The sequence below is a fragment of the Lynx rufus genome, unplaced genomic scaffold (genome assembly GCF_022079265.1).
Source record: "Lynx rufus isolate CCGP_SWC_20201006 ecotype Redwood Valley unplaced genomic scaffold, mLynRuf1.p SCAF_19, whole genome shotgun sequence".
NCBI classification, from domain to species: domain Eukaryota; kingdom Metazoa; phylum Chordata; class Mammalia; order Carnivora; family Felidae; genus Lynx; species Lynx rufus.
The window spans coordinates 13975228-14117387 of record NW_025814833.1 but is presented as its reverse complement, the minus strand read 5'-3'; the positions used below and the strand labels follow the sequence as shown (position 1 = coordinate 14117387).

At 49.6% G+C, this 142160-nt stretch overlaps 2 protein-coding genes across 2 annotated transcripts; one reads left to right on the top strand and one right to left on the bottom strand.

The window, feature by feature from the left end:
* Nucleotides 1–79967: 79967 nt before the first annotated feature.
* KIAA1210 (KIAA1210 ortholog) lies at nucleotides 79968–117385 on the top strand. The gene is made up of 12 exons (XM_047081799.1): nucleotides 79968–79996; nucleotides 83675–83745; nucleotides 89500–89665; nucleotides 91825–91942; nucleotides 92260–92394; nucleotides 97346–97498; nucleotides 107177–107285; nucleotides 108962–112696; nucleotides 113706–113764; nucleotides 113813–113857; nucleotides 116169–116274; nucleotides 117327–117385. Exons 1-12 carry the CDS (start codon nucleotides 79968–79970, stop codon nucleotides 117383–117385), a joined length of 4785 nt encoding a protein of 1594 aa, XP_046937755.1.
* Nucleotides 117386–123038: 5653 nt separating this feature from the next.
* CT47C1 (cancer/testis antigen family 47 member C1) lies at nucleotides 123039–127143 on the bottom strand. Its single transcript, XM_047081766.1, has 3 exons — nucleotides 125408–127143; nucleotides 124390–124532; nucleotides 123039–123329 (listed from the first exon to the last, which is right to left on the bottom strand). The coding sequence occupies exons 1-2, from the start codon at nucleotides 127107–127109 to the stop codon at nucleotides 124432–124434; spliced, it is 1803 nt and encodes a 600-aa protein (XP_046937722.1). The 5' UTR covers nucleotides 127110–127143; the 3' UTR covers nucleotides 123039–123329; nucleotides 124390–124431.
* Between the last annotated feature and the right edge of the window lie 15017 nt (nucleotides 127144–142160).

Sequence of the window (142160 nt, the reverse complement as noted above, 5' to 3'; positions counted from 1 at the left end):
TCTCTGGGTTCTCGGGCCTTCGGGCTCAGCCTGGAGTTACACTTGTGGCTGTCCTGGGTTTCCAGTTTGCAGACGGCAGACTGTGGGACTTCAGCCTCCACAATTGTGTGAGCCGACTCCTATAATGAATCGCCTTTTTTTTTTTTTTTCAACGTTTATTTATTTGTGGGACAGAGAGAGACAGAGCATGAACGGGGGAGGGGCAGAGAGAGAGGGAGACACAGAATCCGAAACAGGCTCCAGGCTCCGAGCCATCAGCCCAGAGCCTGACGCGGGGCTCGAACTCACGGACCGCGAGATCGTGACCTGAGCCGAAGTCGGACGCTTAACCGACTGCGCCACCCAGGCGCCCCATGAATCGCCTTTTATGTATTTCTCCTACTGGTTCTGTGTCCCCGGACACTCCTGACTAATACATTTATACTAATAAACCCAGCAATGTATGAGACTACTCGTCTCCCTGTGCCCTCCTCACCTAGACTAGGTATGATTGTCCAAGTTTTTGCGTTAAGTATGTTCCATGCAATATTTGCATACTTGTAGCAAAAAACCATCCAGGGGCTCCTGGCTGGCTCAGTCGGTAGAGCGTGCGACTCTTGATCTCGGGGTTGTGAGTTTGAGCCCCACGTTGGGTGTAGAGATTACTTAAAAATAAAATATTCAAAAATAAAAGCATTCATTTTTTTCCCCCTGAAATTCACACTCAGCTGGGCGTCCTGTATCTTCTATGGTAACTCTTCCTGCAGTGGGTATCCAAATCCTTTTTTTTTTTTTTTTCAAGATTTCAAAAAAAATTTTTAAGTAATCTCTGCACCCGACATGGGGCTCAAACTTACAACCCTGAGCTCTACCAACTGAGCCAGCCGGGTGCCCCTAAACCTTCTTTCGTGAGGCAATCCTTCGCTGTGAATCTGGAAGGCTAGGTCTCACCTCCCGCCATGAAACCCAAGGGAAGTTCATTGCCTCTTCTCACGCCCCAGGCAGTTAGGGCACCACTAGGGGACCCAGGGTCTCACCAAAGACTTTAAATCTTGAGAGATTCATGCAGAAAGTGGCGGTTTTTGGATTCATTCGTGGCACCTGCACCTAGCCGAGGCCCCAGCAGCCGATATCAGATCAGTGGGGTCCAGAGGCTGGAGTGATTTGTGATGGCAGAAGCAGAAGAAATCCAGAAGCAGTAGAAATCGCCTTTGCCAGTAGTGACACACCAACCAAGCCAGTCCTATGGCACAACCTTAACTCGGGCCTCCTTTTCTTCCTACCCATTTTCCCAGGCCGGCTTCTCTGCCTCCCTGTTGATTCTGCGAAATTCTCAATAATCTGCCACGGTCAGTTTCTGTTGCTTGTAATCAAGAACATTGGCTGTTAGGAATACAAGACCAGGTACACGAGAGAAGAAGGTGAAATCGTCCTAAGGTAGTTCCAAAAAAAATTTTGTAGCCCTAAAAATGGTTCTTATTACTTTTGGCACGATATTCTCCCCGGGCGCCCGGCTGGTTCGGCCAGTAGAGCACGTGACTCTTGGTCTCCGGGGTCGTGAGTTTAAGCCCCACGGTGGCCACGGAGCTTAGCTAAAAAATAAAATAAAGTGTTGTCGCAAATAAAATGTATGGATATGAGGAAGCTAGTCTCCCAATCCAATGATGGTTGCGTGAAGGACAGATTTGGAATTTCCCAAAATAAGCCCTAGATGGTGCTATGAGGTAACATATTCTTGGTTGTGGCACGTGACCGACTAACTAGGTTTAAGACTATCAGTAATATCACCACCAAGGGCGCCACTAGGAATAGCTAGTGGTTTTTTAAGAAACGTGTTTTAAGTTTATTTATTTATTTTGAGAGAGAGAGAGAGAGAGAGAGAGAGAGAGGCAAGGAGGGGCAGAGAGAGAGGGAGAGAGAATCCCAGGCAGGCCCCACACCATCAGCACAGAGCCCGACGCGGGGCTCGAACTCCTGAACCCGTGAGGTCACGACCGGAGCCGAAATCAAGAGTCGGACGCTCAGCTAATGTTAATCGAGTGCCTAATATGTTCCAGAAACTCTTCTGGTTTGCAGCATGAACTCATTCCCGACAACCACTAAGGCAGGTACTTTCATTACCCAGATTTTGGAGAAGAGGAAACTAAAGCATGTTCAGGTTAGATTACTTGTCTACAGTCCGGAAATTAGCGATGAAAATCAGATTTGAACTCCGGAAGTCTGGCCCCAGAGCCTGTAGTCTTCTATGCTCCTCTACCTCTCATAATCATGCAATTTACCGATCGCCTGCTCCGAGTCAGATTCTGAGCCATTCTGCATCATGAGATTATTACCGCCACTTCACAGATGAGGGGACTGAGGCTCAGAGAGGCGAAGTAACTAGTTCATGTTCCACAGACAGAGGCAAATCCCAGAGCATTTGTGAATGCACTTCCCTCACGTTAACGATAGAAGTAAGTTAAACAGAAAGAATATTTGTCACCCGAGGGAGTCATTCCACTTTGGAGAGAGGGAAAAATAAGCTTTAAAAGGGGTCGGCATGGCAAACGATTCCTTTGCATTTCAGCTTTTAGACGAGTGTGGCCAAAATATTCTCCCTCTTTGGACCCCCTCCCTCTACGGGCTAAAGACAGCATGAAAGCTAATGGCTCAGTTGGAACCTGGTTCGTGTGGGCTCTCGCGTTGTTTATTCTAAGGATGGGGGGCTCGAACTCACAAACCGTGAGATCATGACCTGAGCGAAAGTCGGACGCTTAACCGACTGAGCCACCCAGGCGCCCTCCAAAACCACCGCGTTTAAAACAGTGTGATAGTTCCAGCAACAAGATAAAACCTAGAGAAATGGGCCCTTTGGCCTGAGATTCTCAGAAATACCCATGCTGCCTCTTGGTCCCTCCTGGCATCGGTAGGGTCAGTCCTACCCGGGGAGCTGGGCCCTGGGTGTTTGGGGACAACTTGCTCAGCCATAGGGCTCTTCCCCATGGGCTTGATTTTGCCCTGGGTAGTTGGGCAAAACTCCGTGCTGAGTTGTTTTCTTTTTGTGAATCGTTGCATCTTATTTAATACTGACTTTTTCTGTGACAGAGGATCAGAACAGCACAGAACCTACAATCGCTGAAGGATATCGAGAAACAGGAAAGCTAGAAAGTGGAGGGAAACTGGTCACCACCGAGGCACGGAGCTCTGTGCACGGAGCTGTCTGCATCCGCGCAGCTGGGCCTGGCCTGTACCCCTCGGGGCCTGAAGCTTTCCGGGGCTCCCAGGAGGCGGCGTGGGAGAAAGATGTCCTGAGTTTAAGCGGCCTGATACCCTTGTCACAGGGAAGCCCTGTGACCTGGAAGCCAAAGGGCCGGCGTGCCCTTGTTCACTGTGTAAGCAAGAGTAGAAGAACGTCTCGTGTATGGCAGAACCTTGTATAGGACAAATCCTGGTTTCGAGGAACAGAAGGGTAGTGGCTCAAGATGAGACAAGTCAGTGGGATGGAATAGACAGCCCAGAAAATAAACAAGATAAAAACATGTGTGGATGCACAGATGTATACACACACATACAGGAATTTACAAGGTAGAGGAAAGGTCACAAATCAATGGGAAAGGGAAGGATTATTGAATAAACGTGGTGGAACTATTGGCAATTTGGGAAAAATAACCCCATCATACACTGAGCTAAATTCTGCGTGTGTAAAAGATAAATGTTTAATTTTTTTCATGTTTTTATTTATTTTTGAGACAGACACAGAGCACGAGCAGGGGAGGGGCAGAGAGAGAGAGAGGGACACGCAGAATCCGAAGCAGACTCCAAGCTGTCAGTACGGAGCCTGATGTGGGGCTCGAACTCACGAACTGTGAGATCGTGACCTGAGCTGAAGTCGGTCGCTTAACCGACCGAGTCACCCAGGCGCCCCAGATAAATGTTTAATTTTTTTAATGGTTATTTATTTTTTGAGAGAAAGAGACACACACGGAGCACGAGCAGAGGAGGGGCAGAGAGAGGGAGAGAGAGAGAGAGAGAGAGAGACGGAGGGAGGAAGGGAGACACAGAATCGGAAGCAGGTTCCAGGCTCCGAGCCATCAGCACAGAGCCGCAAGCGGGGCTTGAACTCATGAACGGAGACATCGTGACCTGAGCCGAAGTGGAACGCTGAACCAACTGAGCCACCCAGGTGCCCCTAAAAGATACATTTTTAAAAGGAGAAAATGAGATTATCCATCTGATTCCTGGATGGGGAAGTGAGTTCTGGGCAGACGTGATAGAAGAGATCATAAAGGAAGAAAGTGTTGTGCTTACATAAAACAGAAGCCTTCTGGACATTAAGAAACAACATAAACAAAATTAAGGGCAAAAAACTCCCCCCTGAAAATTCTTACAATAAATATTGAAAACAATTGATAAAGAGATGATGTGCTTCAATAGGCAAGACACTGGGACCCCTGGCAGGCTCACTCGGAAAAGCGTGCGACTCTCGATCTTGGGGTCATGAGTTCGAGCCCCATGTTGGGTGTAGGGATTACTTAAATAAATAAACTTTACAAAAATTGAAAACATAGGAAAAGACACTAAAAGAGCAAAAGACAAATGGGCAAAGAACTGAACAGATGAATCGCATGCAAAGAAATATAAATGTGTCATGAAATATTAACAAACTTTGACATCGCTTGAAATTTCAAAATGACAGCACGTTTCACCTACCCAGTCAGCAAAGATGTTTTAAAAATCATAAACCCCAACATTATAAAGCACTCTTAGGTACTGATGAGCAAAACGAATTGGTCTGGCCTTGTGGGATATTAATTTGGCCCAGATGCTTCAAGAGCCGTCTTTTGTCCCGGAAATTCCATGTCTAGGAATTTATTTTAAGGAACGAGTAATACAGATAGGGATTTTTGTACAAACACATTCATTTCAGCCCTGTGATTAACCTGAGGAGAACCGTTAGGGGGATGGTTAAATAAACCATGGGACAGCCATACAATAGAATATTGTGTAGCTATCAAAAATAATGTTTATCAAGGACTTTTAATGATATAGGGAAATGTACAGTAATGAACCCGATAATCCAGATGAAATGGACAAATTCCCAGAAAGACACAAATTACCAAATTGACTCAAGAAGAAACCAGAAAAGTTGAGCAGGCCTATACTAAATAAAGAGATTTGTGTTTTAAATGTTTATTTATTTATTTTGAGAGAGAGAGAGAGAGAGAGCAGGGGAGGGGCAGAGAGAGAGGGGAGAGAGAATCCCAAGCAAGCCTGACGTGGGGCTTGCACTCACGAACCGTGAGATCATGACCTGAGCCGAAACCAAGAGTCCGACGCTTAACTGACTGAGCCACCCAGCTCCCCCCACCCCCCACCAAATAAAGAGATTCAATCAATAATCAAAACCCTCCCCTTGTCACCCAGGCCACTCCCACTCCCGGTCTGTATCTTTCATAAAGAAAAGTCAATTTTTTTTTTAATTTTTTTTTTAACGTTTATTTATTTTTGAGACAGAGAGAGACACAGCATGAACGGGGGAGGGTCAGAGAGAGAGGGAGACACAGAATCGGAAGCAGGCTCCAGGCTCTGAGCCATCAGCCCAGAGCCCGACTCGGGGCTCGACCTCGCAGACCGCGAGATCGTGACCTGAGCTGAAGTCGGACGCTCAACCGACTGAGCCACCCAGGCGCCCCAAGAAAAGTCAATTTTTGATGAAACAAAAACTATAAGTAGTTTGAGGTTCAGGTTCTGGACCAAGGCAACACTGGAGCTAAATAACATTTCTCTTTACCTCCTTCTTTATATGCTTTTGCACCATCACAAGGCCACTATTTTCTCTTTCCAGTGGCCCCCTGGTACCATCCCTTTCCCCTCGAACAAGATTTTCTCTAAGGCGAAGAGCAAGGAAATGAATTAATAGTCGTAGTTGGCTGATACTGTACTTTTCCTAGGAATATTTGCGCTTTGATAGAGGCCAAAGCCTTAGCCGACAGAATGAATCCTTGAGGGGCTTGAATTCAAGGCACCTTCTCACCTCCTCTGGCCAGCCTTCTCTCTGACTACCCCCCATGCAAACTGAGTCAGCCTTCTGACTACCCCCCATCTTCCAGCGCAAACGGATATACTGGCTGTATCCCCGGCCCCCGCTCCGAGAACCTTGTATATGCTCAGTTTTCTCAGGATTTCCATTTGGAATCCTTCTTGCCTACCTACCTAGCCAACTCTCACCACATCCTTTGGGACCCCCTAAATCCCACATCCCTACCCGAATTCTTCTTTCACGTGTTGAATAATTCAACAGTCATTTCTTGGGCACTTACTATCTTCCTGGCACCCTTTCAGCTACAGGAGATACGTCCAGGGTGACTAAATCACACACGGGCCTGGCCTCATGGAACCCAGTATACTGTTTGTACACTAAGCACAAGTAACAAGTAAACAAATACACGTCTGATTGCAAAGTGTGGTATACGCATTGAAGGAAAAGAACATAGTGAGAGAGAATAATGAAGTCAGAGGAAGCAGCTTCCTTGCACAGCCCAGCTGACCCTGACCTCTCCCGAACTCAAGCCTCTAAAGCTTTATTGTGTGAACCCCTTAGATGCTCACTCTCATATATATTTAGCCTCCTTTAAAAAAAAGATTTTGGGGGCGCCTGGGTGGCGCAGTCGGTTAAGCGTCCGACTTCAGCCAGGTCACGATCTCACGGTCCGTGAGTTCGAGCCCCGCGTCAGGCTCTGGGCTGATGGCTCGGAGCCTGGAGCCTGTTTCCGATTCTGTGTCTCCCTCTCTCTCTGCCCCTCCCCCGTTCATGCTCTGTCTCTCTCTGTCCCAAAAATAAATAAACGTTGAAAAAAAAAACAAAAAAACAAAATTTAAAAAAAAAAAAAAAAGTTTGGGGGGGGCGCCTGGGTGTCTTGGTCGGTTAAGCGTCCGACTTCGGCTCAGGTCATGATCTCACGGTCTGTGAGTTCGAGCCCCGCGTCGGGCTCTGTGCTGACAGCTCAGAGCCTGGAGCCTGTTTCGGATTCTGTGTCTCCCTCTCTCTGACCCTCCCCCGTTCATGCTCTGTCTCTCTCTGTCTCAAAAATAAATAAATGTTAAAAAAAATTTTAAAAAAGTTGTTTTTTTAAATTTATTTTAGAGAGGCAGAGGGAGAGAGAGAGAATCTCTCAGTGTGGAGCTTGATGTGGGGCTCAATCCCGTGACCCTGGGATCACGGCCTGAGCTGAAATTAAGAGTTGGATGCTCAACCGACTGAGCCACCCAGGCTCCCCTGTATTTGGCATCCTTTATACGCCAGGCCCTGTGCAATGATGATACTAAGTACCACTGAGTGAGCAATTATTATATGCCAAGCCCTGTGCCGTGCACTTTATATATATCCTCGCATTTAATCCCTAAAATGATTCTTAAAATGAGAGAAGTCTGAAGGTCAGTCATTCCGTTCGTGACAAAGCTGGGTCTCAACCTCAAGCTGTCTGGTTCCTGAGCTGAGTCACTTAACCACAACAGTCTACTGGGCTATGTAAGATGTGGTGTGTGTGTTGGGGGGGGGCTTGGTTGAAGAGATGGGCCTAGCTGGGCAGTCTGTCTGCGACACCCTAGTCCTCTCCTTGGTGCACGTGGGAAAGGGAAAGGAATCTAATCTGCTAGGAGTGGGGCAGCGGGGCGCGTGGGCAGTGGGGTTCACGAGATGCCGCGACAGTATTTGAGCTATATCTTGGCCGAATTTGGAATTTGCGTGTGGAGAAGGGGAAGAGAATGAGAAGCCTCGAGAACAGTCTGTCCAAAGGCATGGGGATGGAAAGAACATAATGTGTTTGAGGAATGAGCAATCTGCTCTTGACCCTGTTTGGGGCCAGGGCCAGGGCGGGAGACCGGGGAGGCCGGGTGGTGTGGACTTGTCCTCTTTCCTTCCATTTTTGGAAATACATGTTCTCTTTTCCCAGGGAAGGTGCCCGTTTCTTCACTTGGCAAGGCCGAGTTCATTTCACAATGCAAAGCCTGGCCTTGAGGAGGCATGGAGATAGGAGGTCACATGCCACCCCTCCGCTTTCCAGAAAGTGAACCATGGTAGTTGTAGAAAGTACGAGAAAGGCTGTTAAAAGCGCATTCGATCTCTTACAAAAACAGAGACAAGCTATGGTTCTCTTTGTTCCGGGGTAGTATGAAAATGGGAAATTTGTCCCCAAGCTAAAAGATGAAAAGACCACTGGCAAAACATCTCTGATCTTCTTCGGCTCTTGCAAATCCTTTTAGTGACTTTAGCCCAGACAATCGACGTAATTTTTGTCAACAGAACCACCGTAGATGCCAGGGCACGTGCATCGCCCACAGTTCCTGGAGGAGTGCTGGGCACAGACAAGGTGCCTCAGTTTCCCCGTATGTAAGACAGGCGTAGTGATAGCCCCTACCTGGTAGAATTGTCAGGAGGATAAAATAAGCTTTTGGGTGGAAATGAAGTTCTCAGCCGGATCCCCTCCCCGAAGCACTGTAAGCCCCTCCCCCATTTATGTTAATCTGATTGTTGAGGTCTGTTGATCGCAGGTGGACTTTTTGTTTTGTTTCGTTTTGTTTGTTTTGTTTTGTTTTGTTTTGTTTTTGTAATAGTAAGCCGGGAAAAGAGGTATTTGGTGGTGGCAAAGGAGTCTTTCTGTTTCCAAAATTCCTAAACAGAGACAACGTATAAGGTCCATCCTCCTGGGGTTATTTGAACCATTATGAATTTTTTTTTTCAACGTTTATTTATTTTTGGGACAGACAGAGACAGAGCATGAACGGGGGAGGGGCAGAGAGAGAGGGAGACACAGAATGGGAAACAGGCTCCAGGCTCCGAGCCATCAGCCCAGAGCCCGACGCGGGGCTCGAACTCCCGGACCGCGAGATCGTGACCTGGCTGAAGTCGGACGCTTAACCGACTGCGCCACCCAGGCGCCCCTGAACCATTATGAATTTTAAGAAAAGCTCCTAACCCGTCACCAAAATAACCCCCATTTCCCTTGGCTTGCTTCTTGACCCAGGGCAAACATAAATACCCTGCAAATCCCTGGCTTCTTTCTCCGTGGAAATCAGCCTACATAAACTTGAAACTGAACCAGCCACACCTTCTTGCTTCCTGCCCCCCTTTTTCTTGGCCGCTGGAAGCCTCCCCCGCTGATTCTCAATCCCAGGCTCAGCCTTAACCCCCTCCTGGCTGCTCTGAGTTGGCACGCCTCGTTAGCTCTGGTTCTGTAAACCATAAAATGGCCAGGCGGGAAAGACCCTTAGATAACAAGCCGTCATGCTCCTTTCCCTCATTTTACAAAGGAAATGTACCAGAAAGGGGGGAGGGGTGTGATTTTTGCCAAGGCCACACATCGAATTTGTGGCAGAGCATTGGTTCTTCCAGGTGCTTGGGGCAGACCCCAGTTTGCCCTGGGTATAAATTAAAATCAAGTCTTCAGCGTGGCCAGGCGTGACCAGGAACTATCCCAAGGAGGCGTTTCAGGGCTCTGGGGCTGACTCAGCAGCAGAGCTAGCCTGGGACAGGAGTGAAGGTGGATTTTGGCCGGTGTTCATCACACCTTTCCCTCCTCACGGGGCTATTTTGGCGCCCAGTAAGCACTGCTCTGGACAGCGATTATGCAGCCAGGGGTGGGGGGAGCTAGCCCGGTGAGCCAGCTTGTTCCTCTAGTGCCTCGTATGGCGGGCACTCAGCAGCCGTTTGTTGAACTGAATTTCTTACAGTTCTAAGAAATATTCAGTGCAGTGTAAATGAGGATGTGCGCCGGAGGGTGCATTGCAAACCGCCTCAAGCAGCACATTCAAAATGGGGAGGTGAATCAGACGCCAGCCGCGTGTGGAGGGAAGACACGTTCGTGCCTAGAATCCCAGGGAAAGGGATGTGCAGACTTCAGTCCTTTTATATTTATGTATTTTGAGACAGGGGTGGGGAGGGGCAGGGAGAGAGGGAGACAGAATCCCAAGCAGGGTCTGTGCTGTCAGCGCGCAGCCCGACTCGGGGCTTGATCTCACGAACTGTGAGATCATGACCTGGGCTGAAATCAAGGAGTCGGACGCTTAACCGACTGAGCCACCCAGGTGCCCCGAGCACGGTTCATTCTTATGTCGAGATTTCTCTGCGGTACTTCCGGGGCCGAGGGAAGCTTAGGTTACCTGAAACGTAAGCGCTGGTCATTTTCATGGGGTTTGTTGGGCTTTTGGTTTCGTTTTGGTGGGTTTTGCTTAGGCCTTTTTTTTCCTTTTGAAGCCAGTAGCCTCGTCATCAGAGAAAACGGCCCCCCAGCAAAGGACAATTTAGACCACGTAAACACAGTGGCTGAGTATTAATATAGTAATATCAACTCTTAGGAGCAATAGGTGAACGAGATTAAGAGGTACAGGCTTCCAGTTATAAAATAAGTAAGTCATGAATAGGGCGCCTGGATGGCTCGGTCGGTTAAGCGCCCGACTTCAGCTCCGGTCATGATCTCATGGTCCGTGAGTTCGAGCCCCGTGTCGGGCTCTGTGCTGACAGCTCAGAGCCTGGAGCCTGCTCCGGATTCTGGGTCTCCCTCTCTCTCTGCCCCTCCCCTGCTCGCGCTCTGTCTCTTTCTCTCAAACGTAAATAAACATTAAAAAATTTTTAAAAATATTGTGATAATGTGGTTTGGTGACAGATGGTGACCACACTTCCCGTGGTGAGCACCGAGTGATGTATAGAACTGTCGGATCACTGTGTTGCACACCTGAAACGAATATAACGTTGTATGTTCACTATACTTCAGTAAAGAATTTTTTAAAATTGCGACCTGTCGGTGAAAATGCAGCTACCTCTCAGTGTGTATACACATTTGTGGGTTTCCTATGAGACACGGAGGCAGAAACCTGCTCTACCGTTTTCTTAAATAACAGATATAATTTATTGAGATATAATTCACATATCATAAAGTTCATTCCTTTGAAGTGTGTAATTCAGTGGCTTTTAGTACATTCACAGTTATTCGACTATCGGCACTGTCGTGTTCTGGAACATTCCGTCACGCCCGAAGGAAACCCTGTACGCGATAGCAGCCACCCTCCATTTCCTCCTTCCCTGCCCCCCGAGCCCGCACTCCCGCTCCGGCGACTACTAATCTGATTCCCATCTCTATGGATTTGACTGTTTTGGACATTTCATACAAATGGAATCGGACAGTATGTGGCCTCTCTGATTTCCATCTCGTGTCCCAGTAACGAGCCCTTTGTATTAGCCTCTGAACACTTTTGTCTACATCGTTTTCTAGACAACAAGCACAAGTGACAGTGCCACTCGGGTCATCATGACAGGGGAGTTAGGGATGTACCCAGAGTAACGAAGACCTGGAAAGTTGTTATCATGGAAGGGCATCTCTCTTCCCACCACGGAGACCTGGGATGGTGGAATCCCAGGGCTGACCCCACAGCCCGCGCTTACCAGGCAGTGTGGTGCGGCTGAGACCTTCCAGAACTACCTCCACAGCCTCACAGGGTACGGCCCCTGGTCTGTGCCTCGCCCAGCTCACACTATCAGACAAACTGAACCGCTCAGAACCTCTGTTACCAGGCAGCACAAAGGAACACAACCCCAAGATAAGGTTGATGTCCAAAGCATCACGTTCATCCTCATTGCCGTGGCAATGCAGACAAGTTCCCTAATCGCAAGTTGAGCTCTAAAGCCACATTCTGCTTCTCCCTCTCTCCTTTTAGGCCGATTTTTAAAAGACTTTGTTTTTGAGAGACAGAGCAAGAGAGAGAGACAGCGTGTGTGAGCACGATCGGGGGAGGGTCGGAGAGAGAGAGAGAGAGAGAGAGAATCCCAAGCGGGTTCCGAACCGTCAGCACAGAACCCGAGGCGGGGCTCGATCCCACAAACTGTGCGATCGTGACCTGAGCCGAAATCAAGAGTTGGATGCTTCTCTCACTGGGCCACCCAGGCGCCCCAAGGCAGATTTTTTGTGGTCGCAAACATCGGAGGATCCGAAAACCAGGGACCTGGCCCAGTATCTTAGCATTCCCTAAGGATACGCAACCTTTCCAGTTGTGTTCCCTGCCTGTACGGCCCGCAGAATCAAGTGACCTACTTCAGTGGCATATTTTGCTTCACTTTGCTGTCCCCAGGACACAGCTGGTACGTACCCCTAGTTCCCCCTCCAAACGGAGCCCCGCTCCCTTGTTCTCTTAGAGGCGGCGCCATAGCCCCCTGGCGAGAAGCCCCATGGCCACCTGGGATTCATCCTTTATTTTCTGCACCCACCAAGGCACCAGGTCTCAGAACCTGTCACTTTGCCTCAGTCCTTACTGGACTCTCTGCCTCTAGTCCTGTCTCTTTCCACATCAGCCTCCACGCTGCTCCTGTATGAATCCTAGGAACCATGACTTTTAGCGTGTCATGGTCAAGCCCACAAACTCTCAAAGCCCCTCCCCCCCCCTTCCCGGCCACCATTTCCCACCCCAGCGGTCAACTGGGAAGCTCAACTCCATGGATTCAGTATCAGCTGCCACACGTAGGTAAGGCTCTCTGGTCTCTCTCCCTGCTTCCTCCCTGCTCCCACTTCTTCTTTTTTTTTTTTTAATTTTTTTTTTAACGTTTATTTATTTTTGAGACAGAGAGAGACAGAGCATGAACGGGGGAGGGGCAGAGAGAGGGAGACACAGAATCGGAAACAGGCTCCAGGCTCTGAGCAGTCAGCACAGAGCCCGACGCTGGACTTGAACTCACGGACCGTGAGATCGTGACCTGAGCCGAAGTCGGACGCCCAACCGACTGAGCCCCCCAGGCGCCCCCTTGCTCCCACTTCTTAGAGCCCATGAACCGGTCAGTACCTTCCACCATACAGACACCTACACACGCCCCACCCCCACCCCCATACACTCACCCCCCCCTCCTCACTTCCACTTCCACTCGCACACACACACACAACAAGCCCTTCACACACACCCCCACACACGCTCACCTCCCCCCCCACGGTGAGCCCAAGTTTTATGTAGTTTCTTTTTTTTAAGGTTTAAAAAAAATTTTTTTTTAAAGGTAACCTCTACCCCCAACATGGGACTCGAACTCACAACCCCGAGATTAAGAGTCGCACGCTCCACTGACTGAGCCAGCCAGGCGCCCCTGGAGCTTCTTTTACAAAAAAGTACAACCAACCCACTTTTGAGTACCCATTGTATGCGGGTGCCGTACCCCCATCATCTCATCTACTCCTTACAACGAACCTATGGTAGCAAAGACTTATCTTTATACTACAGGGGAAGAAACTGGGCCTCAGAGAGGTCAAGGAAATTGATCAAGCACCAGAGTTGGCATCAGAACCTCGATCTACTGACTCCAGTGACATTTAATCGCCAGGTTCCTAAAGACAGGCACTACTGAGGTCACACTTCTCCTGGCATTCAAGGCTTTCCCTAAACCCGTCCCATGAACCCCCAACGCACCCCCATCTGCTCTAGCCATTTATTTCGGGTGAGTAGTCTTGGGTCTCCAACTAACAAAGGAGTCCCCTAAGGGCAGTGACAAAAGCTTTACTCATCTTGGGGTGGCTCACAGGGCCTAGCGCAGGGTGCAAGGTATTAGTTCTTGTGGAATAGAATCGACTTGTTTAAAATGGAATCCAAGCACTAGCAAGTTGTGTAGACGGGTGCTTTGCAAAGACTCGTTCCGTGATCTCTGATTACAAGTGAGGAGCCAGCACCTCTGTGTTTGGGGCAACAAACTGGAAACATTGAAAAGAAAAACCAGTTAAAACTTGGAGAGGAGGTAATAAAGCATGAAACTAGGTGGCAGAGGAAGGGCAGAGAAGACACAGTGCTTGCCTCCGGTGAGAGAGCCTGAGGGGGGACAGACTGGGAAGGAGGCTTTTCCCTGAATGCCTTTTGGTACCTTTTGAGCTCTGCACCATGGAAATACCCTGACAATTTCAAAAGTAAATGAAAAAGAAAACTTTTTTTTTTTTTGAAAGAAAACACTGCAGAGGCGCCTGGGTGGCTCAGTCGGTTAAGCATCTGACTCTTGATTTCGGCTCAGGTCACGGTTTCACGCGGGTCGTGAGATCGAGCCCCGCGTCAGCCTCTGCCCTGACAACGCAGGGCCTGCTTGGGATTCTCTCTCTCCCCGCCTCTCTCTCTGTGCCTCTCCCCTGCTTGTGCTCTCTCTCTCTCTCTCAAGATAAATGAATAAACTTAAAAAAATAAAATAAAACACTGCACCGCTGAGTGACATACAGGACGGTCTGATTTTCAGCTCTTGTCCTGAGAGGTTTCATTTTTTTTTTTTTACTGTTTATTTGTGAGTGAGAGAGAGAGAGAGAGAGAGAGTGCGAGCAAGGGAGGAGCAGAAAGAGACAGAGACACAGAATCCGAAGCAGGCTCCAGGCTCCGAGCTGTCAGCACAGTGCCCGATGCAGGGATCGAACTCACGAATCGCGAGATCATGACCTGAGCCGAAGTCAGACGCTCAACCGACTGAGCCACCCAGGCGCCCCGTGAGAGGTTTCATTTTACTGGACTCTGCAAACCGGAGCTCACTGTGCCTCATCTGGCTCCAGGGTCTGAGGCCAGTACCCTAGGGTGCAATGTGTCCCCGGCATTGCTTAGCATCACACTATCCCACTGCTTCCCCTGATTTGAACACCGTCTCTGGTTATCCCTCCGAGCCACTGGAGCACGGAAGTCAGCACGTGGTAGAAATACACACACATGGGCAGGAATCTGATGCAACACTCAGTGAATCCACAGGTAACTTCCAGGCCCAGGAGCTAGAGCTACGTGGGTACAACTATTTATATTTGTGCCAGAGCAGAAACCTCGTGTTTGGGACGGCGGCTACTGAATGATCCGGGTACGTGGCAAAGGGGAGAGACCAAGGCAGGTGAGGCTCTCCATATCACTCAGCCACAGTCCTTGGAATGTTCCCGACAGAAGGCTCACTGGGCCGACGGAGGAGGTGGAGCGGGGGAGCCAAGTCAACCGTCGTGTTCCTCTTGCCTGATGCAACAATCCAAGGATGATCTTGGCGGAGAAAGCCTGACATAAATCAGCGACTATAGAGTGAGTGACATCATAAAACGAGGCAAGATGCCTTTTGATCTCATTTCACTTAGCATGATGCCCTCAAGGTTCATGCTACTATGTCCTAGCGTAGTGCAGGATTTCCTTCCTTTTGAAGTCCGAATAATATTCCATTGTACGTGCACACCTCGTTTTCCTTATCCATTGACCCATCGCCGGTCACGTGGGTTGCTTCCCCGTTTTAACTCTCGTGAATAATCCTGCCGTGAACACTGGTGTGCAAATAACTCTTCAAGACCCTGCTTTCGATTCTTTTGGGTATGTATACCAGAGGTGGAAATGCTGGATCCTATGGTAGTTCTTTTTTTTCTTTATATTTATCTTTGAAAGAGAGAGACAGACAGACAGAGTGCGAGAGGGGGAGGGGCAGAGAGAGAGAAGGAGACACAGAATCCGAAGCAGGCTCCAGGCTCCGAGCTGTCAGCACAGAGCCCGACGCGGGGCTCGAGCTCACAAACGGTGAGATCACGACCTCAGCCAAAATCGGACACCTAATGGACTGAGCCACCCAGGTGCCCCGCCCCTTGCCCCTTTCTCATTGGGTTTGTTGTTGTTGACTTTTAGGAGTTCTCTATATATTCTGGATAATAATCTTTTCAGATACATGATTTGCAAATATTTTCTCCCATTTTTGGGGTTTGCCGTTTTATTCTGCTGATCATGTCCTTTGATGCACGATATTCGAAAATTTTCATGAAACCCAATTTGTCTATTTTTTCTTGTTGTTCCTTGTGTCTTTGGTGTCGTATCCGAGAAGTCATTGCCAGATCCAACGTCATAAAGCTTTTGTCCTATGCTTTCTTCTAAGAATTTTATTTTAGATCCTTGATCTGTTTTGAATTCGTTTTTTTTTTTTAATTTTTTTTTCAACGTTTATTTATTTTTGGGACAGAGAGAGACAGAGCATGAACGGGGGAGGCACAGAGAGAGAGAGGGAGACACAGAATCGGAAGCAGGCTCCAGGCTCTGAGCCATCAGCCCAGAGCCCGATGCGGGGCTCGAACTCCCGGACCGCGAGATCGTGACCTGGCTGAAGTCGGACGCTTAACCGACTGCGCCACCCAGGCGCCCCTTGAATTCGTTTTTGTATATGCTGTTAGGTAAGGGTCCACCTTCGTTCTTTTGTGGGTGGATATCCAGTTTCCCAGCACCATTCGTTGAAAAGCCTGTTCTTTCCCCCATTGAATAGTTTTGGCACCCTTGCCAAAAATAATTTGCCCTTCTATGTAAGGGTTCATTTCTGCACTCTATTCTATTCCATTGGGCTCTATGTCCGTCTTAATGCCAGCACCACACTGTTTTAATTACTATAGCTCTGTAATAAGCTTTGAAATCAAAAAGTGTATCTTCCAGTTTTGTTTTTCTTTTCCAAGATTGTTTTGGCTATTTGGGGTCCCTTAAGATTCTGCTTACCGTCTTTTGCCACTGGATATAACAACAAGAAATCTTGGCCACTCAAGATGGAGGGGATGCTTTGGGGGGACAGAGACAAAGGAGGCTTTCTGCCATCTGAAGGGAAAGAAGGACGCAGAGATTGCGACTTTCTCTAATCCAGAAGTTCTTAGGATGGGGTACAAGGAATACTCCTCAGGGGGTTGCAAACACACCAAAACTGAGGGCATAACTGGAGGCCCATCCCAAGGGCATTTTCCCCCTGGGAATAAAGTCCACAACTATTTTATCAATTTCTCAAAAGACTGTGGGACCCATTGATGGTTAGGAACCACTGCCTTTGACTGCTTTCTCTTCTGGTGTCCCTCTCTTCTTCCTGTACCTGGCCCCCTTGGGAGACCAGATCTGACCTCCAGCCATACTTTGGGAGTATGGGAGTGGAGGGGTGGGGAAATCTGGTTAAAACTTGGGGTCCTCCATGTACCCCCTCAATTCCTTACACTTTTAGCCCCACCTCACTGGGAAAACTGCAGCAGGGGGTGTGAGGGTCAGGGCTTGTGGGGCTCAAGCTCAGACAGGAGGTGAGGGCAGCGAGGGCAGCGTGCTCCTTGAGGCTGCAGCAAAGAAACAGTAAATGCTAGGAGAAAATCGTGGCCCTTACTGGTGCTGCCCCAGGGAAGAAAGGAATGAAGGTGCTCTCTTTGGTCCTTTGGCTTTGACCTTCTGAGCTACCTGCACCCTGGAGAACTGTGCCCAGATGAGCATGGACATCTGGCTGGAAAGACCATCCCAGGGTGAAGGCCCAGGCCTGGCCAGTTGAGAAACGTCAAGAGTTCTTTCATTCCCATGTGCCTAATGGGAGCCGCCATCGTCCCGAGGGCCTTCACACCAGGCTCCCACAAGCCCACCGAGCCAGGAGGCGGGCCTTAGGCAAACAATAGAATAGGTAATAGAAACAATTTCAATGGAAACTCCAGTGTAATGCTTTCTCTTTCTCATGCCCCCTTCTCCCCATCAAAATCCTCTTGCAGACCAACCAATCTCAACATCCCTCTCTGTGGGTGGAAAAGACTTAGACACCTAAATGTATCTTCTCCCAGGTGCTTCGTCCCAGAGAACGTGGAGCTTTAGGTCAGCGAAAACCCTCACATTCTGCATGTGCATGGGAGAGACTTAGGGTCAGGGAGTCTTTTTTCCTGGTGCCCCTTAAATCAGGTTTTCATTTCCGTTTTAGTCCCCAGAGTGGTGGGTCTCACGTGAGGGCTGCACTTCATCTCCCCAAATCTGGTTAAACATATGGGTGCCTGAGACAAAATCAGCAAGGGTGAAGGAGAACTCAGTAACATCGCCGACCAACTAGATCTAACTGACATTTCTAGAACACTCCGCCCACTCCAACAAAATACACATCCCCCTCCTCCACCAAGTGTACAAAGAACATTCCAAAAGGGGCCATATCCTGGGCTACAAAACAAACCTCAGTACATTTAAAAGCATTCAGGGGCACCTGGGTGGCTCAGTCAGTTGAGCCTCGTGACTCTTGATTTTGGCTCAGGTCATGATCCCAGGGTCACGGGGTCAAGACCCGCATCGGGCTCTGCACTAAGCATGGAGCCTGCTTAAGATTCTTTCTCTATCCCTCTGCCCCTTCCCCCTGCTCATGCTCTCTTTCTTTCTTTCTGAAATAAAAATAAAATAAATAAAATTAAAAAGCGTTGAAATCATATGGCGTATGTTCTCTGCCTACAATGGAATCAAACTAGAAGTCAATAACAGAAAGTTAAGAGAAAGTATCTAAATAGTTGAAAACTCAACAACAGATTTGTAAGTAATCCATGGGTCAAAGAGGAAGATTCAAGGGAAACGAGAAAATACTTCGAACTGAATGAAAATGAAAGTACAACGTATCAAAATGCATGGGGTGCAGCTAAAGCAGTGCCGAGAGGGAAACTGATAGCACTAAAGTGCTTATATAAGAGAAGAAGAAAGATCTCAAATCAATCATCTAATTTTCCACCTCAAGAAATTGCAAAAAGAACAAAATAAACCTAAGGCAGACAGAAACAAGGAAATAATAAGAGCAGAAATCAATGCAATTGAAAACAGAATAAAAAAAGAAAAAGAAAAAGAAAAAAGCAATAAAATCAAAAGCAGTTTCTTTGAAAGGACGTCTAGCAAGATTGACAAAGAAAGAGAAAGACACAAATTACTAATATCAAGAATGAAACTGGGGATATCAACACAGACACGGTGGGTATCAAAGGAATAGTAAGGGAACACTTCTAACAGCTCTGCACATAAATTTGACAATTCAGTTGAAATGTTCCAGCTCCTTGAAAATCACAAGCTTCTAAAGCTCACTCAAGAAGAACTAGATAATCCAAATAGTTCCATAATTATTAAAGAGATTAAATAAGTAATTCAGAACATTCTCCAAGAAAGCTCAGACCCAGCTGGCTTTGTTGGTGTATTCAACCAAACATTCAAAAAAAAAAAAAAATGATAACACCATTTTTTTGTCTTTCAAAAAATAAAGGGGGAAGAAGTACTTCTCTACTTATTTTATGAGACCAACATTAGCCGGATACCAAAACCAGACAAAGATGGTCCAAAAATCAATCAATCAAACCACAGGCCATACCCCCATGAATATAGGTTCAAAAATCCTCAACGATGTATTGGAAAATAGAATTCAGTAACATATAAAGAATAATATACCACAATCAAGTGGGGTTATCCAATAATTTGATGTCAGGAAGATTCTATATTTGAAAAATCCATCAATGTAATCCATCATATTAACAGTTTAAAGAAGAAAATATAGACGCCTGGGCCTCAGGTTGAGGCCCAGCGAATCAGCGTCTCTGGGAACAGAAGTAGGAAACCTGAATTTGAACACCCTTCCCTGCTCCCCAGGGTTTCTGGGGATGCTTCAAGATCTACAGCCCTTCAGGATAAAGATTGCCTTTCTTAGCTTGGCATGCAAGGCTCTTCATTAGCGGGTCCCTGCTTACCACTCTGCCCTCATTGTTTCTCTCTTCCTTTTTTTGTTTAAATTTTTTTTAACATTTATTTATTTTTGAGAGACAGAGAGTCAGAGCATGAGTGGGCGAGGGGCAGGGAGAGGGAAACACAGAATCCGAGGCAGACTCCAGGCTCCGAGCTGTCAGCACAGAGTCTGACGCGGAGCTGGAACCCATGAACCTTGAGAATCCTGACCTGGGCCGAAGTCGGCTGCTTAACCGACTGAGCCACCCAGGCACCCCTCTCTCTTGCCTTTTAAAGCTGGGGAAACAGTCAACAACATAGGGTTACCACCGTCTTCCAAACACAGACCGTGCAACCCCATCCACCTGTTCCAGAGCCCTCTCTGGCCTTAGCCTAGCCCAGCCTAGCCTTTGGCTTGCAGATTCTCTTTTTTCACAACTTAGCTCAAATATCACCTTCTCTGGGACCCCATCCCTGACCTCCCAGGCTGGTCCCGGTGCCCTTCTTGGGGATCCCACAGTCTCTTTGGGCTTTCCTCTCTGAGACCCCTGGCCAAACTGCACTGAGATTGTCTGTTACTTGTCTACCTTACCCGCGTCTTTCAGGCACGGCCGACACAGAGTAAATAGGTGCCCAGCACTTAGCACTTAGCGGCAAGGCAAGTGTCCCTCAAACAACTGTAGGGCAAAGGGCACCAAGCAATGGACACCTCTGGAAATTCCTCCAAGGCCAAGTGGCTAGTGACAGACACCTGGAACCCCTCCTCCATAGCAGAAGGCCGAGTGGGATTTTGTTCTGAGCCTCATTCCCCCAGCTGCGCCTTACTTTCGTGTGGTCCTTTCATCCGTGTGGAGGCAGCAGTAGGCCAAGGGCAAGACCCCGGATGACGGTCTGCTATCTATTTTAAGTGAGGGGGGAGGTGAGGCTAAAGGGATGACGGGTGTAAGCCATTTAGCGAAACTGCAGGCTTAGAACAGTGATTCTCAACGGGAGGATTTTACGGCCCAGGGACCTCTGCCAAAGTCTGGAGACAATTTTGATCGTTTCATGGGGGTGCGGGGAGGTGTGCTACTGGCCGCTCGTGGGTAGAGGGCAGGGATACTGGTAAACGTCTTCTAGTGCACAGGAGAGTCTCCCTCTGCCCCCAGGTATCTAGCCCCCATGTCAATAATTTGAAGTTGAGAAAGCCTGGATCAGAGACGCGTGAGACAGGTGGCTCAGAACTGCCCCGGATGTGGAAGAGATCTTGTTTGCCAAATGGCCTGAATGACGGTATGGACTCATGTGCCTTGGCCCCGTGAATGAATTGGAGAGCCCTGAAGGCATGCAGTGGGTAGCCGGTCTCACAGTTTTGGAATGATTAGTAGGTAAAGGCCCTCTAGCCTAGTCCCGTTCACAGACTGTTTACAAATAAGTGACTTTCAAGTAAAACAGAAACCCCAAATAGTGCCTAACGGGACGACACTAAGTAGAGGTTCCCTTGACTTTTTTAAAAAATAATTTCCTTTTCTTTTTAATTTTGTGAAAGTACTCTTCACACCCATCGCGGGGCTCGCACTCACGACTCCGAGATCAGGAGTCACCCGCTCTACCGGCTGAGCCTGCTAGGTACCTACTCCCCCTTGATTTTTATGAATGAATAGATCAGGTAGGGTAATCAGCATGCAAATGATGCTGCTTCTGAACTAGATGAAGCCATTTTTATTCAGATGGTTAATTTCCATAGCTGACTCCTTTTTTTTATAGTTACGACAAGGGTAAACTTCAGCCGCCTCTCCTCCTCGTGTAGAGTGGATTATGGTTCTTGCCATTAATGAGACTTTGCTCCGCTGTTCAGACGTCCAGCCAAGGTTCCGTTTTCATGTGAAGTGAAGACTTTGAAACTGAGACCAAATCGTGTAGGAAAAAAGTATATGTGTGGAAGATACATTTATATCTCCGTTCATGTAATTCCAACTAGCACACGCACACGCACCACACTCGATATTTTCCAGCAGTGGGGGAACCATGGCCAGCTCAAGAAGAGGGTGTTAGAAAGTTCTTCTAGGATTTGGGCTCGCGTTCTGTGATTTGGGGAGGGTTTCAGGAAGGCGGGGCTTGCTCTAGATTGGATACTATTAGGAAGCAAGGCCACTTCTATGATGGGAGATTCCAATAAATCTTATCTCGAAGGAAGGCAGACCCGAACGAGGCTAAAATTGTACTTGGTAAAGCAGCAGCAGCCACGTAGGAAGCCAAGAGAGGGGGGTGTTTGGTCATTTCTGTGGTTTAGACAACGTTCGGGTTTTGTCCGGGCTCGGACATGATTAAGGAGCGGTCTTGTTTTTGCCTTGGTCCGTTACTGTCACAGAGTGGCCTTGTCTGATGTTGCTGTTTGTGAAATTGTTTATGTTCAACAGGAGAACACCAAGGCCTAGCTGGCAGGGGATGCTTTTCTCTTTCTCAATATAGTCTGTTATATTCTATTATATATATTCTATGAATATGTTATAGACACATACATGTATGTATATCCATATTCCCATACCAGACTCAACTACTATTAACCTAGTGTTCTTTGCCCCAGTCATTTCATCAGTGCCCTGGCTTTCATTTGTTGGTTTTCATTTTTTTTTTTTTAATGTCTATTTATTTTTGAGACAGAGAGAGCATGAGCAGGGGAGGGGCAGAGGGAGAGAGGGGGACAGAGGATCCAAAGCGGGCTCCATGCTGACAGCAGTGAACCCAGGGTGGGGCTTGAACTCATAAACTGCGAGATCATGACCTGAGCTGAAGTTGGACCCTCAACTGACTGAGCCACCCAGGCGTCCCACATTTGTTGGTTTTCATGGTCCTTCTCCCTTCCGACCTGCCCGCCTATCTGGATCTCCACGTGCGTTAGAAGATTTTCCTACTTGAGAACGCCACAGTATGGGTTCTTTCCCGGGGCAGGGGTGGGGGGTGGATTGCATTTTGGCAGCTGAGGGGACCTAGCTGGTCCCCACCCCACACGGTAGAAAGGAGGCCGTAAACGAAAAGAAGGACGGAAGTTGTGGCTTAGCAAATGAGGGGAGGGGCAGGCATCCTGAAATTATACCATTCAGATTTTGGGCCACCTCGGTTTCTGGTTGAGGATTGGGGGACGTCCAGGTTGATGGAGCAGGGGGCGCGAAACCGAACTTGTGACCGCGTAGGGGGCCCCAGCATCCCCTGGCTCATTAGCTGATCGCCATCTTACAGACTGAAAAGGGGAGCTCTGTGTGAGCATATGCTGGTTTACTGTCGAGGATGGAGGGAGTGTCCGGAGAACAGTCCCGTGGACATTTCCTCTGGAAAGCCTTCCCTGACCCCTCCGTTGGATGAGGTCATCCCTATTATGGTCTCTTTCAAAGCAGTCCTTTGGGGCCAGACAAGACTTTGGCTCCTAACCTGGTTATACCATGCTTCTTGGTTTCTCTGAAGCTGTTTCTATACCTTTGTTTTAATTTTTTTTTTGTTTTAGAGAGTGGGGAGGGGCAAAAGGAAAGAGAGAGAGAGAGAGAGAGAGAGAGAGAGAGAGAGAGAGAATCTAAAGCAGGCTCCATGCTCAGCTCAGAGCCCGACGCAGAGCTTGAACCCATGACCCTGGAATCATGACCTGAGCTGAAATCAAGAGTCGATTGCTCAACTGTTTCTACACCTTTAAAAAGGTGCTAAAAACAGTGTCCTCTTTGTGAGATTTGTTGTGAAGGTGAGAGAAAATGGCACAGTTCTTGGCACACAGTGGATGCCTAAAACGTGGTAGTTCCCGTCGTCATCACCGTCATCCCCATCATCATCATCAATCTGCTTGCTCTGCTGTGCTCAATTGAGCACTCAGCAATGAATACGAAGGGTGAGGAATGTACCATGACAAGATGAGTCGTCAACAAAGGCCACTAAAAGAAGTCTTCTCTCCCTCCTTACCCATATCCTCTGTTCCCTTCTTCCCTTAGCCAAGAGCTGGCGTGGTCTCCCCTCATTGAAGAGCTACTCTTAGCTAAGATTGAGGTTGTAACAGGGAGTCTGGTTTAAGCAGAAGGAATAAATCCCTGAGGGCGAAATAAGTACCAATCAGTGGATAGGAAAGAACTGGATGGGGAAGATTCACCGCAGTGCCCTCCGAATCCCAGCCTACTCTACACACGCGAGAAAAGTGAGTTTTGGTCAGAAAGAGTTATTAAAGTAACATGGTCCTAGTAGGACACGGTCATTGCCACTGACAAGCTGCCAGTGGGAGTTCCAAGCTTTCCGGCTAAGATGTCCCTGATCTTTGCTCCTAAGACTTTCGTTAAAAAGTTACTATTCTGTAAACAAATTCATAAATGCAGGCTGGTGTGGGGCTCCTGGGTGGCGCAGTCGGTTGAGCGTCCGACTTCAGCCAGGTCACGATCTCGCGCTCCGTGAGTTCGAGCCCCGCGTCGGGCTCTGGGCTGATGGCTCGGAGCCTGGAGCCTGTTTCCGATTCTGTGTCTCCCTCTCTCTCTGCCCCTCCCCCGTTCATGCTCTGTCTCTCTCTGTCCCAAAAATAAATAAAAAACGTTGAAAAAAAAATTAAAAAAAAAATAAATAAATGCAGGCTGGTGTTTCAAGGACTTTTAAGGGGACCCCTTCTGTAATCTCACCTTGTAATTTGCCTAATTTGTACTTTGATTAAAAAAAAAAAAAGCCCTTAGGGGCACCCAGGTGGCTCGGTTGGTTGAGCCTCCAACTCTTGATTTCGGCTCAGGTCATGATCTCATGGTCCGGTTAATGAGTTTGAACCCTGAGTCAGCTTCTTTGCTGACAGCGCGGAGCCTGCTTGGGATTCTCTCTCCCTCTTTCTCTGTCCCTCCTGTGCGTGCACGTACATGTGCGTGATCTCTCTCTCTCTCTCTCTCTCTCCAAATAAATAAGGGGTGCCTGGGTGGCTCAGTCGTTTAAGCGTCCGACTTCGGCTCAGGTCACGATCTCGCAGTCCGTGCGTTCGAGCCCCGCGTCGGGCTCTGGGCTGACAGCTCGGAGCCTGGAGCCTGCTTCCGGTTCTGTGTCTCCCTCTCTCTCTTCCCCTCCACCACTCATGCTCCGTCTCTAAACGTTAAGAAAATTAAAAAAAAATAAACATTAAGAAATTAAAAAAAAATAAACATCAAAAACAATAAAAAACGATAAAAAATTTAAAACCAATAAAAAAAAGCCCTTATGGATTCCTTTCACCTCTCTGTCCCCCTTCTGCCCCCTCTATTTAACACAGCCTAAGTCCCCCCAGCTCAGAATGTCACTACAGCCTCATGCCTTTTTATTTCCCTGCCACAGGGCTGACTTAGAGGGTCCTTGAAAACAGGGGGCAACCTCTGGTTTTAATAGTAGCTACGTTTCATCCGCTGCTTTCTACAAGCCACACACCATGTCTCGTCTCTTTTTCTTCGCCAACTGTAAAAATTTTTTGAAGGACAGAGTCACGGGAAGTTGTGAAGATAGCACAGGGAGTTCTTGTGTATTCTTTGCTTAGTTTGCCCCAGTGGCTAAATCTCCTATTACTACAGCACGATGTCAAAACCAGGAAACCGGCGCTGGTACAATGTGTGTGTGTGTGTGTGTGTGTGTAGTTCTGTGTCATTTTACCACATGTGTAACCACCACCGTGACCAAGATACCACAGGAATTCTCCCCCGAGCTACCCTTGTATAGTCCCCCGCCCTCCATCCTTCACCCCTGGAAACTACTAATCTGTTCCCAGTCTCTATAATTTTGTCACTTCGAGAATGTTACATAAATGGAATCATACAGTATGTGGCCTTTAGAGGTTGGCTTTTCCCTCACAGCATAATGCCCTTGATGGCCATCCAAGTCATTGAGTGCATTCGTAGTTTGATTTCCTCTTTCATTTATGGGTGGTGCTTTGGTATCTAGTTTAAGAATTCCCTCAGGCCCTTGATTCTGGAGATTTTCTCTTACGTGTTCTCACCTGCCACTCTAGATAATGGGAACGAATCCTCCCTTCCCTGAAGCCCCATGGCCGACCCACCAAAATGGCCTGTGGATTGCACTTCCCCCAAGCGTCTAGACTCTTGTGCTGCCTTCCATCTTCCCCACACCATATGGATCGAGGCTTCCGACTTTGCTTCCCACCCGAATGACTGTAAGCAGCTTTCCAACTGTCTCCCCACGTCCACTCTTGGCTGCTCCCCCCCACCCCCCGCCAAAGCCAATGCAAACCTGATTCTGTCTGTCCCCTGTCAGGAGCCCTTCCGTGGCTCCTCAAAGTTCTAAGGCTGCAAGCGAATGCTTCTCACGGCCTGTGAGGCCCCGCCTGTCTGGCCCCTCCTTGCCTATCTCCCAGAATTCACGTTGAGTCTCATTCTCCTTACTTCACCAGGCCCCGCTTTGTGTTTGTGGAAAGCACCACCCTGCGTGCCCCCGCCCCAGCCTTCACTCGTCGTGTCCCCCATAAGACAACGCTTCCTCCCTTCCCGCCTCTCAGCCCAGCCAAATCCTGCTCACCCTTTGGGTTTCACCTTTTCAGGAAAGCCTTCCCTGACCCCTGCCTTGAGTGAGGGCCTTCCCATTAGTCTCCTTCAAAGCATTTAGCGTAACTGTAGTTAATTAGTTATGCGTGAAACGAATGCGTCTCTGTCGCTTCCGCTGATCGGACTGTGAGCTCCCCCAAGAGCCCATGGCCGTCTAGTTGGCCGTCGGGTCTCCAGCTGCCGGAGAAGGCCGCAGCAGCTCTTTGCGGCTGCGCCACAGATTCCTGTGCAGCACGCGAACGAGGGGAGGGAGAACCAACTGGGCCTAAGTTACTGACTGTCGCTTTAAAAGACAGGGAGGAACTTCTGGAACCCCGTGGAGGGGGTGGGGGGGGGAGGGATTGCCTGCTCTACAGCTGGGTGTTCAGGAGGCCTCACTGTGAGCTCTCAGGCTCCTCGGTTCCCTCTTCAAAGCTTCCTTCCCGGGTGAGAGGCCCTGCGAAGGGAGAAGGTTTTTATGAGGTGCTAGGGACCCATTTTTGAGGCTTACATGTCTGCAGAATGCTGGCAGTTTCTTCAGGACACTTAGGTTTCAGGTTTGGCAGCACTAACTGGAAAGCATCTGTGGGTCTTTAAGAAGGAGGGTGCGGCCTCATGGCAATGAGAGGCCTCTTTTAACCACCCTATCTAAGGGAGCCCCCTCCGGTCCCCCTGTCCCCCTCCTCCCACTTAGGCCGGAAGCTCCAGAAGGCTCAGAGCCTGCCGGTCGCCCAGCACGTAACAGGCACCTGATAAATATTCATGAAGTGAAGGAATGGGCAGCGAGTGAACGAAGGAATGGGCAAACGAATGGTTAGGCGAGTTGCCAAAGGTTCCGCCAGTCGCCTGGAAGCCGACTGGCTGGCCTGAGCCTGTGTCCTCGTCCTCATACGTCCTGCCTGCCTTGCACCTTGCCCGGGCCCTCTGGCCCCTCATCCCAGACTGACTGGCAACCCGAGGGCGGGAGCAGTGGCCCCGGGGACACAGCGTGGGGCCAGGCACAGGGGGGCTATTCAGTAAGGGCTGGCTGCAAAGCCCTCACCGCCCACCCCCCCCCCCACGCCCCCATTCGAACCTTCCCCAGGCCAGAGCGCTCTCTGCTTTCCTGCAAATGAAGACTCCAAGCAGCTTGTCTTCTCAGAGACCGGGTGGGGGTGGCAGTGGGGAGAAGGGGCCCTTGGGGGAAAGCATCCAGCCTGGGGGGACAGGGTGGGGCCGCGTAGGACTGCCATCCCCCTCTCAGCCTGGGTTCTGGAAAGGCCCTGACTTGTTCTCCTCAGCGTCTGAGTGAGTTTCCAAGGACACTCTGGGCTCTCAGGGACAGGTAAGAAGAACAGTGCCCGCCCTACCCCACCCTCAGCTGTCACCACCGAGGATAAGCTGGAAGAGGAGCGTAGGAAGGCCCCAGGGAGCCGCGTGGGAGAGGCACCCGGGGAGACCCAAACCCCTAACTGGTTGCTCTGTCTTTAAATAGGTCACTGAAAGCTCAAGGCCGAAAGGGAGGGAAGCCGTCTCCCAGGGCAGCACCCTGCCCGGCCCGCTGGGACAGCAGCTCCTTCAGAAAGGAAGTTGGGTGGAAAGGCCCGGCGACCTTGGCCGCAATTCCCTCAGGAGAGGCTCCAGGTCCGGGCAGGGAAGAGCTGCGTTTTCTGTGGCTTAGTTTTTCCATTTGGACACCATCCCCGCTGTGGAACATCTCCGGCTCCTGGGTCTGGGCCCGGCCGTGCCGCTGACTCACGGGCCGGGCGAACCTGGGGCAGGCCTCAGCCCTGTCTCCCTTCAGGGTTTGCCCATGGAGGACGGGGCTGCCCCCCGGCTCTGCCTGCCTCAGAAGGGTGGTGGGGAGCGAAGGTGGTGACGGGTAGGGAAGTTCTTGGTCCGAGTGACGAGCTTGTCTTCTCTCCAGTCCTCCCTGGTCCCCCAACCTGGCAGCTGGTCTGTCCCATGGGCCCTGCCTCTCCGGCCCATGATGTCTCTGGTGCAACGATTCCCAGGGCAGGGAGCTATTCCCAGGGGGTGCGAACAAGTATTCTTCAGAGTCTCAGCCAAAGACACAGCCAAGGCCTGTGTCCCGCTGGGGGCAGAACCTTCCTTCTTCCTCCGTTAGAGCTAACCCTTGGTTTAAACACCCTGCCATTATCAGCATTAACAAGCACTTCCTAAGCGCCTCCTGGGCAGGGACTTGGGCTAAGTCATGGGAATACAAGGAGACCTAGGGCACAGTCCCTTCCTCTAACTGGAAGTAATAAGGACAGGAAAGGAGGAAGGCAAGGAAAAAGACCTTGTTTGGGGGCTGCTTTACAATTTACCATGTGTTTTCATTTTTTCGTTTCATCTTCAAAAATCTGTTTACAGGTGATGAAATGGAATCTCAGAGAGGCCAAGCCATTTGCCTGAGGTCACAAAGCATTTTCAGACCAGGCCCCAAGGTAACCTGATTTTAAATTCAAGGCAATTTCTTCTGTAAAGAGTTACCTTTTTGTGATTGCCAGGACCCCCCCCCCCCCACCTCCCCGTTGAGATAGGTAGGAACTGGGGACAATATCGGTCCCTTTACTACCCATTGGCATCTCCTCATGGATTATTAGAGCAGGGCCCAAGAGAAGGGGATAAACAGAGGAAGAGAAAGGACTTTTTTTTTTTTAATGTTTATTTATTTATTTTTGTGAGAACGAGCTCAAGAGGTGGAGGGACAGAGAGAGAGGGGGGCCGTGGAGCCCAGCGTAGGGCTCGAACTCACGGGCTGTGAGATCACGACCTGAGCCGAGCCCGAGAGTCAACACTCAACCGACTGAACCACCCAGGCGCCCCAGAAAGGTCTTTTCTTTTTCAGCTGAACCTTTTATTTTGACCTAGGTTCATGCGCAGTTGTACGAAATAGCACAGAGAGATTCCATATACCTTTGATCCTGCTTCTCCCAACGGTAGCATCTTGCAAAACTATAGAATGCTGTCACTTCCAGGCTGTGGACATCAGCACCGTCAAGGCACAGAACGTTCCTGTCACCACAGGGATCCCTTCTGTGCTCTTTTTATAGCCACACCCACTTCCTTGCCGCCTCAAACCTCCTCAACTTTGGCGATCGCTAATCTGTTCTTCATTTCAAGAATGTTCTCCGAGTAAAATCATAGAGTCCGCACCTTTCGGCTTTTTTCACTCGACAGAGTTCTCTGGAAGTTCATCCGGCTGTTTCATGTGTCGACTTGATTCCTTGTTGTTGCTGAGTGGTTTTCCATGGTATGGATGCATCACTGGGGGCTTAACCTGCTGGGGGACACCCGGGCCCATTCTGGCTTTTGGCTTTTAGGAATAGAGATGCTACGAACATTCGCTGACAGGTGTTTGTGTGAACGTAAGTTTTTATTTCTCCGGGATACATGCCCAAGAGTGTCACTGCCGGATCGTCTGGTAGCTGCGCGTTTATCTTTTGAAGAAGCTGTTCAAACTGCTTTCCAGAGTGGCTGTGCCATTTTACAACCCCACCAGTAACATAGGAGTGATTCAGTTTCTCTAAATCCTCACCAGCATGTTGGGTGCTGTGGCTATTTTTTTTAAAGTAAATTCTACCCCCAATGTGGGGCTCAAACTCACGACCCCAAGATCGAGAGTCCCATGCTCTATGGACTGAGCCAGCCAGGTGCCCCATTTTGTTGTTTGTTTTGACCTTTCTGGTAGGTATTGTGGTTTTAGGTTTCATTTTCCTAATGGCCGGTGATATTGAACATTTTCTTTAAGAGTGCACAGTTTATTTCTTTAAATTCCAGTTAGTTAACGTACAGTGTAGTCTTGGTTTCAGGAGTAGAACCCAGTGATTCATCTTTTACATATGACACCCAGTGCTCATCCCAACAAGTGCCCTCCTTAATGCCCGTCACCCATTTAGCCCATCCCCCCACCCACCTCTCTCCGTCAACACTCAGTTTGTTCTCTGTATTTAAGAGTCTGTTATGGGAGGTGCCTGGGTGGCTCAGACGGTTAAGTGTCCGACTCTTGGTCTCAGCTCAGTTCATGATCTTGAGGTTCGTGGGATCGAGCCCCGCATGGGGCTCTGTGCTGAGCACGGAGCCTGCTTGGGATTCTCTCTCTCTCTCTGCCCCTCCCCCATTTGCATGCTCACTGTCTCCCTCAAAATAAAGAAACTTAATAAAAAATTTAAAAAAATTAAAACAAAGAGTCTCTTACGGTTTGCCTCCCCCTCTCTCTTTATCTTATTTTTCCTTCCCCTCCCCTATGTTCATCTGTTTTGTTTCTTAAATTCCACGTCTGAGTGAAATCATATGGTTTCTGTCTTTGACTGACTTATTTTGCTTAGCATAATGCATTCTAATTCCATCTACGTTGTTGCAAAGGGAAGATTTCATTCTTTCTGATCACCGAGTAATATTGCATTATATATATGCAAATACATATATAATATATATAAATCATGTGCCCTTTGAATCTGCATTTTTGTATCCTTTGGATAAATACCTAATAGTGCAAATGACTACAAAGGAGAACTACGGGCCAATATCCCTGATGAACCTGAATGCAAAAATTCTCGACAAGATACTAGCGAATCAAATTCAACAGTACGTTACAAGAATTATTCACCGTGATCAAGTGGGATTTACTACTCCTGGGCTCCTGGCTGGTTAAATATTCGCGAATCAATCAGCGTGATACATCACATGCGTAAAAGAAAGGAGAAAAACCATGCGATCCTCTCAACGGGTGCAGAAAAAGCCTTTGACAAAATACAGCATCCTTTCTTTTTTTTTTTTATTTAAAAAAAATTTTTTTTTAACGTTTATTTATTTTTGAGACAGAGAGAGACAGAGCATGAACGGGGGAGGGTCAGAGAGAGGGAGACACAGAATCGGAAACAGGCTCCAGGCTCCGAGCCATCAGCACAGAGCCCGATGCGGGGCTCGAACCCACGGACCGCGAGATCGTGACCTGAGCCGAAGTCGGCCGCTTAACCGACTGAGCCACCCAGGCGCCCCACTTTCTTGATAAAAACCCTCAACACCGTAAAGACCGTGTATGAAAGACCCACAGCTAATGTCATTCTCGATGGGGAAAAACAGAGTTTCCCCCTAAGGACAGGACAGGAACATGGCAGGGATGTCCACTCTCACCACTGTTCAGCACAGTCCCGGGAGTGCTAGCCTCAGCAGACCGCAAAAAGAAATAAAAGGCAAACCAATCGGCAAAGACGAAGCCAAACTTTCACTGTTCACAGACGACACGATACTCCACATGGAAGACGCGAGAGCCTCCATCAGAAAGCTGCTAGAGCTGATCCATGAATTCAGCAAAGTCGCAGGATAGAAAATCAGAATGCACAGAAATCGGCGGCGTTTCTACACACCAATAATGAGGCAGCAGAAAGAGAAATCCAGGAATCGACCCCCTTTACAACTGCAACAAAAGCCATAAGGTACCTAGGAATAAACCCCACCAAAGAGGGGAAAGATCTGTACGCTGACCATGTTTTCAAAGTTCTTAGTGGCCCATCTGTACCTCCTCTTTGCTGAAATGTCTGTTCATGTTATTTGACCGTTTCCTAACTGGGCTGTGTGTTTTCCTGCAGTTGGGCTGGAGGGTTCTTCGTGTGTTCTAGATACTTGTCCTGTGTTGGATATGTGGTTTGTGAATATGTTCTCCCAGCCGGTCGCTTGTCTCTTCATCCTCTTGACAGGCTCTTTCAGAGAGGGATGGGAGGAGAGGAGAAAAGTGCATCCAGTTCATCTCCCCGGAAGTAGAAGCCACCACAAGGGGGCGCCTGGGTGGCTCAGTCCGTTGAGCGGCTGACTTCAGCTCAGGTCATGATCCCTCGTTCAGGAGCTCGAGCCCCGCATCCGCATCTGGCTGTGTGTTGACAGCAAGGGGCCTGGAGCCTGCTTTCAGATTCTGTTCCCTACCCGCCCCCCCCCCCCCCCCCGTGTTCTCGGTCTCTGTTTCTCTCTCAAAAATAAATAAACATTTAAAAAATAAAAAAAATAATAAAAAAAATAAAAAGAAACCACTGCAGGAAGGTTTTGTTTGGTAAGGGAGGCAGGAGGGAGAGGAAGAGATCTGGGATACAGATTTATAACCCCGCCTAGGTATGGCGGGCCTGCTTCTGGGCAGGGACCATCGTAAGCCCAGTTTAAGTCATCCCGATGGTCCTGCTTGCCTGAGGTAAGAGGTGTTGAGAGCGATGCATAAAGGGGCAGGTGGGAGGCCCCCAAACATGGCCTTGACCCCACATACCCAGCTGGACCATGCTGGGGCTTCAGGTGGCTTGGGGAGGCCCCCCGGCAGCCTTGGCCGGGGTTCCTGAGTGAGTCGGCCACATTCCCAGCAGCCTGTGGGCGGCACCGGGCACGAAAGAATTGGCATGTGGGCCTTCCAGGGAGCCCAGGGGCTGTGGCCATGGCTGGTTGCTTCCAAGTGTGAGCTTGGCCCCTTCAACCGGTCTTCCTTCCCCTGAGCCCACAGGGCCCCGCGGTGAGACTGAGCCCCTACCTCCGAGTGCAGAGATTACGCTGGACAACACTGCTCAGAGAGTGGAAGGTTCTCACAAGGCATTCTGAACAGTGCTTAACACGGGCCTGCTGACCTGCGAGCACGGCGCGGGCCTTGGGGTCGGGCTTCTGAATGGCAGTGTGGTCTGGGGTTCTCAACCGGGCCCACGCCTCAGAATCACCCGGGGTGGGGGGAGAGTTGTTAAAAATGTAGCTTCTTGGCCCTTTTCTTTCTTTCTTTCTTTCTTTCTTAAATGGTTATTTACTTATGTTGAGGGAGAGAGAGAGAGAGAGAGAGCGAGTGGGGGACGGCAGAGAGAGGGAGACAGAGAATCCCAAGCAGGCTCTGTGTGTCAGTGCAGAGCCCGATGTGGGGCGCCAACCAACAAACCGTGAGATCATGACGTGAGCTGAAACCAAGAGCCGAACTGAGCCACCCAGGCTCCCCTTCTTGGCCCTTCTCTAAGATCTACGGAAAATGACTGTCTAGGCCTTCTGTCTGTCTGCCCTTCTGCCCTTGAGCGAATCGAGCACTGACTCATTCAGTCAGGGTCTCTGCACTCGGTCTTCCTTCGGATGTAACACCCTTCCCGTGGCTGGCTCCTTCTGTTCCGTCAGGCCTCAGGCAAATGTCACCTTCTCAGAGACGCCAGCCTTGGCCATGCTCTCTAAAATCACAACCACACCCTGGCCTCTCCGTATCACATCCATGGGGTTGTACTTCCTGGCCCTTGTGGGTATTTGCGGTTAGCTTCTTTCTTCCTTGCCGATCCTACCCGTCAAATTGTAAGCATCCCAGGGACGGGGGCTCTGTCTTGTTCACTGTTGGATCTCTAATGCCTACAGTAGTGCCTGGCACAGAGCACGTGTTCCCTGAATCTCAGCTGACTACCCAGTTGGAGTGACCGGAGGCGACCCCGGGACTCTACCTGTTAAACAAGTGCCCAGGCGATCCTGACGCCCATGAAAGGTTGACAGCCATGGCCAAGAACCAGAGGTAGAGAAGGAGGAGACCGGGCTGAATGGGGGTGGGCTCCAAACGTTCCCCACTTAAAAATTTTCCCCACTATCTTGTCATGTGGCTCATTTCCCTCTAAGGGGTTGGGACAAGGCAGGACAAGGCTGCTGGTTATTTGAAGTTGCTGGTCAAGACGGTTTCCATTCATCGAGGTCCAGGTCTAGCAATTGAAATATTAAAAAAAATTTTTTTTCAGGGGCACCTGGGTGGCTCAGTCGGTTAAGCATCGGACTTCAGCTCAGGTCACGATCTCGCGGTCCGTGGGTTCGAGCCCCGCGCGTCGGGCTCTGGGCTGACGGCTCGGAGCCTGGAGCCTGCTTCCGATTCTGTGTCTCCCTCTCTCTCTGCCCCTCCCCTGTTCATGCTCTGTCTCTCTCTGTCTCAAAAATAAATAAACGTTAAAAAAAATTAAAAAAAATAAATAAAGTTTTTTTTATGTTTAATTACTTTTGAGAGAGAGAGAGAGACAGAGAGTGAGCGAGGGGCAGAGCGAGAGGGAGACACAGAATCCGAAGCAGGCTCCAGGGTCCGAGCTGTCAGGACAGAGCCCGACGCGGGGCTCGAACTCAAGAACTGTGAGATCGTGACCTGAGCCAAAGTCAGATGCTTAACCGACTGAGCCCCCCAGGCGCCCCAAGCATAGTTGTTTTGAAATCCACCCCAGTGACGCACAGAGCACACGAGCTGTGCGTGCCTAAGGACAAGTGGGCTTTGTCGCATCTCTCGCCCAGCTCTGTGCCCTCCCTCGTGACCCCCACGTTCATAGCTGGATCCACGTTGCCCAGAGGAACGAGCTGCTTTGCTAACACACGGGCTCCCGGTCGCACCCCACGTGATGTGTCTATCGCTTTGGAACCCGGCCTCGGGCTCGGGGAGAGAGGCAGCGATATGAAAGGGGGTCTGGGGGCACTGGGCCGCGAGGCAGACAGTGGGCTGGTGGCCGAGTGGCTCCGGGGAATGACCGCTCTGCTCCTGCAGCGGTCACGTGGCGGAGGCGCTGAGTGGCCCTGCAGTAACACCCTCTGTGAGCAGGCCCCGGAGTGCATATGCCACGATTTCCCGTTGTGGCTTTTCACAGGCGAGCCTTACGTCAAAGACGGCCGGAGCCTGCCCCTGAAAACCCGGCTCCCGGGCAGAACAAGGGGACCAGGAGAACAACGAGGCCAGTGTCACCCAGAAGGTCTATTGTTGGAGAGATGCTAATAGGGCTCCTTGGACTCCGAGCCGCACACAGTTTGTCATCTGTCAGCCCCTGCTCGCCAGAGTCTGTGGCTCTTTGCAGATGTGGTGTCCAGGGTCCCGGAGGGAGGTGGCGGTGGGCAACGGCAGGCAGCGGGGTCTGTTTTGTGTAGCTGGCCTCGCGCCGAGCGGGGTGCTTACTCTCTCCTTATGGTTTTTGTTACAGCCACTAAAGAAGGGTGGTGTTTTTTTTTTTTTTTTTTAACATTTATTTATTTTTGAGACAGAGAGAGACAGAGCATGAACAGGGGAGAGTCAGAGAAAGAGGGAGACACAGAATCGGAAACAGGCTCCAGGCTCTGAGCTGTCAGCCCAGAGCCCGACGCGGGGCTCGAACTCATGGACCGCGAGATCATGACCTGAGCCGAAGTCGGACCCTCAACTGCCTGAGCCACCCAGGCGCCCCTAGAAAGAGTGTTTAAAGAGGGGCGCCTGGGTGGCTCAGTCAGTTGAACGTCAGAATCTTGATTTTGGCTCAGGTCGTGATCCCAGGGTCATGGGATCGAGTATCCCCCCCGCCTAGCGCTCCTCCGGATGAAATGCAAGGAAAAGGTGTTTGAGTCACAGCGGCTGTCACGCCGCTCTAGCCAAGGAATGGCTGGGCCGGTAGTGTGGCCGGCCAAAGAAAACACCATGAACGAGAATTAACTAACTTCTACCCAGGGCTCACTCTGTCCTCGGGCCCTGTCCCCGGGAGCTTTCCCTAGACAGGCTCGGGGAAACTTCATGTCAACCCTCCGAGGTGGGGACCGCTGTCAGCTCTGTTTTGCGGAGAAGCTACAGAGGTGGAGGGACACGTGCTGTAAAAGAGGGAGGTGTATGAGGCCACCTCCGCGGATGGCTGCGGGTTTAGTCACTTCCCGAGCAAGGGCTACAGTGTTTGGGGGGGCGGGGGGCGCACGGGAGAGGCCTCTTTAGGCTCCACCCCATGAAGGGAGATGAGGGGACTTTGCAGATGTCTGCCTGTAAGCACTGATGCCACTCCTTACCCCCCACCCCCACCGCCTCCTCCATGGCAAACCCGTGGGTGATTATTTCGGCGTCGGCTTGTTCGCAAAACTCGCCACCAGTTGCTAGCTTTAAGAAGCGTTCATTTTTAGGGGCGCCTGGGTGGCTCGGTCGGTTAAGCGTCCCGACTCTCGAGTTCGGCCCAGGTCGTGATCTCGCGCTCTCAAACTAAATACGCATGAAACAAGGCCTGTGCTTTTCAAAATCCATTCAAGCACCTTCTGGCTTCTTCCAGGCCTTAGGCAGCAGGGACGTAGATGTGGGACGTCTGCTACGTTTCGTGGCCTCTTGAGAGAGAGTGTGGCTTCCTGCCAGCGAAGTTTCTTTTCGTACAGTGCTCTGAATGTGGATGGTCAGGGATAGTTATCACTATTGGGCTCAGTAGCAGCAGACTAATGCCTGTTATTAGAGGCAGTCAGGCCTGTGGCTTGTGGTCCTTCGTATTCAACAACTGGTCTTCTCAACCCTCCAGTGAGACCTGCTTAGAGGGGTTCCCGTCACCTTAGCAAGGCCAAGACGTTGGGACTACCTGTTGCCGTGACTGCAAGCAAGAACACTCTGGAAAGGACACGATTCTCTCTTGGCCTTTAGTGTGTCCATTGGCCGGTCCAGAATAGGAGGTTAATTTTAAAAATAAACAGCTTTATTGACATATGATTCACACAACGTGTAATTCAACCTAATCGTCTCCAGCTTTTTATTATGGACGTTTAAAAACACATACGGAAGCAGAGAGAACAGTAGAGGGAACCCCCGTCTACCCCCCTCACAGCTTCAACGGTGAACAATTCGTGGCCAATCCTCTATCTAACCTACTGCTCCCCATGCCCCATAACCCTCCATAACTGAGAATATTTTATTATTTTTTTAATGTTTATTTATTTTGAGAGAGAGAGAGAGAGAGAGAGTGCGTGAGCAGGGGAGGGGCAGAGAGCAAGGGAGAGACAGAATCCCAAGCAGGCTCCAGCACGGTCAGTGCAGAGCCCGACGTGGGGCTTGAACTCACGAACTGTGAGATCATGACCTGAGCTGAAACCAAGGGTCAGGCGCTCAACCGACTGAGCCACCCAAGCGCCCCCGGGGAGTATTTAAAAACAAATCCCAGACAACATATCATTTTGCCTACAACACTCTGGGCTGTATCTCTAACAGAGGGGATTAGAAAAAAAAGACCACCACGGGACCTAGTCTCTGTCCAGATTTCTAGGTCAGAAGGTTCTGTGACGTGGGCTCCTTGGGCTGATTGGGCAGGCAGTTCATAAAGGAGCCTTAGATGATCTATGTGCTTCCTGAAAATATGCAAAGGCGTGTGTGTGTGTGTGTGTGTGTGTGTGCGTGAGCATTTTGCAAAGGGGCCACCAAGAGACCGTGGGCCTCCGCGTGTATGTTCCTTGGGAGGAGGGAGGGGAAGAACCAGAGGTCTCAAGTTCTCAGATATGAGCCCAGAGAGGCTTTGAGTCCACGGTGCAGGTGAAGGGTCCGCCTAAAATAGCCCTGACATTCAGTCACCGGTCTGGGCGGCAGGTGTGCAGGGAAGATTGCTGAGTAGCGTGAGATCTGACACGCAGGCCTCAGCATCCCGGCCCGTGCCCTAGGCCACACTCAGGAGGCAGCACAGTGTCAACCAGGCCCCCCGGAGCATCCCAGTGCTCCAGGACCCCCCTCCCCCACCACACACACACCGGGGTAGTTGGTGTTAAGCGTTTGCATTCCGGGGCCCCGCCCTTCAGGATTCTGAGTCAACAGGTGTCGGGCGGGGCCTGGGAAGCTGCTCCCGCTTCGAGAAACGCAGGCACAGTGGCGTAAAGCGTGCATCTCTGGGTTCCACAGCCCTGGTTCTGAACCTTGGCGCTGCTTCATATCAGCCGTGTGGCCTTGGGCAAGTCATTAAACCTCTCTGCGCGTGGGCCCACTTATAACACCTCTGCCCTCGGGTTGTTGTCACAATTAGGTTAGATGGGGCCCCTGGGTGGCTGAGTCGGTTAAGCGTCCGACCCTTGATCTCAGCTCAGGTCACCATCTCACGGTGGGTGACTTCGAGCCCTGCCTCGGGCTCTGCACCGAGCCTGCTTGGGATTCTCTCTCCCTCCCTCTCTCTTTGCTCCCCTCCGCAACTCGTGCTGTCTCTCTCGAAAATAAAGACATGAACTTAAAAAAAAAAAAAAAGAATTAGGTTAGATAACATACGTAAAGGGCACGCTTAGTGCCTTACACGGAGAATAGTGTCCAGTTGGATAGTAGGTCCTTATTTTGTTAAAAACAAGAAGACCTTGGAAGGGCTCCCTTTATTTCCCTCGGGATTATAAGGGTTTATTGTCATGTTCCTACAATCGAGGAGATTTAAAAGAGTATCGGAAGGTTTATCTGATTCATGGGTCCCCTGGGCTCTTCTGACTCCAACGGACGGGAGTAAAGCTCAGAAAACTGATGGGCTCGGGTCGTATTTTCACCCTGCAGGGGTCAGGGGGACACTGGAAAGTTTCTTTCCGTACGTCCCTCCTGGGCCTCGGTGGTCTTGTTATCTCCGTTGTTCGGAACATGGTGCCTCTGTCAGGAAACTCTCTGATAGCAAGCCAGCCCGATTTGGCAAATATGTTTCCTTAACCCACACTGAACGCTCCATGCGAGAATGTGGCTGAATCTCACTGGTGGAGAAAGAGCCAAAAGTTCACGTCCAGCCGTCGGGGGAGCGGGGAGCGGTGACGTTAGCCTCCTCTCATGCACACTAGGGCTCACTGTAGCCCAATGACTTTCTCTAGCTTCAAAGCTGTGGTGGCCCTTGGGGACCCAGAGCAGGGAGGCACCAATGCCGGGACTGGGTTTCTTTCTTTCTTTCTTTTTAAGTTTATTTATTTATTTTGTGTGTGAGAGAGGGTGTGTGAGCAGGGGAGGGGTAGAGAGAAAGAGAGGGAGAGAGAGAATCCCGAGCAGGCTCTGCACTGCCAGCATGGAGCCCCACACGGGGCTCGAACTCACGAACAGTGAGATCACGACCTGAGCCGAAACCAAGAGTCGGACATTTAACTGACTGAGCCACCCAGGCGCCCCCGGACTGGATTTCTTTAGATGAGGGAAAGGCCCTGCTAGACTTCAAACTCCCTGAGGACAAAGCCCTGTCTAGACCCCACCAGAAAACTGTAGCCTCCCCCCGGGACCCCCCCCCCCCCGGCTTTAACCCAGGAAGACCGGCCCACAAACCCTGAGGCCTATGGCTATGTCTCAGCTACCCCACCGCCAGCCCTTTTCAAGGCGATTGGACGTGGTCACCTCGCTGTCATCCTTGTTTTTCGACCTTACCTCCAGCCTCAGTGTTTACCTGGTCTGGCTTTTCAGGTCTTACCTCTTGTGGCCGGCTCTGCACTAGCCCTTGGAAATTAACAACTGAACGTGGCCTTCCGCTCCCCCCACCCCCCGCCCCTGCAGACCCTCTGCTCTCCCAGGAGACAGCTCATACTTTTTGGGGGGGCTTCAGGTAGTTGTCCTGCCTCAGAGCCTCCTGCTCAGAGGTGCTTACAAGGTCCCCTCCACCTCCAGAGGGCTGACAGGACAAGCTGTGGATGCAAGTGAGTGGGCTCCAGAGGGCACTTGCTGTCCAGGTCCCTGCAAATGGGTGACCAGTGAGTTAAGTGAGCAGCTCGTCCTTCTTCTGGCCACGGCCCCTCCCTGTCCAACTGTGCTGAAAGATCCACGGACGGGGCAGCGGCCTCTTGGCAATGGAAGGAATTTGAGGCCAGGCTGGGGCCGGTCTTGTGTCTATTCTCTGTTGGTTGACAAGCAGGTAGGCCCCTCTTCTTCCCAGAGGCCTCTGGCTGCAAGGTCAGTGGACCCAGTGGTGGTGGGGGTTGGGGTAGGCCTGAAGTGTCTCTGGCCTTCTTAGCAGAGGGAAACCTTGACTGGTCAGAATCTTGGGGAAGGGGCTTGGTGGGAATTTCTGGGAAACTGAGGCTCAAGGAGAAAGCGTATGTTGTCATCCTCCTTGTTGGAAGAGTTACCAAAGTGCCCGAGGTCACCTTCCTGCCTTCATGAGCTCAGCCTGTGACTGTAGTGAGCCTTTGTGTGGTCATGAAGCTTCCTGACTACCTGGGATCACTGCCCAAGCTGGGCACCCACAGAGTATAAGATTGTGACCCCAAGGGGCGCCTGGGTGACTCAGTCGTTTAAGCGTCCAACTCGTGGTTTCGGCTCAGGTCATGATCTCATGGTTTGTGAGTTCAAGCCCTGCGTCGGGCTCCGCGTTGACAGCGTGGAGCCTGCTTGAGATTCTCTGTCTCCCCCTCTCTCTGCCGTTCCCCTGCTCGCGCTCTCTCTCTAAAAATAAATAAACATTTAAAAAAAAAAGATTGTGACCCAAGTAGATGTCCAGGTTATCATGCATTTGTGTGTGTGTGTGTGTGTGTGTGTGTGTGTGTGTTGGAATGTTGAGTTTCCTCCCAAAAAGAGAGTTAAGAAAAATGTTCGAGGGGGTCCAAGTAATCGAATCTTTATTTTCCTAGGAAATAGAGTCTTCCGACCCGAAACCATTTTGGTCGGGGATGACCTGGGCACCGGGACCATCAGTCAGAAAGCAGCATTTGGGAAGTCCGGCCAAAGCTACCTCTTCCTGGGTGCCTTAAGACAGACTAACGTCAGGTTGGGCTTCTTTTTTCACTTGAGTTTGCTCGTGGGGATGCAACCCAGCAGCTAATGGCTGAAGACAGCTTTATAGGGCACCGCTGTATTGGATGCCACGGGAGACACAGAAAGTGAAGACAAAAGCCTTTGCCATCAAATAGCCTCTGGTGAGCCAGTCGAGGAGACACAACACAGATGGAGCATAGGACAGCCCGAGGCTTCTCAACAGATACCGTCCAGACCCTTATTCTGATGTCATGGGTCTAGGGTCGGGCCCAGGAATCTATTTGATCACACTCCCCGGGAGACTCGCCATCTACGGCAAGTGGTTTCTCCTTCCAAGCCTCAGGGTCCTTGGCACTTGGAGACAGTCAGACCAGATGATCTTCCCAGGGCTCTTCCTGCTCTGACATTCTGAGATTCCCCTGGGAAAGCCAATTAAACTAACCCAACACGCTGTCTACGATGGGTACCAGACTTGTGCGGGCAAAGAGCCTTCCAGGAGTTCAGAGGTGGAGAGGTCCTTTGCTGGGCAGGGGAGGGGTGGGGGGGGTGGGGGTGGGGGTGGTGAGAATGGTCTTTTTTTTTTTTCATGGATTAGCTGTAAGCCAGGCCTCCTGGGATGGAGGACAGATTTGGAGAGGGAGAGGAATTCTCTGGCCAAAGGCTCAAGGCCAAGTGGTATTTCTTCTCTAGTTCTCTATGTGCTTTTTATCTGGGGTTAGGAACGGGGACGTTGAATTGAAGATAAGGAGTTACACGGAGCACCAGCCAAGGCCTGAGCTCAAGTCTCCCGAAATTTCTTAGATCTTGTCCCCGACAAAGTCCAGTAACCCTCATTCGGCACTGACCTATTGCTATTGTGGGTACAGACTTCGTGAGGCCATTTGTTCATTTCACAAGCCTTTATTGAATGCCTACTTTGGCCTAGATCTTGTGTTGCATGCTAAAGATACAAAGATGAGTAAGATATTGACATGAGAGGCCTGTTTGAGCAGACAAGTTCAATGTGATGGGGGTGTCAAGGACTTCTATGAAACATTAATGTGCAAAAGAGGGACTGTAGTTGTGGGGAGAGGACAGGGAAGACCCTGCAGTGGGGGTAGGTTAGATTCACCAGATTGGGGGAGGAAGAGGGGAGCACTTTCTGGGCAAAGGTGGGACAGAAGGGTAAAATACTATGACACATCAAAAATGAACTGGGGCAGTTTGTAGGCTTACGATCGGTCCCTTGAGGCCCCCAGGGGACGAGGGAGTGGTGGGTGCCACTTAGCTGGGGCCATTGCTTGTGTCTTATCAAATGTTTACACTTCACCCTGAAGGCCCAAGGGAGCTGGGAGGTGCTTTGAAAGCAGGCATTGACTTGGGCAGATTTGAGTTTTAAGATGTTCCTTCCGGTGGTCTTGTAGATGGTGGGGACGGGATGAACGGAATAATGGCAAAAGCCCTACCGAGAAGACTGTTTCTCTGAACTAAGAAGAGCTGGTGAATTGGGGCAGCTCAATGGAGAGGGTGAGCTATGGGTGCACTGGGGAGCTCCTTAGGAGTTCAAATCTACACAGTTGATTAGCTGGCAGTGGAAAGTTGAGGGAGAAGGGGGAGCTGAGGATGACTTCCCAGTTCTTGCCTTGGAAAATCGGGTGGTGGTGGGTGGGGGGGGGAGGTGTAAGGAGAGAAAACGGGTTCCGTATTGGACAAGTTGTATTGGAAGTACCCGCGGGACATCGAGGCAGAGATATCCAGTAAGCAGCTGGATAACAAAAGAGAGGCCTAGCATAGAGGTGCTTCTGAGGAGGGATTTCTGGACCCTGTGTGGATTCTTCCCTTTGCACTTAAAAAAAAAAAAAACCGGGGCGCCTGGGTGGCGTAGTCGGTTGAGCGTCCGACTTCAGCCAGGTCACGATCTCGCGGTCCGTGAGTTCGAGCCCCGCGTCAGGCTCTGGGCTGATGGCTCGGAGCCTGGAGCCTGTTTCCGATTCTGTGTCTCCCTCTCTCTCTGCCCCTCCCCCGTTCAAATAAACGTTGAAAAAAAAAAAACCCTTTTAATTCCAGTATAGTTAACATACACTATTTTATTAGCTTCGGGTGTACAATACAGTGATTCAGCAATTCTATACATGACTCAGGGCTCATCATGGCAAGTACTCTTAATCCCCCTCACCCATTTCAGCCATCCCCCCACCCTTCTCCCCTCTGGTAACCATCAGTCTGTTCTCTCTAGCTAAGTGTCTGTTTTTGGTTTGTCTCTTTTTTGATTCTCTGGTTTGTTTCTTAAATTCCACATAGGAGTGAAATCATATAGCATTTGTCTTTCTCTGACTTATTTCACTCAGTGTTATACTCTCTAGATCCATCCGTGTTGTTGCAAACGGCAAGATTTCATTCTTTTTATGACTAAGTCATATTCCATTATATATATACATATATACATATTTATGTGTATATATATATGTACACACACACACACACATGTATATATGTATATACACCACTTTACCCATTTATCTATCAGTGGTGGATACTTGGGCTGCTTCCATAATTTGGCTATTGTAAATAATGCTACAATAGGGGCTCCTGGGTGGCTCAGTTGGTGGGGCGTCCGACTTTGGCTCAGGTCGTGATCTCGCAGTTCACCAGTTCGAGCCCCGCGTCGGGCCCTGTGCTGACAGCTCAGAGCCTGGAATCTGCTTCGGATTCTGTGTCTCCCTCTCTCTCTGCCCCACCTCACCTGTGCTCTCTCTCTCCTTTCTCAGGAATAAATAAACATTAAAAAATTTATTAAACACATAATAGTGCTGTAATAAACATAGGGGTGCATTATCTTTTTGAATTAGTGTTTCTGTATTCTTTGGGTAAATACCCCATAGTGCAATTGCTGGGTCATAGGGTAATTCTATTTTTAATTTTTTGAGGAACCTCCATTCTGTTTTCCACGGTGGCTGTACCAGTTTGCATCCCCACCAACGGTGCACAAGGTTTCTTTTTTCCCCACATCCTGACACTTGTTGTTTCTTGTGTTTTAGATTTTAGGCATTCTGACAGGTGTGAGGTGATATCTCATTGTGGTTTTGATTTGCATTTCCCTGATGAAGAGTGATGATGAGGATCGTTTCATGTGTCTGTTGGCCATCTGGATGTCTTCTTTGGAGAAAGGTCTGTTCATGTCTTCTGCCTATTTTTAATTGGATTCTTTTTTGTACTGATTCGTATTAAGTTCTTCATACATTTTGGATACTAACCCTTTATCGGATATGTCATTTGCCAATATCTTCTCCCATTCCATCGCTGTCTTTTAGTTTTGTTGACTGTTTCCGTTGCTGTGCAGAAGCTTTTTATTTATAGTCTATTTCTGCCTTTGTTTCCCTTGCTTCAGGAGGCGTATCTAGAAAGACATTGCTACGGCTGCTGTCAGAGAAATTACTGCTTGTGCTCTCTTCTCGGATTCTTACGATTTCAGGTCTCACATTTAGGTCCTTAATCAATCCATTTTGAGTTGATTTTGGCGTATGGTGAAAGAAAGTGGTCCAACTTCATTCTTTGCATGTCGCTGTCCAGTTTTCCCAACACCATTTCCTGAAGAGACTGTCTTTTTCCCATTGGATATTCTTGCCTCCTTTGTCAGAGGTTAATTGACCATGTATTTATTCTGACCAGAATTTATTTCTGGGCTCTCTATTCTGTTCCATCAATCGATGTGTCCATTTTTGTTCTTTGCATCCCTAACACACTTCTAAGAACACATTTTGGTGATATCCAAGGTTGTATACTTTCTCCTTTCCAGCACCCTCATACCTGCCATTCATGAGACATCACATAGCCATTGAATTCCCCTTATTCGTAAAGACCTTTCCTCAAATCATGAGGGCGATTAGAAGGGGATCATCACTTGTTGACTCCTATCATTCAAGTGTGGATATTCCAGCAGGCGAAGCAGGCAACCAGACGTTTCTTAAAGCTTCCGGAAGTCACTGTACTTTTTTTTTTTTGGCATGGGAAGGAAGTAACAGTGGACCAAGCCTATGGACATTGTGCTGTGAGGTCTGGCCTCCTGGGATGAATTGAAATCGTCACCATCACCATCACCATCATCATCATCGTCATCACTAAAGAACTAACAGCTTGAAGAATTTCAAGCTTGACGCTGCGCTGAGGGCCTTTCATGCATGATCTCGCTGAAACGTGGTCATAGCCCCAAGGCGGTACTATTACTGTGCTTACTTTTATCGATGAGAAAACTGAGGCGCGGGGAGTATGAGTGAGTCGCTCAGGAACCTTAGTACTCAGGAGAGCTGGGTCTCCAAGCTGCATCTATCTGACTCCAGAATCCCCGCTCTTAACTGTATGTGGCCTGCTAAGAAAGGCTGTTCAGTTGTCATTGGCATTGCTTTTCCTTCGGAAACCTTTCTAGCTTTCTTTCACCTTCAGTATGTAGCCACCTGAACTGGGCAGCCAGTCAGTCGACAGCCGGGACTGCGTACCCGTTTTAAAGGAAGATGGCATACGCGTGGAATGTGGGGTGTGGGACAGAAGCACAGTTCCTGTGACCCAAGGACCTATCTGGCCAAAGACACCCGTGCGATGAGTGAGACTGTGCACTCCGGGGCTACGACTGGGTGGAATTCATAAGGCGGGGCTTCCTGGAAAAGAGGCGTACTCGCTCCTTCCGCATCTAGAAGGAAGAGACAGACAGATGGGGAGAGGCGCGCTGGATTTCTATCAGGAGAACTCAGGAGTCCTCGGAGCTTGAAGGGACCACAGAAAGCATCTGGTTGACTAGATTCTGGCCCACCCTTCTCATTTCCTAGGTGAAGAAACATAGCAAGAGAAGAGTGGGGACCTTCTCGGGTGAGGGTTCATGGCTCCCCAGCCAGCGTTCTGTCTCTGGGGCAGGGGAGGTGGGAGACCAGTACGAGCAGAGTCCTGGGGATGCTAAGAGGTCACGGGCCAGGAAGAATCAGACCGGGAGCGGCCACAGAGCCACCTTGTTCAGAACGCCCTTCAGCAAAAGTCTGGGAAGTTCTGTTGTGTTGTTTTTTTTTAATAATTTCTTTTTTTTTAATGTTTTTATTTATATTTGAGACAGAGAGAGACAGAGCATGAGTGGGGGAGGGGCAGAGAGAGAGAGAGACACAGAATCAGAAGCAGGCTCCAGGCTCCGAGCTGTCAGCACAGAGCCCGACGCGGGGCTCGAACTCACGGACCGTGAATTCATGACCTGAGCCGAAGTCGGACGCTTAACCGACGGAGCCCCCCAGGCGCCCCTGGGAAGTTCTGTTTTGATGTCCACCTGCTCCGGGGGCTTCCCTCAGCTCAGGGGACGCCGTGTGGCTAGCTCTTGCCATGTGCCTCCGCAGTCCAGGCTGACAGCGAACATTTCATCGGCCTGCCCAGGCCGAAGCCACGCCGTCGGTGGCACCCGCTTACGGGTTCTGTTTACCCAGCACGGAGAATTTCCGACAGGGAACCAAAGCTTCTTTCCTCCAACCACAACTGACACATTTTCAAACAAAGGAACCATAGAGTCCTCATTTATAAACTCCTGGCTGCCCTGGTCTTTGGTCAGGAAATACCAGGTTTTTTTACACGGTGTCAAAAATGAATCGACTGCCCCGTCTCCTCCCACAAAAATGTTGCTCTGCAGACATCACGATGTGGGGGTTGGAATCCCAACCTGCCTGCCTCCCACGCTGCCTTGTCGCGGAGCCCTCGTAAATCAGAAGGCAACCCTTTGGGCGAGGCCCCTGTTTACCTTTGCAGATGAACCGAGGTGCCACGTTGCGGACGAAATCCTTGACTCCAGAGTGGGGGTTCTGGGTGCCTTTTGCCGCCCGCCCAGCCTTGTCCTTTAGCTCTCAGCCCTGAGCGGGGAGCTCAAAGGAACGGCTGTTCTCTTGCTGTATCTACACCGAGTCTGGACCCTGCTTTATGCTTGTTGGGCTCAGGAGTTGCCTCACTCTGGCTGGACATGGGCAGAATGCACCCCTGATGTATGGGGAGGCGATACCTGCGGGCCATGGGATGGGGGTGGGGTAGTAAGGATCTGGAGGGAGGGAAGTGGATTTAGTGTCCATGAACCCGTCCCTACCTCATCAGAACACAGGCATTTTAAGAGACAGGGTTTTGAGGAGCTTTAAGAGCCAGCAAAACACCCCACTGCTTTTCTTTGGGATTCTTTTTTTTTTTAATTTTTTCCCTCAACATTTATTCATTTTTTGAGAGAGAGAGAGAGAGAGAGAGAGACAGCGTGAGCGGGGGAGGGACAGAGAGAGAGGGAGACACAGAATCTGAAGCCGGCTCCAGGCTCTGAGCTGTCAGCACAGAGCCCGACGCGGGGCTCGAACTCACGGACTGCGAGATCATGACCTGAGCCGAACTTGGACACCCAACCGACTGAGCCACCCAGGCGCCCCTATCTGGGGTTCTTAAGATTAGACATCTTATAGTTTGGAAACATGACCTTCTGCTATTTTAATTTTTGTAAATGTTTCATTTTGTTCTTTCATTGCTCTCTGCTCTGGCCAGGCACCGTGCTGGCCATAGTGATGAGCAAAACCACACATGGTCCCAGCCCTCATGCAACTTATAGTCTGGTCGGCAAGCCAGATATGAAGCACATAAACGCAGGAATGAACGTTAAGATGCACTTGCGAAAAGTTCTAGAAAGGGGTTCTGACTTGTCAGGAGATCAGGGAGGCCTTCCTTGAGGCAGTGAGGATTTTGCCGACACCGGAGGGATGAGTGGACTTTAACTAGGGGAAGAGTGGAGGGAGGGGTGTTTCAGGCAGAGAGAACAGTACAGATCTTCCTTGCCTTACGATGGGGTTACGTCCCGATAAACCCATCGTAAGTTGAAAATATCCTCAGTTGAAAATGCATGTAAGACACCTAACCTACAGAACATCACAGCCTCGTCTAGCCTGCCTTAAATGTTCTCAGAACACCGACATTAGCCTGCAATTGGGCAAAGCCATCCGACGCAAAGCCTACTTTATAATAAAGTGTTGGATATCTCGTGTAATCTGTGGAATACTGTACTGAAAGTGAAAAACAGAATGGTCGTGTAGGCAGAGAATGAGTCCAGGAAAAAAAAATCAAAATGCAAAATTTAAAATATGGTTTCTACGGAGGGTGTATCGCTTTCACACCATCATAAAGTCAGGACATCATAAGTTGAACCATCGTGAGTCCGAGACCATCTGTATGTGCAAAGGTCCTGTGGTGGGTCCTCAAGAAGGCCAGGCTGGTGGAGCAGAGGGAGGATCAAGGGGAAGCACGGTGGAAGCTGCAGCTGCAGTGGGCAGGCCTCCGAGGCCAAACAGTGCGGGGCCTTGAAGGCCTCGCTAAGGAATTTGATCTTTGTACGAAAAGCCACAGGAAATTCTTGGTCAAGTTCCTTTTGAAAATGTCAGGGGAGGTTTAGTACTTAAGAAAGAAAAGTGTTGTTTTCTTACTCTGAACATATGTGGGTACCTGAATATGTAAATAAATCTCATTTCCTACCGTCTTGGGTTCCCGGGGGAAAAGTCCTCCTGAAACGGAGCAGAAATCTTTGGATTTCTAGGAATTGTGGGTCTGGCGCTGTTCCTTTAACAGCACTTTCCCAATTGGCATCTCCCTTTCGTAACCTGGCCTAGGTATCCATCTTCCCTCCAGCCACTGCACTCATTTAAATTTTTATATTAAAAAAAATTGTGGTTAAATACACATAACATAAACTCTACCACCTTAACCATTTATTTTTTATTTAAAAAATTTTTTTTCACATTTATTTTTGGGAGACAGAGCGAGACAGTGAGCAGGGGAGGGGCAGAGAGAGAGGGAGACACAGAATCCGAAGCAGGCTCCAGGCTCTGAGCTGTCAGCGCAGCTCGACGCGGGGCTCGAACTCACGGACCGCGAGATCGTGACCTGAGCTGAAGTCGGACGCTTAACTGACTGAGCCACCCAGGCGCCCCAAGATTTGATTTTAAAGTAATCTCTACATCCAACTTGGGGCTCGAACTCACAACCCCGAGATCACCGACTGGTCCACCGACTAAGCCAGCCGGCCGCCCCTCCACCTTAACAATTTTTAAGGGTCGAGTTCAGTGGCATTCAGTACAGTCACGTTGTTGGGCTCCCATCACCACCACCCATCCACACAACCTTCAGTTTACAAAACTAAAACTCAGAGCCCGTTAAACAACTCCCCATTCTCCCGCCCCCAGCCCCTGGCAGCGGCCATTCTACGTTCTATCAGTTTGACTGCTCTGGGTACCTCACGTCAGCAGACTCTCATTGTCTCTTTGTGACTGGTTTATTTCGCTCAGCGTAATGTCCTGAAGGGTCATCCATGTTGCAGTATGTGTCAGACTTTCCTCCCTTTTTAAGGCTAAAATTCCATTATATGTATAGACCACATGTTGTTTATCCATTATGTCAATGGACATTCGGGTTCTTTCCACCTGTTTCCACCTGACTGATGCAAATAATGCTACTATAAATATGGGGGTACAAATCTCCTTTCAAGTCCCTGCATGTATTTATTTACGTATTTACTTATGAGAGAGAGAGAGAGTGTGCGAGCAGGGGAGAGAGGCAGAGAGGGAGAGAGAGAATCCCAAGCAGGCTCTGCCCTCAGCACGGAGCTCGACATGGGGCTTGATCCCACAACCCTGAGATCATGACCTGAGCTGAAATCAAGAGTCGACGCTCAACCGACTGAGCCACCCAGGTGCCCCTCAGGTCCCTGCTTTCAATTCTTTTGGGTTTATATCCAGAAGTGGGATTGCTGGATCATATGTTGGGTCTATTTTTGTTTTCTTTTTTTGAGGAATCTCCATATTGTTTTCCATATGGTTGCACCGGTTTACATTCCTGCCCATGGTGCACAAGGGTTTCAATTTCTCCACATCCTTACCAACATTCATTGCTTTATGTTCTTTTCTTTTAATAGTAACAATCCCAATGGGTGTGAGGTGGTATCTCATTGGTTTTTATTTTATTTTATTTTTTTTAATTTTTTTTTTCAACGTTTATTTATTTTTGGGACAGAGAGAGAGACAGAGCATGAACGGGGGAGGGCCAGAGAGAGAGGGAGACACAGAATGGGAAACAGGCTCCAGGCTCTGAGCCATCAGCCCAGAGCCCGACGCGGGGCTCGAACTCACAGACCGCGAGATCGTGACCTGGCTGAAGTCGGACGCTTAACCAACTGCGCCACCCAGGCGCCCCTTTTTTTTTTTTTTTTAATTTTTTTTTTCAACGTTTATTTATTTTTGGGACAGAGAGAGCCATTGGTTTTTAAAAAAATGTTTATTTTATTTATTTTGAGAGAGAGAGAGAGAGCTTGGGCAGGGGTGGGGGAGGCAGAGAGAGAGAGAGAGGGAGACAGAATTCCAAGCAGGCTCTGCATCATCAGTGAAGAGCCCGATGCAGGGATCGGTCCCACAAACTATGAGATCATGAGCGGAGCAGAAATTCAGAGTCGGATGCTTAACCACTGAGCCATCCAGGCGCCCTTCACTGCTGTTTTCATGTGCATTTCCCTACTGATTAGTGATGTTGAGCATCCTTTTGTGTGCATGTTGTCCATTTGTGTATCTTCTTTTTAAAAAAAAATTTTTTTTAAGTTTATTTCTTTTTGGGACAGAGAGAGACAGAGCATGAATGGGGGAGGGGCAGAGAGAGAAGGAGACACAGAATCGGAAACAGGCTCCAGGCTCCGAGCTGTCAGCACAGAGCCCGAAGCGGGGCTCGAACTCACGGACCGCGAGATCGTGACCTGAGCCGAAGTCGGACGCTCAACCGACTGAGCCACCCGGGCGCCCCAGTTGTATATCTTCTTTGAAGAAATGTCTATCCAAGTCCTTTGCCCATCTTAAAAATTGAGTTGTTTTGGGACACCTGGGTGGCTCAGTCGGTGAAGCATCCAACTCTCGGTTTCGGCTCAGGTCATGATCTCACGGTTTCATGAGTTCGAGCCCCGTGTTGCCTCCGTGCTGACAGTGTGGAGCCTGGTTGGAATGATCTCTCTCCCACTCTCCCTGTTCCTCCTCCATTCTCTCTCTCAAAGTAAATAAATAAACTTAAAAAACTGGGGTTGTTTGGTTTCTGCTGTTGAGTTGTAGGACTTCCTTATATAGCCCGAATGTTCATTATGGTTCGCAAATACGTTCTTCCACTCTATGGGTGCAGTCATTTTTATAGAATGGCTTTTTTCAGAACAAGAGTCCCAGGAATGGTCTTGGTGCTAGAATTGGCTTAAAAGGGGATAACACACCCCGCTCGGTGCAGTGGTAACAATAACACACATTTATCAAGCACTTACTCAGCACCAGGTACTGTTCTAAGTGTTTGCACATAAATAAAGTAGGTGCTACTTTATTTGCATCCTGATTTTACAAATGACGAAACTGGGTTAGGAGACTATGTGACTTGCCCAGGGCTACACAGACAGCAGGTGCCAGAGCTGTGACGCTCCCAAGCAACCTGCTTTTACAACCCAGGCGCTCCCCCATCCCACCGGGAGACTCTCTTACTCTGCTCTCGGGACGGGCCATGGTGTGAGGCAGCCCTGAAAACTGTTAAGGGCATGAAAAGACCAGAGATGGTTTTCATTTCTGGACATATTCGGAGAACCGCGAGGCTCCGTTGACATGGACAAGCCATTTCTTGGCACACGAGGATCATGAGCATTCAGGGAGAGGCTCTTTCAAGGGACAGAGCCCTTGGTGTGGACAGTGGGCTCCAGAGCCCAGCCGCGAGACACAAGAACACAAGAAGACGAGCCCTCCCTCGTCTGGCCTCTCTCTGTCACGACCCCATTGTAAATATTTGTCCCCTGAGAATACTTGCATCTGTATAACACTCAGAAGATGAAACATATTCACGCACACATTGTTCCCTCAGATCTTCATAGTGTTCTGGCCAGCCAGGAAGGGTGGGCTGGTATTGTTACTATTTTATGGATGGGAAAACGGAGACCCAGGAACCTTCGGTGGCTTGCCAAAAGCCCCAGTGGGTGGGCAAGTCAGACAAACAAACAAACGTCTTGGGATCTTTTCCTTCCTTCTTTAATAAATCTTCCATACACCCATCGAAGGAGCCCGTCCCTTCCCCAGCCAGTAGGCCAAGTGGGCACGAGAAACCAGGTGTGTTAACCTTGCCTCGACCTGGACCAGAGCCTGACCCCTGGTTCCCACACGAAATCTTTGCAGGTCATTACGTGTTTGCTTTCTAGCCCAGTGGTCTAAGTCAACATTGTCTCCCTTCAGAGATGCGATGACTCTACGAAAGAGGTCCAGAGGACATTATTGCCTCCACCTAAGAGATGTGGAAACTGAGGCCCAAGGAGGGTAAGTAACATGCCTGAGGTCCTATAGCTAATAATTGCTACAGTATCTGGTTTCAATATCAATATATTTTTTTTTATCACGACACCGAGCTACCAAGTTGCCCAAAAGCCCCCTCCCGGGAGGGAGAGCGACTTCACCACGAAAGTGCTGTATCACAATGTGGTCGGGGACGGTGCAGGTGTGCCCGTATAGACATTCTGGGCAGTCCTGGCGGATGGCAGGGAGCACGCTGGAATAGGCAGCCAGCTCTGTGCCATGGCATGATGGACACAAACAAGGACTACGCCAATGAGAACCAAAAGAGGCTATTGATCCCGAGCTTTCTATACGGGAGAGTCGGCCACTGTCATTTGGCTTTGGCAGAGGCTCAGAAGCAGGCAGGGGAGCGGGAAAGCTTTACAGTGAAAGAAGGGAAGGCTTTGGGTATGACCTGACTGGAGGCCATAGGCATGGGGAAGCTGGGGGTGGGCTAACTCGAGGCGGGGTGTCCCATGTGATTGGTTGGTGACGCCCTGCTTGGCTTCCTCTGGCTCTTCCTGAATTTGGAGGGGGTAGGGTAGCGGCAAAAATGGGGAATCTGGAGTGATTACTGAGGGGTTGTAGCTTACTTCCCTACCGGTTGCTGTAGAGGCATGGGTCAGAGTCCTGTTGTCATCTATGGTCTGGCTATTGTCCATTTGTACGTTCACCCTCTCAACACAAGGGAGTGAAAAAATTGCCCCTGTTGAAAAATCTATTGCGGTGGTCTCAATGTCCATTGTCAGAATTAAAGAGAATGAAAACGGGGGCACCGGGGTGGCTCAGTCAGTTAAGCGTCCCAACTCTTGATTTCAGCTCGGGTCATGATCTTGCGGTTCGTGGGCTCGGGCCCCACATCGGGCTCTGTGCTGACAGTGCGGAGCCTGCTGGAGATTCTCTCTCTCTCCCTCTCTCTCTGCCCCTCCCGCACGCTCTCTCTCTCTTTCATTCAAAATAAATAAATTTAAAACAAAGAATGAAAATATTTCCTAAGGTTCTGAAACCTATGTGTCATTTCCCACGGGCTTAAGGTCCTGGGATGCGGGAGATTTTTAACACCAGCCCTAACAGAGTTTGCATTATTCGATTGACTTTGATTGACCCCTCGTGCCTGTCACTGTGGTGCAACACAGAGCAGTTTCCTGTGTATGGGAGAAGAGATTTCAGATAAAAGGTGCTGTTTGGTGCTGGGGAGTGGGGGTAGTATCCGGACTCTTGGAGCTCTGCTCAGTCTAATGAGACTAGGCTGGGGTTGGAGTTGGCTAGGAGTGAGCACCCCAAAATGAAGTGGGGTGGGCATGAAGGAGCCTCCAGGAAAATTTTCAGCTGGGGCCCTCTATTCAGAACACCTTTGCAGCAAATCAGTTGTTTTCACTCTCCCATGCCATGTCTCACGGTGACTTCTTTCTCTATTTACATTAATTAACTTTTGTAAAGACTTCCTTTTTTTTAGAGCAGTTTCAGGCTCCCAGCAAAATTCAGAGGAAGCTACAGAGATGTCCCGTATACTCCCTGCCCCCACGACCGCTGATCTTTTTACTGTCTGCACGCTTTTGCCTTTTCCAGAATGTCACGTAGTTGGAATTACACACTATATACAGCCTTTTCAGACTGGCTACTGTCTTAGTTCTTCTGGGCTGCCGTAACAAAATGCCACACAATGAGTGACTGACCAACCACAAACATTTCTCACAGTTCTGGAGGCTGGAACTCCAAGATTCGGGTGCCAGTACCGTCAGCTGAAGGCCCTCTTCTGGGTTCTCGGTTGCGGACGGTTGACTGCTCAGTGTGCCATCACATGGTAGGAGGAATGGGCTAGCTCTGGGGCCTCTTTTATAGGGGCACTAATCCCCTTCACGAGGGCTCTGCTCTCATGACCCAGTCACCTCCAAAATGCCCTACCTCCTAATACCATCACCTTGAGCATTTAGGTTGCCAACATGTGGATTTTAGGGGGATACGAACATTCAGACCACAGCAACTTCTTTCACTTAGTAGTATGAGTTCAAGGATCTTCCAATTCTTTTCATGTGTTGGTAGCTCAACTCTTTTTTTGTGCTGAATAATATCCCATTGTCCGGATGCACCACAGTTTATGTATCCATTCCCTTGTTGAAGGACATCTTGGTTGCTTCCGAGTTTTGGCAATTATGGATAAAGCTGCTATAAACATCTGCACGTATGTTTCCGTGTGGACATACGATGTGGAACATCTTTTCAAGTTTCTTTGCCATCTGTATATATCTGTATACATTCTGATGAGGTGTCTGTGAAGGTCTTGGACCCATTTTTAAATCAGGTTGTTTTCTTAGTGCTGAGTTGTCAGAGTTCTTCGTATATTTTGGATAACGGTTCTTCATCAGATGTGTCCTTTGCAAATATTTTCTCCCGGTCTGTGGCTTGTCTTCTCATTCTCTTGACATTGTCTTTCACAGAGCAGAAGTTTTTCCTTTTAACTAAGTCTAGTGGATCAATTATTTCTTTCACAGATTGTGCCTTTGGTGTTGTATCTAAAAGGTCATTGCCATACCTATGTCATACCATGGTCATGTAGGTTCTTTCCTATGATATCTTCCAGGAGTTTAACAGTTTCGTGTTTTATATTTAGGTCTATGATTCACTGTGAGTTAATTTTTGTGAAGGGTGTGAAATCTATGTCTAGATTTATTTTTTCATATGTGGCGGTCCAGTTGCTCCAGTACCATTTGTTAAAAAGACCGTCTTTGCTCCATTGTATTGCCTCTGTTCCTTTGTCAAAGATCACTTGAGTATATTTATGTGAATCTTATTTCTCGGCTTTCCATTTTGCCCCACTGATCTATGTCTGTTCTTTACAAATACCACACTGTCTTGACTACTACAGCTTTATAGTAAGTCTTAAAGTCATGTAGTATCAGTTTTTCAACTTGGTTCTTTTCCTTCAATACTGTGTTTGGCTGTTCTGGGTCTTTTGCCTCTCCATATAAACTTTAGAACCACTTTGTTAATAGCCACAAAATAACTTGCTGGGATTTTTATTGGGGTTATATTGACTCTATAGATCAAGGTGGGAGGAACTGAAATTTTGACAATATTGAGTCTTCCTATCCATGAACATGGATATCTTTCCATTTATTTAGGTCTTCTTTGATTTTGTTCATCAGTTTTGTAATTTTCCTCTTTTAGGAAACTTGAAGACCTTATACATGTTTTGTTAGATTTATAGGTAAGCATTTCATTTGTGGGGATGCTAATGTAAATGGTATTATGTTTTTAATTTCAAATTGCACTTGGTTATGGCTGACATATAGGAAAGCAATTGACATTTGTAGATTAACTTTGTATCCTGCAACCTTGCTATAATTGCTTATTAGTTTTAGTAGTCTTTTTGTTGCTTCTTTGGGATTTTCTGCATAGACAATCATGTTATCTGTGAACAGGGACAGTTTTGTTTCTTCCTTTCCAGTCTGAATACCTTTTACTTCCTTTTTTGTCTTATTGCACTAGTTACTATTTCCAGTATGATGTTGGAAAAAAGTGGTGAGAGGGGACATCCTTGCCTTGTTTCTGATCTTAGTGGGAAAGCTTCAAGTATGATGTGAATTGTAAGTTCTTTGAACATATTATCAAATTGAGGCAGTTTTTTAAGTTCCTAGTTTATTGAGAGTTTTTATCATGGATGGGTGTTGGATTTTGTTAAATGCTTTTTTCTGTATCTATTGATATGATCACGTCATTTTTCCTTTTTAGCTTTTTAATATTTTGTTGAGGATTAAAAAAAATTTTTTTAATGTTTATTTTTGAGAGAGACAGAGCACGAGTGGGGGAGGGGCAGAGAGAGAGGGAGACACAGAATCCAAAGCAGGTTCCAGGCTGTGAGCTGTCAGCACAGAGCCCGACGTGGGGCTCAAACTCACAAACCGCAAGATCATGACCTGAGCTGAAGTTGGACGCTTAACTGACTGAGCCACCCAGGCGCCCTGAGGATTTTTGCATCTATGTTCTTGAGAGATATTGGCCTGTAGTTTTCTTGTAATTTCTTTGGTTTTGGTATTAGGGTAATGCTGACCTCTGCTTTCATCTTCTGATAGAGATTGTAGAGAATTAGTATAATTTCTTACTTAAATGTTTGGTAGACTTCACCAGTGAACCCATCTGGGCCTGGTGCTTTCTGTTTTGGAAACTTATTATGTCAATAAGTAATTTAAATTGTCAATATCTATAACAGATATAGACCTATTTAAATTGTCTACTTCTAGTGTACATTTGGCAAATCGTGTCTTTCAGGGAATCGGTCCAGTTCATCTAGGTTATCAAATCTGTGGGCTTGGAGTTGTCCATAGTATTCCTTTATTACCCTTTTAATATCCATAGGATTGGTAATGATGTCCCTTCTTTCATTTCTGATATTAGTAATTTGTGTCCTTTCTCTTTGTTTCTCAGTTAGCCTGGCTAGTTTTTAACTCGCAGAGTTGGCCATACTGAACCTTCATCAACTTGTTAGTTATAGTTCAGGGTCCCCCCCCCCCGCCCCCGCCCAGGTACCAGTTCCCATGGCAGTTTTCTGCTAGTGAATCTTGGCTTTGGGAAACCATGTCTCCTTGTATTTGCTTGTCTGTCTCTCCAATCTTGGGGGCAACAGTTTGCCTTAAGTCCTCCCCTCTCTTATAGATCCAAGAGGAGTTGTTGACTTTTCAGTCTGCTCAGCTTTGTACTTATTAGGATAGAATGGTGGCTTCTAAGCTCTTACGTGCAGAACTGGAAACCAGAAGTTCTACTGTGTCATTATTTTCCTAGCTTTATTGAGATATAATTGACATATAACATTGTGTAAGTCTAAGGTGTACAATGTGATGATTTGAGATATATATATATATATATATATATATATATATACATACACACACACACACACACACACACACAACTTTTTTCTTTCCTGGAAGGAACCCAAGAAGTCGGGTAATGGACTTTGGGAGATGAAGAGTCGAGAGGGGTGTTCATGTTTCATTATTTTATTTATTCTTTTTAATTTTGTTTTTTTAATGTTTATTCTTTTGAGAGACAGAAAGAGAAAGACAGCATGAAAGAAGGGCAGAGAGAGAGGGAGACACAGAATGTGAAGCAGGCTCCAGGCTCCGAGCTGTCGGCACAGAGCCCGACGCGGGGCTCGAACCCACGAACCGTGAGATCACGACCTGAGCCGAAGTCGGACGCTTAACCGACTGAGCCACCCCGGTGCCCCATGTTTCGTTATTTTATACCTTTGTGTGCCATAAGAGTTTTTTTAACCATTTTTTCTTTCTTTGGGGGGAGTTCTTAGAGGCCAGCTGCCCTGGCGCCATGCCTTTACTTGTCCCACTGACCAGTCACTCAACTCAGGCCTGGGAGGAAGGGCTAGCAACTCCTTCTCCAGGATGTTAGGTAATGAAGGAAGTAAAATGACAGCAGGAGGCTGTTTGGGTAGCCCCCCCCCCCCCCCCCCCGAATCACTGATTCCAGACCCAGCGGGGGTCGCTTCCTTCTCAGCTGCCTGGGCAAGGAAGCCCGAACAGTTCTGTGCCCGGCTGGGTGGTAAAAACCCAATTTACTGTGCCAAGCAAGTGTCCCTCCTCCAGTGGGGTGGCGTTCCTGGCTGCGTCTTTGCTCCCTGGGCTGAAGGCTGGGTGGAAGGGGGGGCCTGTGGGCTGCCCCATAGGGGAAGCGACACTTGGCAGGGTCTCCACCACGGAGGTGGCAGCTGGGGGGCCCCAGCTGCCTCACGCCTACAGGCTCTGGGCTAAGCGAAGTGTGGGTGATACATGTGTGTGCTTTCTCTTTCCTGCTGATTTGCAGGTTGGAGATCATCAGTTTGGCCATGGCTGGAGGTGAGGGGAAAATCGGCCTCCTTCCTTACTACTCCTGAGGGCCAGGGAGAGGGGGTGAGTGGAGGGGATCATTCCAGAGTTTTCGCATAACCCGGGGAAAGGAAGTGAATGCGTCCAGAAAGAAGCTGGCGAGGACCTTCCGCATCCTTGCACCTTTCCTCCCAACGGCATTGGCCCCCTCTGGGCTCCAGTTTCCACTCGAGAAAGGGAAAATCTGAAAACAGGCCAATCTAGCAGGCAGGCGGATGGATGGGGCTGCGTTTAGAAACTTTCCACAATGTCTGTTTACAAACTCTTGTCTGTTCAGCCAGGCCCTGGAGCCAAGTCTGTGTGATTGGATGTATAGCCTGAGAGTAATAAAACTACATTCGAAACGTGCTACACAAGACAGACTTCCTCCAAAGCACAGGGACAAGTCTGGAGTGTGGCAAGTGACGGTGACTTTCCCGATTGTCCCCTCCCTTCCCCAGTCCAAGGTGTCCAGGCAGAAGGAGATCCTCAGTGAGTCTGAAAAGGACCTGATAGAGGGGGAGGGGGAGGGGGAGGGGGACAGGGAGGGGGAAGGGAGAGAAGGAGGGGGAGGAGGGGGAGGGAGAGGGGGGAGGGAGTGGAAGGAGAGGGGGAAGGGGAGGAGGAGGGGGAGGAGGGGGAGGAGAAGGGGGGTGGAGTGGAAGGAGAGGGGGAAGGGGAGGAGGAGGGGGAGGAGGGGGAGGAGAAGGGGGATGGAGTGGAAGGAGAGGGGGAAGGGGAGGAGGAGGGGGAGGAGGGGGAGGAGAGGGACGAGGGGGAGGAGGGGGAGGGGGAGGAGGCAGAGCCGGGAACTGCTATTAGAAAATACCCGGGTAGGGGCGCCTGGGTGGCGCAGTTGGTTAAGCGTCCGACTTCAGCCAGGTCACGATCTCGCGGTCCGTGAGTTCGAGCCCCGCATCAGGCTCTGGGCTGATGGCTCGGAGCCTGGAGCCTGTTTCCGATTCTGTGTCTCCCTCTCTCTCTGCCCCTCCCCCGTTCATGCTCTGTCTCTCTCTGTCCCAAAAATAAATAAACGTTGAAAAAAAAAAAAAAAAGAAAATACCCGGGTAGGCATCACTCTGCAAGCATTCTGCCTTTTATCCCTCCAACCCCAGGGAGGTGTCGTCCCTCGCCCCAGCCCCACCAGAGGATTGTACTGGGTTCCTCCTCCCCATTCCTTACCTCCGTAGCCCTGAACGCCAATCCCAGTCTACATCAGCCTCGACCTGTCTGTAAACGTTGGGGGTTGGGGGAGGCCCCCGCTCCACCCAGTGTCTGTCATTTTCCCCAGACCAACTCCCTGAGAGATGGTCCTGGCTCTGTTGGCCTTCGATTCCTGAATCCCACCGGCCCGCAGACGCCCTAGGATGTTGCGAGCGCAGATATCCCGAAGACAGGCTGAGATGTCAGGATGAATGGCTCCATAGAGGCCACAACCCAGCTCTCTGGCTTATCCTCCGAAGCCTTCGGAGATGTCGCCCCACCTGGGATGCTGTGAGCAGCGGTCACGTGGATGCGGACGCGAAACTGCTTTGTCTTCGTCATCCCAAACCCCTGAACCCACTGCTTCTTTGCCAGCCTTTAGCGGGAAGGGAATTCGTTTAGTGAGCCTCGGGAGGTAGGGCTGAGGGGAGAAGGAAAGAGGAAGGAGGGGGGGCGCCTGGGTGACTCAGTCGGTTAAGCGTCCGACTTGAGTTCACGAGTTCGAGCCCCACATCGGGCTCTGTGCTGACAGCGCGGAGCCTGGAGTCCGCTTCGGATTCTGTGTCTCCCTCTCTCTCTGCCCCTGCCCCAATCACAGTATGTCTCTCTCTCTCTCTCTCTCAAAAATAAATAAACATTAAAAAATTAAAAAAAAAAAAAAGGAAAGAGGAAGCAGGGAGACAGGAGCCAAAAGGAAAGGGAGGAGAGACCGGGACTGAGAGGAACCTTCTGGAATGGTATGCATCTACTCAGAAGTCAGGGAGTCTCACCGTTCTCCATTTCAGGCTCTAGGGATTACAGAGATTTTTCAAGAGCCAGATGTTTAAAAGTCCTAGCAGGGTTTTTGAAGTCAGTCCCGAAGGTTTCAGTTGAATTTACCCTGCATGTTTTCGGCTCACTGGAATCAATGGTTGGAGCCAGGAAGATCGGATTCCTTCCAGAAGCAATGGAGGCATTTCTCCAAGAACCGGCGTGGGGGGTCACCTGCAGTGTTTGTGTTCTCCCCGTTCCTGGAAGGGGGCATCTGTACCCTGCCACCCCTGCAAATCTGCTTTATTGGCCTGGCGTCCTAAGGATGTGCCTCAGTAGAAGTCCTCCTCATCCGGCAAGCCAAGTAGCGGAATGCACGCCCTCCTGGAACGTACAAAAGGTGGACGCTCTTTCCAAAAGTCTGGCTGTGCACGAACGTATCTACCTTCAACCTGAAGAATTCCCAAAGCCTATTCCCCGAGACTTGTCTCGGGCGCCTGCTTTCTTACCCAGGGCCCACCGTGCAGTGCTAACGTTCTCTTCTACTGGTCTGTCATCGATGATGGCTGGCCCGTGGGCACGTGAGCATTTTCAGGGCAATGCTATGACCACCGATTTCACAGAACGGTAACACCGAAGTCAACCCAACGAGGCCCTCAGTTCGCTCGCTGTGGTTTCCGCAGTGCTGTGCCAGCTACTTTGGTAGACACTAGAAAAAGGGTAAGGGGTGCGTTTTGCCCTCTGGAGGCTTAAAATCGAAGTGAAGGATATAGGCTATCTGCATGCGAAGCACCTTGAGAGCACGAGGAGACAGTACGTCATCGCATGTTGAATGCCACTCGCATGATAACAGCAAATCCTAGCAGTTATGGACAGGCACCATGTCAAGGGCGTGACATTTATTATCTCAATTTCATCCCCATAAACAACCTAACGGGATAGGTTCTATTATCTCCTTTATTTGTTTATTTATTTATTTATTTATTTATTTATTTTAGCAGGGGAGCGTTAGGGGCAGAGAGGGGGCAGGGGGAGAGAGAATCCCAAATAGGCTGCGCGTTCAGCATGGAGCCTGACGCGGGGGCTCGATCTGCGACCCTGGGATCATGACCTGAACCCGCTATCCAGCCAGACGCTCAACCGGCTGAGCCACCCAGGCGTCCCAATATCTCCACGTTAGAGCCAAGGGAACTCGGATTTACGAGAAGTAAATAATTTGCGGCTGACGCAGTTGATCGAGGCGGGCAGAACCAAGATGGCCGCCCCAACTTTCAATTTTGAAAACACCTTCCAGGCCGCAGGCAAGTTGAAAGAATAGTCTAAGAAGACACGCGTAGGCTCACCTACAATCGTCAACTGTCAACACCTCCCTACGTTTGCTTTATCATTCTGTCTCTCTCTCCACACACGCGCGCACACACACACACACACACACGTCCCTACCCATTTGTTTTCCTGACTTGGGCACAAACTGAGCCATCATTGCTCTTCTCCTCTAAGAACTTCAGCATGGACCTCCTGAGAACATTTTCTACGAAATCCCAATACGGCTATCACACATCAGAAACCCTGACCGCAAACGGAGCCATAGTTCAGGAGAGGGAGCCATCAGTACGGTCTGGGAATTCCAGGATGGATTTTCTGCGGACCCTCCACTCCTGGTGATTCATAGCAAAGCATGTCTAGTCAAAGAACAAAATTCTGGGGTTTTCGGGGCGTGGTCTATTTGGTTGGCGGGGGGCGGAATGCCACAGATTTGCCTTCCTACCTAGCTTCTTCCCTGGCCAGCATCAAACCTGGTCTTTCCTACAAATAATAGTAACAATGATAAAAATAATAAAATCGGTCTTTCCTAACCCCCCACGGATATTCCAACCCGGGTAGGTAGAAGTTGGTTAAACCATAATCGCAGAAAATCCACTAAGGGGGTAAGCCACCTATGAATCGTGGAGCACTGACCATACATGCTTAGCTAGAAAGGCATTCTTCCAGAAATCTTAGCCACAGGTGAGGATTCAGCACGCTCCGCGTAAATCTAGTCCTTGGGCAGCTGTGCTTCCCTTTCCTCACCAAGTTAAGCAGAGAGGGGCCCATGCACCGCCCTGCTCCAGAGACCCCAGTCCCCTCACCGGGTGAAATTCCAGAAGCAGTGTGTTGCCTCTTGCAGACTGAAGAAGAAACAAGGCCCTCAGCTACAGACTGGCTAAGACCCCCTGAGGGGCCGGGACCTGGTTTTCTTCTTTCTCCGAGTTCAGGGAAGCCAGATTCAGAAAGGCTGCCAGATTACGCCCAGTCCCCCAGGGTTTAATGATCCCCCCCCCCCCCGAATGCGCACACAGGAGAAGCCTTGACCTTTCAAAACCTCCATTTCTCTCAATTTAAAAAAGCCAAAAGCCTGCATCTGCATTGGCTTTGCCTTTCACACTCTCACCAGACGCTTCGAAAGTCAAAATATTGCAAACTGTTGCCTCTGCATGTCAGATGCCAGGGCGGGGACACCTGTTTCTTGAAGCGGGGGTGGGAAGGATGCCCTACGGGGTCTTTCGGGCAGCAGGCATTAGGTGGCATTTGCACTCTCGCTCTCGTTCTTTCGGTCTGATCAGCAGTATCACCGAACCCAGGCAATGTAAATAAACCGTGTTAGCACATGTACACAATCTTTGCTGCGGACTTCTATCTGAAGGACACAGAGATTTCACAATTTTAAGGACATTCATGCTTTTTTCTTTCCTTCCTTCCTCCCTCCCTTCCTTCCTTCCCTACCTTCTTTTTTTCCTTCCCTTCCCTCCTTCCCTCCCTTCCTTTTTTCTTTCTCTCTTTCTTTCTTTCCTTTCTTCTCTCCTTCTCTCTTTCCTCCCTTCTTCCTCCCTCTCTTTCTTCTTTCTTTCTTCTTTCTTTCTTCCTTCTTTCCTCTCTTTTTCCTCCCTCCCTCCCTTCTTCCTCACTCTCTCTTTCTTTTCTTTTCTTTCTTTCTTTCTTTCTTTCTTTCTTTCTTTCTTTCTTCTTTCCTCTTTTTCTTCCCTCTTTCCCTTCTTCCTCTCTTTCTTTCTTTCTTTCTTCTCTCCTCTCTCTTTCCTCTCCCTCTCCTTCCTTCCTTCCTTCCTTCCTTCCTCCTTGCTTAGGGTGCATAAATCATTTTCCTTAAGATTGAACAAGAACAGCTTGGACGGGTCAAAAATAGTGTTCAGACTGAGGTGGAAATGTATGCAGCCTTGCCTGCCTCTCTCTTCTCCCCTCTGTCCCTCCTGCCCCCCTTCTCCCTCCCCCACCCCGAAGCCTGCAGAATCAAAAATGCCAGAAAGTGCTTATTTACATGGCCTTCCCAAAGCTGTTGCGTGTCCCCCTCTGCCTGGGTAAAGGCCTCTGCTAAGTCCTTAGGGCTCCTCGCCCTCGTTAGCCCTGCAGGGACACAGACGGCCTAAGAGCACCTGGCAGTTTGCACGGAGGATGCTGTGGTCGCGGGAAGTCGGAGGCAGAGGAAAAAGGGGAGTTAACAGTTCCCAGCCCTGTAAGGAACAAGCCCGGCCCTTCTGGGACCTCGTTCAGAAGACAGCGAGAGAGGCCTCGGAGCAGAAACTTTATCTGGGTTAGTGCATCAGCCCGCGGGCATCAGAGCTGCCCCACCTGCCTTCCCCCTGCTGCGCGCAGCGCCGGTCCCTGAGAGGCGCCGTGGCTGGGTTCTACGGCCGCCCGAAGACTCCAGAGTAAGTGGCGGGCGCAGTCAGGGCTCCGACTAGGCTCCCCGGAGCCGAGGGTGGCAGAGCCCTCGGCCTCCGCCGCGGGGACCGCTCGCCGCCCACAGGACCAGCGCGGAGCGAGTCCGGGCCGGGCCGGGACTCGAACCCGCGGCCTCGCGCCCGCCGCCTGGGGGCAGCACGCGCGGGGAGCCTGGCGCAGGTGGGCGTGGGCCCGCAGACTCCGTCCTCCCCCAACCCCCCCACCCCCCGCCCCGCCCCGCTCCGGCTGCCGCGCGCGCACCTGCCTCGCCTGAGTCCCAGGGAGCTCGGGACCGGCCAGAACGCGGGACGGTTTCTCCGGGGCTGTGGCGGTTGTGGATTCATTTCCTCGCCAAGGTGAGGAGGGGACGCTCCGAAGGGAAGATGTCGCCGAGCGGTAGGGATGCACGCGGCAATACCCTTATTCCCGGAGTCCCCTTCCCTGCGCGGGGATGATGCCCAACCTCTCGGGGCGAGGGTCCTTTGTGGCACTCGTGCAGCCTCGCCGGCGCCAGCGTGTGTGACAAATGGCTCGAGGGTCTTGAGAAGGGACAGCTGCACGAGGACGATGTTTATAAACCAGGCGGGTTAGGGAGAGAGACGGGGGCAAAGCTACAGGTTGCAGCTTGCACGTGTCCAAGCGTAGCCCAAGTCGTCTTGAAATAAAGCACCCCACCGATCTGGATTTTACAAGGTTAATTTCCTTGACTAGTAGCGCCGTTAGAATAACCTTCGCAGTAATCATTCAGTTAAAAGAACGGGCTTCGGTTCCACGGAAGCATTTCTTTCTGGCCCTAGTCAGCAGCCAGCGGGACTGAAAAGACAGATATTGGGGGTGGGGAGAAGCAGGGGCAAAACAGGAGACAGAAGGACAGAGACGGAGACATCAGCGAAAACGGATCCGGTCGTAGGGTTCGTTAGCGGGCACGCGAGGGTACACGATTCTTTTCCATTTTCATTCGTGAAGCTGGAACCTGGAATCACGGCCAGAGATTCACCTCACTGGCTACAGGTCTCCAACAGCTGAGGGTTGCAGGGGTGCACTTGGCCCCGGCCGTGCTCTCTCCTCTCGTGGAAAGGCATTTCTGTAGACCGGGACTGACAGCCCCTGACCTGCCGGCCCAAAGCACTGTTCCGTGTGATTCTTTGCGGCCCTCCATTTGGAGTGCTGAACGGAGGTGGTTCAGACACGGAGGTGTGCGTAGACTGACTGCCCCCTTTTGCTGCTGCTTCAAAACTGGCACCGGGCGCCCCTGGGTAGACGTCTATGCCTCTGTGTAATTCACCGGAGCCCCAGATGACAGAGAGGCCAGCGGGCATGGCCGGGCACGCCTGGGAGGCCAGAGAGATAGAGCCATTGCCGTGGGAGGTGATCATGGCAATGTCATTGCTCCCAGGCGAGCGTCCAGCCCTTCTTCCCCGGGCGCTCATATTAGATTCTCCTGTTTGCGGCCGAACGACGGGCCTTCCTCAGGGCCCCTTCATCCTGATGTCTGCTTTCCGTGGAGGGGATCAGGGGGAGCCTGAGGTCGTTGGGGGTGGACAAGAGACACTCGTGGACCAATGGCTACTCCTGTAGCCACAGTTGAAGGCTTGAGCTCATCAGACGGCTGAAGAGATGGGAGAAGGTAAAAGAAGGCATTTAAGGAGGTTAAGGAGCCACAGCCTCTGTGAGTAAGTGGCTCGGAGTCCCTCGAAGGACCTGACAGGCACAGAGGCTCCGTAGACGTTCCAAAATACTGTGTACCTGCTCCAGAGCAAGCTGTGTGCTCAACACTGGAAGAAAGTTTGCCTTTTTTTTTTTTTTTTTTCTGGAGCCAGGCCACAAGCATGTGTTGAAGGCATGCTGTCGACTGAACCGGGACACCCTTGAGAAGCTTTTGCAAGAGGTGGGGTGGGAGGTATGAGCTCAGGAGGAGGGAATGTAAGGGAAGACCGGAGCAGATGGAGGAACCCGGGCCAGAAATGGGAGAGCCGAGAGGAAGGAGGGAGGGACGGAAAGAGAGCGCGGGATTTGGATGAGTGGAGAAACCGCGTTAAATTTCCCCGAGTGGCCTTCGTTTTCCGAATATGTTGCGCACTGGACGGTATTCGGCCTCCCAGCTGGTGGAGTTTTCCCAGGACTCCTTCCCTCCCTTCTTCCTCCCTTTCTTTCTTTCCTTGGCTGCCCCCTCCCCCCACCGTAAGCTTCGCTTCTCTCCCACCTTCCGTCCCCCAACGGCCCCAACAAGGGGGTGTCCTAGAATCACAGCTTGGCCATATCGGGAGGGTTTGTAGCCTTTCGAGGGGCCCCGGTAGGCAGGCTTTGGAAGTTGAAACGCAGGGTGGAAACACAGGCTTGGCTCAGTTTCCTGTCCAGATCACGCCTGGGGTCGCGATTTTACCCATAGGTGGGTACCTTTATTTTATGAGTCGGAGGTGTTCGAGGTGTTTGGCCACTAGTGGAAATGGCTGTGTTCGGAGCCCGATGTGGGTGGGACTTGAACTCACGAACCGTGAGACCACGACTGGAGCCGAAACCTAGAGTCGGACACTTAACCAGCTGAGCCCCCCACCCCCACTCCCGGCGCCCCTAAGTCCCGTTACTTTTATACACATGGTATGACAGCCGGTGACAGCAGGAATTTATCAAGGGATCAGTGAAAATGCTTACTGGTAGAAGGGAGAAAATACTAGTAGTCTTGCCATAACTACGTGCCCGTGAAGGAGGAGACGGAGGAAAAGCAAAAGAACTTGCCAGAAAAGATCCCGTAATGGTGGCACGGGTGAAAATGCCTTTATTTTAAGGGTGAAGAAGTTGGACCCCAAAGATGTTAAGTGATTCCCCTAGACCAGCACACTGCCACCCTGGGCTCCAGGGCCTGTCTCCCGGTCAGACTGACAGGCGATGATGGATTATTCCCGACAGCGCGCGTGTCCATGGGACTTCAGTGCTTTTGCGTCACTCTGGTGCTTGGTGGTCATCTCGGGGAGCGTGCCGGGCCGGTGGGCCCCTCCCATCGTACTAGTGGGCTTCTCCTCATCTAAGAACAGGAGCCGGGAAGGTGAGGCTTAGCGCCTCGGCGGGAGGGCACCTGACCGACCAGGGCCCCTGGCACCCGGTGCTAGAAGGGGCCTGACCCCGCAGATCCTTCCAGTAGCTGAGTCTCCCACTGTGTCCCCGTTCCTCCTGGGGAGGCCAAACGTGAGCCGGCAGAAAGCACCAGAAATGTGTATCCACAGCCCCCCAGCTTAGACCCGACTTCCACTCCTCGCTGGAATTGTGTAATGTGGTCATTAGAGACCCCGGAGGCACTCTGCTTCCTTCCCTTCTTTCAGGTTTTTGTTTGTTTGTTTTCCTTCTAGTTTTAGAAGAAAGGCTGATAACTCCAGTTCTCTGGCAAGGGGCCCGGACTGGCTATTGCATTTTGCTAACCTGCATTCACCTTGTGGCATCTGTCTGACACACTGTCCATTCGTGAGAGCCATAGGGGAGCCCTCAAGGCCCAGCCCCCGCCCCCCCAACCCCCCCCCCCCGCTTCAGCCGGGAAAGTTCTTTTTGTTCTTTTAAGTTTATTTATTTTGACAGAGAGAGAGAGAGGGAGGGAGAAAGAATTCCAAGCAGGTTCCACACTGTCGGCCCCAAGCCAGACTTGGGGCTCGAACCCACAAACCAGGAGATCATGACCTGAGCTGAAATCAGAGTTGACGCTTAACCGACTGAACCATCCAGGCACCCCGGAATTCATTATTTTATTTATTTACTCATTCATTCATTCATTCATTCATGTATATATTTTTAAAACTTATGTGTTTATGGGGCGCCTGGGTGGCGCAGTCGGTTAAGCGTCCGACTTCAGCCAGGTCACGATCTCGCGGTCCGTGAGTTCGAGCCCCGAGTCAGGCTCTGGGCTGATGGCTCAGAGCCTGGAGCCTGTTTCCGATTCTGTGTCTCCCTCTCTCTCTGCCCCTCTCCCGTTCATGCTCTGTCTCTCTCTGTCCCAAAAATAAATAAACGTTGAAAAAAAAAATAAAAAAAATAAAACTTATGTGTTTATATTGAGAGACAGCGAGCACAGGGGAGGGACAGAGAGAGAGAGAGAGAGGGAGAGAGAGAGAATCCCAAACAGGCCCACATTGTCAGCACGGAGCCCGACGCGGGGTTCAAACTCACCAACTGTGAGATCATGACCTGAGCCGGAGTCGGACGCTTAACCGACCGAGCCACCCAGGGGCCGCTAAAATTTTTAACTCTGTAAAAAGTCATTAGGAGGAAATGGTTTTAAAAGCTTTTTTTTTTTTTTTTAATTTTAAAAAAGCTTTTGGAGATTTCTCAGAAGATGTAGTTGGCAGGTTTAATTTGGTCTTTAGCAGCATTCCGAGGGTTCCATTTGCTGCAGGGAGGTTTCGTTTCCTTGGGAATATATTCGAAATGTGGAAAAGTGTATTATTTCATCAGTAGCCAATTTCAGCATTTTCTATGAGAATGCTTAATCCTTTGCAAGCCTTTCTGTTGGGCCCACTTGGGCGTTTGGGGGATTCTTTCACTAATTTCTCAAGTGGCACAATTTTTGGTTGTTTGTTGTTTCCGGAAATCAGTAGCCAAAATGTAGTAAGCAACTGCTTCTGTCATTTCCTAATTGATTTTTTTGCTCTAACGTTCTTCTAGGTTTATAAACCAATCCATTTTTTTTTTTTTTTTTTAGAGCGAGAGAGCACGAGCGAGGGAGAGGGGGCAGAGAGAGAGGCAGAGAGAATCCCTGGGATCATGACCTGAACGGAAATCAAGAGTCGGACGCTCAACTGACTGAATCCCAGACCAATCTGTTTTTTAAATCTTTCCTTTCCAAATTCATAGTTATGGTCGGCGGCTAGGAAGTTTGACGAGCTGATCGTACAGAACATTATAGTAATCCCCGGTTGGCATCTCCACTCGGGTTCTGCTTTAAATGGCTTTACGCTTTTCATGAAATCTCCAATAGCTATGAAAACCACCCACTCAATGCAAATTGCTGTAAGTCACGATTCAGTAGGAGAAGCGAGGTTGGGTGAAGTAGCTTGTTTTCAGAAGGCCAAGTTAAGGTCCGAAAGAGTTGCCGTTCTTTGTTGGTATACCTTACTAACCTTAACCCACAGGCTCCCAGCAGGGACACGGGGAGTGATTTTGGCCCCCTCCCCACCAGGGACCTTTGGCCCCGTCTGGAGACACCTTCAGTTGTCACAACGAGGGGGAAGGCGTGCTACTGACATCTAGTGGGTAGAGGCTAGGGATGCCTCTGAACATCCTGCCGTGCTTAGGAAGAGGTCCCCCCCCACAGCCCCCCCACAACAAAGAATTTTCCAGCCCCCAGTGTCAGTCGTGTCAACCTCGAGAAGCCCCGCCTTAAAATAATAACACGTGACCAAAGTTGTGGTCTGAAGAGGAACACCCTAAGTGTTTATTTAGACCAGCAACGTCCAATAGAAGTTTCTGTGGTGTTCTCTGTCTGTTCTGTCTGGTAATGAGAAGCACTAGCCACCTGTGGCTACTGAGCATTTGCAGTGTGGCTAGTGTAACTGAGGAACTGAGTTTTGATTTATTGATTTTTGAGACAGAGAGAGAGAGAGAGAGAGAGAGGACAAGTGTAGGAGGGGCAGAGAGATTGGGAGACACAGAATGTGAAGCGGGCTCCAGGCTCCGAGCTGTCAGCACAGAGCCCGACACGGGGCTTGAACCCACCGACCGTGAGGTCAGGACCTGAGCCGAAGTTGCACACTTCACCGACTGAGCCACCCAGGCGCCCCATGGACTTGGAGTTAAATACCCCATGGGCTGAGTGGCTTCCATATTAGACTCAACTTCAGCAGACTACCACTTTCTAGCTTTATGGTCTTGAGTCATCGAAACCTTCCGAGCCTCAGTTTCCTCATCTGTAAAATAGGGGTAATAATGGGACCCTCACGGCATTACCACAGGCATGCCTCTTTGGGCCTTGGTTTTCTCATCTGCCAAATGGGAATAATAAAAATGATCATCACAATAATGCTACTTCCCTAACTGTCTATGTCAGAGAATTGCTGGGAAGGTCAAATGGCTATGGAAGTGGGTTTTTTTTTTAAGTTTATTTATTTATTTTGAGAGAGAGAGAGAGAACAGGGGAGGGGCAGAGAGAGAGAGGGAGAGATAGCATCTCAAGCAGGCTCTGTGCTGACAGTGCAGAGCCAACGTGGGGCTCGAACTCATGAACTTTGAAATCATGACCTGAGCTGCAACCAACCAGGAGTCGGATGCTTAACCAACTGAGCCACCCAGGCGCCCGGAAGTGGTCTGAATAGCACAAAGCCCTCTGTAAGTGTCAGATTTATGGTATGAGTCTGCACACAAGAGTGCTCTTTTTTTAGACGGCACAAAATTCCTGCCTCGGTAGAGTCGCCTTAATATTGCAGATGACGTGGGGAGGTTGTGTCGGAGAGCAGACGGAAACCGGGAGCTCTTCACGACGTCGGGTCCTCCTCCCTCTGTCACCCAGCCAAGCGTGTGGCAGGAGAGTCCAGGAGCCACTCTAAGTGCGCACAGAAGCTTGGCATTTGGAGTTGGGGGGAGAGACACAAAATCCGAAGCAGGCTCCAGGCTCCAAGCTCTGAGCTCCAGGCTCCGAGCTGTCAGCACAGAGCCCAATGCGGGGCTTGAACTCAAGAGCTACAAGATCATGACCTGAACTGAAGTCAGATACTTAACCGACTGAGCCACCCAGGTGTCCCTGTTTAGTCCTTTCTTGAGAGAAGGAAAGAGGGAAAGGATTCTCTCTGCTGGGCCACTGTCATTTGAGAGAGAGACAGAGTGTGAGCAGGGGGGGGGGGCAGAGAGAGAGGGAGACACAGAATCCGAAGCAGGCCGCAGGCTCTGAGTTGTCCGCACAGAGCCCGACTCAGGGCTCGAACCCACAAACTGGGAGATCATGACCTGAGCCAAAGTCCGGGGCGCCTGGGTGGCTCGGTGGGCATCTGGAATTCAAAGTCAAGCCGTATCTGTGGCCGGTGGGCCCAGTGGCTAATAACGGGCAAAGGGCAGGGGTTGGATCCAGCTGGCTTTGTGCTCACGCAGCCCTGGGCCGTAGCCCTCGGTGCCGATGGTCACTTTACAAAGCGGGCCACCAGGGGGGTCCTGGAGAGTGTGGATAACTGCAGGAAGTCTTATCCCGTGCTTTCGGGACACTGACGAAGAACAGGGGCCATAGATCATTAATACCTTGGGAGAGTAGTCATGAGAATAGCTTACATGTACTGAGTGTTTACTATACGTTACGCTCATGCCCAGAGCCTTCCGTGAGTTAGTTCACCAAGTCCCCTGTGAGAGCAGGACCCTTCTCTTTTTTTTTTTGCGCCCTGTTCTGATCTCTTCTTAGCACATAGCAGGTGCTCAACAAACAGTTCTTAAACGGATGAGTCCTCACAGGTAGCCTATGATGAAGGCACTGCTCTTAGCCCCACTTGACAGAGAAGGAGGTTTAGATTTTGAGTAGCTCAGTGACTTGCCCAGGAAGCATAACACCTACTCCCTCCGTCTCCCAAATTCTGTTCGCAGACAGATTCATTACGTGGCTGAGGAAACTGAGGCATGAAGAAATGAGATGACTTGTTCTAGGCCACACAGCTTGTGAAGATCTTCGTTGTTTGAGGTTCTGTCCTTAAAACCCTCAGAGCCTTCTAGGGAGAGGAAGAGTTCCATCTACTGGGACCCAGGCTAAATGGGAAAAAATTAACAAAGGGCTCCATATGGTTAAGGCAACTTACTTGAAATTTTTTTTTTTTGAAAGGAGAAACAGAACATTTTACTCCTCAAATTTGAACATTCGAAGCTGTTTTCCTTGTCGCAAACACAACAAGATTATAACAATATTGTTCCGTTATCTGCCCTAGCATACGGGGGAGGTGTTCAAAATAAAGAACAGAAACAAGAAAGGACAGAGAGAAGTGATACAGGCGTGGGAACACCTAGATAGGGGTAAGGAAAGAGCAACAAACGGTAGGCACTGTATTTTGGAAAAGATTGCCACTGAAGACTGATAAAGTCCTGTTGCGTTTTTGCATCAACCAGCTCCTTATCTCTTATTTTCTGTCCTGTGGGCCCCAGGGGCCAAGGCCCGGCCCGTATAAGCTGTGGGTCGTGTCACCTCCCCACCCTCCTTCAGATCTTGCTGCATCAAATCTTCCTTTGCCCTAAACCCAAACGTTCCGGGGGAAATGGACAGAGAAGTAAGTCGGAGGGAGACTCTCCTGACGTCCATGGGGGGGTTGGGGAGAAGAAACGGTCCGGGGAGCACGCCTGCCTACCCACATGTTAAGCAGAGCCTAGTAGAGAAGGCGGGGAACGTCTGCTCCCGTGAGTCTACGTCAAGCATACGGACGAGGCCTCTGTGTTAGTTCACTGTTCATTTGTGATACTTGGGGGGGGGTCTCCAGTCCCCAGTCCCCACTCCTCCTCCATCACCTGTTGTTGAAGAAGATCATTTTACTGTGACAGGTGATGAATGTTTGTTTCTCCTGTGCCCGTGGCTCCAGAAGTCAGTTGTCAAAGATCCTTATTTCGTGCAGAAATGGCCTGCGTTTGCTTATTCCAACTTGGAGGAAGCAGGGAGCTCTCTGATTTGAAAAGATTTTTTTAAAATATTTGTTTTGGGGGGAGGGGTGAGCCTGGGTGGCTCAGTCAGCTGAGCGTCTGACTCTGGGTTTCGGCTCAGGTCATGATCTCCTGGCTTCGTGGGTTCGAGCCCCGCGTCGGGCTCTGTGCTGACAGGGCGGAGCCCGCTCGGGATTCTCTCTCCCCCCCTCTCTCTGCCCCTCCCTCGTACTCGCGCTGTCTTTGTCTCTCTCGAAATAAATAAACTTAAAAAAAAATAAATGAATAAAAATATATTTTTTGAAAGGGAAGAAATAACGAGTGGGCAGGTTTAAGTCAAATCTCCTGCAACCCTGTGCTTTTTATTTTTGCTCTTTTTTAAAAATTGAAGTGTAATTAACATACAGTGTTATATTAGCTTCTGGTGTACAATGTAGTGACTCAACAATTCTATACGTTACTCAGTGCTCATCGTGGTAAGTGTGCCCTTAGTCCCCTTCATCTGTTTCCCTCCCCACCCCTACCTGGCAACCACCGGTTTGTTGTCCGTCTTTAAGAGCCTGATTTTTGTTTGTCTCTTTTGTTTCTTCGTTTATCCTTTTGCTCTGTTCCTTAAATTCCACATATGAGTTGAGTCACTTAGCATAATGCCCTCTACGTCCATCCATGTTATGGCAAATGGCAAGATTTCAATTTTTATGGCTGAGTAATATTCCAGCGTGTGTGTGTGTGTGTGTGTGTGTGTGTGTGTGTATCACGTCTTCTTTACCCATTCATCTCTCAATGGATACTTGGATTGCTTCCCTATCTCGGCTATTGTAAATAATGCCGCCATAATTATAGGGGTGCGTATATCTTCTTGAATTAGTGTTTTCATTTTCTTTGGGTAAATACCCAGTAGTGGAATTACTGAATCGTATGGCGATCCTATTTTTATGTTTTAAAGGAAACCCCATATTATTTTCCACAGCCTGTGCGTTTTTTTTTTTTTTAATTTTTTTTAACGTTTATTTATTTTTGAGACAGAGAGAGACAGAGCATGAATGGGGGAAGGGCAGAGAGAGAGGGAGACACAGAATCGGAAGCAGGTTCCAGGCTCTGGGCTGATGTGGGGGTCGAACTCAAGGACTGCGAGATCGTGACCTGAGCTGAAGTCGGCCGCTTAACCGACTGAGCCACCCAGGCGCCCCCTGTGCGTTTTTAAAATGGAAAGAATAGCTTAGGTTTCTAAACAATCTGAAAGTAGGAGAGTTTTCTGAAAATACTCACAGGCTTCTGAAGGGGCTGCTCTGTAGGCTGGTCCCCTGTTGGCCAGCTCAGGCGGGGTTTAGAGTGGGCCTCGACAGGATCTGGCCTCTCTGGGGATGAACTGGGGATTTTGATCGATTGTCTATCTCAATGAATCAGAAAATCCTAGAATGCCTGGGATAAAAGGAATCCTAGACTCCAAGTTTAATTGCATTCCTTAGCTCTTCGGTGAGGAAACAGGCCCAGGGGAGGGACTTGGCGGGCCAAGGCCTCACGGCTAATTAACAGCAAAGCTGGAATGTCAAATCTCCAAAAGTTGCTATGGGCCCCGCTGGGGGCTCACGTGTTAGAGATGTTTATTAGAAAAACAAAATACCTTCCTTTGTGATCACAGTTCTTTCGAGATATCATTCAAGTTGCTTTTTCTTCACTACCCTTGCCCTGCCATCCACTTCTGGGACATGTCTGCCCCAGTCGTGATTCACAACAGGGTTTCCTTAAAGCGGGGTGCCTGGGACCCTCTCCCTCAGACCCGCCTGGGAGCTGATAGAACAAGCAGATCTCTGGGCCCGCCGCCAATGGGGAATCAGAATCCCTGGGGCTGAGGGCCCACGAATCCATGTTTGTTATTCGGGATGTCGACTTCCGCCTCGAACTCATTTCCCACACCCGTGTCCCTATCTGTTGTAGTTTTTAGAAAAACCCTACTATTTAGTGAGCACTTACTTTGTACCGGGGCACTGTGCTCTTTTTCACGGACTATCTCATTTATTCCTCGGATGCTGGCTGTGTGCTTCCAAGTGGAAATCACCCTCAAGCGGACAACAGAGCGGTGTCCGTCGGGGTTGGGGGGGGTGGGGGGAGGGGGGCCGGCCATCTCCCACCCCCATTTAAGCGCTGCTCCCGGGCACTAGAGCCAGGCTCCGGGGCGCTCCTTTTTCCGATCAGCTGCTGTCTAATGTCCCCAGTCCTAGAGCCTCCTTCCTGTGGCCCGTCAGGAGCGCTCCAGGAGCTTCTGGCTTCTTTTCCAGGCACTGGACCAAAGAGGTCTGAGAGTCAGGTATGAGAGCAGACTTGACCCCGAGGCAGAGGGGATGTAAGGGAGGCAGGTGCCGCCCGTAACTCACTGCTCCAAGCACATCGTTGTGGGCCAGAGTTTCCAGGCTCTTCCCGGTCACCCGGGGTCCGTGGCTGTCATTTGCCCTCGCTGCCCCCACCCTAACTCACCCACGCTGACTTTCCAGTAAGTTCCTCAGGGCTTAAGCTGTGAACAAATTTTCTTCCCGGCAGAGGGCCCATCTTAAGGTGGGTCTCATCTATCAGGCCTCTCATGATTACCCCAGCCTTACACGGATAGGTCCCTTGTGGTCCCTTTTGCCGCTTTATTTAAGAAAAAAAATTTTTTTTATGTTTTATTTAGTTTTGAGACAGAGAGAGAGAGCATGAGCAGGGGGAGGGGCAGAGAGAGAGGGAGACACAGAATCCAAAGCAGGCTCTGAGCGGTCAGCACAGAGCCCGACACGGGGCTCAAACCCACAAACCGTGAGATTATGATCTGAGCCGAAGTTGGGCGTTTAACCAACTGAGGCACCCAGGCGCCCCCCCCCTTTTGCTGCTATAAATGGAGCCACCCACAAAAGCAGCCTTTAGAACTTCCCATGGCTGCACGAGTTCGATTCCCTGATTCTTTGGCCTGCCCTTTCCCCTTCACTCTTGCCTTCCCTTGTTCTTTTACGTCTCGATCTTAGTTCTCTGGCCTGGCTTTGCCGGTCCGCGCTGGACTTGGCTTTGCAACGTGTTTCGGACACGCTTCTCCGGCCTCACCTTGGCCCCCTGTACCACACATCCAAGCAACGCACATTCCGGCTTCCTGGTCCCAGACCCTCGGGGCTACAGACCCCTCCGCCGTGTAGTCACTACCCTAGAGTCTAGCCTTTGGGTCCTTGTCATAGGACGTCATAAGAGAACACGTGATAGGTTTTGGTTCACCTCCTCACGTTACACGTGGGGGAACTGAGGCCCAGTGAGGAGGCATCACTGTGCGGCAAGGCCACAAAGAGAAACTGTTGGAAGGGGAGAGTCAGGCCCCAGGCCTCCCGATTCCTAATCAAACACCGTTCTCGCGTTCCTCATGTGTCCTGGTCCGTCGTCACCAGGGAGTGCGTCATTTTATGCAGCGCTCTTGGGCCCTCGGCCACTTCGGCTCAAATCCTGCCTTCCCCGCGTACTCGCGTGGGACCCTGGGCAGCTACTCAGCCTTTCAGTCTCCCTCATCCGCAGAATAGGGAGGATCATTGCAGGTCTGTATAAGGACTTCGGGGTGGTAAGGAGGGGGGGGGGTCCTGGGAGAGACCGTTCTGACTTTGGTTCGGAGGGAATGATTGCAATGGTGGGTATTTGGGGCCGTGTGGCAAGGGACGGCAATGTCACGGCTGGGGGAAAGGGAGAGATTTCGGGGTCGGGGAACCTTTGGGTAAGGCTTCCTGTGACTCCAAGGCGGCAGCTGCCTCCCGCTGCCTGGCTGCAGGGCTGTCTGTGGGGCTCAGGGCTAAGAAAATCTGACGCCTTAGGCTCTCAGGTATCACCTTGACCGAGAATGACCAGGGCTCTCGGATTCTCGGATGCGTTTTCATTTCAGGAGGCGTGTGCCTCTTGCGGACGGCGGCGTCCCCTGTTCTTCTCCCCTCTCCTCCCTCCACCCCTGTTAAGGCACAGGGCGCTCTGAGACCCCTGTCTCTTGCCCTTCAGAGCCGGGAGGTCAAAGGCTAGTTACGGTACCTAGGAGGTGAAGCTGAGATGACCTCCCCCCGCCCCCACCCCGTGAGCTTAAAGGGCCTTGATGAAACCAAAAAGCTACAAGGTACCTTCATAGAAGGCGGATAGTGCGGCTTGTCGTGGGGGCACCTTCCTGTGGCCTGGTTTTCTTCCTCCTTTTTATCTCTCCTGGTTCCCCCTCCTCTCCTCCGTGCCTTTCGAATTCAAAGGCCAGGAGGCCTCTGTGTCGTAGCGCACAGAATCCCCGCGGCCACGCAGAACTCACGCCCGGCCCCAGCACCGCCACCCCCTTTTCGCCCTTTGCCTTTTTCCCCCTCTTTGGAGATTTTTTCACACACACACACACACACACACACACCCAAAACAGATGGATCATTGAATGCTAGGAGCTGTAATCACAGAAACCACAACAAATACGTCATAAAATTAAGTCACTCTGCTGGGGAAGGACTTGAGCAGCGAAATCCATCCCCGGGGGCCCTTGACTCAATTCTGGCTCTACCCTGAGTCCCCCAGGGTCCTCATGCTTCCTGCTTCCCTTGTGGGTGCCCTACTTCAGCCTGGCCACCCAAGGGGCCCATGCTGTAGACCAGTCCCCTGTAATACTGTGTGACGCCTCCACCATAAGTGTGTCCGGAGACCCCGTTTTGAGCAGGACTCTTCATTGTTAACATGGCCAATGAATCTTTGCAAAAGATGTTAGGGGCTGATAGTGACCTGGCTAGTTGTCCGATTTTCGGGTCCTAGCATAGGCCAGGACCTGAGATTCTTTGGGGGCAGGAGCAGATTTGGCCAAGTTACGAAGAGGAAGAGTACGGTGGCTGAGTCGTGGGCTCTGAAATCCTCCGGAACCGGATTTGAGTCCTAGCTCTTCTAGGACTTACTGCTTGTGCGACCTTGCACGGGTGACCTCGGGTGACCTCATTTCAGCGAGACTCCGTTTCCTCCTCTGGGAAACGGGGATGAAAGTAGCAATGCCCACCTCATAGGGCTTTGTGAGGATTCAGTCAACACTGCACGTGAGACCAGTTTTCACAGCGCTTGCCCGGCACCGAGTAAGGACTCGGCAGTTTCGTTTATTGTATTCACTGTAATGCTCACTGTAAGACCGGAGCCCTCCCTTAATCGTAAGATGGGTGGACTGACAGGACAGAAGGGGGCTCCGCATCAGCTAGGCTTTGAGGCCACCAGACAGATGGCAGAAAGAACGCTGTAGGCCAGGTTCTTTGCATTGGCAGCCCCCCGGAGGATCTAAAGTGTTGGGGGTGGCGTCAGGTGGCTCTTTCTGAGCCTCTACTGGTTTGCCCTGGGGGGGGGGGCGTGAGGAGTGATGGAGGGAAAGAAAAGGCAGAACTGGAGGCATGCTAAGTATCTTTTTTTTTAAATTTTTTTTTTAACATTTATTTATTTTTGAGACAGAGAGAGACAGAGCATGAACAGGGGAGGGGCAGAGAGAGAGGGAGACACAGAATCCGAAACAGGCTCCAGGCTCTGAGCTGTCAGCCCAGGGCCCGATGCGGGGCTCGAACTCACGGACCGCGAGATGATGACCTGAGCCGAAGTCGGACACCCAACCGACTGAGCCACCCAGGCGCCCCCTTTTTGTTTATTCTTAAAAAATGGTTATTTATTTTTGAGAGAGAGTGTGAGTGGTGGAGGGGTGCAGAGAGAGAGAGAGAGGGAGACAGAATCCAAAGCGGGCTCTCTGCTGAGCAGCAGAGATCCCCACACGGGGCTCAGACCCACAAACCCTGACATCATGACTTGAATCAAAGTCGGACGCTCAAGCGACTGGGCCGCCCAGGCACCCCCTTAAAATGGAAGCACTGGAAGAGGAGACACCAAGAAGGAAAAAGAAGGAAGAAGACGGGGAGGAGGAAGAGAAGAGGCTCTCTTCTAGTGGCAGGATGGATCTCCACAGAAATTTCCAGCAGTCTTCCCGCCAGGACACCTATTCTTTTGAGGCTGCCTCCAGTCTCCGGGACAGAGACATGCTCCTTGGCTGACGATCAGGGAGAGAAGAGGTATTCCTGAAATGGGCTTCCCTGTGGCGGGGAAGCGGAGAGCGGCGGGCTTTCATTTGTCTCTGGCCTCCTAGAGCGGGAGAAAGTCCCTGGTGACAATTTCTCTAGAGCAGGTGTCCGAGGCGGGAGTCCCCTAGGGCGTGATTAGGCATCTCCTTCATGGTTCCGGTGGTCAAATGCCCGTAGGCGTGAGTGTGGAGCGTAGAGAGGTGACCCTGTATCCCTCGTACGTCCTCCTGCTGACACCCGTGGGCTTGCGGAAGTCCCTGAAGGTGTCCTATCACATCACGTGCCACCAAAGGCCACGCGGCAATTTCCGCGTTGGGCACATATCCACCCAAGGACTCTCCGAGCCAGGATAAATGACCATCAAGATTGTTTCCCTTGGGGCGCCTGGGTGGCCCAGTCGGTCAAGCATTCGAATCTTGGTTTCCGCTCAGGTCGTGATCTCACAGTACATGAGTTCAAGCCCCGCATCGGGCTCCGTGCTGACAGCGCGGAGCCTGCTTGGGATTCTCTGTCTCCCTTTCTCTCTCTGCCCCTCCCCTGCTCACGCTGTCCCTCTCTCAAAATAGATAAATAAACGTTAAAAAATATATATTGTTTTCCTCTACCCGGGATACCGTGAGGGCGCTCACATCTGCTCCTAGGAGCATAAGGAAGCTAAGCGGGCTGGGGGACGAGAGCAGAGGATCCCCTCAAGGACTGCTTACCAAGTTCTGTGTTTCATCTTAGGTCCTTGCCCCGCGTCTGCCTTCTTCCCCAACCGGAGCTGAGGCCTGTGGGACTTGTATTTGTTTTCTCTTGCCGTGTAACAAATGACAAGCATGTTCGTGTCTTACGCAATGTAAATATATTACCTCTCAGTCTGCGAGAGTCGAGAGCCCAGGCACGGTGTAGCTGCGTCCTCTGCTCAGGGGGTCGTCAGGCTGCAATCGGTGTATCAGCCATGGCTGGGGGCGCCTCTGAGGTTCAAGGGTTTCTTCCCCACTTTCTGACTGGCTGTCAGCCAAGGGTTGGCCTCAGTTACTGGAGGCCACCTGCCATTCCCTGCCACGGGGTCCTCAGCACGACATAGGTGTTTGTTCCTTCCAGGCCAAAAGGAGAGTGTCTGCCGTGGCTTCGAATCTCTCTGACTTCTCTGTCTGACCTCTGGACGCGCTTTTCAGAAGAGCTTACCTGATTAGGCTAGGCCCACCCACACTCAAGGGGAGGCGATTTATGGGGATGCACACTAGGGGGGGAGCAGCAATCTTCGGGGCCGTATTAGAATTCTGCCCACCACGGGCTCTATGTAAAAAAAAAAAAAAAAAAGCATTTCAGCCCTTCCAGATTATTTAAAAAAAAAAAAAAGAGGCCAGCTGCTTTCCATTAGCATTCCCCACTCTGAGAAGGGGGACAAAGCTATCAGGCAAAATCTTCTGAATCTTTGAACCTGAACCGGGCTGTGGTTAAAAAATGTCAACAACCTTGGAAGTCAGGCCTTATTCCTTTTTTGTCTTTCTTTTTTTTTTTTTTTTTTTTACCCCCTAGAGCCCTTGTTCAGCCCTCAAGTCAGACAGTCTGAGAAGCGAAAGTCAGCTCCGAGGCCTCAGCATCTAGGGTCGGCCGAGAGAGAGCGAGCAAGCATTTAAATGATGACCCATAACGAAACTCCGTGTCTCTGCGGGGCCAGGCTTCCCAGTGACCATTATTTTTTTTTTCAATGTATGAAATTTATTGTCAAATTGGTTTCCATACAACACCCAGTGCTCATCCCAAGAGGTGCCCTCCTCAATGCCCATCACTCACCCTCCCCTCCCTCCCACCCCCCATCAGCCCTCAGTTCTCAGTTTTTAAGAGTCTCTTATGCTTTGGCTCTCTCCCACTCTAACCTCTTTTTTTTTTTTTTCTTTTCCTTCCCAGTGACCATTATTACATGACTTTATGTTCCTTGGAAGTGGCTCTGGATAAAAACTTACATTATCTCCTCTTTCCTTACTCAGCTGGCCAGCTTTGACACGGGTTTCGCGCACAGGGGACTTTTACCGAAAGTGTGAATCGTCTTGTCCCCGTCTGTTTGAAAAGGGCGCCACTTTGGCACCGATTTCCCATTCGTCGCCGCAGCCACCCCCCCACTCCCTGCCCCCGGGTCCATCCAGAAGAACATACAGTGGGCACCTTCGATGGCGCCTGGTGTCGCGCTAGGTGTTGGGGATCTCCAGATGAGCAAAATGCGGTCCCGGTCTTCAAGGTGACGTCAACTGTGACAGAGGCGTGTGCAAAGGACCGAGAGCATGGGGCATGCGTGGGTGGCGACCTTTGAGGAACGCGTAGGATTTCAAGGCGCTGGGGATTAGGGCATTGGTATTCTAGGCCAAGCAGCCTGTGGAGAGCCCAGAGTGTGGGAGGACGTGGCGTGTTTGGGGAATGACTGGCGATTCTGGACGTGAGGGTGTGAGCGGGGGTGGACTTCTGGGACAATGGAAGGGGGCAGGGGACACCAGATGGCGGAGGGCCTTGAGCATCAAGAACTTGGCTTTCATGCGGAGGGCGGCAGGAAGTTGATGAACTCGTGGAAGCAGGGGAGGATCGTGGTCAGAGTGTTATCTGAAAGGAAACATTGTGACTTTTTTTGAGATATCAGTGAGGTGACAGTTTTTGCTAAATGTCATAAAGAAATAAAAGTATAGACCAGAGGCCACTCATATATATATATATATATATATATATATATATATATATTAATGTTTATTTTATTTTGGGGAGGGGCAGAGAGAGAGGGAGACACAGGATCGGAAGCAGGCTCCGGGCTCTGAGCTGTCAGCACAGAGCCCGACGTGGGGCTCGAACTCACGAACAGAGAGATCATGGCCTGAGCCGAAGTCGGACGCTTAACCGACTGAGCCACCCAGGCGCCCCCAAAAGGTCACTCTTGACGAGCCCTGGTCTAACTAAGGAACACATTCACTTCAGATTTATATTAGCCTTAATGGGACACGTGAAAGAAACACAAGGATGCTTCTCGGAGGAGATGTTCGGAAGGCCAAGCGCTGGTTAAGAAAGTCAGCCTGAGGGCAAAGGGAAAGAGGGTTGCTGGTGGTGGAGGCTATAAATAGAAGGAGGCAGCATATCTGCTCCTGAAGCTTCCTTCCTGAAGCTTCCTTCCTTCCTTCCTGAGGATCCGGGCCCAGCCCAGCTGAGTGGGGCTCCACACCCAGGGTTCTGGAGCTGGGAGACGAGGAGCTTCCTCCCCCAGGACAAATGTTCCTCTGCCTCCTACAGATGCCTCTACTTGTAAGAAACTTCTGGCCGCAGGGGTGCCTGGGTGGCTCTGCCGGTTAAGCGCCCCACTTCGGCTCCGGTCATGATCTCACGGTTTGTGAGTTCCAGCCCCGCATAGGCTCTCTGCTGTCGGCAAGGAGCCCACTTCGGATCCTCTTTCCTCCCCTCTCTCTGCTCCCCCCCCCTTGCATGCACTCTGTTTCTCTCAAAAATAAACATTAAAAAAAAAAAAAGAAATTTCTGACCACAAAGACGGCTCTTGCATTCCTTCTCCTTCCTTTATTGAATGTAGGCATTCATTCAACAAACCTTTCTTGGGTGCCTGCTACGTCTACGTACCGTTCTAGGGGCCGGGAGACTCAGTGAGGAACAAAATTGACAACGCCCCTGACCTTAGGGAATTTAAGTTCCAGTAGAGAAGACAGACAAGAAACAAGTAATACAGAATATAATTTCAGGTGGCCCTGAGTGCTATAAAGATGTTAATAAAGGGTCATGTGGGGCGCCTGGGTGGCGCAGTCGGTTAAGCGTCCGACTTCAGCCAGGTCACGATCTCACGGTCCGTGGGTTCGAGCCCCACGTCGGGCTCTGGGCTGATGGCTCAGAGCCTGGAGCCTGTTTCCGATTCTGTGTCTCCCTCTCTCTCTGCCCCTCCCCCGTTCATGCTCTGTCTCGCTCTGTCCCAAAAAAAAAAAAAAAAAAAAAAAAGGGCCATGTGACGGAGAGAGACAGGAGGCTCTAACCAAGAGGGTCACGGAGGTCTTCTCTGGGAGGTGATGGTTGAGCTAGCCTAAATGCTACAAAGGAGTCAACCATGCAACTAGCGGGGGACAGAGCCCTCCAGGCAAAGGGCGCAGCAGGTGCAAAGATCCTGAGACTGAAAGTGTGTTGTTGATTGTGTGTTGGAGTGTGTTGGAGATTAGTGAGCAGGCCAGTGAGGCCGCAGCAGAGGGACAGAGGAGGAGGGTAGCAGAATTGACAGTCAGGGGGCGTGGGGGTGGGGCCACATCTCATAGGGCCCAGGATAAGGAGCTGGGATTTTGCTCTGAGCGCGATGGCAAGCCACTGGGGTGGGGGGAGGTTGAGCAGGGGACTGACGTGACCGATGTGGCCACTGTGTGGACAATAAGAAGGCAAAAAGGGAAGGAAGGAGACCAGTGGGGTCATTGCAGTAATGCAGCAACAAGCTAATGGCGGTTCAGCCGAGGCAAGAAATGGTTGGATTACAGAAATACGTAGAAGAAAGGAGCTCCTAGATTTCAGTCTGAGCATTCGGTTAGTGGCATTTTCTGAGCTTGGGAAAACTGGGGTGGGAGAGGAGTGAGTACGAGTGAAAGCAAGAGTTCCATGCGCTGTTGGTTGGAGATGTTGGCCGGGCAGTTGGTTATAAGAATATGGAGTTCAGGGAAGACATCCAGTCGAGAGGGAGAAACTTTGGAGTCCAGTGTATAGAGGGTATTTCAACTCTGAACGAGATCATTTAGGGGATGGTAGCCAGTAGTCACATGGGATCCTTGAGCACTTGAAATTGGCCAGCTCGAATTGAGATGTGCTGTGCACGTCAAATGCAAACCACATTTCAGACTTAGCATGAAAAAAAAGAATGTAAAATATCCCATTGACATTAGTTTTAGAATGATTACACGCGGAGCTGCTAATATTTGGTCTCTGTTGAGTTAAATAAAATATGATAATGTGTTGGTTCTATTGAGCTAAAACTTCAGTGTGGCTCCTGGAAATTTAAAAATTACAGATGTAGTGGGGGCACCTGGGTGGCTCAGTCAGTTGAGCATCCGACTTCGGCTCAGGTCATGATTTCACGGTTCATGCGTTTGAGCCCCACATCGGGCTGTCTGCTGTCAGCACAGAGCCCGCTTCGAACCCTCTGTCCCCCTCTCTCTGCCCCTCCCCTGCTCGAGCTCTCCCCAAAATAAATATTTTTAAAAATTCCATACATGGCTTGCAACTGTGGCTCATGTTAATGTTTCTATTTAATGGCACTGGTCTAGGAAATTATTGTAGAATAAAGAGGGCCAAGGACAGAGCTTTTAGGTGCAACAATGTTTCATATCTGGGGAGAGGAGAAAGATTCAGCAAAGGAGATTGAGGACAGCCAATGAGTAGGAGGAAAATTCAGGGAGTGTGATGTTCAGAAAGGCAAAGCAATAACATTATACAAAAAGGGGGAGTGTCCAGTGGTGCAGGGAAGTCAAGTAACTGATGGTTGCATTTAGCCAGAGCAGTTTTTGGTAGAGTGGTTTAGAAGTAGGTTGGGTTGGAAGCCTGAATAGAGAGAACCCAGGAGAACAAGAAGTGAAGACATAAGCCTAGTAAGTATAGATGAGGTAACTCTTTAATGTTTTGCTTTAAGGAGATGCAGAGAAACGGGTGGTGATGGGAAGAGAATTTCTCTAAAAAAATTGGTGCTCCTGGCCCAAGGAATTCTCCTGTCTTCCCCTGGGATTTCTGAGGGGCTTCTGAATTTCTTCACCCCGTTGCTTCTCCCATATCTCCAGGTGGAACTGTGTGTGTGTGTGTGTGTGTGTGTGTGTGTGAATGGATACACATCCAAGTACAAAATGAGTGTGTAAAATGAGTGGATAGCAGACGATGATCTTTTGCTTTTTCACTCAATATTTTACTGTAGTGATCCTACTATGGCTGAATCCCTGAGGGAAGCTTCTGGAAGCCTGGAAGTTCTAGAGGCCGGTGATGAGGGTAAGTAGCCCAGTAAAATGTTGCTAACTAGACCTAGCTTTCTTTACTGTGTTGAACCCCTAGGGAAAAAAATCAAGTCACAGGCAAACGAGTTCATATCAAATTTCTAATAATATTAGACCCAGTGCACATTTACTTTGCAGTCTTTTCACCTCTTCTCTTTCGTGTCCAACTCTGGTATCAGAAGGCTTGTCTGAGGCCCTGCAGTCCTCTGTGGGGATGGTTACCGGGTTCTACCTGCTAAGGCAGGAGAAGTATTTCTGCTTAATCAGAAAAAAAAAAAAATCGGAGCCTACCATGATCCAAGAGATTTGACTGAAGTTGTACTATAGATAGTAGTCCAGATTTAACCAATAGATAAGTTTGTAATGTGAGGAGTAAAGGGGGGAGTACAGATAAAAGATGCCACCACAAGCTTCTGTTAAATACGACTCAATTTATAAAACTGCTTTTTGTGAAACTTACTCGGATGTGAATCCATTCCGTAAACTGTGGGGCCACCTACGAGTGATGCGTGGCCATGGGCAGAGTATCATGTAAAGGAGGCAAAGGTCACTAAATGATGAACTTCACTGACACCCCACCCCCCAAAAAAAGGAACCATCAGACATAAAATAAGACATTGAATCTAAAGACAGAACTAAATGGAACAGTTCACTGGGTGGTTTTTCAAGTTTCGTTGAGTGTTCTTTAGCCGTTGTATGATGTGGAAGACTTGGTCTGGAAGAATAGACTGGAACTCTGTTGTGGCTTTCCAGGGGCATGATTTCAGTGATGATGGGGGGCGGGGGATGCTGAACTTGGTGCATGGATCCTTGAGAACAGAGCTTGGGTCTTCGTTTCTGTGTCACTAATGTTTAGTAGCGGGTCTCAGAGAGAGTAATTAGACACCCCAAATATTCGATCGATGAATGAATAAATAAATGAACGATAGGCCTCTCCACCAAGGCAGCTCCAACAACCAAACCAACTGACCTCTTTGGATATGAGTTAGATGCCTACAAAAGAAGGTGGCAATGCGGTTCATCTTGATGAAGAGTGGAGGTAAGGAAATGCCTTTTCTCTGTTCCCAAGATTTCGTTTTTAAACGACCAAACATTTGGGTATGTTTTTAGAACTGGTCATTGCTAACCAGAGAATGACATGGCTGTGTGGGGGTTGATGGAAAGAAAGGCTAGTTAGAAATGTTTTCTTTCTAACCAGCGATGCAAGAGAACAAAGTCAACCATTATGCGATGCATTTTTACAGCCCATTAAGTTCAACCCAGATGGGCTGCCTGTGTGCGTGGTGGATAAGGAAATCTACAAGCCGGAAGCAATGATTTCTTCCTTTGGAGTTAATGGTGTTTTCCTCTCTGGGGGGCAAAACTGCTTTCCATGGGCTGTTTTCTGGCACGTGACAGGCCCTCATTGGATGAGGATGTTGAAAGCCGCTGACTGTTTGGGAATACATAGTCCTTGGACTTGGACAGGGAAATCGATGGCTTTGTTACAGGAGAAGTGCAGACAGCTGTCAGCCGGCAGCTCACTGACCACCACTGCTGTACCCTGTGGGGGCACGAGTTACCCAGTGTAGAGGTGACCTACGTAAACATTGCTGGATACAAATGTGGGTTTTGACCTCTACCTGCTGCCTAGGTCCACCTACCCTTTGCACTTAAGCAGCTTTTGAAAACCAGCCTGTGCAGGGCTCAAAAGGCCAGCTCGTGCACTTGGATATATTGCCACTGTGTCAGATTTCATTAGGGTTGCAAAAAAAAAAAAAACAAAGTAGCATGTGGACAATTCCCAGATTTGTATCAATTTCCCAGGGCTCATCTCCATACATGGGATCTGATGTGGTTGAGGGTGGGGAGCTTTCCTAAGCCAAAACAGCTTCCACCATCCCCTGCGAGACCAAGTCTTGGCTTCCAAGTCCACTGCCCTGGGTCAGTGAGCCACCAACCTGCCACGTGAGGTGGTTAGCATGTCTTGGTGCCCCGCCCCCCTCCCCCCAGCTCCACCAACAAAGCTCTACCCCCGCGGTACTCAGAGCTACCCCACAGGGACGAATGGAAACATAAGTTTCTTTCTAGTGCCCACGGTTGAAAACAGACATGCATTACTTAAGGTATTTTGGACCCTCGTGGGAAAACAAGTTGTTGTTGTTGCCTGGCAGGAATGGAAAATTGGGGGGAGATTGAAATACATGCAGAATTAAATTCTTAGCACCGGTTACGGTTCTGAAGTCACTAGACACATTGCTAATTTAGGGGCATAAAAATGTGTGAGCGCATTGTTTTGTCCGCCCATACGACGACTGTGCTTGGTGCGTTCAGTTGTATAGCCTGAAGAGTTTATAGTAGTGTTTTTATTCAATTATTAAGCGTTTCTAGATTGTGTCACAAGTGGAGCCACCGGCCGCCGATGCTCTCCTGCCTTCTATTCTGGGATTTTGAAGCGAGAGGGGCAAAACTCGCCGTGTTTCTAAATACTCTTGAGCATCAGGTTGTTCCTCTGCCAGAAGGCCAGAAGGGGACTGCCGGGCAACAACCAATAAATCTTATTCCTTCTGGGTGATAAACGGCAGTGTCTGCAGAGGCTAAAATGATAATGGTGTGCTCGTTCCCACTTGTGAGGGGACGCTGGCCAGTCCGTCCTTACTGGGCAGCAATTATTTAGCCAGTTGGGGCTGGCTCACTCTGGTTCGGGAGACGGTGCACATCTGTTCCCAAATGGCATGTGGTAGCTTGCCCTTGACCTCGGTGCGAGTATTTATACCAGAGCAATGGGCAGATGCCACAGATAAGGGCATTGCCCGCCCCTCCCCCCCCCAAGGTCCAGTTGGTAAACCTTTTCCGGCAAAGAACTGGTTATAACAATTGGTATAATGTAGTAATGAGGATTTTTCATAAAAATCTCACTATTGAATCAATTTTAGAAATCATTCGGGGACAGGGAGATCAAGAGAGGAGGCCAGAGGACAAAATATCGGTCATTTTCGAGCCAGCCTCCACTGTACAGCATGTTCCTCAGCACCTTCGCACTGAATGTTCAATGAGGCCACGCATCATTGAAAATAACTTATTATTTAATGATTATTAATTTGTCACAGAAATTAGTTTCATTATTTCCTGAAACAATTACAGACGCAAGCTTGGAAAAATTACGTTTCCTGCTATATCTTCATGTTTTATTCTTTCTGTCTGTAGGTAGATTTGCCAAGGTGGTCCCAACCGTGACCCTATTTAGGCACATCCTATTAGATGAGAAATTGCCTGAGCCATCGCAAACGGAAATTACTGAAGCGTTGATGATCAAGCAAACAGTCCTATAGTCTTCTTGCCCCACCCCATGCTGGCTTCTGCTTCTAATCATGCATATCGTACGGTTCACTATTGAGTGATCGATACGATATTAACCGTAGATAGATAGAATTGATAGATCAGTTCTACAGATAGAATTGAATCTGGCCTTAATAAACAGGTAATTATTGGGGCGCCTGGTTGGCTCAGGCGGTAGAGCATACATCTCTTGATCTCAGGGTCATGAGTTCGAGCCCCACACTGAGCTTAGAGCTTACGTTAAAAAAAGTTTTTAGAAAAGAAACGAGTGATCGTTGATTCCCTAGCGCTAGGCCACATTCATTAGCACTTGCAACATGCCAGATCCTATGTTAAGCTCTGTACGTACATTATCTACAATTTATATCAACCCCGGCAAGGGCCAGTGTTTAAATTATAGGATGCTTAAGGATGACTCTGCTCAGTGATCTCAATTTAAGGGAAGTGACAAGCTGTGTTGGTATTCTGCACCCCTCAAAGGACTCAGTTGTCCCTTGGGTGCTACCGTGTGCCTTGTGCTGTGGTGGATGCTAAAGAAGATGCCGACGAGGGCCAGCCTACAGCCTTGACGTCGGGGACAGTAGCTAAGACACAGCACTATATCTCATTCCTTTCTCATTGATACCCAAAGCATAGTGAGTGCTTGGTCTTAAATATTTGTTGGATGGATGGATGGATGGACGGATGGATGGATAGATGGATGGATGAGTAGATGAGAGAGCATTCAGATGTAAAACTTGGAGGGCCAACAGTCAAGCTTTAGGTGTGCAGAGAGAAGGGTTCATTGTCGTGATTGGTGGCACACTGGACTTAAGGCAGGCCTTGAAGTTTAGAAACCTTTCTAATAGGCGGGTTTGGGAGTAATCGGTATGCAAATAGGCCGTAGAGTTTCAGAGCTAGAAGGAACCCTAGTTCAGCCAGTGTGTTTTGCCAGACATTCTGCTTCTTTGCACTTGGGAGACAACGCTGTTGCCCAGTATCTTAGAGCTTCACCGTACACGTGGGCATCTTGAAGTTCCAGAAAAGTCTTGTTGGAAAGCAGAGCTCTTAACTTCGTCTAATCCAGCGTTTTCCACAACGACCGGACCACAGATCCCTTTCTCATGCAATAGACATAACGTACGACAGCTCTCTGAACACACTTTGGGAGATGCTGATTAGTGTGATCCCTTCTTTTCCCTGTAGAGTTCCAGAGAGGTTGAGTCACTTATCCGAAGTCACAGAGCTAACCGATAGCAGGGCCAAACCGAGGATTCCAGAGTGTTCTGGCTCTTGGGTGGTACTTTCCATTACATCACTAAGCCTTTCTAGTGGCAGCCCCATCGACCACCCCCCACCCCCCACCCCCTTGCCCAGACCCTTCCCTGCCAGCCCAGCATTGCTATGCTGGCAATAGGCCTTCCAGACACCAGATTGTTAGGAATTGGGATGAGACAGCTACGCTGGTGAACGATTGCATGCGAAAGCAGTAAGAGCTGATTTCTCCCCCTGAAGGCTGCAGCTCGGACTCCCCTGTCCTTGCCCGTCTCCTGCTGAGCCCCGATAAAGGCACATGTGCTTGTTGGGAGACTAACAAAAGCCCAAACAGCCTTAGGAGCATCGACAGCTCCCATTCCGCGCTGCTGCCCTGGTAGTTATTGTAGATCGAGCAAACTTCCAGTTATTTGCGTTTGCAGAGGGCAGGAGCCCTGACGATAATCCAAACCCACTGGCAGTAATCGGCGAACGCACACAGTGCACGTAACACACGCACGCCCACACGCTTGTACGCACGCACGCACACACGCACCCCTTGCAAAACCCTTTGGTGTCTGACTCTGTCATGCCTCTGGCACGGGCAGCTTCTCTCCCTGGTGGCCCTTTCTTCCCAATCCCCAGCCGTCTCCCTACCTCATAACCCGCCTCCTTGAGGACGGCCTCCAGGGCTGCGCCGCTCCCGACAGCGCTCACCCCGTGGGGCTGCACCCTTTCACACACAAGCTAGGGCAGAAGCAGCCCCCGCCAGGGACTCCGGGGGTCCTCAACTGGATTGCCATGATTCCGGATGCCCGGTGCTGCTTATTATTATCATTATTGGCTTAATAACTGCTGCATATGAATGAACGTCTTAGGTCAGCAAAGAGGTGTGGGCTGGTGGGGGAGATAGAGAGGCGGGCTGATGCCCGGTGAGTTGTGCCAGCTTAGAGGCCGGCCCAAAGGCCGCAAGCTGGGGCCTGAGCTTCCGGGCTCCCCAGAGACTCAGCCGCTTCGTTAATCCTGAGCTGTGAACAAGAGAACAGGCCAAATGAATGGTGCCGGGGGGTGGGCGAAGGCCGAGATCTGCGAGGCACCGGGCACCCCAGTCCTCGTTCCTGTCACAAAGGCCCTGTTTCCTCCCCCGTCCCTCCCTTCCACCGTCACACCCTGCCTTGCTTGCCTTCCTACCCTCCAGGAAAGAAGAAATCCAAGTTTAAAGTCTTCAAGAGCTTCTTTGGCAAGAAGAAGAAAAAAGAGCCCGAGGACGCCTGGGGAGGGAGGAAGCTAAAACCAAGCCTGTCCAGCAGCAGCATCAACATCTCTGCTCTGAAGCCAGTTCACGAAGGTCAGACTGAGCCTCGGTAAGCTCAGGGGGGTGTGGCCACCGCCAAGGCAGCCAAGGCCCCGGGGGCAGGGGGGGGCGGCGGCGGTTTTCTCCACGCTCAGGTGTATGCCTGAGCCGCTGGGTGGCTCAGTTGGTTAAGCGTCTGGCTCTTGAATGCGGCTTCGGTCGTGTTCTCACGGTTCGTGGGTTCGAGCCCCCACCTCAGGCTCTGCACCGGCAGCACAGAGCCTGCTTGAGATTCTCTCTCTCTCTCTCTCTCTCTCTCCCTCCCTCTCTGGCCCCCCACCCCCACTCGTGTGCTCTGTCTCTTTCAAAATAAATAAGCTTAAAAAAAAAAATCCGTGGGGGAGATGGTTATGGGCGGACGGACGTGTTTCAGAGCTCACAAATCATACCACTATTGAGTGATCGACAGGATATTGACTGTAGATAGAACCGATAGATCAGTTCTACCGCTAAATAAATAAATAAACAGGCAAACTTTAACAATAACAACAACCACAAAAAAGAAGTGGCAAGAGCAGACATCCTTGTCTTCTTCCTGATCTGAGGGAGAAAGTATTCAGCCTTTCATCATCATATGAATATACCATACACACTTGGTAATAGTGTATCATTCTTTATGTTGTTGGATTCAGTTTTTTTTAATGTTTATTTATTTTTGAGAGAGAGAGAGAGAGAGAGAGAGAGAGACAGAGTGCAAGCAGGGGAGGGGCAGAGAGAGGGGAACACAGAATCCGAAGCAGGCTCCGGGCTCCGGGCTCCAAGCTGCCAGCACAGAGCCCGATGCGGGGCTCGAACTCACGAACTGTGAGATCATGACCTGGGCTGAAGTCGGACGCTTACCTGACCGAGCCACCCAGGTGCCCCCAGCTGTTGGATTCGGATTACTAGTATTTTATTGAAGAGTTTTTCATCTATATATTCATAAGCGATATTAGTTTGTAGTTTTCTTGTGATGTCTTTGGTTGAAATTTTAATAAATTCCCACATTCCAAAAGGAGCCTTTTGTGCCTTCATCCTTCCATTTCTAACTCCTATGATTTGTCTTAGCGCTTAATTGTCATCAACCTGGCTTAATCCCCAGTCAGAAGGTATTTCCTTCTGGGTTTAGCAATCTGGGGGTGACAGTGGGGTGGGACGTGTGCGTAAGAGGACTTAGAGGATAGGACGCATGTGTCACAGAACCCTGGTGTGAACGAGGAAAAGATCTGGTGAATGAGAGTCTCCAGTATCTGGTCAGATATTTGATATTTTAAATCAAAACAAGCAAGACTCAGGGGCACCTGGGTGGCTCAGTCGGTTGAGTATCTGACTCTTGATTTTGGCCCAGGTCACGATCTCATGGCTCAAGGATCGAGCCCCGCGTCGTTGGGCTCCACACTCAGCGTGGGGCCTGCTTGGGATTCTGTCCACACCCCCCAAATAAATAAACATTTTTAAAAAGATAACAGCAAGACTCAGGGTCTTTTCCCCCACGCCATAGGGCTGCCACTATTGAATTGTACACATTAAATGCGTGAATTGTATGGTACGTAAACCACATCTCAAAACTATTATATAAAAAAGATGTGTGTCGGTAATTTAAAAACTCACAATTACAGAGAAGTACATAAAGTAGGAAATTAAAATCCCCCTCCTGTCCTCAGTGCCATTTCTCAGAGGGAACTACCACTAATTATTTGGTGGATATCCTCGCAGACTTTTTTCTATGATCATGAACTATGTATGTATGTAATACAGGCATATGTATTAAATGGGACCATACTATCCTTTATTTTTTCACTTACTGTCTCGTGGAACACTTTCTTTAAAAAAAATTTTTTTTCAACGTTTATTTATTTTTGAGAGAGAGAGAGAGACAGAGTGTGAGCTGGGGAGGGGCAGAGAGAGAGGGAGACACAGAATCTGAAGCAGGCTCCGGGTTCCGAGCCGTCAGCACAGAGCCCGACGCAGGGCTCGAACTCACGGACCGCGAGATGGTGACCTGAGCCGAAGCCGGACGCTTAACCGACTGAGCCACCCAGGCACCCCTCGTGGAACACTTTCTATGGCAGCACATGTGCCCTCTTTCTGAGGTGTCTGTGGTATACGTATCATTCTATGCATATACACGTATCTTCACTTCCTGTGGCCCTTGGGCTGCTTTTACAAGACCCTTTTCTTCCCGTTCAGGGCCAAGAGCAACATGGGGAGCAAAGCCCTGTCCCATGACAGCATCTTCATGATGGATCCTGAGCCTGCAAAAAAAATCTACCCCTCTCCAGAGCTCCAGAGAGGCAGATCTCTGCAGGTAATAGTGAACTCAAGCCTCAGTGCCTAATTCGGCTGCTCCTCTTCCGTTCCCTAGTCCTGCTCTGCCAAAAAACAAGCACGGGGGGACTTTGGGCTTGCTTCTCGAGCTGATTCTACCCCGCAGGGCTATTGTAAAGAATGGAGAACGTGTAAATGCATGATGTGCTTCCCTAGCGCCCAGCACGCAGTGTGGCCGGGCATTACCACGTTCACTTCTCCGGACACACCCCAAGAATGCTCCGAGTATATTAGGGTCGCGTCCCACTGTCACTGTGCAGGCAGTCCGACCGCTGTGTTTTTTGCTTTCTTCTACAGAGACCTTATGTTTCCAGAACTCTGCCTAGAACCGGGACTAGTAGTCTGCATCGTAACTTTGGAGTTACGTTTGGACCTATGCTCCCATATGTACCCAGAAGTGCACTTTGGGCCGGGGGATCCGACATCGCTGAGGTAATGGAGTGGGATTGTTCCGACTACGGTTGGCTGAGTCAGACAGACTCCATGATCTTGGGCTGATCGCCTGACCAGAACGAATCATGCTCACAAAGCAAGGTTTTACTCTATCCGTGACCAAGTGCTACACGGTTAGCTCTCCAGTTCAGAAAGGGGAGCCCTGTTTCCTGGAGGCCTCTTCTCTTAGTCCCAGCAACAGAGAGACCCTTATGGCAGAGATGGGGGGGGGGATTAAAGGTAAGGCTTCTAGAGGCATTTCCTCTCACAATGAAGCCGGGAGGGAAAGCTGCAATAGCTCAAAGGCAAGTTTGCCGGAATGGCTGGTTTGGGCCCCCTCCTCACGTCTTTGGCCTAGTCCCTTAGTCCTTCTTCTGGGAAACAGGGCTGAAGACAGGGTAGCGTATTAACAGAACCCGAACCATCAACCGCCAGTTTGACCTCTGCACGGGAGACTTCCCTTAGGCGCCAAGGTGACAACCCTACATGACAGGGTGGTTGACAGCATTCGGTTGAGGGTCCTGACACCCAGTGCTGCATAGAAGCAACGCAACTACGGAATTGGCCAATGGCTGGGTCCCTTGAAGGGACAGGATTCGTCATGGATTAAGTGGCATTCAGATCACCTGGGAGATTGTGGGAGATGAACTCCCAGTATACAGTTCTGTCAGAAATACCAAGACTGGGGCGCCGGGGTGGCTCGGTCGGTTAAGCGACCAACCTCGGCTCAGGTCATGATCCCACGGTGTGTGAGTTCGAGCCCCGAGTCGGGCTCTGGGCTGACAGCTCAGAGCCTGGAGCCTGTTTCGGATTCTGTGTCTCCCTCTCTCTGACCCTCCCCCGTTCATGCTCTGTCTCTCTCTGTCTCAAAATTAAATAAACATTAAAAAAATTAAAAAAAAAATTAAACTCCCTGCACTTGAGTATGGGACATCCCTTTCCTGCCCCTAATAGTTAGGAGATAGGAGTCCACAGGGGTTAAGAACATGGGCTATAAAGGCAAGCAGGCCTTTCAGTTGCCTGCTGTGCCGCCACGAGAATTAGGGCCAGTCATATCATCTCTCAGACCTGCTTTTCCCCATCTGTAAAATGGGGACCACAAGAGCAGATGCCTCAAGGAATTGTTGCAAGGTTCAAATGAAATCCACCTCTGGAGAGCACTTCCTCCCTGTCCGGGAGAAAGAGCTCAAATCAATAACCTAACTCGCCACCCGAAGGAACTGGGAAGAGAAGAACAGACTAAACCCAAAGCTAGCAAAAGGAAGGAAATAATCGAGACGAAAGCAACGTAGAGGCCTCCGTAAAAGTTAGTTGTCATTGTAGTTATTATTATTAGAATTGGGCTCGGGGATGGTGAATCTCTTGAGATTTCATCTCAGGAGCTCCCAGTAGGGCCTGGTAGGAATGAGGGGTCACCTTAGACACTGGCCAGGAGTACCCCAGGGGCAGAACGTTGGAAAAATCCTCATCGGGGCCCCCTTTCTTTGGCTTTGAGAGTTTGAAGTCCATCTGTCCTGAACAGCAGCAGAGCCTATGACAGAAAGAAGCACGTCCGCTCCATGACAGCAAAACTTTTGTTCATTGTTACAGGCCCAATGCTCAGATCGGGGCACGGCACGCTGTGGACGCTTAGCCAGTATTAAAGATAAAACCGGGGATTCTGATTCACGTCAAAATGACCGTGGCAGGGACCAGTGCCTCAGATTCAAGTGTACCATGAGCTTCAAGTTAGAATCAACTCAGTGAGTCTGCTGAAGCCCAAGGAGAACTCAAATGACCCATTTCATTCCCTTGGGAAAACTAGTAAAGCTGTTCTGCTCGGGGCTGGTTCTGCAGATTTTCTAATAAGTCTAGAAAAATCAGTCTTGACAGGATTCAGATAAACAATCGACACAGCCAAGATCTGATCCAGACAATTCCCGGAATGATAGGAGCAAGGCTCGTAGTTTGGATGCCAAGCCTAGGTCCTAACCCCCAAACTCACCTCAGCAAGAACTGGACTGCCAAAGATAGGGCCAAAATCAAAACAAAGATGGGACTCAAAGAAGATTTATAGTTAGCATCAGTAGAGAGAGAACACCATTAATTCTGGGTGGGTTTGTGGTTTTTTTTTTTTTTAGTAAAACAGGATGCAGTATTTTATAATGATTAAAGTTAAGAACCAGCCAAGATTCTTTGAATGGGGAATTTTACAAGCTAGATGACCTGAAATATGTCAAAATGTTACAGTGCCTGCAGGATTGGATTGTTTTTTCCCTTTACATTTTAGTCGTTTCCAGACCTTCATTAATAATCATGCATTGTTGGGGCACCTGGGTGGCTCAGTGAATTAAGTGGCTGACCCTTTTTTGGGGGGGCGGGGGAGTAGAATTTAGTGATTCATCACTTACATAGGACACCCAGGGCTCATCCCAACAAGTGTCCTCCTTGATGCCCATCACCCATTGAGCCCATCCCCCCACCCACCTACCCTCTAGTAACCCCCAGTTTGTTCTCTATATTTAAGAGTGTCTTATGGTTTGCTCTCTCTCTCTCTTTTGGTCTTATTTGTCCTTTCTTTCCCCTATGTTCGTCTGTTTTGTTTCATAAATTTCACATAGGAGGGAAATCATACTGTATTTGTCTTTCTCTGACTGACTTATTTCGCTTAGCATCATACACTCTGGTTCCATCCACGTTGTTGCAGGTGGCAAGATTTCATTCTTTTTGATCGAGTGATATTCTGTTGTGTATATATATACCACATATTCGTTATCTGTCAGTAGATAGATATTTGGGCTCTTTCCATAATTTGTCTATTGTTGATAGCGCTGCTATAAACATTGGGGTGCGTGTACCCCTTTGAATCAGCATTTTTTGATAAATACCTAATAGTGGAATTGCTGGGTTGTAGGGTAGTTCTAGTTTTAATTTTTTGAGGAACCTCCATAACTGTTTTCCAGAGTGGCCGCACCAGTTTGCATCCCCACCAGCAGTGCAACAGCATCCCCCTTTGTCTACATCCTCGCCAACATCTATTGTTTCTTGAGTTTTTAGTGTTAGCCATTATGACACGTGACAGGTGGTACCTCACTGTGGTCTTGATTTGTATTTCCCTGATGATGAGTGATGTGGAGCATCTTTTCATGTGTCTCTTTGCCATCTGGATGTCAGATCTTTGGACAAGTGTCTGTTCATGTCTTTTGCCCATTTCTTCACTGGATTATTTGTTTTTTGGATGTTGAGTTTGATAAGTTCTTTATAGATTTTGGATACCAGCCAAACCCTTTATCAGATATGTCATTTGCAAATATCTTCTCCCATTCTGGCGGTTGCCTTTTAGTTTTGTGGATTGTTTCCTTCGCTGTGCAGAAGCTCTTTATCTTGATGAGGTCCCAATAGTTCATTTTTGCTTTTGTTTCCCTCGCCTCCACAGACATGTCTAGTAAGAAGTTGCTGTGGCTGAGGTGAAAGAAGTTGTTGCCTGTTTTCTCCTGTAGGATTTTGATGGCTTCCTGTCTCACGTTTAGGTCTTTCATCCATTTTGAATTTATTTTGTGTATAGTGTAAGAAAGTGGTCCAGGTTCATTCTTCTGCATGTAGCTGTCCAGTTTTCCCAACACCATTTGCTGAAGAGACTGTCTTTTTTCCATTGGGTATTCTTTCCTGCTTTGTCAAAGATTAGTTGGCCATGTGTTTGTGGGTCCATTTCTGGGTTCCCTATTCTGTTCCATTGATCTGTGTGTGCCAGTACCATACTGTCTTGATGATTATGGCTTTGTAATACAGCTTGAGGTCCGGAATTGTGATGCCTTCAGCTCTGGTTTCTCCTGAAACGTTACTGTGGCTATTCAGGGTCTTTTCTAGTTCCATATAAACTTTAGAATTGTTTGTTCTCTCTCTGTGAAGAATTCTGGCATTATTTTGATAAGGATTGCATTGAATACGTGGATTGCTTTGGGTAGTTATCGACATTTTAACAATATTTGTTCTTCCAATCCATGAGCATGGAATGTTTTTCCATTTTTTGTGTCTTCTTTAATTTCTTTCATAAGCTTTCTGTGGTTTTCAGTGTATGGATCTTTTGCTGTTTGGTTAAGTTTATTCCTAGGTATTTTATGGTTTTTGGTGCAATTGTAAATGGGCTTGATTCCTCAATTTCTTTTTCTGCTGCTTCATTATTGGTGTCTAGAAATGCCACAGGTTTCTGTACATTGATTTTATATCCTGCGACTTTACTGAATTCATGTATCAGCTCTAGCAGTTTTTTGGTGGAGTCTTTTGGGTTTTCCACAAAGAGTATCATGTCCTCTGTGCAGAGTGAAAGTTTCGACTTCTTCCTTGCTGATTTGAATGCCTTTTATTTCTTTTTGTTGTCTGATTGCTTTCAACACTATGTTGAACAGCAGTGCTGAGAGTGGACATCCCTGTCTTGTTCCTGACCTTCGGGGGAAAGTTGTCAGTTTTTCCCCATTGAAGATGATATTAACAGTGGGTTGTTCATATATGGCTTTTATGATCTCGAGGTAGGATCCTTCTATCCCTACTTTCTTGAGGGTTTTTATCAAGAAAGGATGCTGTATTTCGTCAAATGCTTTCTCTGCATCTCTTGAGAGAATCATGTGGTTCTTATCCTTTCTTTTATTAATGTGACGTATCATGTTGATTGATTTGTGGATATGGAACCAGCCCTGCAGCCCAGAATTTTCATTTTGATCAAACAATTTGAAGTTTCTGTCTTTGTTTGGGGATTGGCAGAAGTGTGCAGCAACCCAGAGGGCAAACCAAAACTCTCGGGCTTCGGCTTGCATAGGTATAAGAACCGAAGCCAGGGAGGTGGGAGATTCTTTTCTTGGCTTGTTTTCTCACTTTGCGTTCTTAGCCCTTCCGCCATCAAGCAACAAGAGGACATCAGTAATTTGGAAGAAAGCGCACAGGTTTTAACTTTTCCTTCTATTCTCCTCCTTAACAGAGCCCATCACTGCTGCCACGCCAACGAAGCATCAGCCCACCTCTTATCCGTTCTGACACAATCTCTAAGGACTTGGAGGAAATCTCTGTTGATGAGGAGTCACCTGAGAGCTCACCAAAGGACGTTTCAGAGCAGATCTTGACAGTGAAGAAGGTGAGTGTTAGCCCCCTCCTAGGGCTTGGTTTGGTTGTGGGGCACAGGTCGGAGGCGTGATGTCTGCTTGCACTCTCTTCCGCTGGAGTTGAGCACTAGGGGGACGTTTGGGGAAGGAGCGGCCATTTTTTACTTTTGACTTGCATGGTGGTTTTCTGCCCAGTCTACAAACCAAATCATCAGCACTTTAGTTGATGAGCAACAGAAGACAGTATTTCAGAAAACAAGAATAGTTTGCCGAGGTTTTCAGTTATTTTGGGAAGAAAACAATGGAGATTTTTTTTTTTTAATTTTTTTTTTCAACGTTTATTTATTTTTGGGACAGAGAGAGACAGAGCATGAACGGGGGAGGGGCAGAGAGAGAGGGAGACACAGAATCGGAAACAGGCTCCAGGCTCTGAGCCATCAGCCCAGAGCCTGACGCGGGGCTCGAACTCACGGACCGCGAGATCGTGACCTGGCTGAAGTCGGACGCTTAACCGACTGCGCCACCCAGGTGCCCCAGCAATGGAGATTTTTATGGGAGTAAAGGCTCTGTGTTTTTGAATGGCAGAATCTCAAGGGTTAGGGCATGTAGTATTGTTTGGTAGACGCACACCCATGTGAAAAGTCATTTGACACATGAGAGATCATGTATGTGCATTTTATGCATCTGGGTTTGTCAATGAAGTCATATCCATCAACAACTGGGAAATTAGTAGATTGTACCCATATCAATACTTCTGTTCTCAAACTAATGAGTGGTTAATTTAATTGGTTGTTAGTGAACTTGAAAGGACTTTTAAATATACATATACATATATATATGTATGTATATTTAATGTTTATTTATTTATTTTGAGAGAGAGAGAACACTAGCAGGGGAGGGGCAGAGAGAGAGGGAGAGAGAGAATCCCATTCAGGTTCCACACTGTCAGTGCAGAGCCCAATGTGGGACTCGAGCCCACGAACCATGAGATCATAAGCTGAGCCGAAATCGAGTCGGGTGCTTAACCCACTGAGCCACCCAGGTGCCCTAGGACTTTTAAAGCGAAGTAGCATTTAGAACAATTAACGTTGGGAACTAAAAAGTAAACAGGAAGGTAATTTATAATGAAGATAATTGACCAGTCAGCACAAAACTGTTTTGATGTTAAAAGATCCAATGGAGGGAAGCAGCCTTCAGTTAAATATGTCAACAACAACAACAACAACAACAAAACCCCAGTCAAGTTAGGAACAAAATTAAAGCATAGGCAAATGGTAGGTGGATATGGTTCCTCACCAGCGAATGGATTTAGACTATGACTATAAGTATTTTCAGCAGAATACTGCTAAATCAGATAAATTAGTCTGAATTGGTGGAAGGATTGAATTAGATAACTTTTATTGTCATAAAATACACACAGCATAAAATTTATCATGTTAGGGGCGCCTGGGTGGCTCAGTCAGTTAAGCGTCTGGCTCTTGGTTTTGGCTCAGATCATGACCTCATGGTTCGTGGGTTCCAGCCCCACGACAGGCTCTGTGCTGACAGCGCAGAGCCTGCTTGCCAGTCTTTCTCTCCCTTTCTCTCTGCCCCTTCCATGCCCCCCCCAAAATATATAAATAAACTTCAAAAAAATGTATCACGTTAAAGCATACAGTTCAGTGCCATTAATTCACAACCATCACTCCTATCTAGGTCCCGAATGGTTTTGATTCCCCCATACTTATTAAGCAGTCATTCATCATTCATTCCTCTTTCCTCTCAGCCCCTGGCAACCACCAGTCTGATTTCTGTCTCTGGATTTGCCTATCATATAAGTGTATATAGTACTCCAGTTGTTTCTATGGCTAAATAATACTCCATTGTATGGATATACCACATTTTGTTTAGCTCTTCATCCACTGATGGATATTTGGGTCCTATCTACCTATTGGCTATCATGAATAGTGCTGCTATGAACGTTCATATACAAGTTTGTGTTTGAGCATATGTTTTCAGCTCTTTTGGGTGTATACCTAGCAGTGAAATTGCTGGATCATACGGTAATTCTGTATTTAACCTTTTGAGGAGGCGCCGAACTGTTTTTTTTAAGCAGCTACACCACTTTACGTTCCCACCAGCTATGTTTAAGGGTTCCGGTATCTTCACATGCCGGTCAACATTTGTCATTTTCCATTTTTTAAAAAAAAGTCATTCTAGTGGCTGTGAAGTGTATGTATCTCATTGTGGTTTTGATTTGTATTTCACTAGTGACTAATGATGTTAACCATCTTTTCTTGTGCTTATTGGCCATTTGTATACCTTCTTTGGAGACATGTCTATTTAAGACCTTTGCCCATTTTTTATTTAATGCGTTGTTTTTTTGTTGTTGAGTTACGAATTCTTTATATATTCTGGATACTAGACCCTCTTCAGATCTATGGTTTGCAAACGTTCCCCCCCTATTCTGTGAGTTGTCTTCTAATTCTATCAAAAGAATAAAAATTTTAAAAAATTTAATTTTGACGAAGTCAAATTTATTGATATTTTTTCTTTTGATACTTGTGTTTTTGGTGTCATATCTAAGACGCCATTGCCCAACTTACGATCATGAAGATTTACCCCTATGTTTTCTTCAAAGAGTTTTAGCTCTTATATTTAGGTCTTTGATCCGTTTTTAGTTCATATTTATATATGGGGTGAGATAGGGTCTAACTTCATTTTTTTTTTTAATTCAAGTTAGTTAACATACAGTGTTGTCATGGCTTGCATGTGACCATCCAGTTGTCCCAGCACTGTTTGTTGAAAAAACTTATTTCTTCCATTTAATGTTCTTGGCGCCCTTGTTGGAAATCAGTTAACTGCAGATGAATGGAGACATATATATATATGTATATGTATATATATGTCTCCATTCATATGTATATGTATATATATATCTGTAGATACATAATTTTCTATGTATAAGATCATGCCATTTATAAATGGAGATAGTTTTACTTCTTCCTTTCCAGTTTGCATGCTTTTTGTTTCTCTTCCTTGCCTAATTGGCTAGAACTTCCAGTAGAACAAATAAAAGTGGCAAAAGCAAACATCCTTTTCTTATTCCTGATCTTAGGGGGAAAGATTTCAGTTTTTCACCACTGAGTATGATATCAGCTATGGATTTTTCATATAAGCTTTCTATCCCTAGTTTGTTAGGTGTTTTTAGTATGAACAAGTATGGGATTTTGTCAAATGCTTTTCTTTCTTTTTTTTTTAAATGTTTATTCATTTTTGAGAGAGAGAGACAGAGTGCAGGGGAGGGGTGGGGGGGGCAGAGGATCTGAAGCAAACTCTGTGCTGACAGCAGAGAGCCTGATATGGGGCTCAAACTCACAAACTATGAGATCATGACCTGAGCCAAAGTCAGATGCTTGACCCACTGAGCCACCCCGGGCACGCCTGTTAACAGTGCTTTTCTACATCAATTGAAATGATCGTGTAGTTTTTTTTTCCTTCATTCTATTAATATGGTATATTATTACATTGAGTGATTTTCATATGAAACCTCCTTGCAATTGATTGCCGTGCTATACAATTGCCTTAATATGCTGTTGGACCTTGTTTGCTAGTATTTTTGCGTGTGTATTTACGAGGGACATAGGTCTAAAGTATTCTTTTCTCATGATACCTTTATTTGGCTTTGGAATCATGATAGTGGTGGCCTCGTAGAATCAGGAAGTGTTTCCTCTTCGATTTTTTTTTTTGAAATATTTGTTAAGGATTGGTGTTAACTATTTAACAGTTTGGTAAAATTTATCGGTGAGGCCATCTGGTCCTGGTCTTTTTTGTTATTGTTGGGAAGTTTTGATTACTGATTCAGTATCTTTACTCGTTATCGGTCAATTCAGATTTTCTATTTCTTCTTGAGTCAATTTTGATACTTTGGATGTGTCTAGGAATTTATCTCTTTCATCTAGGTAATCTAATTTGTTGACATACAATTATGTGTAGTATTGTCTTATAATTCCTTTTATTTCTGTAAAGTCCATAGTAATTTTCCCTTTTCATTTCTACTTCTAGGGATTTGTGTCTTCGGTCTTTTTGTCTTAGTAAATCTTCCTAAAGATTCGTCGATTTTGTTTTACTCTTCAAAGAACCAACTTTTGGTTTCATTGACTTTCTCTATTGTTTTTTCTATTCCCCATTTCACTGTCTCTGCCTTAATCTTTATTATTTACTTCCTTTTGCTAGCTTTGACATTTTAAGATACAGAGTTTTCTCTTGCTGTGAATTTGAGTAGGCTAACTATGCATTTTATAGGCTAGTGAACAGAGTTAAATTATTTATAGTCAACATTTCCAAGCACCAGTCTAAACATTCGTCCCGCTGGAGTGTCATGAACTTCCTATTAGTAAATTCAAGAATTCAGTCAGGTTGCTTGCAGTACGTTAAGCGTTGGGCTGGCAGACAGAAAGTCTAATCTTTGGTGGTCTAGTCAACCTCCTATCACCCCCAGGCATGAGAGTTTCTTGGCTGTTTCTGCCATGTTTCTTGGTTCATTAGTTCACCGTGGTGAACACAAGGGGGACAGGTGGTGGCAACCGCGTCATCCCAAGAAATCGCTGGAATCACCATCCCAACCAGATATGCTGGCCCGGAGGCTTCTCTAAGCTTCCCATAAATTATGACCCCCAAGCAGTCTATCCCTGGAGGCCTCCCCACCAACCCAACTCCTACCGCCTTCTCACTGAGGATCGACTAAGGAGCTCGGCGCAAAACCGAATCCTCCAAATAGGAAAGTCAGACGAAAAGAGGACTCCATCTCCAAGGAGTCTTTCCAAGTTCAAGTTCCCTGTTTCATTTTCTTCTCCAAGCTGCTGCCTCCTACTGGTACCAGGGGGGAAACACATTACCCTTCAAGGACACCAGGACTCATAATTAAAATGGCAAAAAGTAATGATAAAGAGAGGTTTTTCAAAGGACACCGCCGACCTTTTACTCCAGGCTCACTTTTTCCTTCCACCCCGCCCCCTCCCGGGGGCTGAACAGGAAGGATTGCCTGAGGCCTCGCTGCCTCAGCCTGTGTCTTCCACGTTTCCTTGGGTGAAGAGTTGAGCGTTTTGTCCCTTTCAGTTGTGGTTAGCGAAACTCCCCTGAGTGGTCTTCCTCTTTCGGCCTCACAGCCCTCTGTCCTGGTTCAGTGGCTTGTGTCCTTTGAGTAGAGGCGAGACTGGCAATGGGGATGAACAGATATCTTTGCAGAGCGCAGGCGACACAGTGACATAGTGAGCCGTGGTGACTCTGCTTGACGTCGGCTCTTACCACACAGAGGGACACAAGCCCAGACGGTCTGACCTAACAGGGCCTGACTCATCCACCCCGCCGGCCATCTTTAGCCCCCGCCTTGGACCAGAGGATCTTCCTGCTTAGCACTTCCCTGACCCCCCGCCACTCTCCCAACCTGGCTCATGTTCATCTGTATTCCCTGATGAGCCCATAGAAGATCTTTCTTCTTCAATATTGCTTTTCATGGGGAAAAATAAGCGTGCGAAAGAGAAGCCATGCATACACAACCCAATCGCTTTTCGCTCTTGGGAAAGGGGTGTATCAAGTACTTAGGTGCTTACGGTCCGAGCTGATCAAGCACCTGGGCTTTAGTTCCACTGCAGGGTGAATGTTGCTATTGAACATGGTGGGGGTTAAGCCGCTGCCAGTCCTAACATCGTATAGGCTAATGAAGAGTTAATTTAGAGTCCGGCAGGACTGCCTCCTTACCGCGTCTTTTGCTTTACCCCTGATGGCCTATTCCATAATTCACCATTAGTATTTATAGATAGGTTTTTGAAGCCCAGTGATATATTTTTTTAAATCCCCTGACACATCAAAGGAGGGCGTAATGCCCCCAGCCCCGCCGCTGTTGCATGGAAATTTGTAGCTTACAAAGTGATTTTGCATATATAGGTGCATTTGATTGTCTCAGTAACTCAGTAAGGTAGATAGGGAAGGTACTATTATTCCCGTTTTAGGTGGAAACAAACAAACCAACCCAAAGAGGTTCAGAGAGGTGAAATGACTTGGCCAAGACTACAGAGCCAACCGAAGCTGATTCAAACGCGGGATTCCTGCCTAAATCCACCCCACTTTTTCACCAAACCATGTGGACTCTAGCAGCTCTCTAAATTTATACAACCAGCGCCCCAAACAGCAACAGCTGCTCACACGTATGGAGACTTTCTGTTTTTAACGTTTAGTTATTTTTCAGAGCGGGGGAGAGGGGCAGAGAGAGAGGGAGACGCAGAATGGGAAGCAGGCTCCAGGCTCCGAGCTGTCAGCACAGAGCCCGACGCGGGGCTCGAACCCACGAACCGGGAGATCATGACCTGAGCCGAAGTCGGATGCTTAAGCGACTGAACCCCCCGGGTGGCTAAAATTTTAAATAGGTTAGCCAGGGAAGGTGTCTGTCACTGAGAAGGTGGCTTTTGTATCAAGACCTAAAGGAAGTGAGAGAGGCAAGCCACCGGAACGTGCAGGAACAGCGTGCCCAGCAATAACACGTGTTGTTCCTGTAGATAACGCAGGCAAATACGCACCACCAGGAAGAGGTGTCCCATGACTTCACGAATAAAGAAGTTAAGAAAGGCCCAGGACCCCTCCTAATCTTGCGCGATCGACCCTCCAAAAGCTAGCGTTCCTTCCGCCTTGCCTAGAACCGGAAACGGAATAGTGACCTGGGCAGAGCGTTGGCCCGACCCGTTAGCACTGTTCTGTCCCCAGGCACTGGGGTCACAGGCCATACGAGGACCGTATCTGGAGCCCCGTAGGGTATCACCGGACCAACACACAGCAGAGGTGGGGACATGTGAAGAGATGTGAAAGCTGCAGATACCAGAGGGGCCCCGGGTGCGGTGACAAGCCAGGTTGGAAAGAGCCAGCGAGTCCACAGAAATGGAAATTCCGTCCACCCGCGGAACCCGATCACCTGCCACTGGTGTCGAGGGAAGAGATGGCTCATCACCTGGCTTTCGGAGGGGCTCTCCTAAACACAGATATTTGGAGTTTCTCAGGAGCGGGAGGTGCTCTGGGCTGTGCCTTTGAGGTGTAGCAAAGGCGACGGCGGGAAGCCCAGAGAAGGCTATTTTGAAACCTCTACAGAGGAGCTCGACTGGGATCCCAGGCCCGGATGGTTTGGCAATAGGGGGAAGCCAGCCATAACGAGGCAAAGGTGACAGGATCCATCCCACCTCATCGCGGGTGAGGACGCTCAGTTCCTCAGGGTCCTGCTTCCTCATTCTGGAACAGTAAATGTCAATCAAGGCAGCGTGCTGTTTAGGCAAAAGACAAGCCCCTTTTCCACCCTGATTTTCTCCCCTCCGCGCCCTCGCCCCCTCCTATGGAGAAACCCCAGAACCCTATTGGGTTTTATTGACACAGACTGGGCCTCTCACCCCAGTCAGCCCCTCCTGCTACGAAACGGGGGGGTAGGGGATGAGAGAAAATACAAATCCTCTGACCTTGTAAGCTCCAAGAAGTGGCTGAGTTCCTCTCTGAGGGCAGAGGGGAGCCCCCGCATCCTTTCTAAGCAGGGGAGCCCCCTGAACTTCAGGTTTCTTGCCCTCCCCTACGAGGGAAGCAACAGAAGTGAGCCCGTTGACCAGAAGCGTGAATATTGCCGGAGGGAAAGGGACAAGTAAAGAAATCAGGAGAGATTTCTTCTTTGGGAAGTCGTCAGCCGGAACAATTTCCGGCACGCGGAGCTGCCTCGTTTCTTTTCTCCCACTCTCTCCAGAGCTCCTTTGAGCCCTCACCTGGACCCGTCCACTCACAGTCCTTGACCACATTTACCATGATAACCTCTCCCAGCGGCGCTCAGCTGCCCATTGGTTTTAGCACCCCAGCCTCCCCGAAGGCCTGTTGGGATTCTTCAGCCGTTTGACACAAGATGGCTTTAAATCCCCGAAAGCAAAAGCAGAAGAAGGACATTCAAACGACTGTGAGTCCTTCAAGAGGCCTGGGACAGAAACCCTCATATCATAAAAGAATGGGTTCCAACCTTCACAAACTGCTCTTGGGGGAGTGGTATGATTTGGGGGATCCATACCCCGAGGAGGGATGGTAAAGTCAAGGGCACTGTCCCAAACTCGACACCCCGCCCCACCCCCGAGAGGGGAGCGAACCCGCGTGCGGAACTTCCATAAGAGGGACTGAAGAAAGCGGACACAGTGACCTAAACCCCAGAAACTGCTGGGAATTCACTCAGCCTTTCTTTGTAGAGGGCATTCAACCGTAGCCCAGATCAGGTTTCTTTCAATTATCATTTTTGCAACATTTCTTTAGTTTTGAGAGAGCACAAGTGGGGGAGGGGCAGAGAGAGAGCTCAGCTTGGACACCTCAATTTAGCTTCAGAAAGAGAACAAACTGTGGGTTGAAAGAAGAGGTGGCAGGACAGCAGGTCCGGGGGGCCCTCTGGTGGCCCTGAGAGGATCTCCTTGGTTGTCGAGCAGAAGGGGACTCATCCCTGTGCACTAAACCCTATTTACGTGCATCGTCGCCTGGACACCTCACCACAAACCTAGGAGATGGGGGGGGGGTGGTGGCCGAGGGAGAGTTAGCGTGAACCTCTGACTCCCTTCCTTCTGCATGACCTAATTAAGAAAACGCCTGGGCATCGGTCTCTAAGAAGGTCAGCCCGTCTTCTTCCGTGCGACTCTCCCTGACTCGTGGGCGAATACGAAAGGGTCCGGGATCATTTATGACACAGAGGCTGCTGCCACCTGCTCCTTGCTCTGGAATCTCTTGGCTTTTCTCCTCACCCCCTGGCTTATAGATGTGGGTGTAGAGATTTAGAGACAGACGTGGACACAGAGATTTCAAGAATAACTGGCCGAGGTCACACGGTGAGTAAATAATGGAGCAGAGACTTGAGCCCGGGTCTATCTCACCTCATTCACTCACCAATAGATTACTTTGACCTGAGTCTGTCTGCACAGGCACTTCGAGTGAGGGCGTCAACGGTAACACACTTGATACATCAGATCAGCATCGGTATCAGTAATAGATCAGAGGTACGTCCATAAAGGCTCGCACGGAGCAAATTTCGGTCACCGCTCGGCACGCTGCTCCTCTGACATTTCCAAAGCTGCGCTGTAATCATCTGTAAACCCGGTTTATGTTAAACCAAGCCCAAGCCTTTCCGCATAAGGGCTGAACCCTTGGTCGTGTTCTCTCTTCTTTCCCAGCAAACCTCCGATCCTCTTTGCTTCCTTGGAGCTGGAGAGGCCTGATTCGTGCTTTCACTAAATTCCCTGAAAAGAAGCCGAACGGGCTTTGAATTTGGCTCCCAGGTCGGGTGCGACGCATTTGGGAATGCCAGCGTCGCCAAGAAGCTGGTTGCCATCCGGCCCAACAACCACGGCTGCAGACTGACGGCCTGGTAGCGTGGTTCGGCGGCTCCCGGGGTTAGTTTTAGAAGGTTCCCTGCAGCACATCGCTCAGGGGTCAGAAACTTCGAATTCGCGTGACTCGCTTCCAATAGGTAAAATGATCACCTCCAACAGGGAAAAGGATCAGCGGAGGATGAGTGCCATTGGACATGATTTCTATGGTTAATGGTGTCGTTATGCTCCCAGCTGAGCCATTTGGATATCAAGGACTTTTTTTTCCCCCTGATGTTACCTTCTTTGGCAACCACGCAAGGGTGGGTGGGAAACCCTTCAGTCGGGTTCAAGCGCTTTCTTTCCCTCTTTTAGGTGGAGCCAAAACAGGGGAAGCCAGGCGTTCCGCTGGTGTCTCAAGAAGAGAAGAGTACAACGACATCCCAAGAAGCTGTCCAAAAGAAGCCGAAAAACGACAGTGCAGGTTGGCACATCCTTACCCTCATTCAGAAACGCGTATTAGGAGCTTTATGGCACAAGGCTAGGTGATAGGAGCTGTGGAGTGAGATTCAGCTAGGCCTGCTGCCTCCGGTCCTCGGAGAGCGTTCAAGTTCAGGTGCACACCAACGGGGTCCAGGTTCCTCCATTGAAACTGCCCGGCTAATACAATTGCCCCTTGTGGGGGATTAAGGTAAAAGATTATACCCGGATCTCTATTTTGTCTAAATGCGTTTCCAGCCAGAGATCTGGGCAGCTGTGGATAGGTGTCCTTGACAGCCGGCACCTACCAAATCCCCCAAATAACAAATACCACTGGGGTGAAAATCTGTGTGTGTGTGTGGGTGGGTGGGTGGGTGGATGGGGACGTTGGTTGCTGCCGATGGCAGCCTAATTTCAAGCAGTACTCGATACAACAAAATTCTAGCTCCACAATTAAGTTGAACAGGTATATTTTTGCCACAAAGGATTTCCCCGTGTGGGTTCAAAGACAGGAGATCCCTAGACACATTTCCCCATGAAAATTCACAAAACTCATCTTCAGGAAGAAGGAGGAGGAGGAGGAGAAGGAGGAGGAGGAGGGAAGAGGAGGAGAATAAGAAAATGTGATGAAAATTAAATTTACTTCTTTCTTAATCTTTTTCTCCTATTTCTTATTGCTTAAGTTTTTTAACGTTTAAAATTGTTTTAATGTTTATTTATTTTGGAGAGAGAGAGAGAGAGAAACAGAGAGCGACAGAGCACGAGTGGGGGAGGGGCAGAGAGAGAGGGAGACACAGAATCCCAAGCCGCCGAAGTTGGACGCTTAACCGACTGAGCCACCCGGGTGCCCCTCATATTTATTTTTAATAGTTGTCCCTATTGTTCAAACATGTATGTCCCTCATGTTCAGGCTTTCCAAGAATTGCTTTGCATGTGCATGACATCAGATTGATTTAATACAAGAGAGTAAAAAGCAAAAGAAAAGGGGGCCGCAATCCTACCTCCCAGATGACCCCCTGTTGGCACCTTGCTAAAAATTAAAGCGACATCTGCACACGATATGAAAATTAGAATTAAGTAAAAAATCTAAATACTAATCAGAAAGTGAAATTCCCCTTTGCCCGGCCCCAGTCAGTTTCCTAAAGGGTAATGCTTGTTACGGGTTCAAACCCGGGTGGCTCAGTCAGTTAAGCGTCTAGCTCTTGACTTCGGGCTCAGGTCGTGATCTCACGGTTCGTGGGTTTGAGTCCCCACATCGGGCTCTCTGCTGTCAGCGTTGAGGCTGCTTCGGGTCCTGTGTCCCCAGCCTCCCCCATCTCTGCCCCTCCCCCCCTTGCACGCCCTCTCTCAAAAATAAATAAACAGTTTTTTTTTAAATCTTACCAAAAACATTGCCTTTTATTGTGTCTCACGCCTCCTGGTGGACCAGACTACTGATTTGATGTTGACGAGCCAACGTTGTAACCAGTTCGCAAAACTGGGATTTCACTTTGATGTCAAAATTTCCAGCTGCAGAGGCTGACGGTGACCAAGGGGCTCCCTTTCTTCTGAATAGCTTCGTCTTTTAGCCTGAGGAATTCAGTGGTACATAGGTACCCATGGGGCCGGGGCAGAATTGTCTTATTTTAGGAAGTCAAAGGCCCATATGGTTTTCTTTTCCTTGTGTCCTCTTTGGTACAGGTGCCTCGAGCCTGGAGCAGAGCAAGAAAACCGAAACTCCGGATGAGAAGACAGCAGAGCAGACCGCAAACCCAGATGCTGCTGGCACTCAGGGCTACCTGTCGACGACGGCGTTTGGAAGGCAATGTGCAAGGAGAGGTCCCGGTGCTATAGGAATGAGTGAGTGTGGGCTCAGAGGAAGAACCTTCAAACAGTTTTCTGTCTTGTCTGCGGACCTCTCTCTGGAGCAGTCCACAACTCCACCGGCCAAAAGCGTGACTCCTCAGGAGGGACTTTCGGACACAGATGGCCTGGGAAAGAGAAATACTGGGATGGATTTTAAAGCTGGAACCGCAGCAGGAGCCCAGTCTGTACCCGAAGACGTGGAAGGGTCCACGGTTGGTGACCCATCAACATGCCATGAGGACGGGGCCCCGGGAGCCAACAGACCAGAAGCCATGGCTTCTCTCTCGTCAGCGGCAACCGAGGCCGAAGCGTTTAAGGATCCTTCTCGCACCCAGTCGGGGAGGGAAGAAGCCTGCAGCTCCGATCTGCAAGGTATCCAGCTGAAAATGGAGTCAGGTCAAGATACTCCAACTGTCTGCAGAGAAAAGCCCCCTGGAAAGCGTCTCCCGGCCTTCACAGCTGGTATTTCGGCTCCGCCAAGTGCTTTGGCAAAGAGAGGCGTTTCTGTGGAGACGCCGCCTCTCAGGAGCCTTTCCCCGGCCGTGGTGAAGTTCCAAGCTGAAGAAGAGTCCTCTGATTCCGAGAGTTCTTCAGAGGTGGGGGCTGGTTCTGAGCAGGTGCCTCCCAGGCCTGCTTCCCAGCAGGAGAAGCCCAAAGGTGACCAAAAAGTCTTCCCCAAACCAGGAAGTTCAGCTGTGGAACCGAGCCGGCCCGGGCAGCAGCTGGCTTCTAGATCCCCTTCCTGGGCCGTGGCGCAGCCCGAAGCTGAAGAGGCCTCCTTGGATTCCGAGACTGTTCCAGAGGACGAAGACACCTCGGAGCAGCAGGTGCGTCCCGGGCGCTCTCTCCAGTCGGCGGGGAAGCCCGACCGTGGCCAGGAAGTCTTCACGGAGCCCAGGAGCTCCGCTTCCAAGGTCTTGGGGGAGCCCAAAGTGTCCACCGAGTGGCACAGTTACGCTGACAAGTACAAGAGTGCTGACCCTTCCCGGGCCTGGAAGGAGAAGCCCAAGGACCAAGGAGGAACCCCCTCAGTTTTGAAGAGCGTACTTAAGCGGGATGTTTCCATGCAGCGGCTCGCTCTCCAACAGCTTCCTCAGTCCTTCGCGAAGCCGGCTGTTCAGCAGCAAGTGTCGTCCGGCCCGGTGAGGGCTTTGGCACAGCGGGGCGGCTTTGCAGAGCACCTGCTGCCCCAGTCCGGGACGGGCGCCAAGGCCGAGCAGCAAGCCTCTGCGTGTCTGGAGAGCACTGCCAGGGACTGGGGCCTCTCCCTGGAGCCGCTGCCTCCCAGGACCTCTTTGAAGCACCTGATGAGGCGTAAAGTTGGGCAACCGGTCTCCAAAAGTCCAGAGATTGCCATGACCCCAGGGGTCAATTCCGCGGCCCTCAAATGTCATTCTAAGCCTCCCCCGAAACCCACGGCGGGGGATGCATTCCCTCCAGGTCCAGGGCACGTGTCTGTTTCGAAGCAAGTGCTGCCGCCCAAGGATCCTTTCTGGGCCCTGCTGAGATCGGTAGTTGAGGAACAAGTCCCCCCCGGTGCGGAAAGTGCTGTGGTTGAGAAGGACGCTTCTGTGCAGCCGCTGGTCCCCAAACATCAGTTCCCCAGGCAACCTCTGGTCCGGCGACAGGTCTCTGTGAGTCCGGAGAGCGCTGCAGCTGAGGGGCGCGCTTCTGGGGGGCCACTGCTCCCCAGACATTCTGCTCGGCCCCTGGTGAATCCTCAAAGCCAGCAGATCTCAGAGAACGCTGCGGTCAAGGAGGGCACATCTGCCGAGCTGCCTCGCGGAGGCCCTTTCCAGCCCTCGGGGAGGCCCAGACTCCAGGCACAGACCCTCCCCCCCGACTCGGTGAGTGCTTCTGAGGGCAGCGGTCCCGAGGAGAAGATGCCTCCCCCACACACCTCCCGGGCCTGGGTGAGCCCCAGAGTTGAGCAAAAAGCCTCCTCGGGTTCAGCGAGTGCTCCCGCAGCACGGAGCACTCCGGTGGAGTCAAAGCCTCCCAAAAGCGCTCTGCAGGCCTGGGGCAACCGTAAATCCAAGCAAGCGGCCTCCACGGGTCTGGAGGGCGCTGTGGCCGAGAAGGGTGGGTCCAAGGCGCGGCCCCCCCCCAGAATGTCTTCTCAGTCCCCGATGAAACCCGTGGGGAAACAAGCAGTCTCTGCAGGGCCGGAGAGCGTGGCCGCCAAGAAGGAGGCTTCTGCAGAACCACTGCCTCCCAGGCAGTTTTCCAGGTCCCTTGCGGGACACAAAGTCCAGCAAATATCTTCAAATTTTGAGAGCAATGCTGCCAAGGGCGCCGTCTCCGGGAAGCCACTGCCTCCCAAGAATCCTACCCAGGTCTTGGTCAGGTCTAAAGTCCAGGAAATGTCCTTGCGTCTAGAGAACAAGGCCCTTGAAGGAAACACGTCTAAGAAGTCACCGATTCCTAGATATCCTTCCCAGTCATTTGTGAAGTACATGGCAGAACGAGTCTTTTCAGAGAGCCCCGCGGCCGAGCGGGGAATTCACACGAATCCCCCATCTACAAATCCACCTTCCAAACCTTCGATGAGGCCCGAGGCCCAGTGCCAAGTCTTCTCAGGTCAGAAGAATGCCAACATGGGGGGAGGCATTTCCTCACAGCTGCTGCCTTGGAAAAGCCCTTTACAGTCCTCAGGGAGGCCCAAAGACCCCAAAGAAGTCTCCTCGCGTTCGGAGAGCGCTCCTGCGAAGTCGAGTGGTTCAAAAAAGCAGCCGCCTCCCAGATACCTTTCCCACGCACTGGGGAAGCTTGAGTACCAGCAATATGGCTCCCTGGTCTCTGTGAGCGCTCTTGAAGACAGGAAGAGTTTTCAAGGCAAGCTGCCTTCTGGAGGCCCTTCCCAAGCCAAGAAGGGGCCTGAATCACAACCACATGTTTCCTCAACAGGCTCAGCGAGTGTGCCTGTGGGGTGGAGTTGTTCTGAGGAGCCCCTGCCTCGCAGATCCTCCTTCTGGGCTTTTGCAGACCCTGAACATCAGCAACAGGTTCCTTCCGGTTCCGTGGGCGCTGCTGCTGAGGGAGCCATTTCTGGGAGCAATCCTAGCAGCCGGTGCGTACCCAAAGGCCCGGCTTCTCCACACGGAACCAAGAAGCGTAGCCACAGCTCTGAAGACCTCATTAAGAGTATCCTGGCTTCTGCTGCGAAACCCGTGAAGTTCACTTTTGCTCCCGCCAGCCAAACATCCACTTCCGGGGTCACTTACCCTAAGAAGGAAGTTGTCAAGAGCAGTGATCCAAATAACAGCCACTCAGGTGTGTCCACCACCAAGGCTGATGTTGAAAACGTCTTTGGGATTCGAGTGAGAAAAATCCCTACCTCTGACAAGTTCAAGGATGAGACACAAGATGACCGGACCAAGCTTTCTTCACTCTCCCTGGGCCCAAAGTCATTTCCTATATGTAAAGGGAAGCGAATCAGAAGAAGCGCTTCCCATGGGTTCCTGGGCACCGCAGAGCACCTCATCCCAGGATATGAGTTTGCAGAGAAGCAACAGGACAGGCCCAAATCTGAAATCATAGCTGGGAATCAACCCGCTTACAAGGTCCCAGGTGAGACTTTCTTTTTCCAGAGGGCAAGTACCGAGTGGAGGGGAACACGAGAAATCAAAGCCTTGAACGGGAGGAAGTCTGTTCTAGCCTGGCCGGCTGAGCTGATGCTCCGATGGGGCTGTCTTGGTGCATTTTCTGAGCAGGGTGGTGCCCCGTTCTAGATGAATGGACGTGGAGATGGTCAGTTGTGAATCTTCCCGTTCCCGAGGAGATCCAGCCATCTGGACAGCTGTCCACATTCTGTGATGGACACACGACCACCTCCTTATTCCGTCTCCCCTGACCCTCTGTACACCTTACCCTGAGGTGGAATTGTATACTTTTCTCCAAATACTTTCACACGTCCTATGCTCCGCCCACGACACCGTGGGGATTTTCAAAGCCAACTCATTAGTAGAGCACTATGGGCAGCCTCTCAGCCCGAAATCTTAATTCACTGGGAATGTTCATAGTTCCTTAGCTTCTTCACACCCCTGACATGCCTAAGAATCCTGAGCTAGGTGGTCTTTGGGGCACTGGTCTCTCTCAAAGCCTTTGTACCTTCAGACTGGCCACCACATACTCTTGAGTAGGCCCATAACCCCACCCGTGGAGCCACCCACTTGGGTGAGGGACCATAAGGCTATGAGGTATCCCTTGGGGTTACAGGAATGACATCAATAGCCTGAGCCCCTGGCCTCTGGGGAGTTTTCGCAGCCCACCTGGCAACCACTGTCCTCCCCTGACTTGGGGACAGGAAGAGGGATGGACAAGGGAGGGAAAGGGACCGGTGAGAGGACAGTGTGCAAATGTGGAGGTACAGCCTCTTATCTTCACAAGGAGCTCCTGCCTTTGCCAAGTTGTGGGGATGGCACAGAAGAAGGGGGCCTTTCCTGTGTGATAGCTGTTTTATTTTCATCTGGCAATTAATGAGGATCCCACGTGGTTACGTTATCGTGGGTCGGCCCCAGCCTGGCCCGAGACGCTGCCTGCCTCACTTCGGTTGTAACTACTTTCTTTCCTTTCTCAGGAAAGGCTCCTGGTCGACAGGAATATTATAGCATCTCGGAGCCGACTTGGATAACCGAGGTAAAGGAGAAGCAGAAGAGTTCTCAGGCCCTCCTTCCTAGGAGAGAGCCGAGAACCAAGAACAGAGCCACGATCAAAGAGCCTTCACGTGCGGTAGGACGCGCGGCCGCCCACAGAACACTCCCGAAGGGTGTTAGAACTGGTTGACTAAGCTTGCATTGGGAATTTGGCCAAGCGGGCAGCTTCCCACCTCTGTCGGTGCATTAATCAAGGCCGGGAGGCTCTTTGGGGGAAAGGTCTTGCCTTGGACTCCTACAATAACGTGTCCTGCTGGGGCGCCTGGGTGGTTCGGTCGGTTGAGCGTCTGACTTCGGCTCAGGTCATGATCTCACGTTTCGTGAGTTCGAGCCCCGTATCGAGCTTTCAGCTGAAGCCTGCTTCAGATCCTCTGTCTCCCTCTCTCTCTGCCCTTCCCACGCTCTCTCTCTCTCTGTCTCTGTCGCTCGCTCTCTCTCAAAAATGAATAAACAAAAAAATGACGTGCCCTGCTTTATATGGTCTTAAAGGGCTCATGGAAAGTAATTAATACAAAAAGGTTCTGTAAATTCAATCCTGTCCTAAATATTATAGAGCAGTATTCCATGAAGTCGGTTGAGAAGTGAGGAATAAATCATAGAAAAGGCTATAAATGGACTCCAACTAGCCATATTTTTTTTTCCATGTAACATTTCACTTCTGGACACCTTTCCATATCATACATAGCAGTTTACCTTATAAAGGCAATGTTTGCTATTTGGGGTTTCACATCTTGCTTTGGTTTGGTGTGGCACCTCCTTATAGGTTAGAAGAAAAGTTACGTGATGAGCTAGACTAATGGTCCCACATGCGGATGGGGGGTGATGGGACAGTGTCTTGCTTTCAGTGTCCCATTTGCAATGTCTTTGGAGGTGTTGGAATGAGAAGCCCTCTTGTCGAAACTGTCAAGAAAACAAATCAAATTTGCATATCAAGAGATATATCTACGGGGCCCCTGGGTGACTCAGTCGGTTAAGCTTGTGAGTTTGGCTCAGGTCATGATCTCTTGGTCTGTGAGTTCGAGCTCTGCATCGGGCTCTGTGCTGACAGTTCAAGGAGCCTGGAGCCTGCTTCAGATTCTGTCTCTCTCTCTCTCTCTGCCCCTCCTCCACTTGTTCTCTCTCTCTCTCTGTCTGTCTCTCAAAAATAAACATTAAAAAGGGCACCTGGGTGGCTCAGTCGGTTGAGCGTCCGACTTCGGCTCAGGTCATGATCTCGCGGTTGGTGAGTTCGAGCCCCGTGTCAGGCTCTGTGCTAACAGCTCGGATCCGAGCCTGCTTCGGATTCTGTGTCTCCCTCTCTCTCTGCCCCTTCCCTACTCGTGCTCTGTCTCTGTCTTTCAAAAATGAATAAATGTTAAAAAAAATTTTTTTAAAAGAAACATTAAAAAAAGAGATATGTTTGGGGCGCCTGGGTGGCGCAGTCGGTTAAGCGTCCGACTTCAGCCAGGTCACGATCTCGAGGTCCGTGAGTTCGAGCCCCGCGTCAGGCTCTGGGCTGATGGCTCAGAGCCTGGAGCCTGTTTCCGATTCTGTGTCTCCCTCTCTCTCTGCCCCTCCCCCGTTCATGCTCTGTCTCTCTCTGTCCCAAAAATATATTAAAAAAACGTTGAAAAAAAAAATTAAAAAAAAAAAAAGAGATATGTTTAAGGTCCTGTACTTGTAAGTGCTTCCTGTATTTGTTGACAGATCACGTTCAGATCTGTTGAACTCTGCTTTAAAGAGTTTTTTTTTCACCTTCCATCATTAGTATCTTTGTGGGAACAGGACCATAGAGGGGCCAAGTCCACCTTAGTTAAAGCTGTTGTCAGGGGGAAATGCAGTAGGGTGTATAAACCCATTCGTTGAGACCAGTTGTGCAGAGGTTCGTTTGAAAAGCTTCAACTGTATAATTCCGAAAAGACTCATGGCTACATCTCTTTCTAATGCGAAGAGTGCAAGGCAGATGTCAACAGTTTGGCTAAGTGAGATCCTATGGAACTCCCTTCCATTCGCTGACAAGACTCATTTGTAACCGCCACGTTCCGTCAGCTTGCCGGTGATGTGCTTGGGAAAAGGTTGTTCTCAGGTTAAATAATCATGTTATTTTAAGCATAATTAAACCATTTGTGGGATTAGAACAGCCTTTTTCTTCCAGATCTCAAAGGTGGTAAACTTGACCCAGCTCAGGTTTTGTGAACCTGCATTCTGAACCAAGGTCTCCCAGTGCTATTTCCTTCCTTCTCTCTCTCTCTCTCCCTCTCTCTGTCTCCCTCTTTCTCTTTCCTTTTGACTAATGTTGAACTCATACCCGGGACGAGGCTTTGCCCCTTGTGGTTTTCTGAATAAGTGATTGGCTCTTTTCCACGTCAGGACTTACAAGCCTTTCATTGTCGTTTTTTGTATTAAAGGGAGATCTCTTAGAAGATGAAAACCAACCAGCAAGTAGTTTTACCTTCAACGTCAATAAACAGGAGCAGATGGCACTGAAGAAGCTACTTCAGCTTACCAAAGGAGGTAAAAACATACACCCTCTCCCGAAAAAGGACCCTGGCAACAATCCACGCCTTCCTTTTCTCACCCCTCCCCGCCTTGCCCCGAATCAGCTTCATGATTCTCAGGGCTCTTCCATTAGGTGCAGATATTAGCTTGTTTTAGGCAAATCCAGTTATTACAACCACTCTAAGTCCACTGTGAAACTTCCAGAGGGTCTTCCGGTCTCCTACCTCATCGAGGACGCTGTTATAGGCACCAAATTGTGATCACTCACGAAAATGTTCCTGTGGCTGGTATTCAGGAGGAAAGAAGCAAAAGCTACTTTCCAGTTCATGGGAAAACAGTATTTTCTTGCCTCCTACAGCCCCAATGGCACTTTAATCCACTGTGAAGGCCCAGTGGTGTTGAATTGTTCCTTTTAACTATTTTTGTTTTGATGTTTATTTATTTTTGAGAGAGAGAGAATGCAAACAGGGGAGGGGTTGGGGGGGGGACTGAGGATCCAAAGCGGGCTCCGCGCTGACAGCGGAGAGCCCGATGCGGGGCTCGAACCCGTGAACCACAAGACCATGGCCCGAGCCCAAGTTGGATGCTTAACCGACTGAGCCACCCAGGCACTCCTGCTTTTAACTATGTAAAACGCCTGTTTCTCCACCTTCTGAACAAGATGTGAGAAGTGGGGCGATGTCAAAAGCTGAGAGAGCACTGGGCTGGGATAGAATAGAATGCGGTCTCATCGGGACGCCCGGGTGGCTCCGCCGGTTAAGGATCTGACTCTCGATCTCGGCTCAGGTCATGGATTCACTATTCGTGAGTTCGAACCCTGTGTCAGGCTCGGTGCTGGCTGCACGGAGCCAGCTTGGGATTCTCTTTCATTCTCTCTCTGCCCCTATCCCACTCGCGCTAGCTCGCGCTCTCTCTCTCTCTCTCTCTCACAATAAATAAATAAAATTAAGAAAGAATGTGGTCTCATCAGTAGAGTTGTGTGCCAGGGGGATTTTCTTTTCAGCAGGAGCGGGGGGGGGGGAGGGGTGGATGGATTTGTATTGAATCATCTTTGTCCTCTCCCTTAGTCCCTTTCGTGAAGAATTTGACGAGCAATTTAGGAAACCATGGTCTGGCCACGGAATAGTAGGACCCAACATTAACACCAGTCCGGTTTCTACTCAAATCTGTGTCTCCCGAAGCAACCAAATGTGTGATTGCTTAAAATAAAGAAAGAAAGAAAAAAGAAAGAAAGAAAGAAAGAAAAGCCCTTGGCGATTCTAATGTGTAACCCGCCTTGAGAACCACGGGTTGAGTCTAAGCCACTAAGTCAGCCGTAAAGCAGAATGAACAGATAACATAACTATCTGCTTCCTCTCCGGTCTCAATTTAGAAGTGCAAGGCCATCCGGTAACAACAATCGGCCGAAGATTGGCAGTGACAGCTGTAGGTGTTTTCTCTCAGGCCTTCCCATGCCCAGGCCCCTGTGGCCATAGCCATGTAGATTTTGTCCCTTCGACATCCCACCCGGGGCAGTGCACATGCGCTGGCTTTTAGAAGCCAGAGGAAAGCTGAAAGGAGGAAGAACTGTACTGCTCTCCCATCGACGTAGCTCCGTGTCTCTTACCGCGTGTGTGTCATTTGCTGTGGTTCTTGTAGGATTTGAAGATGAGGGGACGTTTCAAGAGCTCGCCGTGGGAAAAGGCGCTCTTCCACTCCCCCAGCCATGCTCCAAGAGCCGGTACAGCCAAGGAGCCAGTCTGGTTCTCCGTGGCCAAGAAGAAAGCCAAAGCTTGGAGCCAGGAGCCATATAACAGAAATCACGCATTGAGTAGTTCCTGGGTGGAGAGTCAACATTTCAAATGATAATCGCCAAGCGCTATATGAAGGCCAAGTCGTGACTGACTGACTTTTAACCATTTTTCTTCACTAAGCAAAAGCGCCTTAAGATGGTAATTCAAGCTAATAACCGTTAGAATGCAGCCAATGCCATGAATGCCTAACCTTCAGTACGGTCACCGCCAACATCTGAAAACCCAGCATTTCCTCTATAAAAACAATGTAAAAATGTTTGCACTGCCATAGGGTGGGGAAATCTTGAACGTTGGACAATGTGCCTTAGGAGACGGAAAGCAAAAAACATTTTGTTAGAGCAACTAAGACGCGGTCATTTCCCTTGATCAGATAAATTAGTTCGAATGGAAATGGCCAGATGGCTTGGCCCAAGGATTGGCTTTTAGGTTTTATGAGCCTGGTTGAATGTTTCAGTTCTTTGGTTCCTGCTCCAAGCTTTGCAAAGGCCCCTAGAGGAGATGGTGGAACTGAATCTCCGAGGAAAATTTTGCCCAGCCTGTCCTCCAATTAGCCGTTGCCCTTTGAAGCACCGCCCTTGTATCCCTGGGGCTCCCCAGTGCCTGCAGCTTAGAGCTCCCTCTGTGCACATGTCCCCATGTCACAGGTCTGGTAGCCGCGAACACCTCCCACTGAGACAGAGGATTTCTTGGGGATTATCGTCCTCCCTTAGATGGTTAGTTCATCAGTGTTTGACCTCTTGCCCCAATGCCGCTGTGACTCTTCAGTTGCCGAGAGATGTGCTGAATGCCATATAGATCTTGTTTTTGAAGCACTTAAGACCCAATTCAAAATCCTACAGACGCCAAAAACTGTACTTTCTATCAGGCAGATGGGAAGCCTTCCCGGAGGAAGTCTGGGGCCCCTGGAGAGCTGTCTTCTCTCTGGCTCTGGTTTTAAGGTGGAAACCTCCACGTAGCCCAGTTTCCAGTCTCTTCTCCTCGGCAGCCTCTGTCTCACGAGATTTTAGCCCAGAGCAAGACCACAACCCCAAAGCCATAGAACAGTTCACTTTCTGCCAACTGGAAGCCTTAAGTAATTCCATCCGCCTAGCCTCTCCCTGTCCTCATTCCTGGAGGCACACACCTCAAAAGTCACTCGGCTAGACAGCCCCCACCTCCCCCCAGTGAACCACTCACCCCAGATCCCTTCCTTCCATTCCACCCCCCCAAACACACCGAACACTAAGGGAGAGCTGCTTTTGGGTGCCTGGGCCGTACCTAGCTCATTTTCTTAGGAGACCCAGAAGTGTCTTCTCGGTATGCCTTTTACTGTGTCTGCCTCTGTCATCACGGGGCTGCTTTGCTTCAACAGAAATGTAAGCCTAGACACCTAACTGTGTGCCTTTAAATTCAGAGTGGGGCACTGCCTCGTGCAAAAACAAAATTCAGAGAGGCAGTGAGGTGCCAAAGTGAATTTAAACCCTCGATGCTTGGTTTTGCTGGTGATGGCGTGACGTGACCTTGTACAATCATATGCTGGATTTTGCATTTTCTTTATAAGGTAACGATTTTTCCCGATACTGTATCTTTGCCGTTCTGATAATGCTAGGTTTTTGATTGGTCGGGTTTGATTTCCTTTATATTCCCATAGTGAGCCGTTTATTTAGGTGGATGTGCTTTAACCCAGTGACCCTGGTACTTAGCTGTTACACCTCCTTACCCCCCTTCCCTCAGCGTAGACCACTATTAGCTCGTTCTCACTCTGAGAGCTCTCCATTAATCACTTCTTTTCCACGGTTAACAAAACTCTGTTTTTAAGTTAAGAGGTTAAGGTTTTTTTTTCAATGCATAGATGCGCGTTCTGAGAAGTTTTCAGCTTCTTTTAGCATTCTTGACTTTTATTATATACGTGCAAAGCAAATAAATTCAATAAAGCCTATTCGGTAGTCTGTCTTTGTCGCGTGGGGAGGGAAGTCGAATAATGTTATTGATAACTCAGAGCTGAGAGCTGTCCGAGAAGCAAAATGTTCTTAAGAGGTTGTGCAGAGCACAGAGGGCCTCCACGCAGATGTGCCCAACCAAGCTGATGGCCTCCAGGTGGGGGCTTGTATGGGGAAGAAATGGTATCGAAGTTTTGCGTATAAATACCTGCTGTTGGGGGTGACGACAGGGGGTAAGATGGTTGGTGGATGTACTCCAGCCAAGATTAGGGACTAGATCTACGTCTTGTAGCAAGATGGGCTATTAGAACAAGTGTTTTCAGAAGCGAGGGGCCCGGTCGTGCACAGGTAATGAAGTGTAACATGGACCGTAGAAGGGAAAGGGGTGATGGACGAGGATATTTACCCTGGACCTCCTGTAGCATTTATGGCATTTGCAGTTGTCAGAAAAAAAGTTCAGGGGGGGAGCCACATACCATATGTTTATAGATTTAAATCAGCACGTTTTATTGAATGGTTTCTCTCCTTCCATGACAAACGTACCTTCCTAATGACCTGAAAGGGCCAGTTGGGATTTGGAATTCTCAGACCCCTCTAAGTTCTGCTCCGATGGTGTAGGTCTTCCTGCCCCACCCCCACCCCCGCCATCTCCTGTTCCAGGCACACGACCCCCTGTCCCCTCGGGCCTGCGAGCACATCCCTCAGCTGTGCAGTCAGCAGCCCCCGCCCCCACCCCCCACAGAACAGCTCCAGGAGGAGCGCGCAGGCCCTGGCAGCAGGCTTGGGACTGTTCCGGCTGCCCCGGGGCCTGGAGCATGGGCAGTAGGGCGTACCCCTTGTCCCCGTGGACTCAGGTAATGATGACAAGGCATCTGGGCCTCTGTCTCACCCCCATGCGGTTCTAGCCATAAGGAATACAGGATAACGCATTTTAAAAGCTCCTTTAAAAAAAAAAGATGGTGAAAGTGTTCAGTTTACTTCACTTCAACAGGCGTTTGGTGGAGTCTCCACTAAGTGAAAAACTCGGTGCCTAGGGCTTTGGGGGGAAAAAGATAAAAACTGGCCAGGGGGTGGGGAGGTGGGGGGGGTAGATGCACATATGTGTAAGTAACGCACAAACACTTGAACAGGAAGGCTCATAGCAACACTATTCACAATAGCCAAATGGTGGAAAACAATGTAAATGTCTAGCAACGGAAGAATGGATAAAGAGATTGTGGCCTATACGTACAGTAAAATATTCTTTGGGGCGCCTGGGTGGCTCAGTCGGTTAAGCGTCGGGCTTTGGCTCAGGTCATGTGATCACGGTTCATGAGTTCGAGTCCCGCGTCGGGCTCTGTGCCGACAGCTCGGAGCCTGGAGCCCGCTCCGGATTCCGGGTCCCCCTCTCGCTCTGCCCCTCCCCTGCTCGCGCTCAGTCTCTCTCTCAAAAATAAACGTTAAAAAAAAATGAAAAAGAAAACATTCAGCCAAAAGAAGGAATGGAGTGCAGCTACCTGCTGCACCGTGGATGCCTCCGAAGAGCTTAAGGCTAAGTAAAAGAAGTCGGGGTCGAAAGTTCACATGTTGTATGCTTTCATTTATATGTAATGTCTAGAATAAGGAAATTCTTAGAGATGGAAAACACGCTGGTGGTTGCCTGGGGCTGGGACAGGGCAGGATGGGGCGGGACTACTTAAAGAGTACAGAGTTTGAGGGTGATCAAAGTGTTTTGGAACTAAAGAAGTGATAGTTGCCCAAAATTGTGAACGTCACTGAATTGTTCAATTGTAGATGGTCAACTTTATTTTTTAAAATTTTGTTTTAACGTTTTATTTATTTTTGAGACAGGGAGAGGCAGAGCATGAACGGGGGAGGGTCAGAGAGAGAGGGAGACACAGAATCAGAAGCAGGCTCCAGGTTCTGAGCAGTCAGCACAGAGCCCGAAGCGGGGCTCGAACTCACAGACAGTGAGATGGTGACCTGAGCCACCCAGGAGCCCCTGTGGGTGGTCAATTTTAAGTGAATTTCACCTCAATGAAAAAATAATGCTAATATAAATTAGCATATGAAATGAGCTACCACAGAATGCGGGAGAAGCTATCTCTTGCCTCCAAGGCGGCACCTGGGAAACCTTAACTAAATGCAGAAATGAGGCTCCCTCCTCTCAAACCCCCGGGCCCTTCCCCTTCTCTGATCCTCTGGTCGGGTACGCCTGTACCTTTCTGCCCCCTTAAGTGGAGTCTAGAGATTAAGCTTATTCTCTCCTCCTTTTGCTTTTTTCATTTTTTATTAGGAAATATTTCAGATCTATACAAAATTAGAATACTCTATCAATGTCTATGTACCCACCACCCAGCTTAAGAAATGCAACATTGGTTCTACCATAGGTGAGTCTCATCTCCCCCTGTGCCTCTGAAGCAGTGCTTCTGAAACCGTAGCTGCATCAGAATCCCCTGAAGAGCTTGTGAAAGCACCCATTTCGGGACCTGCCCTCGGAGGTTCCGATTCAGCAGGTCTTGGGTGGAACCTAAGAATTCCTGGCTGGTGCTGATGAGGCTGTCGTGGGGCCCAAACTTTGAGAACCACCCTCTAAATCAGTGTCTGGGTCGAGGCCCAGCAGCACCATGTGGCCTGCAGACCAGCTGGGCCATCCACCAGGTTTCCTTCCAAACCACACTCTAGAGCAGTGCTAATAGACACTACGATGCAACTCACGTGTGTCACTTTTTCTAGTAGCCACGTTAAGAAGTAAAAAGAAGTGGGCACAGTTAATTTCAGTAGTACATTTTAACTCAATTTGGTATCGTTTCGATATGTAATCAGTATAAAATTATCAGTGAGTTGTGTCCTTTTTATGCCTAACAGCGTGTCTCAAATGAGACCGGGCGTGTTTCAGCAGCCACACGCGGCTAGTTCCTGACACAGTGAGCCGCGTAGCTCTAAAGACCTGACCTCCATCTCCCTCTTTACAAAAGTTGTTTTCACCTTGACATTTTAATTTATTTGGGGCCATAATAAAATAATTTAAAACAGGCTCGTCAAATGGTAGGCAGTGATACCTTTTAATGAAGGCATGCATGGGGCGTCAAAACAAAGAGGTAAAAGACTGGAGTTAAAATGATTTCTCTAAATAAAATCTGCCTTCCTTCCAGTTTATTACTTTAAAACAAATTTATTTTCGATGAGAACACATGCTGTCAAACGTATCTGTCAAGTGTAACAGAAAAGGCAGATTTCATTGGATGTCACTCTTTGGGGGATGCGGTTTGGAATGACGTCAGTGTTAATAAAATTCCCATGCGCTTCTAGAAAATGAGAAACCAGAAACAATGAACAGGTTCTTTCTTCTTTCTTCTTCTCGTTTTGTTCCTCCCAGCTGCAGGATGAAATGAGAGAAAATTAGCAATCATAGAGCCATAACCACCAACGGTGACTTTCCAAACCTATGAAAACAGCCCTATATATACCTGCTACGTCCGTGGGCTATTTCTCATCAAGGAGAGAACACAGTTTCCTCTTGTACCCTGCACCCTTGTGCCTGGGGTGCTCGTGCGGCCCATGGCTTCGATCACGTGCTCCTACCAACCTGGCCTCCCTCTTGCCTAATACCATCAATGCTTTTTTTCTTTCCCTCGAGAGGATTCTGGGATTTCAGAAAATCTCTTCACCTTAAAAGCCTATGCTCATTCCACAAACGATACTCCCTTACCCTCCCAGACCCTTGATTCTCCATATCTACCATACGAGAAACAGGCTGTTATTGTAAAATACACAGCTTTGAAAACGCAAAAAAAAAAAAAAAAATCAAATGTTAATCATTTAAATATATTCAAAGACAAGATATACTTCAAGACTTAATTACCAATTCAGTGATAAGTAATAGCCATACTATGACTAAGTTTCTTTGGACTGTCACATAAAATACAAAAGTCCACACCTGAATACTTAGGTATTAATCATTAAATGCAGTCCTACTTGAAATTCTGAACTTTTTGCCATTTGCATGTAATCACATTCGAAAGGGTGTAGTCTCCTAGTTAGTACAAGGGGGTACATTTCCATGGCCAAGTAATGAATGCCCAAGTAGGAAACAGCCCAGCCACTTTAGCTGCTGCTTCGGCTGTTTTCTAAACAAAGACTGGTCTCAGTTACTGATATGTTTACCATTTGTTAGTAGTCTTATAGGTAGAGGACAAAAGAGCTCACAAGAACGAATGAGGAGCCACGAAATAGATTTCAAAATATACTGTGATTTCTATTACTAGGTACCTGAGTGTTGTGTTAACATTCTAAGTAGGTAAAACTGAATGTCTGAATTCATTTTAAACAAACTTCTTAATTTATTGGGAGAATTAAGAAAAAAAAAAAAAAAAAACCCGGTCAGTAACAGGTAAATGTCAGGAATGGTTGGGTGATAGGTGGAGCTATACGGATACCTGGATTTTTTGGGCCTGTTCTGTGGTGGGTCCAAATGCTTTTCAGTGAGATCCTTCTTGTTGTTGGTTAAACGTCTCTTCTTCCCCGCTCTCCGAGACTTGCGCCTCCTTATCAGAGTTTTCCTGCTGATAGTTTGTTGTTCCTTTGGTGAAGAATAATACAGACTTTGGAGCAGACATTCACAGGAAGAAGTATCGTGATGCATAAGGAAGAGTGACATCTAGTAGAGTACCCGCAGGAGAAGCGGGAGGATAGAAGGAACTAAGAGAAGAGCTGGGGCCCTTCCTCCTGGTTGATACAGCCCTTCCATGGCCCTCACCCTTCTGCTGCTTGGTCACTTAAACAGTGACATTCTTTCTTTCCAGTCAAGCTGCCACCCTGTGCTGCTATTATAACTGGCCCTCCGGAGAAGAAGGGATCAGAATCATCAGTGTCTGCTGCATTGTGTGTGTTCTTGTCAGAGATTTCTTGCAACCATGTTTTGCCTCAACTCCGAATTCTCCCATGAAGCTCATTAGTCCCTCAATGCCTGAATATTTCAGTGTTCCCAAGCGCTCCCACGTCAGTTCCTAATGATTGGGGATGAACGTTCTAAAACTTGGCATTTTTAACAGCCGTGGACAAAAATGAGGTGTGCCCCTGGCTCGCTCTGTTCCTTCTGGCTCCACCCCCTCTCGCCCTCCTGCGCACCCCTCCCACCCCTTGTACACCGCTGAACTGCAGACCCCTCCCGCCCCCTGCACCCCCACCTGCGCTGACCCGCACAGCCCCTCCCGCCCTCCTGCACCTGCACCTACCCCGTGCAGACCTCCACCTACCCCGCGGCCTTCGGCTGTCTTAGCCGCGGCTGCCAGAAGGCGGCACGTTTCCTTCTCAAAGCCACTGGTAGCTACGGCACGGGGCTCCCACCCCGGCCCTCGGCCTTCAGTCTGGGGGCGCCCCCAACCTCGGCTTCTGTGCCCGGGCGCCCGCAACCGCCCACAGCCCCGGCCCCTGGGACGCGCGGGTCCCCCTCACCCTCTGTGGCCGCCGGCTCCTCCTTGTCAGGCTCCTCCGCGGTCTCCCAGGTAGCCGCCGCCGCCGCTGCCGACGACGATGACGACGATGACGAGCCCTGGGCCTCGTGGGCCGCGGTCGCCGCTGGGGGCGCAGGGGGAACGTTGAGCTGCAGAGGCTGGGGCCGCACGAGGATGTGGTTGTTGTAGTGGACGAGGTGTAGCAATGAATGCACCAGGTCCAGGAACGTAAAGCGAAAGCCCACCATTGGGAAATGGTGGGCGTCCACAATTACGTCCCCGGCGGCCTCCGGCTCTTCCGCCCCGTCCTCGTCTGCCGGCCCGAAGTCCGAGTCGTCGCCAGCCTCGAAGGCGTTCCCGCCCTCGGGGCCCACCGCCTCCTCCCCGAGGCCTTCCGCAGGCGCGGCCAAAACGGCAGCCTCGGCAGGGTGGGGCCCGGAGTCCCCGGCCGCTCCGTCTCCGCCGCCGGCCGCTCCGTCTCCACCGCTGGCCACTCTGTTGCCCATGGCCATCATGTCTCCACCACCGGCCGCTCCGTCTCCAGCCACTCCTTCTCCGCCATCGGCCGCTCTGTCTCCGCCACCGGCTGCTCCGTCTCCTCCATCGGCCGCTCCGTCTCCTCCATCGGCCGCTCCGTCTCCACCACCGGCCACTCCGTTTCCAGCCACTCGGTCTCCGCCATCGGCCGCTACGTCTCCTCCATCGGCCGCTCCGTCTCCGCCGCCGGCCGCTCCGTCTCCGCCGCCGGCCGCTCTGTCGCCCATGGCCATCATGTCTCCACCACCAACCACTCCGTCTCCAGCCACTCCATCTCCGCCTCCGGCCACTCCGCCTCCGGCCACTCTGTTGCCCATGGCCACCACGTCTCCGCCTCCGGCCCCTCCGTCTCCGTCTCCGCCTCCGCCTCCGGCCCCTCCGTCTCCGTCTCCGCCTCCGGCCCCTCCGTCTCCACCTCTGGCCACCTCGTCTCCACCGGCCACTCCTGCTCCGACCACCCAGTCTCCGCCGGCCGCTTCGTTTCCGGCCACCCCGTCTCCGCCGGCCTCTCCATCTCCGGCCCCCCAGTTTCCGCCGGCCGCTCCGTCTCCACCTCCGGCCACCCATTCTCCGCCGGCCACTCCACCCCCACCCACCCAATCCCCGCCGGCCACTCTGTCTTCGTCTTCGGCCTCCCAGTCTCCATCTCCGGCCACCCATTCTCCGCCGGCCACTCCACCCCCACCCACCCAATCCCCGCCGGCCACTCTGTCTTCGTCTTCGGCCTCCCAGTCTCCATCTCCGGCCACCCATTCTCCGCCGGCCACTCCTCCTCCGCCCACCCGATCGCCGCCGGCCACTCTGTCTTCGTCTCCGGCCTCCCAGTCTCCATCTCCGGCCACCCATTCTCCGCCGGCCACTCCTCCTTCGCCCACCCGATCGCCGCCGGCCACTCTGTCTTCGTCTCCGGCCTCCCGGTCTCCATCTCCGGCCACTGCCTCTCCGTCTCTAGCCACCTGTTCTCTGTCTCCGGCCATCCCATCGCCACCAGCCGCTCCGTCTCCAGCGGGCACCCCATCGCCCCTGGCTACTCCATCACCGCCGGCCCCGGCCTCGCCGCCGGCCACCTCGTTGCCCCCTCCGGCCGCCGGGGCCCCCGCCTCATCCTCATCCATGGGGTTCTCCTGGCCACCCGGGGCCTGGCCTCCATCTCCGGAGGCGGCCATGGCACCAGGGAGTACCTCACCGGGGAGGCGACAGACAGGGCTGCGGCGACGCCGGAGGCGAAGGCAGCGGCCGCCTAGCCCGCTGCCGCCGACGGGAGGCCGAGGGCAACGGGGCCCGGCGTGAGGTGGCCGCCAAGGGGGACAGCAGTCGGTGGCGGTGCCCGAGGAGGCCCCGGACGGGAAGGGCAGGGGGCGGTTGTGGGGAGCAGCCCACCCAGGCCTCCCCTCGGGCGACACTGGCCACGGCCGGTGAGAGTCCACCCACCGGAGGACGGTGGGCGGGGCCGGAGGCGTCAACAATGGGCCGCGTGCCCTCCTCTTGAGCTCCACCCTCATTCGTCCAGACGCAAAGAGTGACGTGCTTGGCGTCCAATGAATGACCGAGGCCCCTAGGGGTTGCTCCCACTTACCTCCCTGTTTGTTCTTTGAGGCCTTAGGGTCTTGCCATTACTTTCGGGTCTGCGCAACTCCTGTCCTTTAAGTTTTACCATTGTCTGAAAAACTATAGTGGTCCAATGTGGACCACCTAGGTTGGGGAAACTCCTTCTGTAAAGGGCAGAGAGGAAACATTTGGTTTGGGGAAGCTCACAGGTGAAATCGGGACCATTACGTAGGTACTTCCATAACAAGACAAAAAACACATTTCCACAAATATTTGATTGTTGAAATTAAAAATATAATAGTAACTGGGGTGCCTGGGTGGCTCAGTGGGTTAAGCGGGTGACTCTTGATCACAGTTGAGGTCATGACCTCACAATTGGTGAGATCAAGCCCCAGGTCCGGCTCTGCTCAGGGCCTGCCTGGGATTCTCTCCCTCTCTCCCTTTCTCTCTGACCCTCCCCTGTTTGTGCACTCTCTCTCTCAAATAAATAAGCTTAAAAAAATATAATAACAAATTGCATAGTTTTTTTTTTTTATCATAAAGGCCTATTAATGAGAAGAATGGAGTTCTTTTGGGAGAATAACATTTTGTTTAATCGGGGTTCACAGTTAGTGTTGTAGAGTTACACTAGTGAGTCCCCATTCACAGATGCCTAGGACTCACGGTCTAGAGAGGCAACAGACACTTGGACACCGATGACACAGGTGACAAGTGCTAAACCAGGGATAAAGACAAAGTGCTATGGCAATATGGGAGAAAGAATGCTTAAGTGGCGAGGGCGAGGGGAAGAGATTGGGGCCTGAGAAAGTGCTCAACAGGAAGCATTTCACCCAGATTCTGAAAGATCCTTAGATTACCTAGTAAGGAAGGATAGCAAGGAAGGGATAAGGAGGGAGGTCACTGTAGGTAAAGGAAACAGCATCAATAGTACAAGAGGTGTGTGTGTGTGCGCGCGTGTGTGCGTGTGTGTACCTGTCTAGGGAATGAAATGGCTCCAGCATGGGCAGAGTGGCAGAACACTGACACTGGGAGGGCCTGGCTTCCAGAGGTCTGGCTTCCGGAGGCCCTCTGTGGGCCACCCCGTCCCCTCTCACCTAGCACAGTGCCTCCCGGCCTCCTCACCTCCTACCCAAACTGATCAGCTGTATTCATTAAATCATGCATTTACACATCGATGTATTGTGTACCTTCCAATGTACCAGGGCTGTGTCTCACTGGAACTCTCATTTGTACCTGTTTGGTTTGACACATGAGACACAAAGACGGCAGACCCGTCCATGGTCCCCATCCCAGAGCCTCGCATCACTCCTGCGCCCCTCTAGGGGGTTTGGCTAAGACCTCTGGAAGCCAGGCCCTCCCAGTGTCGGTGTCCTGATATCTTTGCCAAGACTCTGTTTATACTCAGTCATATCCTCTCTGGTTGGCTCCTTTACTCATCAGCACGGTCAAAACATGAGATGAGGACCTACCATTGATCGTGAAGTCTCCGGTGAAGAAGTGGGCACCTGGAACCTCTTCTCTGCCCAGAGCAGAGGACCAGGGCGCTAGGGATGCCATAGGGTGGGCTGCTGTTAATAAAAACCTAGGGCTATGAAATGACAGGAGTGAGGAGGACCCTGGAAGAGACGGTCCTTTTACGGTGGCAACAAACCATCCCCCAGGTGGTTGGGGTTGGCTCCGAGTCTGCGAGGGGTGGTGGGGGGGAGAATAATTAACGCCAGCAAACAATGGAGACAGGAAAAGGCTGGGCAGATGTGCGTTCAGCAAATACCCGAAGCAAAGCTGGGGGAGAGTGTCCTCCCAGCTCCGACATTGAGACTCTCTTCATGACAAGTGTGTGGCCCAAGAAGTCCTTGGGACAGTCTAGGGCCTCAGTCATCTTCCTGAGGCTTCCCGGGGGTGCAAACCCATCTAGGGGGCCAGAATCCCTATCTCTGACCCCTGTAGCTGGTGCCTGACCTCCATCTCTAGCCAGCCACCCATGATGTCTGATCTTCTCCAAGCCAGGAAATTAGCACAACCCAGGATTTCAGATTTCCTTGGGGCAAGGTATCCTTTTTGCCCACTCAACTCCCCCTGTCGATCAACAGAAGTGGCCAAGTCCTTTCCATTGGCAGACCTGTCACCAGGGTCAGGGTGGGACAGGGGAAAGGCCCCAAGTCCCCAACAGCTTGAAGGAGTGTCTATTTAATGTCACGCATGGCAAGGGACACTCCCCGAAGACCAATCCAGAGGTTTCCTTTACAGCCTGGTCCCAAACTCACCGCCTCCAGGCGGCCTTCTTTTCTGTGTCTGCTCCCCGCCCCGCCCCCACCCCCACCGCCTCTCCTGAATTACAGTGCCCCGTGTAGACACTGTTTAGTTCCCCTATGAAAGCACAGGCCGTTGAGGGGGAACGTCCGGACCTTCAAGATTGTAACAGCCTTGGTGTCTTTGCACAGGCAGGTGTCTGACAAACGTTTGTTGACTGAATCCCAAGAGCTTTGTAGTCACTGCCACCATCAATGGCGTCTCTCTTCTACCTGCTGAGGGCTGGGCTGTCTGCACAGGGCCTCACCCCCTCTTCCTTGCTCTGGATCCTCTCCCCCCATGGCCTCCCGTGAGGTTTCTGCCCTTGTGGCCGGTGTGGGGCCCGTAGGGCCGTGATGCTGGGTACAGTGAGGGGTTACGGCCCCCAGGACAGACCCTGCCCGTGCCCCACACAGGGAACGACTCCGCCTGTCACCGGCGTCCTCGTCCACCGTGTCACAGCCAGACTGGGCTGTGGGTGCTCGCCAAAGAGAAGCACCCGCACGGGAGTGCCGTCTCCCTACGGGAGCCTGAAGCCCTCAGGTGAAGGTGCTCCAGGCCAGCACCCCCTCTGTTCACAGAAGCCCTGGGGGGGGCAGGGGACCTCCAGGAGCACCGGCCTCTGGGGACTTGACCTTGCCTCCCCCGTCCCAACGGGGTCCCTGCACAGGCCTGTGACCTGGAGCCCAGCCCCTGGGAGAGGGCTGGGATGTGGGGGCTCCTCCCTTCCCGTCAAGCAGGAACCGCTGCCCCGCCGGGCCCTGGTCCTGGGCGAGCTGACACGGCCGGAGGCTCTTCTCCACTCGAAGGCTCGCCTGGCTTGTGGGGTTTATGTCTCACCCTCCCAGACTCAGTTGTCCTCCCTAAACTGAAGCTCATTCAGCATCCTTGGTGATCCTAACATCCACGTGGGCCACTTATTCTTCACCCTGGACTTTCACCTCCATGACTTCCTTATCTGGACTTTTCTACAACCTTACGTCACACATTCATCTCCGTGATACGATCCTACGCTAGCCTGTTTGTTTGTTTTTATCACCGGAAACTGCCATTTAAATGACTTCTACTCTAGTTTTAGTTCTTCAGTCCCGTCAGATACTTCTCCAGTCCGTTTTCCATCCCAGTCTCTCCCTCTTCGTGTGCCTACCGTTTTCTCCATTTGCCCCCTTACCCAGCTTAGCGTCCACCCACTGGCTTTTGTTATAATCGCTCTTTGGTAGGCAGAATGTTGGCCCCTGCAAACACGTCCACACCCTAATCCCTGGCAGCCTGGGACTATGCTAGATGACATGGCAAAGGGGAACTAAGGTTGCAGAAGTAATTAAGGTCACTAGTATTGGAGGGCTCAGCGTGCTCCCTCCAGTAGATCTGTGCACAGCAACCAGCGTGATTTTAAAATATATAAGGGGTGCCCGGCTGGCTCAGCCAGTTAAGCGTCTGACTTCAGCTCAGGTCACCATCTCGCAGGTCATGAGTTCGAGCCCCAGACTCTGTGCTGTCAGCGCGGAGCCTGCTTCGGATCCTCTGTCCCCCTTCTGGCTCTGCCTCTCTCCTGGTTATGCACTCTCTCTCAAAAGTAAATAAACATTAATAAAATTATATGTGTGTGTGTGTGTGTGTGTGTGTGTGTGTGTATTTCCCAGATTCTTTCACTCCTGCTTAACTACCTTCACTGGCCTCTCGTGGATTAAATGAGATACTAACCCCTTATTCTACCCCATAAGGCCCTGCGTGATCTGACCTCTGCCTGCCACTGGTGTCATGGTTTCTAGAACACACGAAATACTCTCCCGCACGTGCTGTTCCACCTGCTTGACGTGGGCCGTGGGAAGAGTTGAAGCAGGGTCCTTACCCTCTAGTCCCACGTAAGATGGCACGGCGTGCTCTCGGCACAAGGGTACCCAGCTGAGGCCCATGGTGCCCTGAGGTGGAGCCCACGGTCTGCCCTTGGAGCTCTGTGCCCAGGTGTGGGGCCGTGACGGTCTGGAGGAAGAACCCGATCTCTCGACCCCCAAGTGCCAGTGAGCACTTAGCTCGGGTCAAAGTAGACATTGGCTTGCCTGTCGTTCTCCCCGCAAGCCCCGTGAGCGCAGGGCGGGTTTGTCTCCTGCAGTACCGTACGTCTCAGCTCCGGCTGCACAGTCGCTCACCGAGAGGTGGCAGTTGCTGAGACGGAAGGAAGGGCCGGAGGAGAGAATGTATGGGCAGCACAGCCGCTCCTCGCCACCACTTCAAGGTCCCATTCAGTCTGGGTGGCTCCGAAGGACAGCCCAAGTGCAGTGTCGAGACGCTGCCACTGGGTGGAGAGGTGTGACCGTGTTTTGGAGCAGAGGCTGCGCTTTGCTGCAAGGCGGAGAAGACAAATTGGGTTTTTTGTGGTTTGGGGGTTTTGTGGCTGTTGTTCCGTTTTTGGTTGGCCACTCGGACCTCAGATGTCATTACTCCTTCTGCCACGTTCACGATAAAAGGACACCCGCCTAAAGCTTCCCTCACCTCTCCTAAGCGCCCCCCCACAAAGCTCAGCCACCATTTTCTCACCTCTGGTGGACCTCTTTCCCTTTCTCCCCCCCCAGCTTTATCGAGATACAATTGAAATATAACACTGTGCAATTTCAAGGCCTCCAATGCGATGATTTAATACACAGTTAACACTTCCAACATGCCACATAATTACCACGTTTTCTAGTGAAAACTTTTTTTTTTAATTTTTTTTTAACGTTTTATTTATTTTTGAGACAGAGAGAGACAGAGCATGAATGGGGGAGGGGCAGAGAGAGAGGGAGACACAGAATCGGAAGCAGGCTCCAGGCTCTGAGCCATCAGCCCAGAGCCTGACGCGGGGCTCAAACTCACGGACCGTGAGATCGTGACCTGAGCTGAAGTCGGCCGCTTAACCGACTGAGCCACCCAGGCGCCCCACTAGTGAAAACTTTTAAGATATACTCTCTTAGCGACTTTCAAGCGTATAATGCAGGATTGTTTTTTGTTTGTTTATTTTAGAGTGAGAGAGAGCAGGGTGTGGGGAGAGGGGCAGAGGGAGAGAGAGAGAGCGAGAGCAAGAGAGAGAGAGAGAGAGAGAGAGAATCTTAAGCAGACTCCACGCTCAGAATGGAGCCCGATGCGGGGCTCAATCCCACGACCCTGGGATCATGACCTGAGCCAAAATCAAGGGTCAGACAACCGACCACGTATACATGCTGTATATTGGATCCACAGAACGTATTCATCTTAAACTGAAAGTTTGTGCCCTTTGGCCAACATCTTTCCATTTCCCCAGCCCCTCCCCCGGCTCCCCAGTAATCACCATTCTACTCGCTTGATGAGTTCAGCTTTTTTAGATTCCACACGTAAGTGAGATCATACAGTCATTTGTCTCTCTCTGACTCATTTCACTTAGCATAATGCCCTTAAGATCCATTCGTGTTGTCACAGCCGGGAGGATGTCCTTATTTTTTTTTTTAGGGCCAAATAATCTTCCATTGTATATATACCACATTGTCTTTATCCGCTCATCTATCGATGGGCACTTAGTTATTTTCAGGTCTGAACACGGGCGTGCAGAATGTCTTCGAGACGGTGATTTTACTTCTTCAGATATATACCCAGAAGTAGGATTGCTGGGTCATAGGGTAGTTCTCTTTTTAATTTTTGGACGAACCTCCATCCTGTTTTCCAGAGTGGCTGCACCAGTTTGCATTCCCACCAGCAACGCAAAAGTTTCCTCTTTCTCCGCATCCTCGCCAACATCCGTTGTTGCCTGAGCTGTGAATGTGAGCCATTCTGACGGGTGTGAGGTGATATCTCCTTGTGGTTTTGATTTGTATTTCTCTGATGATGGGTGATGTCGAGCATCTTTTCATGTGCCTGTTGGCCATTTGTATGTCTTCCCTGGAAAAATGTCGAGTCGGGTCCTCTGCCCACTTTTAAATTAGATTTTTCTTTCTGTTTTTATTGAGTTGTATGAGTTCCCTATGTATTTTGAATATTAACTCCTTACCAGACAGATGGTTTTCAAATGCTTTCTCCCATCCCAGATGGTTGCCTTGTCATTTCTCAATTGCTTCTTTTACCGTGCAGAAGCACAGACGCACTGAAAGGTTTGACGTGGTCCCACTTGTTGATTTTTGCTTTTGTCGTTTGTACTTTTGGTTCATATCCAAAAGCTCATTGCCAAGACCAATGTCAAGGAGGGGATCTAATTTCATTCTTTGGCATGTGAATATCTAGTTTTCCTAATACAGTGAAACCTTGGTTTGCGAGCGTAATTCGTTCCGGAAACATGCCTGTCATCCAGAGCGCTTATATCAAAGTGAATTTCCCCATAAGAAATGATGGAAATTCAGATGATTCGTCTCACAACCCGAAAATATTCATATAAAAATGATTATACTTTTGGGATGAGCACTGGGTGTTGTATGGAAACCAATTTGACAATAAACTTCATATATTGAAAAAAATGATTATAATACAGTAATGTAATACAGAATAATAAAGAAAATGCAAAATATAAGGAAAAATAAATTAACCTGCACTTTGAAAACTTTCGTGGCTGGTGTCAGGGAGACCAGAGAGAAGAGGGTTATTGTGTAGGACGACTTTCACTATCACTAATGGAATCACTGCTATCTATTGGCTCAATGGAATCTTGTTCCGCATGGGGGCCATTGTAGACGCTCGCACGGATGTTGACTATAGTACAGTGTTAATACTCTGGTCCTATGCTGTATTTAATGTAACTGGCAATAAGGCAGCAGAGGAAAGGGCTATATCTGCCGGCAGCCTGACCTAGAACAAAGCAAAGCATTCCGATGCTTCCTCTTGTCTGGAGAAGCAAAAGACTGTCCAGAGGTGCTGTGAGGTGACAAAAAATACACTAGTGTGGGTTGGGGGCACCTTCCAGCGTTCTGAAAAATCACTGATTTCTGCCAAACACCGTGGCCTGAGACCGAGCATCTGAGCATGGGAGATGATCACCCACCCACAATCCCACAGAGAGAGAGAAAGAGAGAGAAGAACCATTGGCTCAGCTGTGATCATGTGACCTTCGGCATCATATACTACTCACATCGCAAGACATCGCTCGTTTATCAAGTTAAAATTTATTAGAAATGTTTGCTCATCTTGCGGAACACTCGCAAGAGCAAGTTACTCGCGATGCAAGGTTTTACTGTAACTGTTGTCGAAAAAATTATCCTTTCCTGATTGAATATTCTTGGCTCCTTTGCCAAATATTATATGACCATATATGGGTGGGTTTATTTCCGGGTCTCGATTCTGTTCCGATGGTCTATGTGTCTCTTTTATGCCAGAACCATATTGTTCTGTTCACTGTGTGCAGTACAGTTTGAGATCGGGAAGTGCGACACCTACGGCTTCGCTTTTCTTTCTCAGGATTGCTTTGGCTCTCCGGGGTCTTTTATCGTTTCATGCATACTATAGGATTGTTTATTCTGTTTCCGCGAAAAATGCTATTGGGATTTTAATAGGATTGCATCGGATCGGTAGCCCCACTTTCCTTTCTCTCCTCTTTTACTGCTTTATCCTGTGTTCCTCTTTTCCTGGGAGCCACTCTGGGCCTTGGTTTCCCGACCTGTACAGTGAGGACCAGGGTGGCCTCGTGAGAGTCTAAGGAGATACTACATGCCAAATCTCATTGATCTACCTTGGCATAGAGTACGTTCATAGACTTTCCTCTCTCTCCCTGCCCCTCCCCCACTCGTGCTCTTGTCTGTCTCCCTCCCTCAAACATCAATAAACATTTTTAAAAAATTTAGAAAACGAATGCCTATTTTCAAGAACCTGTGTTAACGTAAAGTGGGTTATACGTGAGGAGTGTTAGGGGAGAAAACCACTCCCTGCCTGTTGCCGTCCATCATGAGCCAGCCTCTGACTATACCGGACGGGCACGGGGCAGAAGGGGTAACAGAGGGGCGCCTGGGTGGCGCAGTCGGTTAAGCGTCCGACTTCAGCCAGGTCACGATCTCGCGGTCCGTGAGTTCGAGCCCCGCGTCGGGCTCTGGGCTGATGGCTCGGAGCCTGGAGCCTGTTTCCGATTCTGTGTCTCCCTCTCTCTCTGCCCCTCGCCCGTTCATGCTCTGTCTCTCTCTGTCCCAAAAATAAATAAACGTTGAAAAAAAATTAAAAAAAAAAAAAGAAGGGGTAACAGAAAGGGCTAGGAAGAGGCGTTTTGCCTTTATCTGCAAATGGAGATCATCGCAGTACTTACTTCACAGGCTTGTTGTGAGTATTAAATACAAAACCTTAGAGGGGAGCCTGGGACATCCGTGAGCTCTCAGCACAGAGTTCCCGCCCTCAAGGAGCTGGAGGTTCCGTTGGAGAGGTTAAGACTCACGCAGTAAACGGCCATTAACACTGCCTGCCGCCACTTCCCAGCGCACACACAGATTGCGCGTCGTGTTGGGCCCTAAGCCATGGTAGTGAGCCCGACAGTCTCGGTAGAACCCGAAAGGGCCCACGAAATAGAGCAAACAACAAAGGTGCCAAGATCGGAGCAGAGGGAAAGTCTTTGGCGGTGGAACGGTCAGAGATGGCTTCGTGGAAGAGGCAGGACTTGGGGTAGGTCAGAGGGAAATGCCTGTGGGGTGGACAGGGAGGTCAGAGTTATTTGAAATGCACGTAAGGAAGAGCTGGGGGGGCTCAGTCGGTTGAGCGTCCGACTGCGGCTCGGGCCACCACCTCGTGGTTCCTGACTCTGAGCCCCGAGTCGGGCTCTGTGCTGACAGCTCGGAGCCCGGGGCCTGCCTCAGATTCTGTCTTCGGCTCTCTCTGTCCCTCCCCTGCTCGCGCGCTCTCTCTCTCTCGCTTTCAAAAATAGCTAGACATTAAAAAATGAGTCAATAAAAATACTGAAAACACACTAAACTGAGAAAGAGGAGAGCATCTCTTGACATCCAGGAGCTAGCCTGATACGGTCAGCCAAGCCTTGGTGTTGCAAGGAGCCGACCCGGCACCAGCAGTGACCCTAAACTAGGGCTCGATGGGCTGTTGAGCATACACAATTTCACAGGACACCCGTATCAGACCAGGCGGCTCTAGAACTATGATGGTTCAAGACAAAACTAAGACTAACAAGACTACCCCTCAGTGTCTGAACCCAGACAAAATATGAATACTGTCCAAACCACAGAAATGGCTGAATCTCTCTCTCCCCGCCCCTCCCCCCGTCTCTCTCGGATTACACGAGTGACCACTGCTCCTCTACCAATTGTGGCTTCTGCTTGGCTTACGTCTGCCCTCCCCCACCCCAGATAAAATGTACAGAAATAACAATAACAAATAATACCAATCACAGGATCGTTCTGCTTTCAGACAGCCCCCGGCCTAGAGCGAACCACCGTTGCCCTTGACCTTCACCCAAGTCACCCAACCGAAGCTTGAATCCTAACACCATACGGCATATTGATACCTCTTCCTTTTTTTCTTTTTTTTCGTTTTTAGGGAGAGAGAGCACGAGCAGGGGAGAGGGGGCAGAGAGAGAGAGAGAGAGAGAGAGAGAGAATCCCAAGCAGGCTTCACACTTTAGCCGCAGGGCCGGCCTCGGGGCTCGACCCCACGACCCTGGGATCATGACCTGAGTCGAAATCAAGAGTCGGATGCTCAACCGACGGAGCCACCCAGGCGCCCAATACCTCTTCCTTGAGCTGCCTCATAGTTCTCCACGGTGTCCGTTCTCTCTCACTGAGCAAGAGATAAACCCAGGTCGATCAGTGCATGTGTGTTCCTGGTAGTCTGTGGCTAGGGAACATCGACATTATCGCTACAATGAGTGAGGGCTATGGGTGCAGACCTACCACCCCGTTGGAGTTCAGAAATGCCCGCAAACAACCGAAGAAGCGTCTGAAACGAAAGCGGCCCCACCGCACACGACACAGCGTGGTTAACGAAACGACAGGGACAGTCACAGGTGCTGCAGGGACAGAAGGGCAGAAAGACGGAAATGTTGGTAGCAACACATGACAACCCCATGATCCCCTGGGCCTAGTGCTTTCCTTTTATCCTGACCGTGCCCCAGTTCTGTTCCTACACCAACACCCGGGACAGCGCCTTTCCACTTCCCAACAAGACATTCATCCGAGGCTGGGTTTTCTCTAATCGCTGGCTAAGGGCCCAGGGGAGATGGGGCCAAGCTTCAGGCTGGTTAAATACAGAGCCCAACATGATTTGCTTCTGGTCTTAACATTAGGAGAAAATTGCAATTAACGTGCACGCAAGAACCCTCCTCTATTTTTTTTAAATGCTTTATAGGGACAGAGACTTTATGTTTATGACTTCCCCAAGCCCATTTTAATTGTTTTGAGGGAGAGCCCACTCACGCATGCGTGCGCGCCAGCAGGGGAGGGGCAGTGAGAGAATCCCAAGCAGGCTCCACGCCGTCAACCCAGAGCCAGACTCGGGGCTCAAACTCACCAACTGGGAGATGGTGACCTGAGCCGAAATCAAGAGTCCGACGCTGAACCGACCGAGCCACCCAGGCGCCCTGACACTAACCTTTTTTTCGGGGAGGGTACAAGCTGATTGGGGAGACCACACCTCACTGACAAACAGAACAAGAACATGGACCCAGGAGAAGGTGCTAAATTAACACGGTTCTTTGAGTGCCATCTGAACTTGTGGCACAAATACAGGAGGAATTCAAACAGCAAGAGCTCCCAGTGGGCCAGGTGAGTCTAGGAAAGCTTTGTGGAGGAAGAAGCCGGGGCGGTAAAATACAATTTAGATCAAAGACTTTTGGGGCGGGGTGGTGAAGAAGAATGTTACGCTTTGATTTATTTTTAGTATAAAGAGAAGCGGGATAAGTAATTTTGAGGGGATCATACACCGCTCCCTTAGGACCTCTGGAACCAACCTGGGATGTGCTAGAAATGTCCCCTTTTAATTGCGATCCCAGCTCTCCTGGGAAATGTTGCCAAGCAGCTCTCTGCACCTTTCATCAAATATCAGTTTTCTCACGTTTGGAAAAATCATAGAATCACAAGCATGTAAAGGCCTGCAACTTTTGATTTGAAGGGCTCCCGGGGGGGGGGCGGTTCTGTATCGCTGACATCTGCCAACCCCTGCCCCCTCACCCCCCCCCCCCACTGATAGGTGTGTGGTCATATGCTTATTTTTATTTATAACACTTCATATACTTCGTCCCCGTGCGGTTCTCTGTGGTTTCATTTTTTTCAATACATTATACACAGGCTTCCATACAGTGTGATTTTTAAAATGCCTTTCTGATGACAGTGTAATTTTATTTTTCGGGGTGTTATTTCCTTTTTTTAACGTTTATTTATTATTGAGAGACAGAGAGACACAGAGCATGAGCAGGGGAGGGGCAGAGAGAGAGGGAGACACAGAATCGGAAGGAGGCTCCAGGCTCCGAGCTGTCAGCACAGAGCCCAACACGGGGCTCGAACTCACAGACCAGAGATCATGACCTGAGCCGAAGTCGGACGCTCAACCGACTGAGCCACCCAGGTGCCCCATTTCCTTTTTTGATTGAAGTATAATTAACATGCAATGTTATATTCATTTCAGGTGTACCACCTATTGATTCGATAATTCTGTACCTTAGGGACCCTGGCGGGCTCAGCTGGTAAGAGAATGTGACTCTTGATCTCGAGGTTGTGAGTTTCAGCCCTACATTGGGCATAGACATTACTTAAAAATAAAATCTTTAAAAAGAAGTAAATAAATCTACACAGTACCCAGTGCTTACCACAATGAGGGCAGTCACCATCTGTCACCATACAACGTTATGACAATATTCCCTATGCTGTACTTTTCATCCCCACGACTTACTTACTCTATAACTTTGCTTTAGTTATACTGATGGCATATCTTAAGGGAAACAAAAGTGAAAACTTTTCTCTCCAGCTTGGCTGTTGCAATCATTTTTAAAGTTTTTTTTTTTTAATTTTATTTAATCGTGATAAGAATTCAACAGGGGATCTACCTTCTTCACTTGCTAAGTGTAGAATACGTTATTGTCAACTATAGGTGCAATATTGCGCACCCGATCTCTACAGTTTATTCGCCTTACTTAACGGAAACCTTATGCCCCTTGATTAGCAACTTCTCGATGTCCCCCTGCCCCCTGGCAACCACCATGCCCCTCTTTGTACGAAATTGACTATTTTAGATACCTCATATAAGTGGAATCATGCAGTGTCCGTCTTTGTGGCTGGTTTATTTCACTTAGCATAGTGTCCCCTAGGTTCATCCATGTTACTGCCTAATGCAGAATTTTTCTTTCTTTCTTTCTTCTTTCTTTCTTTCTTTCTTTCTCTCTTTCTTTCTCTCTTTCTTCCTTCCTTCCTTCCTTTCTTTTTTGAGGCTGAATAGTGTTCCACTGTATGCTATATGCCACATTTTTTGGTTGTTGATCATTCACCCAGCCTCTGTGTTTTTACTATTAATGTCATTCTTGACCGGTACAATGAGTGGGGGCTATGGGTGCAGACCTACCACCCCACTGGAGTTCAGAAATGCCCACAAACAACCGAAGAAGCGTCTGAAACGAAAGCCCAGTTTCTTGGGCTATAGTCCTCATGAGAGACAAAGGGAAGAGTTGTGTGTTTGTCAGTTCCAATATGTGTGTCTAAATGGTCCCACAACATTTGAACTGCTTAACATGTCCGCCGACTGTGAAAACCAGTTCCTATTTGGCTATGCAGTTAAGAGTGATTGGCTTTGTGAATGTATCGCTGGAAGGTGCATTAATTCCTACCGTTAGGGTTTTGCTTGTCCTGTAAGTGTAGGACACTTCTATTACGTTGTAGATGCGGCATGTTAACTGATTGAGCCACCCAGGTGTACCCACCCCCCGACGACCATTTTGCTTTTTAAATGATTACAAATATATATGCAGAGAAAAAAGACTAGAAAAGGTAATGATGGTTTCTGGGTAGTGGGACTGTGGGTAACTTTAATTTTCTTCTTTGTAAGATCCAATTTTAACTTTCGAGAATGAGTATATATTACTTTGAAAATCAGAAAAATGTATCATTAAGGGAAACTCCGTTTAATATACAGGGAAAAGCATATCACATAGTAAGTGTTGATTTATGCTTCCTGAAACTAAAAGATAAAATATTTCGCACATTTTATAGATTTTCCTTTCTTTGGTTGTGAAAGGTAGGGTCAAGTTCTATTTCTCTTTTTATGCATGTATATTCCATATTTGACTTTTTAACTTCATTTAACTCTAATGTCATTTCTTTTCAGTATGGTACTCATCATGGGGTGTCATGAGGTGCCTGAGTGGCTCAGCCGGTTGAGCGTCCGACTTCGGCTCAGGTCACGATCTCACGGTTTGTGAGTTCGAGCCCCGAGTCGGGCTCTGTGCTGACAGCTCGGAGCCTGGAGCCCGTTTCAGATTCTGTGTCTCCTTCTCTCTCTCTGCCCCTCCCCCACTTGTGCTCTGTCTCTCTCTGTCTCTCAAAAATAAATAAATGTAAAAGATAATAATGTTGGGGCGCCTGGGTGGCTCAGTTGGTTAAGCGTCCGACTCTGGATTTTGGCTCAGGTCATGAGCCCCGCGTCAGGCTTTGCACTGACAGCATGAAGCTTGCTTGGGATTCTCTCTCTTTGTCTCTCTTTGACCCTCCCCGCGTCAGGCTCCCTCTGTCTCTCTCAGAAAATAGATAAACATTAAAAAAAAAAAAAAGATTAGAATGTCAAGTGTTTGAAATACACTTAATGGTAATTATTAAACTGTGACTTGGGAAGAACATTCTTGTATAAGACTGGGAAATTCTGTGCCCCAATTTGAGCCGTGAGAATTTTAACATTTTTTTTAATTTTTTTTTTTAACATTTACTTATTTTTGAGAGAGAGAGGCAGACAGACAGACAGAGCATGAGTGGTGGAGGGGAAGAGAGAGAGGGAGACACAGAATCGGAAGCAGGCTCCAGGCTCTGAGCTGTCAGCACAGAGCCCGACGCGGGGCTCGAACCCATGAACCGCGAGATCATGACCTGAGCCGAAGTCGGACGCTCAACCGACTGAGCCACCCAGGTGCCCCGAATTTTAACATTTTTAAAGCAAGTAACTCTGATTATAGCTATTAAACGTATTTTCTTTTAAAAATATTCTGTAACATTTGGATACATCATCTTTTCAATTAACAACACAGTGATTTTTTTTTTCTAAAACTGGTTATAGTATTTCCTGAGTTAGGAATAAATCACAGACCCACAGTAACAAATTCAGATTCATGCTCCTGTACCAATTATCTCCGAAACTTCAAATTTAGATTCCTACTTGAACAGAAGCAGCCCACTCACTGTAACGACAGTTACAGGAAGGTCTCTGTGCCGTGATTTTAGACACTTTTGAACTATGTTCACTGTTCTTAGTATTATCTTTCTCCCATT

What these genes read in the sequence shown, in the direction of transcription:
- KIAA1210 (XM_047081799.1), top strand. Translation starts at nt 79,968, where the DNA reads ATGAGCAAAATGCGGTCCCGGTCTTCAAG. An exon ending in TCTAGAGGCCGGTGATGAGG is followed by an intron (nt 83,746 to 89,499) that starts GTAAGTAGCCCA and finishes CCTACCCTCCAG; the next exon opens with GAAAGAAGAAATCCAAGTTT. An exon ending in ACCCGCTTACAAGGTCCCAG is followed by an intron (nt 112,697 to 113,705) that starts GTGAGACTTTCT and finishes TTCCTTTCTCAG; the next exon opens with GAAAGGCTCCTGGTCGACAG.
- CT47C1 (XM_047081766.1), bottom strand. Translation starts at nt 127,109, where the DNA reads ATGGCCGCCTCCGGAGATGGAGGCCAGGCCCCGGGTGGCCAGGAGAAC. An exon ending in GGAGCCGGCGGCCACAGAGG is followed by an intron (nt 124,533 to 125,407) that starts GTGAGGGGGACC and finishes TCTTCACCAAAG; the next exon opens with GAACAACAAACTATCAGCAG.